The sequence below is a fragment of the Lissotriton helveticus genome, chromosome 7 (assembly GCF_964261635.1).
Source record: "Lissotriton helveticus chromosome 7, aLisHel1.1, whole genome shotgun sequence".
Classification (NCBI taxonomy): Eukaryota; Metazoa; Chordata; class Amphibia; order Caudata; family Salamandridae; genus Lissotriton; species Lissotriton helveticus.
The window spans coordinates 1,942,477,118-1,942,621,296 of record NC_136068.1 but is presented as its reverse complement, the minus strand read 5'-3'; the positions used below and the strand labels follow the sequence as shown (position 1 = coordinate 1,942,621,296).

The following is a 144,179-nucleotide window of genomic DNA, read 5'->3' as shown; positions in this document are numbered from 1 at the left end:
TTACATTGTCGGAAGACCATTTGGCCGTGAAAGCATTAAGAGGTAAAGAGCCAATTCTAAACTGAAAGTGCAGTTTCCTGTCTAGGGGCTTAGCAATCAAATCCCAGTACTGTTCTAGTTTTGGAGTAGTTTTAAATTCCAGAAACTGGGATGTCAGCACAGATTGTTGGTTGGAAATCAGTACAGTATTGTTTATCATGTCCCAATAAATTTTTTTCAATAGGATCTTAGATGGAAAAACATGTGGGTCTACTGCAGTCCACAAGTGCTCAAGGTGCAATTTTTGAAGTAGTTTCCTTACTTCCTTAAGCCAAAATACTTTGTGGAACCTATCAGAATTAACCACATCCAGAAGAGCAGCTGCATAGTGGCTCAGTTCAGGGGTAGTTCTTACACGCCTCCAATAAAGGAGGGGGCGTAGTCTGACCGTATCCTCTATCTTTTTCCTCCCAAGATCAAATTGGAGTGGAGTCGAGGGGGTGCTCTGGGGAACACCAATTATTCGACGGAGGAATTTATTTTCTGCGGCTACTAGTGAATTCAAATTAGAGAAACCCCATAGTTCTGATCCATAAAGGCAGGCGCCCAACACTTTCATGCTGTAAATCTCTATTATTGGCTGGATGGGTCTTGTAAATGAAGATTTGTGTTTTTGGGCTACTGCCCCTGTCAGCTGATTAAACTTTAGCACCACAGAATCCATATGAGATTTCCAGTTCATGTTGGCGTTTAAGGAGATGCCTAGGTAGGTAAAAGCATTCACTTCCTCCAGTGAGGACTCATTATAGTTCATTTTCCCCTTGAATTTCTTTGCGGGATTCAGGTTCATGAATTTAGTTTTTGATGTGTTTATCTCCAAGCCCCGGATCCGGCAGAAGTCACCAAAAGCGTTTATTGTCTTTTGTAATCCGCTAGGGGTCCGCGAGACCAGCAAGGTGTCATCTGTGTCATTGTGGAAGAGGTGTGGCGCTGCGGCCAGGGCGATTGACGCTGGAATCTGGGGACCACGGTTCGATCCCCGGCTCCGGCGGCAGGTCAGCCCAGCACCATGTGACTCTGGGCAATAGCTCGCTTAATCTTCCCGACGGCCCCCCAGCGCCTAGAGACCCTTACGGGTGATTGTGCGCTTTACAAATGTGGACTTTACTTTACTTTTATCTGCAAACAATAGCACTGGAACTCGCTCCCCATCTAACAATGGGGCATCTGTCGGAGATTGCTTCAAAAAGTCAACTATGCCATTAATGTAAAGGGAGAATAAAGTGGGGGCCAGGACACAACCCTGCCTGACTCCTCTATCCACAGGAAAGGGTTCTGTGACATCTCCCTGTGCACCCCATCTAATCCGGGCATAGTTGTTCTCGTGCAACCTTACAAGCAAAGTCAATAGTTCGGGGCTTATTCCGAGATCCCGCAAGACAATCCATAACTTATAACGGGGGACTAAATCAAACGCAGACTTCAGGTCAACAAAAACAGCAAATAATGGACCATTTGGCAAGGTTACATTTTTCCAGTACATAGTTAAAAAATGGAATACCTGGTCGACAGAGCTAGTTAAAGGGCGGAAACCAGCTTGACATGGGGAAAGGATATCCTTATCATCTATCCAGGCTTGTATTTTATTTTGTACCATCCTGCCCATCAGTTTTTGTGCACAGTCGATAAGGCTAATGGGCCTATAGTTGCTTGGTAAAGCCTTGTCCCCTTTTTTATAGACAGGTATTATTTCCGCCCCTTTCCATGTTGCTGGGATCTTTGCTCCTTGTGCAATGGCATTACCAAGCCATACAAAGTATTTACACCAGTTAGCTCTATCCGATAAGAACACATCCGCCGGTATTCCATCAATTCCTGGCGCCCTTCCTCTGGTTACTCCATCCATTGCCTCATTCACATCTTTCAGTGTAAATAATTCGTGGGTATAAAATACCCTTGCTGGAAGGGGTTCAATATGGGATACAGAATTGTCTGCATATTGTGGTTTGAAAAAATCCACCCAAGCCTCCTTAGCTACATGATTTTTCGGGCAATCGGCTACACCCCCAGAACCCCACTTTAAAATGGCCCAGAACTCTTTCTGATGTTTATCGGCACATGCTTTCTTCAGGTCTAACCATATGTTCTCATCCCACAATTTTTTTTGCCTTACTTTGTGTTTTCCTGTATTCATCTCTGGCCTTTAAAACTCCTACTTTGGATCTCAGTGCTAGACTAAGATTTTGTCGCGCTAATCTGCAGGAATGGTCGTACCATCCCCTCTTTGTTGGTGGTCTAGCTCCCTTCTTCTGCTTAGTTTCTTTAAAAAATAGCTTCTGTATATTAGCAAAGAACTTTGGCTGTGACTCTTCAATCGATTGTTTAAGATTTATTTCGTTAATAAAGGTCTGTAGTCTGGATACCTCTTCAACAACTATCCCCTCTAGGGCCTGCATATCCCCTGGTTTGTCTACCAAAGTTGTCCATTTGACATGTCGGAAATTATTAGATGTAACAACGTCTAAAGTCATAAAATCCCTAGCCGGGTTTGTTATGTTTGTACCTTGTTCCAGGTTGAAGAGCAGACACAAAGGGTTGTGGTCGCTCTCCAATCTTGGAATCACCTGCATATCAATCACTTTATGCCAACCCCTGACATCTATGAGAATATAATCTATCCTACTACTTGATCTTAGATTATCAAAGGTGTGCTTACCCTGTGCATCAGAGGATGTGCGGCCATTTACTGCCCTCAATCCTCTGGATAGGCACAAACTTTTGGCCTGTATTGCCACTTCTGTCCACTTTTTTACCAACGGAAGGTCTAATTGGGGGATTCCCCATTTAGTATCTTCCTCGTGTGCCAGGTCATTATCCTCACATCCTAAAGGCTCAAATGTTGTGTTCAGGTCTCCCCCCACCAGGATATTATACTGTGTTGATAGTGTCTCTAGCTCATTATCTAATGCTCCTATCACATCAGAAGCTGTGCCCCCTTGGGTTCCCCTGGCATAGATGTTATATATTGCCAGGTTATAACCATCAGCCCAGGTAAGCACTAGAGAAAGTAAGTCACTATTAATAATATGACTCTGTCTGATGGAACATTGCAAGGATTGGCGTATCCAAATGATAAGACCCCCAGAAGGCCGTCCCTTAATGTTCTTTTTCGCAGGTACAAAAAAATTTAAATAACCCTGTCGAAAAACTGGTGCTACTGACCATGTTTCCTGTAGCATGATAACATCATAATGGTCAATAAACTCGCACCATTCCGGCGTCTCTAATTTATGGTGGATACCCGCTATATTCCATGAAATGAACTTAGTACTACCTTTCAATGCAGTATTCACCTCTTGTAAAAATATACTCTGGTTAGGGGGGAGCAAAGAGGGTGGAGGAGTAGTTTCCTCATTATTGATAATGGTGTGGGTGGCTGCTGGGCTGTTCACTACCAGACTAGGAATGTGATCTCTAAAGTCAGGAGACTTATCCTCGCAACAATCTATTTCTAGTTTCGTTAGAGAGTTATTAATTCTATGATTAACCTCTACAACCTTTAATTTTCCTATGCACCATGAATCTTCCAGTCAATCACATTGGCTTAGGCCCAACAGGGCCGAGAACCTATTATTGGTCAAAATACCCCGATTATTTATAATTTCTGGGATTTTGGCTTTTCTAAGTACAGGGTTCCACTTCGTCTTCAGCATTGTTGGGTTTAAGATGTTACCTTTTTTTATATAGAAGAAATCCAACGTTAATGGCACTATTTCGGTGGATCTTCTCTGTGGGGGGTGTATATTAGCTAGAATATTTGTCAAAACTTCTGGGTCTGAGAGGTGCAGCACCACACAATCCCCCTTAAATTTTTTGCTGCCACCCCCAATCCATGTGACTCTTCTAGCTCTAACTACTTCCTGTGCCAGCTGATCCCTGCCACCCGGTTTGAAAGCCATGTTCTTTGTTAGCCAATGAAGGGATTTATTTATCAAGGATGGAATATTCTCTACTTGCCCTGGTTCCAGTTGAGGTACATTAGCTAAGACTAATATTAATGGGGAGGCTTCCACAATTAATTCAACGGGCCCCCTCTCTTGGTTGTCATCTTCATTAGTACATCTAAGAGTCGGCCCTGCAAAGTCCCCCCCGTTATTTATACCTGGATCTGGGCCTCTCAAGTCCCCCCCCCCTTGCACTAATCTCCTCATGGTGTTTTGGGGAGTATTTGCAAGTAGGTCGGAACCAGGAACCGTTTGGGTATTTTTTGGGTCAACTCTAGGTGACTGTAGGGGGGTTTTTGATGCTTCATCTAGTGTTGTTTGCAAAAGTACCCCCAGTCTAATAACCTCTTCTGTGAGCTGATCTATTTTGCTTAGGAGCGGTTTAGTTATAGATTTAATCTTGTTATCCACGGCATTTAGCAACTTCTTAAATTGATCTTCATCCAAGTACATTTTTCCTCCTGCATTACCCCTTGCGTCATCTCCAATATTTTCTTGGGGGGAGGCATCGGGGCGCTTTTTACTTGATCGAAGGCCACCCCGCTTAGGTATGTTCTTTCCCCCTCCCCTTTGTTATTCTTGGGGCTGGGACCGGTATAGAGGGCTCCTCTTCTAGAGCAATAATGACATTATCTTGCACACTCTCGGGTGCAGGTTCAGAGATTGCTACTAGGAGCTGGGTCAGTGGATTATTATCCGGAATCTGGAACACCTCATTACTAATGTCAAGAGCAGGAGTGGATGAGGTCGTATTATCAATAAGCAAATCTGGCGAATAACTTAGTCCCAGGGATGATCTCCTGTCAGAGTTAATTTTAGCAACTTTTTGAACCATATAATTGTCTATGGTGTTGATAGAAGTTGTAGTAGATTTGGATTTAGACATTTTCCGCACAACTTTGGCAACTTACAGCTATGCAGGACCTTGGAATGTTACGTCAAACTGGCATCACAGGCACATACCATGGGGTGTGGGAGAATTTGACTTACTTGAATGTTTTTGCACAGCGTGCTGGGCCCTGCCCCTGCCTCTTCCTGCCGATGAGGGCCGTAGAGGGCCCGCCCTTTGCCCGGGCTTCGCCCCGGGCGTCCCGCGACGCGGGGGTCTCAGGGATTTTATTGCACCTCCTGGTGCGTTGTCCCCGCGTTCACAGTCACTTGCTGCGTGCCGCCGCGTGGCCTGCCGGGTATTGTAGTCCCCGGAGCGGCGGCGCGGTAGTTGCGGGCTTCGTGACTCTTGGCGGTTTCGGCTGGTCCCTGTGACAACAGTTGTGGACTCTCGGCGGTGGCGGCGGTAAGTGTGGCTCCCCCGCTCTGCCGGGGTCTCAGGGATTTTATTGCGCCTCCTGGCGCGTTGTCCCCGAGTTCACAGTCACTTCCTGCGCGCCGCCGCGTGGCCTGCCGGGTATTGTAGTCCCCGGAGCGGCGGCGCGGTAGTTGCGGGCTTCGTGACTCTTGGCGGTGGCGGCTGGTCCCTGTGACAACAGTTGTGGACTCTCGGCGGTGGCGGCGGTAAGTGTGGCTCCCCCGCTCTGCCGGGGTCTCAGGGATTTTATTGCGCCTCCTGGCGCGTTGTCCCCGCGTTCACAGTCACTTCCTGCGCGCCGCCGCGTGGCCTGCCGGGTATTGTAGTCCCCGGAGCGGCGGCGCGGTAGTTGCGGGCTTCGTGACTCTTGGCGGTGGCGGCTGGTCCCTGTGACAACAGTTGTGGACTCTCGGCGGTGGCGGCTGTAAGTGTGGCTCCCCCGCTCTGCCGGGGTCTCAGGGATTTTATTGCGCCTCCTGGCGCGTTGTCCCCGCGTTCACAGTCACTTCCTGCGCGCCGCCGCGTGGCCTGCCGGGTATTGTAGTCCCCGGAGCGGCGGCGCGGTAGTTGCGGGCTTCGTGACTCTTGGCGGTGGCGGCTGGTCCCTGTGACAACAGTTGTGGACTCTCGGCGGTGGCGGCTGTAAGTGTGGCTCCCCCGCTCTGCCGGGGTCTCAGGGATTTTATTGCGCCTCCTGGCGCGTTGTCCCCGCGTTCACAGTCACTTCCTGCGCGCCGCCGCGTGGCCTGCCGGGTATTGTAGTCCCCGGAGCGGCGGCGCGGTAGTTGCGGGCTTCGTGACTCTTGGCGGTGGCGGCTGGTCCCTGTGACAACAGTTGTGGACTCTCGGCGGTGGCGGCGGTAAGTGTGGCTCCCGGGTCGCACCAGGGACATCCACTCACCGCCAGGTAATGTCGCTTCTTTTCCGTGTCAGGGTTCACTGGAGCCTAATGTATGCTCCCATAGACGTCCACCACACAGGGGGCTTGATCCGTGCCCCCCCCCACAGCTGCTGGACCCCTTAAATTACGCTAATAGTGTTGGTGGCAGGCTGGAGCTCACGTTTCACACGTCTCACGCCATTGCCGGTCAGGCCACGCCCCCCCTTGTGAATTTTTAGTAGGGTGTAGAAGTGTGGGATACGGGGGTTGTTATTCGTGAGCAATTCCGATTCATTTTTGGTAATCCATCCCTGTGTGAAGGCTTCCATAACCAAGGACCTAACTTTAGTGATAAGTTGTGTAGTCGGATCTTCTCTCAGGGGAGTGTAGTATCTCCTGTTATTTAACTGCCGATGGGACTCAGTTCTGTAGTCCGTGGTGGGCATAATGTCGATCGCTTCTCCTTTGTCTGCCTCCTTTATAGTGATAGACTTGTCATTAGCCAGATTTTTGATGGCTTCATTTTCTAATAGTGAAGTGTTGTGGAAAGTACCCTTGATCTTCAACATCCTGCTATCCTTAGGGATTGCCTTTTCAAAGGTTAGAACCTCGGGTGGCATCATGACTACAGAGGAGGTAAAGGTCAAAGGTTTTCGTAGTCCTGTGTCCACAGGTGTGGGGTCAGCTTGGTCTGTGAAAAAGCTCCTCAGGCGGACCTTCCTGAAAAAGTCATGGAGTTCACTGTTAGTTATGAAATCATCGGTGGCTGGTGTGGGTACAAACCTAAGTCTGTTGTGTAGGACCTTTTCTTCTGTAGGATTCAATATCCGGTCAGAGAGATTCACAACTAGTTTTTCTTGTCTGATTGGCTCCTGAGTTCCATCTGAAGTTGGTGCGGTTGGTCCTGCCGTTGCACCTGTTTGCGTGGGTTGTTGCCTCCTCTTCTTTTTCCTCTTCCCCTGAGCCAGCCTTGCCTAAAAAAGGTTATTGATGGAAAGGGGCTAATGGGGGTTGTGGACCCTGTTAATAACCTGGAAATTGTCAAAGAGGGGGTCCTTGTAAGGGTGGTGGCATAATATAGATAAACATCTGATTAGGTGGGCCTCATTGTTAATGTTGGTGTTGGCCATTCCAGCTATCCGTACTGGAATTGCTGCTGTGGGAAGAAGTCCTTCTGCGTGTAGGTATATTGTCATCGATTACCAATATGAAATGTCAACTTATGAAAATAATAATGCACGGCACAATAATGATCGAATATTTACGTGCTAGTGTAGTCCCTAACGGTCTTATTGTGTCCCACATGCCAAGAATCTTTCTGGAGGATAAACAATTTAAGGAATAAGGGTCCCTAGTTGCCTGGAAGTGCACTAGGGACTGGCTAATTCTAATCATAAAACAGAAAAACTCTTGGCTGATGAGTTGATCGTCAGAATTACAATAGCAGAGGGAGCGCTAAAAGCAAGCATCACCATAACCAAACCAAACTTGCGGAAGTAAACAATGAAATAGCAGACAATAATGAATTCCTGATGAAGCAAAGAATCTCTGAACTTCAGAAAGACATCGCCCAATTTAGTAAGGAGAATATGTATCCATACCTGAGAGAGGACTTCCAACAACCACAAGATGACAACTCTTCATATGACAATATACATACACGCTTTAGATTCCAAAGTTTATTGGAGTATATTTGGGTGAATGTGTAAAGCTGAGATTACACGTCATGGTGCCGCGGGACACTGCTCCGCTTTAGATTCCAATGCTTATTTACACCATATTTGGGTGAAGCTGTAAAGCTGAGATTACACGTCATGGTGCCGAGGGACCCTGCTCCGCTTTAAATTCCAATGCTTATTTACAGCATATTTGGGTGAAGCTGTAAAGCTGAGATTAAACGTGATGGTGCTGTGGGTCCGGCTCCACTTTATATTCCAATGCTTATTTACAGCATATTTGGGTGAAGGTGTAAAGCTGAGTATAGAGTTCAAGTATCCGTGTTCATGGCTGAAAGGTGCCCCTGGACCAGGCCCTGGGGCAGTGGGAAGTTACTGGGCAGGAACAAGAAGCGCAGACAAAGTTTACACCTGGAGGTGGCGAAGTGAGCTAAAGAATGATGATGGATTCAACCCAGATCTGTGACTGGGGGGGGGTGTCTGAAAAGCTTCAGCGCTACGTCCATCATCTCCTTGTGTTTGCTTTGTTCGCCCTAAGTTGGCAGGGTATGCTCAGACGTGAGTCCCTTGCTCACTTTGCCACTGGATTCAAGCTAGCCTGGGTGATGAGGGATGTTACCCAGAAACCGGTCCCAGGATGCTTGATTCCGGTCCAGGGAAGACATGGCTTGGCAGTTCGATCTGGACCGTTCCCATGAAGCACAGGGCCAAGACTGATTTGCATATAGCTGGGTCTGAACTGGGGTGGTGAAGTGAGCAAAAGAAAAATGATGGATTAAACCCATATCTGTGACTGGGGGGGGGGGGAGGGAGGGAGTGTCTGAAAAGTTTCAGCGCTCCGTCCATCATCTTGTGTTTGAAAGGATTACAACTCTTAGGCAGTGTGAACAGAACTCACACGTGCAGTCCTGCCAAGTATCACGCATCAGGCGTGACTCTTACGCATTTCTTTTTTTTAATTTATTTATTTATTACCATCGTTGGGTCATTTGACAAAAATAATACATTCACAACCTAAAAATGTAGACCTTCATCATCTTCTTTTACAATAATATTTGAACATAACGGGTAGGGCAGGTTAACAATTCCGAATACTAAATACACGAATCCATAAGATTATTCCTCTAAATACTCTTTCAGTGCTCCCCAAATCGATATGCCTAATTTTCTTTTCCTGACACCCTTTAATGCGTACAAGTTCCATTCTAATTCATATATATTAAACAGTTTCCTTCTCCAGAATTCAAACATCGGTGCTTCAGGTTGTAGCCATTCCGTAGCTATACATAATCGAGCTATAGTCATTGCCACAAATAAAAAGTTCTGAAATTTACGCAAATTCTCATTTTCATTAACACATTGCCCACCCCCTACTAACATAAGTGCAGGGGATATTTTAATCGGATAGTGAATGACCAAAGATATAAACCTTTCTATACTGGAGATGAAAGACGTAAATTTAAAACAATCATAAAAGACATGAACAATATCTGCATCTTCCCCTCCACACCGAAAGCATTTTCCGTCATACATAGGCCCCCATGTTGCCATACGTTTGGGAGTATAATATAATCTAAATATTGTCTTGTATACCTGAGCTTTCAAATTGGCTGACAAACAGATATCCTTAGCCATCAAAATAAAATCAGCAATATTTAGATTGGTTTCCTCCAACTGATTCTGCCAATATACATTATATTTGTTCAAGTCATCAGGCTTACATTCCATCAGCAACCGATATATCATACCTATCCTTTTTTTCGATTGAATTGCCTCTATTAATTTATTCGGGCTGGGTCTATTTAATTTCTTTAAACAAAAATCTCTGATTTGAAGATATTTAAAAAAAGAAGACTGAGGTAGTTGGAATTTACTAACCATACTAGAAAAAGAATTAAATATTACGTCCGCATCATATAGATCTCCGATTTTACCCACCCCTTTCCTGCTCCATTCCTTCGCTACATTGTCCCAGAATATTGATGGAAGTATTTTTTCCGCAGAAAGGGGAGTATAATACAAAATTCTCTCTAACTTCAATATCCTCGCAACCTTTCTCCAAACTTTATATGCGGACTCGACCACCTTAAAACGGGTGTGTTTGTAGTAATTCCCCTCCAGCTCTTTTAACAAACATCCTTTCGCATGTTCCCCTGATAATAGATAGAATATCGACGGGGATTCTGCCGGGTCATCAATTTGTTCTCCCGTCAACAAAATTCTCATTCTTTGTAAAAAACAAACATAATAGTAAAACACAAAATCCGGGATCCCACGCCCACCTCTCTCTATAGGCAGAGTCAACCATTTCATTGCACGTCTAGTTTTTCCGGGTGCCCAAAAAAATGTAGGACATAGAATTTGCAATTGATAAATGTGGTTTAAGGGTATCTCTAAGGGAATACTGCGATATACATATAATATCTTAGCTAGTACATTCATCTTGATGATGTTACCTCTCCCTATTATAGACAGCTGAAGTCTCCCCCATCTGTCTAAGGATTGCTTGATTTGTTGCATTATCATACCCCAATTAGCGTCCACTATCTCTTGTGTGTGGGATTTAATTATAATTCCTAGATATATCACTTCGTGGGTAACCCTGTTATCATTAAATTGAACAGTATCTGAACAAAGCACCTGTGTTTTTGCGGCATTTAACTTATAGCCGGAGCTACTTCCAAAATCTGTAGCCAAGCGTTCAATCTCTGTCAATGCCTGTCCAGGATCCGTGGTAATAATAGCGATATCATCCGCGTATGCGAATATTGAATGGGGTATGCTTGAAACTATAAATGGTTTAATATGTGGTGACTCTAATAATTTTAATAAAAAAGGATTTATAAATAGCGCAAAGAGAAGTGGGGAGCAGGGGCACCCCTGGCGTGTACCTCTAGTAATGGTTATCCTTTCCGAGTTTCTGCCCATAACTACAACTCTCGCATTAGGTGCGCGATACAATACTTTAATAGCTCTCAGAAATTTTTTGCCAAATCCCATTCTATTCATTACTGCCCACAGATATGCCCACTCTACGCGATCGAACGCTTTCTCAGCGCCAAATCTCTTCTCTCGGTTTCTGCTATGTCTATCAAGGTAATCACTTTATTAATATGTGCTATAGTCCCTCTATTTGGGATAAACCCATGCTGACTCAGTGATACTAATGGTGTTATAATCTTAGACATACGATTTGCAAGCATCTTTGAGTATATCTTGCTATCACAATTTAGTAAAGATATGGGTCGATATGAGGCAGGTAGCTCCGGTGGTTTCCCTTTTTTAGAAAATACAACAATTGAGGCGTCATCCCATGACTGTGGAGCTCTCCCTAATTGTGCCATTCTGAAGGTCTCAAGCATAAGGTTTTTTAAAGGTTCAAAAAAACATTTATAGACCTCCCCTGGAATAAAGTCAGGGCCAGCTGCTTTCCCATTCGGGATATTTTTTACTGCGGTTTCCAGTTCTTCCATTGTAAAAGGCTGATCTAGCACCTCTTTCTCAAAATCTGTTAATTTACTAAATATAGCCTCATGCAAAAAGGCGTCAGGAGACAGATTAGATTGACCATTATATAATTCATTATAAAACTGATATAATATTTCCAATATTTTCTCTGGATCTTCAAACATAACCCCATTTTTATCTTGCAGTTTCACAATTTGACGGGCAGATTCCTTCATTTTTAATTTTAGGGCCAGTGCCCTTCCTATAGCCTCTCCATACTCATGGATATATCTTCTATATATTAGATATTTCCTAGCTATCTCCTCAGACCAAACTCCTGTGATATTAGCACGACATTTAGCAATTATCCCCTCATACTCCTGGATTTTAGTCATGTTATCCCTCTTCTCTATTTCTTTTATTAAATATTCTTCCGCCTTACTTAGCTGGCCATACAGATCTCGCATTTTCTCCTGTAGCTGATTTTGGTTATAGAGTCCATAACTCACTGCTTCCCCTCTAAAACAGGCTTTCCAAGTGTCCCATATTATCTCAATATTGGCGGAGTTCTTATTATTCTGTATAAATTCTGCGATCCATTTACCCACGTATTCACTGTAATGTACATCCAAACACAGTTTCCTATCGAACGAAAAACTCCTGCTTTGTTTCGTTTCTCCAATATGGGTAATCTTATCAGTGGGGAATGGTCCGATGTTACCCTAGGATATAAATAAATCTTGATATTGGATTGAATGCTGGTTGAAGTAAAAAAATAGTCCAGACGGACAAATTTCCTATGTGGTGAGGAATAATAAGTGTACCCGGGTAGTGTTGGGAAATATTTGCTCCAAATTTCAACCAGCGCATGGTCCTTAACTAGGTTGTTTAGAGCTTTAAATATCCGAGGTTTTCGCCCCTTATAATTCTCCGGACCAGCATCTAACTCCCCCACTGCCAAATTAATATTTAAATCACCACACACAACCAGGGGAGAGCTCCAGTTAGCTAGCTCAGAGTTTAAATATTCAAATACTTCCCCCTCATCCAAATTAGATCCATAGATAGAACATATCGTTATATAAGTACCTCCTATATTTAATGTCACTATCACCCATCTACCCCATTTGTCCGTTAGGCTGCGCACAAGCGTGCCTAAACGCGGTCTAATCAAGATCATTACTCCTCTTATCAAGCTTGTTTGTTGGGATGCTGCCAAAACTGTATACCCTAACTCAGCAGCTAGGCCCCTTTTCTCCCAAGGAAGATGGGTCTCTTGTAAACACAAAATGTCCGGCTTCAAAAAACGAACTTCAGATGTGATCCTTTTCCTTTTATTTATATTGTTGAGACCCGAAACATTGAAAGAACAAATTTTAATGTTACTAACCATTACAGTAATTTCCTGCCCTCTTTACCTTCTGCATTTGTGTGATTTATTATTGCCTTGGTACACCTCATCCTACCCTCGGCTAATAGTCTCTTACTAAGTTTTTGGCTTTTTGTCAATTCTATGTCATTTGACCTCAACGTGGATTTTTTCCCCTTTGACTCCAGTGCCCCCCTCCACCAACAACCCCCTGACCCCCCAATCCCTTTCCCCCCCTCTCCCCCCCTCCATTACCAGGGCTTTCGGACTCCTGGTCCTGGTGATGGTAATGTGCAGCACTCCCCCCCTGTTGCCCTCCCACAGGCTTCTTTTCATTCATATTTTAGCTATAAAGAAACTGTTGATGTCGTCATATCCAAATCTTCCTATTCTTACTCCCAGTCTAACTCTCAAAGCACAAAAGATAGACTATACGTCTCTTAAATACATAGCCATTCTCTTTTAGAAAAGAAAAAAAAAATTATATCAACCAATCTGTGTGTACATCACTCAGAATGTTTGCCCGTTAACTAAATCATGAACTGATACCTAAAAGTCATTCATGAATAGAATCTAAAGATTCTTTATACCATGCAAATATTCCTTTGCGGCTGTTACATTAGTGAAAAAGCGAGTGTTCTCCTTATATATCACTTTAAGTTTAGCCGGATTCATAATGTAGGCTTGTGCACCCTTTGTTTGAAATTGATTCACCAACTGACGAAGCTGCCAGCGAGTATCCATAGTGTATTTACTATAGTCTGCTGTTGCGAAAAAAGTATACCCTTCACCCATGCCTTTACTGTTCGGTCGAGTGTGCATATATATATCTGCTCTGGCACGGAAGCTGTTGAAGGCCACAAGAAAAGGTCTAGGTTTAGTTACATTCTGCCCAGTTCGAAGTTGGATATTGAAAGGATATTGTGAGCACGCTCAATCTCTCGCTCCCAATCCCATTTTTTCAAATCCGGAAATGCCTTCTGAAACAATTCCACAATAAACTTGCGTAGATCCTGCCCTTTGTTACCTTCAGGGATTTTGCATAATTCTTAGATTATTGCGCCGTGCGCGATTTTCAAAGTCGGCCATTTTCCATAGTAAGTACTCTTTATTAGCACTTAGCGTTTCAGTGGCCATTTTCTGTTTTTGCAGTTGATCCTCAATATTAGATATTCTAGTTTCAACCTCAGTAAACCTTCATGTGAAGAGGCTGAATTTTCTGACACTGAATAAAAATCCACAGATTCTGCCTCATTAGATACAGCTGTATCCTCCCTTACAGCCAAGCCTTTCTCTACCATAACTGAGTCTTCAGGAGGTTCTATAGCATTTCCTTCCAGTGATTCAGAGCTAGGCACTCCATCTGAAATAATACCATCAGTGCTTTCATTCACAGATGCAAAATCGATTGGTGTATTAACATTTTGCGACATCACTGTTAATACCAATTCTGACGATTTATCGTTCTGCATCACTTTTTTTGATGTAGTGAGTTCTCCCGTATTATTCTTCGATTGTGGTATTAACTGTGGGCTGCGCGCTGCTTCTTTTCGTTTTTTCTCCTCTGCTGCCAGAAACGGGGTAGAAATTGTTTGCCTAGATACACCAGGAGTTTCAGAAACTACCCCTGCCCCGGTTTTCTTTACCGCAGCCGCAGCCCCACTTACGCCCTTCTCACCTCCACATGCAGTCACTGTGGTATTACTTTCAGGGTCTCGTTTTTTCCTTGTGCCTTTCGGGGCCATCACGATAGAAACTCTCGCAGCTCCTCTCTCCTTCTGACCTCCAACAAGGCGGTGTTCACCGTGTTCGCAGCGGAGCCAAGCAGCAGCACCTGTGAAAGTTGCCGCCCAACAGGCTCGGCGGAGTCTAGTCAGCGCTGTAACCACCTTCCGTATCAGCATCGGCGTCAGCGTTTTCTTTACCGTCACGATTGCAATATTCTCCGTGAGGTGAAAAATAAAAAGGGCTGCACACGTTATTTTTTCGTTTCTATTCCATTTCTTTCCCGTAGCAGATCCGTTTTCATTGCACCAACGTTTCTTTCACGATCTATCTCAAATCACCTGTGGGTCAGGGAGAGAGATCGGCTCACACGTCCAGCAGGTCCATCCGTGCAGTCGCCATCTTGCCCGCCTCAATCGTTTCCCGACTCTTACGCATTTCAGTGTGGTGTTCCGCAACACCGCACTGAAATGCATTGTCACGCATTTTTCATGGTATTCTGAAACTCGCCTACGGCATGGTGCTGTGCGTGCCGGTGCCTGTGACACCTGTGCCGACAGTGGCTTCCAGCTCGTTACGTGAGGACGTCCTGTATTGTTCACTTGACTTCGGAGTTACTTGGAGGCGGGCTGGTTATGCGTAAATCTGGCCGCCGCGCTGCCTGTGTGGCGTGGGGTGCGCGCGGTCCTCCCTCTGGCTTGCGGCTCGTTACGCGCAGTGTTCACACAGGGAGATGTGTGGCTCAGCTGCAGTACGTTTAAAATCATGACCCCAGTTCGAGGGGCCATGGAGACGGAGTCGGCAGCGGAGACTTCATGGACTCTCAGGTGGCGGGCAGCAAACCTAAATTCCCGTGGCTCACGGCCGGAGCCTGTCGCAAGTTGTAGTAAGTGACTGTACTTGCTTCAGTGCAGCATTGTGCGTGTAAATTTAAATTTCTCCGTACTATTAGTGCTGCATAATTATGTTTGGTCGTGGTCAATTGAAACCGTAACTTTCCTGCATAACAGAACACTATGTGTAAAGTTTAAGTACTTGCCATGATCAACGTCTTGTCGTGGCACATGCAGTCTCACTTTGGTTACAGCCTGCGGCCGCCCGCAAACCTCGCCTGTATTCATGCCAGAGATTCTGATCTACTAACACAGTTAGCTCTCCTCTTTAACACGACCGGGCGGCAGCTACTGACTACAGGCGGAACTGCCTGATCTTGTGCTGCTGAAAAGGAAATTATGCAGCCCTAATAGTACGGAGACTGTCGTCTTTCTGCCCTGTGAACCATCCTTATGTAATGATTGCTAAGGGGAAGGGCAGTTCATGCAAAAGACGAGAGTCAGTCTGGCGCTGAAATAAAGGGCTCTTAACCCAACTAGCTATTGAACAGGAAGCGCTCATCTGTAGGCGACTACTGCAGATTTGTATTTTGCTGAATATTACATTTTAGTGAATAAAAGATGCACTTTTTATTTTCCCCGGCTGAAAGGATTGTTTTAATCGGTTATTTTTTCTTGTTTGAAGCAGCCCTTTGTTGTTTTTTCCTATCTAAAGAGAGCAACGACACATCATAAAACTGTGCTCATTTTAACATGCCTCCCAGCCACATTATTAACAGCTTATCATCCGAAGCAAGTTATCACGCTAAAAGTATGACGTTATTTTATGTGCTGTCTGTATTGATACTGATCTGGTGTTGCTGTTAGATTTCTAGTACTTTGACAGACCGACATCAACTGTGTGCCAGAAACAAAAAATAATTACACAGTTTGCAAATGGTTGTTCTCTTTTAAACAGTGGGGTCACCAGTGCTGGTAGTTGTTACCACCTTCTTCTTTTTTCCCTTTTCTCTTTGATACCTGATTTTGCACATGGTGGCAGAGCCTCATGGGCTACCGTTGCTTTCATTGCAGATAGCTGTGAGTTTCTGTGGTGAGTGGCGCTTAGCTCATGGAAGCTAGCGCTGGGTTGCTATGAGTTGGTCGGCTGGGGTGCTGTCCACATCATTGCAGCCCAGATGATGGGATGGAGTATGGCGGCCCTTTGTGTTTGTGGCTGCACTTCCATGTTGGAGTCCACGGGTTGGGGAGTGCTGTGCGAAAAGCACGGCTCTAATGTTGCTAGAAGCAAAAAGGGTGATTGGCCCACTTGGGCATACATTTATTGTATTTGCTATTGTTTCTTGACCTGCTTTTTATAGGTAGACCAGTTCTTTCTGCCTATTGGAGAGTGTGAGAAGTTGGCCTGATGTGCAGTGCTCACTATTCTAGTGATCACTATATATCAGTCCAAACAACCCTTATTGATGATTGGTTGTAAGTCAACCTTATAGACCAGCTATCCTAGTAGCATGGATACGAGCAGTCTAAGGCTAAGACTCTAGAGGGCGTGTTAAGCCAGCTGTTTTACCATCACATTACCCCTTGAACACCCAGTGAAAGGACACCACACAAGTGTTATGAAAATAAACAATGTATTTATTAGAATCACAACAACCCTGTACTCTAAAAGTGGAATGCGAATTGCTAGCAGGTAAGTAACAGTTCTAATAGGCTTTGGAATCGCTAGGACTGGACTAGGGAATCGTTAGATTACTACTAGGAGGCCCAGGGGACTCGGGTGCAGAGTGTGCACTCTCACGCGGGATGCGGGACAAAGTCTATGGAAGCTAGAATTCACAAAGTTAGTGTTCACGGGCGAACCCGACCTGGTAGGAAGAAAATGACAGTGGATCCTGACCCTTGGATAGTGAGGCTATGCTGGGACACCGGAGTGCCGAAGTTACCTAGCCCAGGGGCTGCAGCTGCATAGGTCTGAAAAGACGTCGGGGATCTCGTTGCCGGACCGGGAGCCTGGAAGGAAGAAGTTGCTGGCAGGCGACCAGTGAAGGAAAGTTCGATGGATCCAAGCCTGGATCAAGGAAGAAAAAAACCTGAAAGCAGAGGGGACCAAGTTCTTGAATCACTAGCCAGTGATTAAGTGGGCACCAGGATGGCACCGGGCGAAGTCACCGCAGTCAGGTGAGTGGGCGCTGCTGGGCTCTGCAGTCTCTCGGACCAGGAGGCGTTGTCGGCGACCAGGATGGAGGTGCGAGCTGTCCCACGGAGGATGAAGTCGTTGGCGTCGAAGTTACCCAGGATTGGGCAACAAGCCTTGGCTAATTCAAGCCCACGCGGTGGACTCAAAATGGCGTCTTGAGTGGACCAGGAGGGTCCGGGGTGCTCCTCTTCTGGAAGGGAGCAAGGGCCAGTCTGGAGCAACCAGACCAGCAGCAGAAATGTCGTCGGGCGTCGTCAGGAAGGCCACAAGCCAGCGGGCTAGTAGCCAAACAACGCGGTGAGCAGTAAAAAGCAGAAGGGCCCCACGCAGATCGTGGAGATGCTGGGGGGCTGATCCCCTGTAGGGAAATGGACCACCTAAGCAGTTTGGGGTTTTCACCCTTCATCTGATTTAGCCACAAGAGGGGCTTATGGTCTGTCTGAATGGTGAAGTGAGTGCCAAACAAGTAGGCCCTCAGCTTCTTCAGGGCCCAGACCACAGCAAAGGCCTCCCTCTCAATGGCTGACCAATTTTTCTCTCTGGGTGTCAACCTTCTACTAATGAAAGCAATAGGCTGATCATTACCATCAAAATTCAGTTGAGACAGAACAGCTCCCACACCCAACTCAGAAGCATCTGTTTGGACAATGAATGGCTTGGAGTAATCTGGACTCTTGAGGATAGGTGCTGTGCACATGGCCTGCTTTAGGTCATTGAATGCTTTCTGACAGCTTGCTGTCCACTGAACTTTCTTTGGCATCTTTTTGCTTGTCAGGTCATTAAGGGGGGTCACTATGGACCCATAATTTCTGACAAACTTCCTATAGTACCCAGTCAGGCCCAAGAAAGCTCGAACCTGAGTCTGGGTGATTGGAGGAGTCCAGTCCTTGATGGCCTGTATCTTACTCTCCAGTGGCTGAACCTGGCCTCCACCTACAAGGTGGCCCAGGTATACAACCTGTGACTGCCCTATCTGGCACTTGGTGGCCTTGATAGTGAGGCCTGCCTTTTGCAGGGCCTCTAACACTTTCCTCAGGTGGACCAGGTGATCCTCCCAGGTGGAGCTAAAGACAGCAATATCGTCAAGATAAGCTGCACAGAAGTCATCCAGCCCAGTGAGGACTTGATTCACCAACCTTTGGAAGGTGGCAGGTGCATTTTTCAGTCCAAAGGGCATTACCACAAATTGATAATGCCCTCCAGGGGTAGAAAATGCTGTCTTAGGTTTGGCTTCCTCAGCTAACCTGATTTGCCAATACCCAGCTGTCAAATCAAATGTGCTTAAGAAGTTGGCAGAAGCCAATCTATCTATAAGCTCATCTGCTCTTGGTATTGGGTGGGCATCAGTCTTAGTGACTGCATTGAGGCCTCTGTAGTCTACGCAAAACCTCATCTCTCTCTTACCACCCTGGGTGTGAGGCTTTGGCACTAGAACTACTGGGCTAGCCCAAGGGCTATCTGAGGGCTCAATGACTCCCAGTTCCAACATTTTCTGCACTTCAGTTTTGATGCAGTCTCTAACATGATCAGGCTGCCTGTAGATTTTACTCTTGACAGGCAGACTGTCTCCAGTATCAACATCATGGGTACACCAATCAGTTTGGCTGGGTGTCAGAGAGAACATATGTCGAAAGGATTGCAGAACTTGCCTGCAATCCTGTTGCTGATGTTCAGTGAGGCTGCCACAAAAGACAACACCATCAACTGACCCATCATCAGGATTCTGAGTGAGCAGGTCTGGGAGAGGGTCACTCTCTTCCTCCTGTCCCTCATCTGTGGCCATGAGCAAGCTCATGTCCTTCCTGTCAACATATGCCTTGAGCCTGTTAACATGGAGCACTCTGAGAGGGCTCCTGGGAGTTCCAAGGTCCACCAAGTAGGTAACCTCTCCCTTTTGCTCAATGATGGTGTGGGGCCCAGACCATTTGTCTTTCAGAGCTGCTGGGGCCACTGGCTCCAGCACCCACACCTTCTGTCCTGGCTGGTACACAGTCAGTACAGCCTTTTGGTCATGCCAAGCTTTTTGAAGTTCCTGGCTGGCCTCAAGGTTTTTAGATGCCTTTTCCATATACTCAGCCATCCTGGAGCGGAGACCAAGTACATAGTCCACTATGTTGGTTGCAGGCTTTTTGAGAGGTCTCTCCCATCCTTCCTTCACCAAACACAGGGGTCCCCTTACAGGATGCCCATACAGAAGCTCAAAAGGGCTGTAGCCAACCCCCTTCTGTGGGACCTCTCTGTAAGCAAACAAGAGGCAGGGGATCAGGACATCCCATCTTCTCCTAAGAGGTTCAGGTAGTCCATGAATCATCCCTTTCAGGGTCCTGTTGAATCTCTCAACAAGCCCATTGCATTGTGGATGATAGGGTGTGGTGAACTTGTAGTTCACACCACACTCTTTCCACATGGCAGTCAGATATCCTGACATGAAGTTTGTACCTCTGTCAGAAACGACCTCCTTAGGGAAACCCACTCTGGAGAACACTCCAACTAGGGCTCTTGCCACTACAGGGGCTGTAGTGGTCCTAAGGGGAATAGCCTCAGGATACCTGGTGGCATGGTCCACCACCACCAGTATAAACTTGTGTCCTGATGCTGTCTGGGGTTCCATTGGACCAACAATGTCAATCCCCACTCTTTCAAAGGGAACCCCCACCACAGGTAGTGGTATGAGGGGGGCCTTTGTTGTGCCACCTGACTTACCACTGGCTTGGCAAGTGACACATGAGCGACAAAACTCCTTGGTATTCTCATTCATATGGGGCCAGTGAAAGTGTGAGACAAGCCTGTCCCAAGTCTTTGTCTGACCTAAATGACCTGCAAGGGGAATCTCATGGGCCAAGGTGAGAAGGAAACCTCTCAGAGACAAGGGGATGACCAGCCTCCTGGTTGCACCAGGCTTGGGGTCTCTTGACTCAGAGTACAGGAGTCCATCTTCCCAGTATACCCTGTGGGCACCTGTGGCATTCCCTGCAGCCTCAGCAGCAGCCTGCTGTCTGAGGGGTTCAAGGGAAGGGCAGCTCAACTGTTCCTTCCCCAGGTCTGCTCTGGAGGGTCCCCCTGAGCCCAGAAACTCAACTTGATCAAGTTCAAGCTCTTTAGGCTCAGTTTCCCTCAGCTCTTCTAGATCAGCCTCCTCAGAGACTTGATCCTCAACCTGGGGCAAGGGGGAAGGCAAAGCCTTACCCTTACTGCTCTTCTTCTTGGGAGGTGTCTGGTCCATAATTTCAGGATCCAGCACCTGTTCAGTGGGGCATCTTCTGGCCTGCGACCTAGTCACAGCAAGCACATGTGCTGGCAAGCCTAACATCTCCATGTGAGTCCTCTGCTCCACTTCTGACCATTGTGATGACTCCAAATCATTGCCCAACAAACAATCAACTGGGAGGTCTGAACTGACTACAACTTTCTTTTGTCCCTTCACTCCACCCCAGGAGAAAGCTACAATTGCCACACTATGACTAGTAGTGACATTGCTGGCATTGGTCACCAGGAAATCAGTACCTGGCATGATCTGTCCAGGGTCCACAAAGTTAGGTGTCACCATGGTGACACTGGCACAAGTGTCCCTATAGGCCTGAGCCATTTTGCCATTAATCAAAGGTGTCTGCCTGTATTTGCCCAAAGTATTGGGACTTATTTCAGGGGACATATCCATATCCCCTGTACAGACAAGGACAGCCTGAGTGAGTGTGCCAACTAAGTTGTCAGACCCCTCAGTACCCAAGGTTAACCCAACTAATGCCTTGGGAGTGACACTACCACTACTGACTGTACTAGGGGGTGCAGTTGCTTTAGGAGCTGTAGTGGTAGGAGTTTGTCCTCCTCCTCTTTTGGTGCACTCACTAAACCAGTGAGATTTACTTTTGCAGTACTGGCACCACCTTTTCGACTGGCCTTCTTGAGTCTTCTTCTTCTGGGAAGCCTGACCCCCACCCTCTTTGGTTTGTTGGGGACCTGGTGAAGACTTCTGGTCATTTTGCTCATTCTTAACATTACCCTTCTGGTCTGCTTTCTTCTGACCACCCTGGTTCTGGTTCTGGTTCTGCTTGATCCTTGTCCTGACCCATTTGTCTGCCTTCTTTCCCAATTCTTGGGGAGAGGTCAGATCTGAATCAACAAGGTGCTGGTGCAGCAACTGGTTCTGACAATTGTTCAAAATTTGTTCTCTCATCATTAGATTATACAATCCTGTGTAATCTGTAACCTTGCTACCCAGCAACCAGCCCTCCAAAGCCTTAGTGGCACAATCCACAAAATCAGACCAGTCCTGAGACTGAGTTTTCTGGGTGTCTCTGAACAGCAACCTGTACTGCTCAGTGGTTAAACCAAACCCATCAACCAGTGTATTCTTCAGGACCTGGTAATTGTTAGCATCCTCCACTCTTGTAGTGAGGAGCTTATCTCTACCTTTACCATCAAAGGAGAGCCACAGTATAGCTGCCCACTGACTCTGGGGAATGTTCTGCACAGTGCAGGCCCTCTCCAGAGCAGCCATCCATTTCTGGATGTCATCCCCTTGCTTAAAGGGGGGCACTATTTTAGTCAGGTGTTTAGTATCTAAACCCTTCTCTCTATCTCTTGGGAGATTGCTGCCACCAGTGGGAGCTAGCCCACTCATCTGCTGCTCTCTTGCCAGGGCAAGCTTCTCTTTGGCCAGGGCAATTTCTTCCCTTTCAATCCTCAGTTCAGCTTGTCTCATCCTAGCCTCATGCTCCCTTCTCTGAGGGGAAGTAAATCTCCTCTGTGGAGGATTCCTTCTCCCCTGAGAAGAGGCATTAGAGTGCAGAGATCTATTGGAGTCCCTAGAAAGAGATCTATCTCTCCTAACTCCAAGGGTAGGCCCACTTCGGGTTAGTACTGGGGGGCCCCCAGATCCTAGCCCAAGTAAGTCTAAGTTGGTCCTAGTTAGCCTTCTGACTACCTCAAGACCCTTGTCTACCTCATCCCCAGAGAGTACCTCCTCATCCTCCTCCTCAACTGCTGAATCAGTGTTGGGGAGGTCTGGATCCCCAGAGGTTCCCTCTAAGGCTGGCATGCTCTCATGTAACTGAGAGAGCTTTCTGGCATCATATGTCTCTAAGAGACCTATCAGAAAGGGAAGGGTGGGGTTAGACCCCTGCTTCAGTTTCCTGGAGACACAGAGTTGCCTCATCTCCTGAAAATTGAGAGCTGCATATCTTGAAGTGACCTGTGGAGGGTCAACACTGACCAGGGGAGCCTCAGTAGAGTCCCCCTGAGTCGACATGCTTTTCTAGTGAGGTGTAAGTGGTGCACTTACCTACACTATATGTTTGCCTACTGATCCCTTGCTAGAGTTGTAGTTTAGGGTGTGCTAGGCCCTAGGAGCTACAACAGCTGGTTCAGTAGAACTCAGAGTATTCTAAGCTAAGTTATATGTACCTTTAGTACTTATGTGATCTTTCACAAGATATTCTTAGGGCATGTGTGGTAAAACAACAGCAAGCTCAAATCCCAACCGCTGCTCACCAATGTGAGAAGTTGGCCTGATGTGCAGTGCTCACTATTCTAGTGATCACTATATATCAGTCCAAACAACCCTTATTGATGATTGGTTGTAAGTCAACCTTATAGACCAGCTATCCTAGTAGCATGGATACGAGCAGTCTAAGGCTAAGACTCTAGAGGGCGTGTTAAGCCAGCTGTTTTACCATCACATTACCCCTTGAACACCCAGTGAAAGGACACCACACAAGTGTTATGAAAATAAACAATGTATTTATTAGAATCACAACAACCCTGTACTCTAAAAGTGGAATGCGAATTGCTAGCAGGTAAGTAACAGTTCTAATAGGCTTTGGAATCGCTAGGACTGGACTAGGGAATCGTTAGATTACTACTAGGAGGCCCAGGGGACTCGGGTGCAGAGTGTGCACTCTCACGCGGGATGCGGGACAAAGTCTATGGAAGCTAGAATTCACAAAGTTAGTGTTCACGGGCGAACCCGACCTGGTAGGAAGAAAATGACAGTGGATCCTGACCCTTGGATAGTGAGGCTATGCTGGGACACCGGAGTGCCGAAGTTACCTAGCCCAGGGGCTGCAGCTGCATAGGTCTGAAAAGACGTCGGGGATCTCGTTGCCGGACCGGGAGCCTGGAAGGAAGAAGTTGCTGGCAGGCGACCAGTGAAGGAAAGTTCGATGGATCCAAGCCTGGATCAAGGAAGAAAAAAACCTGAAAGCAGAGGGGACCAAGTTCTTGAATCACTAGCCAGTGATTAAGTGGGCACCAGGATGGCACCGGGCGAAGTCACCGCAGTCAGGTGAGTGGGCGCTGCTGGGCTCTGCAGTCTCTCGGACCAGGAGGCGTTGTCGGCGACCAGGATGGAGGTGCGAGCTGTCCCACGGAGGATGAAGTCGTTGGCGTCGAAGTTACCCAGGATTGGGCAACAAGCCTTGGCTAATTCAAGCCCACGCGGTGGACTCAAAATGGCGTCTTGAGTGGACCAGGAGGGTCCGGGGTGCTCCTCTTCTGGAAGGGAGCAAGGGCCAGTCTGGAGCAACCAGACCAGCAGCAGAAATGTCGTCGGGCGTCGTCAGGAAGGCCACAAGCCAGCGGGCTAGTAGCCAAACAACGCGGTGAGCAGTAAAAAGCAGAAGGGCCCCACGCAGATCGTGGAGATGCTGGGGGGCTGCTCTTCGGTGCTGGAGCTGCTCAGGGTGGGGGCTTCTCGGACCCCAAAGCACTCACCAGGAAATTACTCGGTGGGCTTGCTGTGCAGAAGTCGTGCAGTCTTGGCGATGGCCGGTCCCTCGAGGTCTCGTCGCACCCACGGTTCTCAGCTGGGCTGTAGAGGTGGGTAGAGGTCAGAGGTGCCAGGGAAGCCGGGTCTCGTCGAGCTGGGCAGTCGGATTCCGGAGGAAGGACGTGCAGCAGACCGCAGTGTTCTTAGATGGTGCCTGCGGATGCAGGGTGACTACTCCTTAGCCACAAGGGAGAATCTTGAGGAAGAAATCGTGAAGTCCTTTCGTGGAAAGTGGTATCTTGATTCCAAAGATGATCTGATTTGGAAGGGGGCCAGTCTCTACCTTTATCTGGGAAAAAGGGGCTGGCACGCGACTAGGTCCTGCCCTATGGGTGGGACCAGGAGGGGGGTGGTTACACCCACTTCCTTGGCGGGCTTTTCCCCAGCACAGGGTCTGGAGTGACCCTGGAACTGGTTCCAGCCAGCCTATGCACAGTGAGCACCGGGGTGCCACGTGCAGTCACCTTCCTCTAAAGCCCTGCCTACCTACAATACACAAAACCCTGTCTGGGACGGTGCTGGCACCGCCCCTGGCAGGAAACCCTTTGTCCTTATCTCCTGCTCTGGGAGGACTCCCAGCAGCAGGAGGGCAGACTTGTGTCTCGGTGGCAGCATCCATTTTGTGGATGCTAAGGCTCTGTCTGACTTTTAACCGGGTTATAGGTTACAGGCATGTCGTGTCCCTCTAGAAGGGTGGAATGCTAACCCCGTCGCCAGAATTGGCGAGGGGTTAGTATTCCAATTCGTATGACACCTTACTCGACATGTTTTGATAAAGCGATACCAGAGTTGGCACATAACCGCGAGGATTATAATGCACTTAAGAGTATATGGTATGCGATATCATGGAAACGGCTAAGGGATAGATCCCGAAAGCCGCAGACAGGCTCAGCTCATGCCAGAGCACCATCTCACACGATTCCAAGCACTCTGCCTTCAGGATTGTTAAGGCCTGCCATAGGAGTGACTGATAGGAGATCTGTGTGTCCATTTTAGGGTTAGATATAGGTATACTATATCTAAAGCAAAGGGTGAGTACACCACCTTGCCCCAGCTGTCGTGCAGCCAGTTGTGTCAGTTTTAGTTAGTCAATCCAGGGGTGGCATAATACATGCTTCAGCCCCTGGGAGACTTCTGGGTGCACCTCAGCCCTGGGTACAGGGACTTGGAGAGGGCCCAGTGCCAATTCAGTACCTGAGTACAATTTGGATAGAGAGAACAGCTAGGCTGTGGGTCTGATTAGCAGGCCCACAGCCAGGGAAAGTCGTAAACCAGTGCAGCAAAAAGCAAAAATCTGGGTGATCATAGGATTGCAGACCCTACTCTCCTACAGAGAGGTTACCCTGAGTCCTGTGTGGTTTGTGCGAGAAATTAGCACAATTACAATGCTTGATGGTGCTCATGAGAAAGTGTCACTCATAGTTGTTAAAATGTCACTCATAAATACACTGAAATTATGAAAATGTCCCACATGGCACGTGAAAAAGCTCACTCTCTGCAGAGTTGCATCTTTAAAGAGAGGGGCTCAGAACAAACCCTGAACAGCCCCCCATGCAAGAGAGAGAGGGGGTGAGTCTGAATAATAATCGAATGTTTTGTCCCCAGTGGTTTGCATGGCAGCTGGGGGGGGCCTGGGGGCCTGTATGCACAGGGCTCACACTGACACCCCAAATAAACCTCGCTTGATCCCCCCACCCCTCCCGCCTCCGAAGGGGGCTTCCAAGCCCCCCCCCGCCAAGAGTCTGATGAATAAAATACTACAAAATACCAAAGACGTGCAGGAACCGCTTCGAACATTCCGTTGAATTTACAGAGATTTCAAATCACAAAAAGTAGAAGTTGGTTAAATGCAGGAATCACTTCAGACAGCAGCCGAGAACACCGGACACTGAGCGGCGGGTAACTGAGGAAGCGTTAGAAGACCGACTTTGCCTGGCTTCCGGCCCTGAGACTTGCCTGGCTTCCGGTCAGCGAGCTGTCTGTTTCCCGGTGTTCTCCCCTCTGCTAGTCTTCCGGTCCCACACTAGGCCTGTCTGTTATCTGGTCCCACAAGTCACCGCCGCCTCATTGCCTGTCTTCCGTCCATTTGTGTGTTGCCTGTCTTCCGGTCCACCTGTCACCTGTCCAAAGTCCTCTCTTCTCCTTTCCACGGTCGTCCGGGTGGAGCGAGGAGTCTGTGCGCCCCCCCCCAGCCCCCCCGACCTGACACAGCAGCCGAGACCCCGCTGACGGTGAGTGCGGACACATTACAACCAAAATATCTTAAAGATCATTAAACTCGGGGAGACCATGTGTATTCCTTCTCCAACCTCACTTGTGTTATTGAAAGTCTCCTGCCACCCTGGGAGGGGCCCCTGAAGTGCTGACCCCCACGATGGGGCCCTCTGGGGAGGATGTGACCCCCCACCCCCAGGATGGGGCCATCTGTGACCCCCCAGGATGGGGCCCTCTGGGGAGGATGTGACCCCCCCCCAGGATGGGGCCCTCTGTGACCCCCCCAGGATGGGGCCCTCTGTGACCCCCCAGGATGGGGCCCTCTGTGACCCCCCCAGGATGTGACCCCCCCCAGGATGGGGCCCTCTGTGACCCCCCAGGATGGGGCCCTCTGGGGAGGATGTGACCCCCCCAGGATGGGGCCCTCTGTGACCCCCCCAGGGTGGGGCCCTCTGTGACCCCCCCAGGATGGGGCCCTCTGTGACCCCCCAGGATGGGGCCCTCTGGGGAGGATGTGACCCCCAGGATGGGGCCCTCTGGGGAGGATGTGACCCCCCCAGGATGGGGCCCTCTGCTGAGGATGTGACCCCCAGGATGGGGCCCTCTGCTGAGGATGTGACCCCCAGGATGGGGCCCTCTGCTGAGGATGTGACTCCCCCAGGATGGGGCCCTCTGGGGAGGATGTGACCCCCCCCCCCAGGATGGGGCCCTCTGCTGAGGATGTGACCCCGCAGGATGGGGCCCTCTGGGGAGGATGTGACCGCCCCAGGATGGGGCCCTCTGGGGAGGATGCGACCCCCCCCAGGATGGGGCCCTCTGTGACCCCCCAGGATGGGGCCCTCTGCTGAGGATGTGAGCCCCAGGATGGGGCCCTCTGTGACCCCCCTGGATGGGGCCCCCTGCTGAAGATGTGACCCCCAGGATGGGGCCCTCTGCTGAAGATGTGACCCCCAGGATGGGGCCCTCTGCTGAGGGTGAGACCCCCAGGCTGGGGCCCTCTGCTGAAAATGTGACCCCCCAGGATGGGGCCCTCTGCTGAGGATGTGACCCCCCCAGGATGGGGCCCTCTGGGGAGGATGTGACCCCCCCCCCAGGATGGGGCCCTCTGCTGAGGATGTGACCCCGCAGGATGGGGCCCTCTGGGGAGGATGTGACCGCCCCAGGATGGGGCCCTCTGGGGAGGATGTGACCCCCCCAGGATGGGGCCCTCTGCTGAGGATGTGAGCCCCAGGATCGGGCCCTCTGTGACCCCCCTGGATGGGGCCCCCTGCTGAAGATGTGACCCCCAGGATGGGGCCCTCTGCTGAGGGTGAGACCCCCAGGATGGGGCCCTCTGCTGAAGATGTGACCCCCAGGATGGGGCCCTCTGCTGAAGATGTGACCCCCAGGATGGGGCCCTCTGCTGAGGGTGAGACCCCCAGGATGGGGCCCTCTGCTGAAGATGTGACCCCCCAGGATGGGGACCTCTGCTGAGGATGTGAGCCCCAGGATGGGGCCCTCTGCTGAGGATGTGACCCCCAGGATGGGGCCCTCTGCTGAGGCTGTGACCCCCTCCCCAGGATGGGGCCCTCAGGGGAGGATGTGACCCGACCCCCCCCCCCCCCCCACACCGGATGGGGCCCTCTGCTGAGGATGTGACCCCCAGGATGGGGCCATCTGTGACCCCCAGGATGGGTCCCTCTGCTGAGGCTGTGACCCCCTCCCCAGGATGGGGCCCTCAGGGGAGGATGTGACCCGACCCCCCCCCCACCGGATGGGGCCCTCTGCTGAGGATGCTACCCCCAGGATGGGGCCATCTGTGACCCCCAGGATGGGGCCATCTGTGACCCCCAGGATGGGTCCCTCTGCTGAGGCTGTGACCCCCTCCCCAGGATGGGGCCCTCTGCTGAGGATGTGACCCCCAGGATGGGGCCCTCTGGGGAGGATGTGACCCCCAGAGTGGGGCCCTCTGTTGAGGATGGGACCCTCTGTTGAGGATGGGGCCCTCTGGTGAGGATGTGACCCCTCAGGATGGGGCCCTCTGGGGAGGATGCGACCCCACGGGATGGGGTCCTTTGCTGAGGATGTGACCCCAAGGATGGGGCCCTCTGGGGAGGATGTGACCCCCCAGGATGGGGCCCTCTGGGGAGGATGTGACCCCCCAGAATGGGGCCCTCTGGGGAGGATGTGACCCCAAGGATGGGGCCCTCTGGGGAGGATGTGACCCCCCAGGATGGGGCCCTCTGCTGAGGATGTGACGCAGGATGTCAGGGGGAGCAGTTATATGTATTTAGTTTTCAGACCCTTTATTTCGATTAAAACATAAAAGCAGTGTTTCCAATGCGCTATGCATCTTTGTCTCCTTTTTAGGCCTCGCCTGCTCTACGCTTGTGAAATCCATTGTTTTTAATATACCTTTAAAAGGGGCTCACTCCTCTCCTGTTTTTTTATTGGTTCATGTGTTTGCCACTTTCTGTTGGTGGTGTTACCATATTTTCCGGCCTTTACCAATGCTTGTTTCTCCACCTGTTCTCTGTAGCCGAAATACTGTTAACGTCAGCTTTGTTGTAACTATTCTTTTCACCAAGTTTTGCTTCGTTTTGCAGCAGATTTATATAGATATAGAACAACTTCTCTTTCCAGAATGTAATTTAGAATAAACCGTAATTACAGACTGTGATGACGTGCCCTCCTTTCTTGCTATTTCACTTCAGAACTATGTACCTGTGTATGTTTATCGAAGCCTGTGGCTGTAGGGCAATGGGCACTTTCTATAGAGTAGAATCAAGTTTATTCTTGTGCTAGGGTCTTTCTGTGTATGTGCATCTTTATATTCTGGTGTTTTTGGCACTAATACTTCATCCCATTGGCGGTCTGTGGGATTTTCTCTGGAAGCCTCTACCACCTTCTTCTTTCTTCATTGAGTAGATAAATAACAATTACTCCTGTTTGGGTTCGGTTTCAATATCCCCACGTTCGCTCTTTAATGCATTTTAAGGGAGTATTATTGTAAAAACTATTCTTGCTGTAGGTCTTCATTAGCTATCACGATAACTGGACAATCCACACAAAGGGGTTCAGGCTGCACAAAGCACCCGCACATTGCGTTGCTGATCCTTGTTTGGACTCCAGGTGCCCATGATCACAGTGCACAATGTACGGGAGTCTCAGGCTGCAACAAGCACGCGCACACAGCGCCGCTGAGACTCTCCTGGAAACTTTTGTGTTCCTGTGTTTCCGCAACATGGAGCCAGCTCACCTCAGGCGCTTGGGGATAAGTTACTTCAGGTCACAGCAAAGTCCATTCAAGCAGGATGGGGGCGTGGCTTAGCTAGCTACAAAATGGCCGCACTTTGAGTGGGCTCTGTCGGCCAAGCCAAAAATCCTTTATCATCCTGCAGACATCTCACCCATCGCCACTCTGAACCGTGCCATGGCCACTCACCTGATCTTGGTGCAAGGTTTGAGCCCACTCCTGCATTCCTGGGATGGCGCTGGCGCATGTTCTGTCGCTACGTGTGCCCTTGGCCGGGCTCCGCGGCGGGTAGGCCGTCCCAGCTTCCTCGAAGCCGACTACTTGTTCCTGATTGTGCACTGGAACTCTTTCCTACGCGGCTCCCCCTCTCCTCGATCATCGGAGCCGGTAGGTGCCGCTGCTGTAGGAGTGCACGGTGGCGGGATTGGGGCGCCCTTGTCGTACCCCCGGCCCGGCCTGTATACTCTCGGACGCCATTCTCCATTCAGAGGCGCCCGCCGATCAGGCCTTCTCCATCGGGCCTGGCAACGTGGGCGGTGCGCTCCCCTTGACCCCTGTTGCATGCTGCCCCCCTCCTGCTGTGGCACCCGGCTCCCCGGAATATCTTTCAGCGGCTGCTGAATCGGCCCCACAGGCATATTGGCCCCACCTCTGCAGAGGCCTGACCCCCACCCCCCAAAGACGGGGTGCTCCCCATGAGGCGATCCGAGCATTGGGCACCCGCTCGCCGACTCTTCATCTGCTGCTTGCCGCCACTACCAGTGGGCGCCACCAACTATCTCCGCCGCCCCCTCCTCCTGGGCCCAAGCCGACCGAAGTGCCTCCCCTGCAGCACCTGGCTGTCATCTCCTCGATTTTGGCCGAAGATCGATCCGTCGTGCTGCACCACATGGCTGCCCCCTGCTGGGTCTTGCTGCCGCTGCTACACAGGGCTAGAGATATCTGCACTGAGCTGACCCTGTATGTCAATTGAACCAGAGCTCGTTCCATCTGGTTGGCCTTCCTCTTGTGAGCCTAGTCGCCCGAGCCCTGAATGGTGCCTCCTGTGTTTACTGTGCCGCTGACCCCTTTGGCCTGCGCCCTCCTGGCAACACTTGCAGCTGGCCTGGCACTGCTTCTACTTCTGCTTCTCCAACGGCCCTGCTCACTGCCCGCATAGTCTGCTGCCACATCATTCTGGCCCGCCTTCCCCAAGCCGGACCTCGCCACCTCTCCCTTGAATAGGTGGGTCAGTAGGCCATCCGCTGTCGCCAACTGGGGCTGGACTTGTTGCCTGCGGACTTCAAGCCTCTCCTACAACAAGCCCATCAGTCCTCCGTTTCCAAACGTCGCCGTAACCGCCTGCTGGGCCTGAGCCTTCGCCTCTCCTCTGCTTGTCCTCTGCCATTTGGGTACCTTAGGTCCTTTCTCCGTACCTGTGGCCTCTCTTCTGCTGCCTGGCTGTTCCTCTCGCCGGCGCCCTCCTGCCGTGGGGAGAACCAACCCCAAGCAGCCCAAGATCACCTTTGATCAGCACCACCAGACGCGCCAGGAGGGTGCCGGCGCTGACGGGGTGACCCTCTGGTTCCATCTGAAATGGCACAGTCTTGTGAGGACGATCTGAAGGCCATCATGCTGGACGTCAAGTCCACTATCACCAGCATATCGGCTCAGCTGGACCAACTTTCGGCCGGCCTGGTCACAGTGAAGGCTCGGGTTGACTCCTACGATGCCAGACTCCTTCATGTTGAGACCAGGGTGTCTGACGCAGAGGACGCCCCACCCAAGACCGCCATAAAATGCTGCAGATGGACCAGATACTAGATGTTATCCGAAACAAGAACGAGGATCTGGAGGCACGCTCTCGTAGGAGTAACCTTCACATCACAGGAGTGCCCGAGTCTACCAACATCTCTCGCATGGAGGACTATGTGGAACAATTGGCTCGTTAGCTTTTTAGCGATGTTCTTTCATCTGTTTTTATTGTGAGCCGGCTTGCCATTCCCTCGGCCCTTGTCCTGTCCCTGGTATGCTGGCCCGCCCCATCATAGACAAAATCTTGAACTTCAAGGACCGTGATGCCATCCTTCGGGCGGCCAGAGAAAAAGGGGAAATTCGCCACCAGGGTAACTCCATCTCGTTCTACCCTGACTACACCATCTCAGTTCAAGCGGCACGTCGTGAGTTCCTAATGGCAAAACAAATCTTCCAGAAGCACAAGATCTTGTACTCACTGCGCACTCAATTGCACGTTAAACAAGGCTCCAAGACTCTCACCTTTCCGGATCCAAGAGAGGTGATGGCGTTTGCTAAAAAACTTGACAGGTCACACCCTGCCAACTCCCAAGCAGCTGCTGATGATAATCTCAGTGACAATGACTGACCTGTTCTCAATGCTTAGATGTTAGTTTTTTTGCACTGTTTGTTACTCAGGCCTGCAACTTTCATTGAGACCTTTGGGTTCATGTTGCCTCCTAGGTCATTCTTGCTCATCTCTTTGCCATTGACGTGATGTTCCCTTACTCCTCGATGTTCAATCTTGGTGTTTGCTGTCACTAACGGCATGGCCACCCTGTATCTCTGGCAGGGGCATATGCTGGGCGTCGCAGTGCCCCCACGGGATAATTCCCATCATGGACACAGATTTTCTCTTACCAGTTGTGGGTCCCTGTGGTGGGTTTGGTTGGTATCTCAGCCTGATTGGGGGTTGCTGTGGGTGTGGGGATGTGGGTCTTCCTGGGGTTTTTGTTTTGGGGGTGGGTTCAGGGGGTTGGGTGTTTGGGGTCTGTGGCCTCCTTATGAGGCCATGTTGTTCTCTTTCACACAGGCTTTTCATTTGGTCCTTTTCGTGACCAGGATTACTTTCCATGCTATCCAGATGCCTACCGAGGGGAATGTTTTGTCTCTATTGTTGGCTTATCTTTTTTTTCTTTTTTTTAAAATTCTTCTTATTGTTCTTCAACAAAGTACAAAACAACCACGAAAGTCGTTCAATCACATGGACATGGAATTCCGATTCAGCATAGCATCTTACATATCAATGAGCAATGTAGGTACATTGTATAACATAAGCATTCTCGTTAGCATATAATCATCTGGCGGACGAGCACAAGGCAAAACAATACAAGGTGTCAGCAGATATATCGCTATGAATACATAGTATAGGTGGCACATTGGTACTGTGCAAGTCTGGAGGGCCCAAAAGGTGTTATCAAGGGGCGATGACAGTTAGCATTATGTAACTATGATGTGTAGGTCTAGGCGTGATATGAGGGAAGGCATAGGGTCAATGTGCTGGGCCAAAGGAAGAGCGGTAGCGTATGTAGCGACAGATGTTGCCTCCTATCCCTGAATGCCAGCAGTATCCACCTCCGGAGTGTTCTCTGGGATATCTTCTTCATCTGTCTGCGCAAGCAAATAGGTAACCAAGGGTCCCCAGATGTCCTTAGGTTGGGACGTTATCGGTAACAGTTCAGTGTAGGTGACGTGCTGTTCCTGACAGTATGTCAAGTCCGCTAACCAGTCCTTGAATTTAGGCGCCCTGCCCCGACCCCAGCGGCACGCCACTCGTCGTTTCGCCAAGAGTAATGCGGTATCTATGAATTTCTTACAGGATTTAGGAACGCTTTTCGTGTGTCCAAGGAGCATGAATAATGGATCTACAGGCAGTTGTACACTAGTCATTGTCGTAAGGGCATCATGAACTTGCTGCTAGTAAAGACGAACAGGAGGGCACTCCCAAGCAAGATGCAGGAAACCTGCATGCTCCGCATGACATCGCTCACACCTGTCATTGTCTGCCAGTCGGAATCTAAGCTTTTTTACTGGGGTATAGTACAATTGCTGCAGGAATTTGTAGTGTATGATTTTGAGTCTACTACTGGCCGATACTCGGGCTGTGAGGGCGCAGCAATATTGCCATTGTTCGTCAGTAAGGGAGGTAGCTAGATCAACTTCCCAATGTGATCGAGCTCCGACTTGCGTCCCCGAAACGTTAGCTCTGAGCTGACGGTATAGACCAGAGACTAGGTGCGCGCCATCTTGGGAACATAGCAGGTAATGAAGTGGAGGCAGGATTGCAGGTTCGCAGGGGAACTCAGGCAGGATGTCCTTCATCCCTTGGCGCAATCGTAGGTAATAAAACATATCTAGCGGAGTACGGGCGTGTACAGCAAAGAATGCCTCTGCAGTCTTGAACTGACCACCTGTGAACAAATCGCCCCAAGAGGTGACATGTATGCGTGCACATAGCAGTCGGAAACCTCGCTCCTGTAAAAGCACCAGTTTCGGGTGATAAGTCAGTGGTAGTTTAGGTGAGTATGGCAGACCACAAGACAGCCTCTTGGTTATGCGGCGCCACGCGTCTAATGTGCAGGAGACAGAGGTATTTGATGTCATTATTAATGATTCCGGACAATGAAGCAGACCATCAAGCGGGAGGGGATGCACTATCCAGTCCTCCACAGCCAGTTGAGGCATGTAGGGGGTAGGAACAAACCAATGATAAGCGTAATGCGCCTGTGCGCATAAATAGTAGGCCTCAAGGTCCGGGACGTCGAAACCGCCCCTGTCGTAGGGCTGTACGAGCGTGGTCCATTTCAACCGTGCGCTCTTACCCCCCCAGAACAATCTGCACAACTCCGACTTCAGGGTTTTAAAGAAGAAGGCACCTGGATAGTAAGGTATAATGAGGAAGAGGTATAGAAAACGGGGCAGCACAACGATTTTAATAAGGGACGCTCTGCCAGCCATGGACAGTGGCAGGGTAATCCAACGGTCCACTGAGGCCGTAAGTTTCGTGACAGCTACCCCATAATTGGAGCGCAGCGTTTCATCTCTGTCGCGAGAGATCTGTATGTCCAGGTACCGGAGCTCAGACCGGCACCATTCAAGGGGGTAGTCGAGTGGAAAGTCAGAGATCGCATCCGTAAGTGGGAAGAATTGCGACTTGGACCAGTTTATGCATACTCCAGACATCCTACCAAACACTACAAATTCTCTAAGGAGGGGATTTAGATTTAAAGCAGGGTTCTTGACGTATAATGTCATATCGTCAGCATATAAGGACACATCTATCTGACGTTGAAAGCATCGTATCGCCCCATCGCGGTGTAGCTGCCTGAGCCTACAGGCAAGGGGTTCGATCGCAATCGCGAATAAAAGGGGGGATAGTGGGCAGCCCTGACGAGTGCCTCTAGAGATTATGAGGGACTGTGAAAGGCGACCATTTATGAGGACTTTTGTTGTTGGATGTGTGTATAGCAGTTCGATCCAGGAGATGAATAACTTTGGGAAGCCCATACGTGCCAGGACGGTGAATAGGTACGGCCATTCGACCGAGTCGAATGCCTTGGTGGCATCCAGGAATACTGCCGCCACTGGCATATCAGGGTGGACCGTGCGGAGCAGGGAGAACAGAGTATGCAGGTTATGGGAGGTGGAGCGGCCCATAACAAACCCAGACTGATCGGGCAAGACTATTCTAGTCATCAGGAGGGATAGTCTGGTAGCTAAAACCTTCGCGAGTATCTTAACATCACAATTTAGAAGGGAAAGCGGGCGATAAGAGTCGCATGAACTGGGGGCTTTACCGGGCTTTAGCAGTGAAGTGATGACTACCTCTCGCATGGAACCGGGGAGGATACCATCGGCCAGCGATTCCTCGAAGACCTCACGTAAGACAGGGGCCATAATGTCAATGTAAGCTTTATTAAACTCGGCAGGAATGCCATCCAGTCCGGGCACTTTGCCGTTCTTGAGTGACATTATCACCTCGCAAATTTCATCTAGTTCGAAAGGGGCAGCTAGGAAGGCCCGATCTCCATCACTGAGCCAGCAGAGGGCGATGTCGTCTAAGAAGTCAGCATAGGGCACATTAGCAGTGATGACAGAAGTGTATAGCGTGTGATAATGTGTGGTAAATGCAGCAAGTATTTCATCCGAGTTCCTGACAGTGTCCCCATGACACTCCGTTAACTCCAGAATTGTGTTGCGGTCATGCGGGGTACGCGTCAGCTCCGCAAGTGCCCTACCCGGCCTCTCGCCCTCGCAGTATTTCCTAGCCTGCCAGTGTTTCCCTCTAAACTTCACCTCCCTGTTAGCCTCTTCCTCATAAGCAGACAATTTGTCTCTAAATTCTGCGTGTATGTCAGGGTTATCGTCTTCCACCATTCTCTGCTCTAAAGCCCTAAGCTCCCTGTCCAAAGTGTGAATGGTGTTTTGTATGTCGCGCAGTACCCCGAAGCTCTTGGAGATGCAATACCCTCGTATCGTGACCTTGAAGGCCTCCCAAACGTGTTCCACTGAGTCGACAGAGCCCTTGTTCCTAGGTAAGAAAGCAGCAATCTCCTCTCCGAGCTCAGAACGAAATGCACTGTCTAGCAGGGCCGTCGGTTGTAACCTCCATTGTGGCCGAGGGTCATCCCACCCGGGTACGCGTGTATGGAGCAAAACGGGGCTGTGGTCCGAATACGTTCTCGGCAAATGTGTCACATCCCAGACCTCCGCCGAGATGTCTCTGGTAGTCAGGAAGTAATCCAGTCGGGCCCACGTGCCGGTCTGCGAAGTGAAGTGTGTGCCTTCCCTCAGGGTAGAGTGGAGAGATCGCCATGTGTCAACCAACCCTCCTTCAGTGATCACTCCCTCCAGTGCCTCCCTAGATCTAGGCTTGTAGTGTGAAACCCCGTCCGCTCTATCTAAGTGTGGTATTAGTGCCAAGTTAAAATCTCCCCCCCATATGACATGTCGGGATCCAACATCCACAATTTTACCCCAAAGTGTAGTGAAGAATTCGGGTACATCAATGTTGGGAGCATAGCAGTTAACAAAGGTGAAAGTGTCTCGGCCCATCCGCCCCCACAACAGAGCATAGCGCCCTTCCTTGTCAGTCAGTTCTCCGCACCGTTGGAACGTCACAGTGCGTCGAATGAGGATAGTTACCCCTCTCGCATAGGTAGAGTAAGAGGAAAAGACAGACTCCAGCCCATTTACCAGCAAAGGGGATATGTGTATGTGGCACTAAGTGAGTCTCCTGTAGCATGGCAACCTGGACACGATGTCTGTTTAAATAAGCAATCACATTTCGACATTTCTTTGCGTTGTTGAGCCCTCTAATATTCCAAGACATACAGTTCAAAAATGCATCAGTACGTAAGTCCGCCATAAGTCTCTAAGCTTCAATCCATCAGCCTCTGCTGTCGTGGGTGGAGCAGCACCCGTCCAATTCAGTCTATTAGGGTGGCTATGACTTTCTATACTCGGCTTGTCCAGACCATGTGCAAAACTTCCCGCCCCCAACTCAACTCAACCCCCCACCCACTACAGCATCCCAATCATGCCAGCAGCCTGCGGTCCCACCCCTCCCCCCCCCCCCCCTCAACTTTATCAACTCAATGTCCATAATGGGGAACACCCGTGAGGGAAACAACATTAAGGGCGCACAGCCACTTCTACCGCCGCTAGCCTCCCGAACTGTACCGCCCTTGGGAGTGGCCAGGGTTGGGATAGTGGCCCTTGGAATACGTTACCACTGGTGAAATCAGCCAGCGCCAAGTTGCTGTGAGACCACCGTCTCCTGTGCATCCGTAAAATAAGTGCAGGGATTAACTGTTCCAGGATACTGCAAGTTCGGTCATGTGTGTCACAGCTGATCAACGTGCATCGCCCACAGCCGCTGTGTCTCTTTCGAGGTTCATCTCTGCATTCCGATCAGCCCTCCGTGCCCCGCGAACCGTCTTCAGGTAGTCTTCAGCCTTTTGCGGGTTCGTGAAAAAGTGATGTTTTCCCTGATGCGTCACCCGTACTTTTGCCGGGTAGAGTAGCGCATGGTCTAGCTGGGCCTCCCTTAGTTTCTTCTTGACGGCTAGGAACTTACGTCGCTCCTCTTGCACCATGGGAGTGAAGTCAGGATAAATGGAAAATGTCAGTCCGTTGTATTGTAATGGTTGTTGAGTTCGGGCCGCTCTCAACGCCACATCGCGATCACGATTATTCAATAATTTCGCGATAATCGGTCTAGGTGGGAGCCCAGGCTTGGGGACTGGGGCCAATGACCTGTGCGCCCTCTCAACGATGAATTGAGGTGAAAACGCATCCTCGCCCACCGATCCTTTGAGGAGTTTCTCCACATATATTTCCATCTTGCCCGTATCTGTGGATTCCGGAATGCCCGTGACGCGGATGTTGTTGCGTCGGCTACGGGCTTCCAAGTCCTCGTTCTTAGCCGCTATTATACGTAGCAGGTTGTCCATACGGGCAAGTTGTGTAGTATGGGATGCGGTGACGTCGTCGTTATCTGCGATGCGGTGCTCAGTTGCTGTTATTCGCTCCTCGTGTTTGTCCACTTTATGCACTAAGGCATCCATCCTGGACGTCATCCCGTCAACCTTTTCAAACACAGTGGCAAAGCCCTGCCTCATCTCCTGGAATAAGTGGTGCAGGTCAAGGTCCTTGGTGGGGGAGGCAGTGAAGGACGGATTTACTTCGCTGGGTCCTGGCTCTGCGGTGGGTGTCTTCGCCCCTCTCTTCGCACTCTCAAAGTTTAGTTTGGGCTGGCGGTTCTCGGGGTGCACCATGTTGCTACCCTGATCTGCCGGCACTCACCACCACGAGGCTCACCACCACAGCCGTGCGCACACTCAAACCAGCCGAGGTGTTATAGCAGAATACGGGGTCTCCCAGGGTAATCACCTCACCTCATCTACTCCGCTTCTAGCGCTCTTGGGCTTTAGGATGAATCTTCGCTGCAGGCAGATTCTGCGCCGCGGGGCAGCGATAGCGTCAGCAGGCTCCCAAATAGTGAAAGCTCACGAAGGGGGTATTTACAAGCTGACAATAGCCCGGTTATCACCTGTCAGTCCTTGACTCGGGCATCGCGCAGGCTGCCATGGCGCTGTTTACCAGGATAGGTTGGGGGCCAATGGGAAGCGCTGTGGCAGATCGTGTAACCGCCGTAGTAGGAGTTAGGCACATATCACCCCCAACAAGGATCAGCGGTAGCCATGACAGTCAGCGCCGACCGCTCGTTGTTTGCCAGCACATTGTCCCCGCCGGTAAGATCAGGCGCCGCAGATCGCGGTCAGTATCAGCGGATCATACCTTCCATCTCGTGCGGAACAGGGGCTCATCAGTCGTCTAGTCTCCACAGCGGCGCTCCCGAGGAGCCGGGCGGTGAAACCAGTGTGCCGCCCGAAAACCGCCTCACCGCGCAGGGTCCGTAGGGCTCAATAACGCACCCCTCAGCTGGCTCTGTGGCTCGCGCCGGGTGTCAGTCTACGGATCTGGGGAGACCAGCCAGGGCAGCATGCGATAATCGGCAAGGTTTACAGCATCGGACGATCAGGAGTGCAGTCGCCAGGCCTGTCCCAGCCCCCCGCATCGGAGATTGCAGGTAAGGCCCAGTGCCTCGTGGTGAGCCTCGGCCTCACGTAGTCAATGGTGGACGCCTCGCGAGCTCCAGGGGCAGAGTCGGCAATTGTTTCGGCGCCGATTTCTTGAGCTCAGGTGACGCTGGCGTCTTGACAGTCAGGTCGAGTGCAGAGGGCGTCCTGCTGCACCGAATAAGGGGTTTTGTGAGGATTTTGCTCACCAATGGGTCAGGATAAATGTAGGATTATAATCCAAGGTGCGGGAGCTGCCCAACTAAGCAGCCATTCCGCGTGTGCGCCCTCTAGCGCCCCTATTGTTGGCTTATCTTAAGGACGTCGTAGTATTTCTGATTATGCCATGTCAATATGTTCCCATGGCTATTGCACTGCCCTCTTTTCTCATTATCCATTGCACCGGTCATTACAATTGCACGCAGCTCCTGCCCTATTTTTCCACCCTTTCTGGACACTCCCTCCCTTGTTGTAACACCATGACTGACAATACACTCTGGACTTGGAATGTCCATGGGCTCAATGACCACCGCAAGGCACGTTTCGTTCATGTCCATCTCGTTCGGCACAAGGTGGACATCTGTTTTTTAACAGGGACCCATCTTCTGCCATCCACTACCTCTAGACTCCTTTCCTGATATTGGGACAATATCCACTCCTCCTTCTACTCCAACTACTCTCGGGGGGTGTCCATACTGCTGCACAAAGGGCTCCCAACGCAGACCCCTCACGTGCTCACTGACCCTGGGGGGCGCTTCATAATACTTCACGGCACCCTGCAGGCCCAGCCTCTGACACTAGCTGGGCTATACAGCCCTAACTGCGACGATCCGAACTTCTTTGCACAAGTCTGGCAGCCCATCTCATCCTTTGGCCCTGCTGCTCTCTTTTGGGGGGGATTTTAATGTGACACTCTCCGCCACTTTAGACCGGTCTGGCTCTCATGTCTCCCACCCACGCACGGCTTCACTTCTCAGCTCCATCCTCCTGGACAACCCCCTGTACAATGTGCGGCGTCATGCCCACCCCACTGCGTGTGAGGGCACATGTGTCACTGGTTCTCGGGGTTGCTGGTCCCGACTAGTCTTATGGATCACTACTCCAGACGCTCTGGTCTGGTTAACCTCGGTTGATCATATGGCGCGCACTCTCTCCGACCATGCTCCTGTTCGCTTATCCCTCTGTGTTTCACATTCTCCCTGCCGAGCCTTCTTCTGGCGCCTTCCCCCGAATGTATTACGCGACTCGGTCTTTTGCGACTAGGTACAAACTGCAATCGTGAACTATTTTGAACTCAACAAGGCTTCAGGGGACTCCCCATCCACGCTTTGGGAGGGGTTTAAAACTGTAATCTGGGGGGCGTGGCTAGCAGCCAACGATGGCGGCCGCAGCTTAGGGAGGCTCCCGTGGGAAGGCGGCATCCGCATTAATCCGTTATCTAAATCCGACCATTATTGGTGTCTGAAGGGGCGGACCGTGTCAGGAGTCCTTGCGGCGCTCACCGGAGCGTTCCAGAGACGGAGAAGACAGGCGATCGACTTGATCCGGCTCGCGGAGCGGAGGGGAGGAGGGGCCTGCTGTCCTCCAGAAAGCTGCGGTGTGGAGTGCGGCTGGAGCCCGAGCGGAAGTTGAGCATCGGCGGATGGGACGAGGCGGAAGTGCCGGACCCGCGGTCGTTCTGCCTGTCGACGGCCGGACCTTAAACATAATCCCCAGGACTCGGTGAGGCATCTTGCGGAGCCCGGCGGAGGTCAACTCGCCCACAGTCCCGGCGTGGCAGGACCAGAGCGACACGGCGGGCGCCCGGGGGACGGAAGCCGCCATATTGAGAGACGGGCCCCCTCAGTACTGCAGGTCCCATCATCCACACAACGGTCGGAGGCACCGCACCGGAAAACGAGGGGAGAGAGGTGGCTCCATCCCAGTGAGCGGCGGCCGGCAGCGAAGCCGACGGTGAGTCCTATGCAGCCCTCCCCCCTCCCCCATCGCTCCGCAGAGCGAAATTGACCGCGGGTGCACCTGGGGAGTCGGGGGCACAGCGGAGAGGAGCGCCGGACAGCAGCAGTTGCTACCGCACGTGGCGGTAGGAAGCGTAGCACCTCATTCGATCTGGCATTGATGACAGTATAGCGGAGGGGACTCACCTTGCCTTCCTGGCAGCCATCTTATCAGGCGCAAACGTCGTAGACCACACGACTACCTGCACTCACGCTGGCCTTCGACTAGCGAGCTACACTGCGTGCACTCCGATTGCCACCTGGGACGGCCACATTTGTCGAGACCCGAACGAGGGACACTGGGACCGAGTGTTAGTCGCGGACCCATTAGAATCGCTGCAGGACTCATCTCTTTACCGGCCCTGACTTAACATATTAGTGGGGGAACGCAACGCCCACGGAGGGGAGACCATGTCCAACAGAGGGCCCAAACTCACGGCAGCGCAAGCAAAATTGAACAGATTCGCATACGAACATCAGACACCTCCCCAGGAACAGCGCAAACCCACAGGGAAGACAATGGACACAGAGAGTGCAAAAAAAGCCACGCTTGAAGATGTAATGGCAGCGCTGGCCCAGGTTCAAGTCACGGTGGGGGCCACGGCCACGGAAGTAACATTGATAAGGGCGGACCTCCAGAAAATCAACGAAAGGGTCAAGCAAGTGGAGGTAGTCACTAAATCCTTAGTAGAAGACGTGTCCGAACTGCAAACAGTCGTAGAAAGACTACAAACGGACAACAAACTACTCAGAGACAAACTGGATGATCAAGAAGGGCGCTCACGACGCAACAACGTCCGAATCTTAGGCGTGCCGGAATCGGAAGACACGGGCGCTCTCGACCTCTACGTGGAGGACCTGATCAACACCAGACTCCAACCGAAGGGTCTCTCCAACTTCTTTTCTGTGGAAAGGGCACATAGGGTCCCGGGAGGGAAACCTAAAACTGGAGCACCGCCAAGACCGATCCTTGCAAGGTTGTTTAACTTCAGAGACCGCGACGCCATCCTGCAAGCGGCGAGAGTGGCACCAGCTATTCAGATCCAGAACTCACGGATTGCCTTCTTCCCAGACTATACGGCCGAGGTGTCCAGAAAAAGAAGGACGTTCCTTGAGGTTAAAAAGACGCTGAGAGAAAAGGAGCTGCCCTACTCGATGCTCTTCCCGGCCCGACTGCGAGTGGTGGCAGACAAGAAAGTGTGGTTTTTTGATTCCCCGGATGCGGCTCGCGACTGGCTTGAGGGTTGGCGCACGGCCGACCACTCGAAGAGACAACAACGATCCAACTACAGCCAAAGAGACGACAATGGAACTGGTTCCCAAACATCGGGCCGGGGGGGAGCGGGTGGCTCCCCGCCCCGCGGCTATACCGGCGCAGGCGGAGATGAATGACTTGCTCTCATGGTCCTGGAATGACATTACTTGCTGAAAAATGATTGATCTGTGCGATAGCTGCGAGCAGACTCTGACGCGGGTGGACCCCGGAAGCACGCGGGGATGCCGCTTGATCGGGGAGACACTCTCCCCCCACACGCAAGTACTCTGGTTAAGGGGAGGATTAAGCACTCTGCTCAGTTGGGGGGGCGGGCAGTTGAAAGTCCGTTAGGCAGGGGTGCAGGGAGGGGGGAACGGAGGAGGGGATGTTTTGTTACAGTTAGGAATTCACGTGTATGGTCAACAAAAAAGCGTTGCTATCACCTAAATTTTCAGATGCTTGGTAGGATGGACGAAGACTGGCCCCCTTGGCCAAACCCCCCCTACGTCTTACTGAAGGTACACGTAACACACGCTCAGGACTCACACTCACTCTATCACGCCACAGAACTCAAACCGCCAAATGGCTGAGAACCAGATCCCTGAGGCAGATGGCATAGCCTCGGAGTCACAGCACTCATCCCTGCGGTTACTGTCTTGGAACGTGCGGGGGCTGGGGGACAAGGTGAAGCGAGGCCTGGTGCTAACCGCACTTAAACGACAGAAGCCCACCATAGCGCTGCTGCAGGAAACACACCTGACGGGGGGGCTACCAAAGCGCTGGATAGGAAAGGATACAAAATGGTGGTGCATTCGAGTTTCACGTCAGGATCGAGGGGGACTGGTATTTTGATACGAAGGGCCTCGCAATTCATCCCTTTACAAACCAGGAAGGACGATCAGGGCTGCTTTGCCGCGCTACAGGGACAATGGGAGGGTAGGCTTCTTAATATAGTATCCGTTTATGTCCCACCGGCATTACACTCGGTGCAGCTTCCAAAGCTGGGTGATTTTCTGCTGACTCTGCCCGAGGGGGACGTTATCCTAGGGGGGGACTTTAACGCCATAGTAGACACACAACTTGATAGGTTCCCGGCACTGTCTCCCACGACAGGGACCCCCCGCCTACAGCGTTTCTTTACGGCTATGGGACTTACAGACGTGTGGAGATTCCTTCACCCTTCTCTAAAACAGTACACGTTTCACTCCGCCGTTCACGGCAGTATGACGAGAATAGACCACTTTTTAGCCCTGGGAGATGCGCTCCGACTTGTGGACGCAGTAGAGATCCACCCCCGAGGTATTTCAGACCACTCACCAATCTCTCTCATACTCTCTTCCCAGGAAAGGTCCCGTAAACGCATTTACCCCATACACGCCACCTACCTAAAGATTCCTCAGGTCCGCAAGGCCCTTACAAGAGCGACAACACATTACTTTAATGAGAATGATGGTTCGGTGCGCTCACCAGGGGTACTTTGGGAAGCCTATAAGGCGGTCTTGAGGGGTCAGGCCATAAGCTCAATCACGAGACATAAACGGGAACAGACACAAGAGTTGGATAACTTGGAACTGACACTGCAAACCTTGAAGGCAACACACGAACAACACCCGTCCCCAGCCTCCTCGCATGCACTTGACATACAGCAACGGCTATACAGTGATCATTTGCGCTTTCAGGTACGGAAACAGATTACTGACACTCAGAATCGGATTTATGAGGTAGGGGACAAGGCGGGGAGAATGCTAGCTTGGCTAGACAAAAGGGAAGGGAACTCCAAGGGAATCCCACGATTAAAGGATGGTCAAGGACAGGTGTACACGAACCCACGACACATAGTGGATCAGCTCGCAAGTCACTTTGAAGGGGTCTACACACCTGCAACCGTGGTCGCCCCTGAGATGGCTAGGGAAGCATTGGCGCCAATTGAGGTCCGAACTCTATCGCCGGAAAAGTCCGATGAATTGGAGGCAGACATTACTGCTGACGAAATCCACATGGCAATAGCGGCCCTAAAACCGGGCAAAGCACTGGGTCCCAACGGCATACCTATAGAATGGTATCAAGCGGCACCGGAAACTCTCAGCGTGCATTTGCTAGGAATGTATAAGGACTGTCTAGAAAAGGGTACACTCCCTACAGACCAGAGGATGGCGACAATTGTGGCCATCCCCAAGCCAGGGAAACCACCTGAGGACTGTTCCTCCTATCGCCCCATCTCACTGCTTAATGCAGAAGCCAAAATCCTCGCCAAACTCCTAGCGACTAGGCTCTTACCGCATCTGGCGTCCCTTGTCCACCCGGACCAGTCCGGATTCATGCCCCACAGGAACACGGCGTTGAACTTGCGTAGGCTGCATGGGGTACTGGCCAGGGCAGATTCCATTCCGTCCCCAGCAGTGGTGTTGGCTCTTGATGCCAGGATGGCATTTGACCTTGTGGAATGGAACTACTTGTTTGAGGTACTGTCACGTTTGGGGTTTGGTCCCCGCTTCATAGCATGGGTTAGACTGCTATACACGGACCCGGTTGCTCAGGTGGTGGCGAACGGGCACATTTCAAGAACATTTTCCTTGGGGAGAGGTACGAGACAAGGATGCCCCCTCTCGCCATTGTTATTTGCGTTATCCTTGGAACCCCTTGCCACTCTGATTAGACCTCGCCCTTACTGAAGGGAATAAGTTGGAAAGAGGGTCAGGAGGACCGATTATCGCTTTATGCCGACGATATGTTGGTATATCTCACGGAACCAAACACTGGGGTGCCGGCCCTATTGCACCTCTGTAATGATCATGGGAGGGTCTCGGGGTACACGATCAACTGGAACAAGTCGGAACTGTATGTCCTGAAGGGGCAGCTCCCCGTGCTAGCGGCAGACTGCCCTTTGAAGGTGGCAGGCTCCTCCTTTAAATACCTAGGTATCCACGTGACTAGAGACCCTACTGAATTTATGGACAAAAACTTGAATCCCCATTTGGACAGATTCAAACAGGATGTCAAATTCTGGGCGGGACTCCCACTAACGCTTTTGGGTAGGGCCGCATTATATAAAATGATGTCACTACCCCGATTTCTGTATGTCCTTGAGAACACGCCCTACCAAGTAGCCCCCAGATTCTTTCAAAGAGTGGCAGCATTGGTCTCCAATCTCCTGTGGGGTAATTTGCCCGCTCGTATTGCACAGCCCAAATTACACAGAGGATGGTACGACGGGGGCATCGCGTTGCCCAACCTGAAACTGTACTATTGGGCAGCGCACCTTAAACCCATTAACCAATGGCTCCACGCCCCACAAACTGAACCAGCCTTTCAGGCCGACAGGGAACAACTGGGTACTGATACAATGCTGGCCCCGTTGTATGACCAACGCCGAATCCGCAAATTGGTGGGCCCCACCAGACTAACAGTGGCTCTCTGGCATGCCGCGACAGCGGCTCTGGGCTGGAAGGGGAAAATAACGAAACTCACCCCGCTATGGGATTCCCGAGCTTTAGGCAATATGAGAAATTGGGATACTATAGGGATTTCCACGGTGGGGGACCTTTGGGAGAGAGGGGAGGTGATACCTTTTACAAGATTGAGAGAACTGTACAACCTGAACGAACGGTAGTTCTATAGGTACATTCAGATACAACATGCACTGCTTGCTGTCCTACCCCCACACACAGACCTACCGGAATCTTCCCCGCTGGAAGACCGCTTGCTTACGGAGTACATGCCCGAACGGGCAACGTCCCTCACATATCGTAAATTACTCAACAACCTGCCAGACCCACTGATATCCCTGAAGGAGAAATGGGAGGGGGACACCTGTGAGATGGACGAACATGAGTGGAATGCAGCCGTAGCATCACCTAAAGAGGTGGGAATCTCGGCCCGGATGCGACTTGTACAGCTGAAGATATTGCACAGGGTCTACTACACAAGAACTATGCTACACCGCATACGCAGATCACAACACCCTTATTGTCTTCGCGGTTGTGGGGAAGAGGGCACATTTTTTCACACCTTATGGGAATGCCCCCAGATCCGGGAATATTGGGCACGGATCTTACGCACTATATCACAGACACTGGAGGTATCATTGTTGCCCGAGCCACGGCGGTGTTTACTTAATGTGTGGGAACCTAACGATCTTTCCAGACACGGCCAAATCTGGGTAACGGTGGGTCTAATGGTAGCCAAGCGAGATATTGCACAGCGATGGGGAGCTGCAGAGGTACCAACTAAGACCCAATGGTGCCTAAATATGGACAGGGTGATGATAACGGAGAGGGCGGTTTACTCCAGTAGGGCCTGCCCGGGGAAGTGGAACAAAATCTGGACTAAGTGGAATGTCTACAGAGGGGATATTTGTGAGCCCTTAGCAGAGGAGGAACAGGAAGACTCTGAAGGGGAGGAGGACGATAGCTAGTACTCCCACGGAACAACATTAAGGGGTTCATACTAGACGCAGGGGAATCACTGGATAACGAGCTACCACAGGAGGACGGCAGGGGGGAGGTGTGAGGACACGGGCAGGTTGAGACCACATACATAGGGTCACTCGCACCAGATGGAACAGCGGGCGTGGGGGGAGACACCAAGGGGCTACATTCTAAGGGGAAGCAGTTAACGATTGACACTAATCAACATATGATCGCATTGTGATTCCGATGTTTTGGTTTGGTTTGATTTGTTGTTGTTTTCAAGGGAAGGAAAAAAACCAAAAACCTGTATATTTTTTGATTCAACATGCATAAAGCTGTACCTTTCAATGTGGCGTTTCCACCTTTATCCTCCACTACAATTTATGAATGCGCAGAAAGTTGCATGCTGCAAACTGCCAAACAAATTGTTATAGCGGCCAGCCCGTGGGGTTGTAGGCATTCCGCTGTGTAACTTGGACGGTACAATAAAGGTTTTTGGGAAAAAAAAAAAAACTGTAATCTGCGGGTAATGTATCTCCAAGCAATCTGGCGTCCTACGCTCCATCCGCGGCACTCTGGACAGACTTGAAAGGGAGATTAAACTGCTAGACGTTTCCCATGCCCAGAACCCGCACATTGATACCCTCACTCAGATACGTGGGAAACTGACTGAATTTACTGACAAGGCGAATAGAGAACTGGCGTTTCTCGGAAGAGAAGCGTGTGCATGCCGCTTCAGTGAGGGCGATCGCCCTGGAAAAATATTTGCTAATCTCCTTCGCCAACCTTGAGCTGCATCATACATAACTGCCCTTCAGGATGGCGGACCTGCCCTCACTACCTCCCCTGAAGAAATCAAAGCGCTCTTCACTGCATTTTACACACAACTATATACGGCCGGATCAGTACAACCGAGCGAAGTTTTTGACCAATATTTAGATACTCTTCAACTTCTCTGCATTGGTAATCAAATCAGGAATTCCTGGATGAGCCCTTCTCTAAAGAGGAGATTCTAGCGGCAATTAACAGCATGCCCGGTGATAAGGTCCCTGGCTCTACGGCCTACCGGCCTCCTTTTATAAGGCCTTCGCCCCGCTTTTGATTCCTCACTTAGCTGCCATGTATAACGAGTCATTTGAAATGGGCGAGTTCCCCCCCCCCCATCGCTGCAGGAGGCATTGTTAACCTTACTTCTCAAGCCGGACAAATTCCCCGAGCAGCGAAATTCCTACAGCACCTATCCCTCATTAATACAGACAACAACATTTTCGCCAAGTTGCTTGCTTCCCGTCTCCTTCCTCTCATGCTGCTCATTGCCCGCTCAGACCAGTCTAGTTTTTATTCCCAGTCGCGCCACCTCCCACAACCTCCGAACATCAAATTAACCTGTCGCTTCCGGCAGTGGCAGCTCTGCTCGATGCCACCAAGGCCTTCGACACCTTGGAATGGCCCTTCTTGGTTTATCTTCTTCCCCACCTGGGCTTCAGCCAGGTCTTTATACGCAAGGTGTTACTTCTATATAATCCTCCAACCGCCCGTATCCGCATCAACGGACAGATCTCCGAGCCCATTCGTATCGGGCGCAGTTCTCGGCAGGGCTGTCCTCTGTCCCCCATGCTTTTGGCTGTCGCTATGGAACCTCTCGCAGCTCGTCTCCGACAACATCATACCCAGAGAGGCATTGGATTCGCAGCTCGTACTCTACTATTTTCCATGTACGCGGACGAAATCACTCTTTACGTCCGTCAAGAGGAGAATCTCAGTCCACTGGTCCGTGAGGTGATACGGTTTGGTGGCTACTCTGGCATTCAGGTCAATTGGATTAAATCTGTACTATTTCCCTTCACGGATGCCACAGCTCCCTTTGATCTTGATTACCCCTTTGTGTTGGCTTCGGAGCCCACTAGGTATTTGGGTATCTGGCTAAGCAGAGACGTGGATGAACTCCGGAGAGTTAACTTTGGCCGCGCAGTGGATTGGTTAGAGTCCAAGATCCCTCTTTGGAACCGACTGCCTCTCTCTTTGGCCGGGCGCAGAGCTATCGCCAAAATGGTTCTTATATCTCTTCATCAACATGTCCATCCCTCTCATCGCTCATTTTTTTCGTAAGGTTTGCTCTTTGCTTATTACTCTGATTTGGTCCGGACGGCAACCCAGGATCGCATATGACATCCTGACTCTTCCTATGTCGCATGGCAGGCTCGGAGCCCCGGACTTCAAGCTCTATGCTCTTAGTGCTCAGGCCTGTTTTCTCCATTTCTGGCTCCACCCACTCCGTTCCAACCCCATGTCGTGGTGGAGGCCGACCTCGCCGCCCCGTGGCCTCTCACAACTGCACTATTCGCCCCGGTGAAACTCCAATGCACTGAAATCGACACAGTCGAAACCTTGCGCTGGGCCTGGGACGGGATTCGCAACATTTCTGGCTCTGATATGCTCTCCGCGAACACAATGCCCATTGCCCACCACCCCTCTTATCCTCTTTTCCTCCACTCCAGTCGTCTGGGATGGTTAAACACGCCACCTGTTTGGGCCTTCCCACAATATCGGACCTGTACCCGGGGGAAACATTTTTCTTGCTTGCCACTGATTCTGGCCCCATGGAAACCCTTTTATACTACCAACTCCGGGCTGTTTGCAGGAAGCTTCACTCCACCTTTCCCCAGCCCCCTCCCTCGATAGTCACTCTTGATCTTCTTTATACCTCCTCTTCTCCCAAGAAATTGGTTTCTAAAGTCTATGCTTACACACTTGCAGCATCTTCCATCTCCACCGACCGGGCGCGCGTTGCATTGGGTGAGGACCTGGGAATCGAGATTTCTCAAGCTGATTCTAGGAGAGTAGGGTCTGCTTCCTATGGTCACCCCCACTTTTTGCTGTGATTTACTGGTTTATTTTACTTTAGTGTGGCTGTGGGCCTGCTAATCAGACCCACAGCCCAGCTGATTGGGTATTGGGTCACCTCTGTGAGCCCTGTATAGTGTACCATAGGTACCCAGGGCATAGGTGCATCGAAGGCCTACCAGGGGCTGCAGCATGTATTATGCCACCCCTGGCTGGCCATCCAAACTGACACCACAGGCTGATCACCCAGCTTGGGTAAGATGGTGTAATCACCCCTTACTTGGATATAGCATTCCTATATCTAACCTTATGTGTAGACACATATGCACCTATAAGTCACTCCAATGGTAGGCCTCGACAATCCTGGAGGCAGAGTGCTTGGTTTTATGTGAGAGGGTGCTCTGGCATGAGCTGAGCCTGTCTGCAGCTTTCGGAACCATCTCCTTATAGCTGTTCTATGATATAGCCAAACCATATACTCTTAAGTGCATTATAATCCTCGTGGTTAATGCTAACTTTTGTTTGGCTTTATCAAAACATGTCGTGTAAGGTGTCATACGCTTTGGAATACTAACCCCCCCCCCGCCAATTCTGGCAGCGGGAGTAGCATTCCACCCTTCTAGAGGGAAAAGACATGTATGTTACTGCTTTACCCGGTTAAAGTTAAACAGAGCCTCAGCATCACAAAATGGATGCTGCTGCCACAGACACAAGTTTGACCACCTGCAGCCAGGGAAACTCCAGCAAGGGAGGTCCTGTTGAGGGAGGTGCTAACACCTCCCAGACAGCCTGTAGTGTATTGGGGCAGGGTGGGTTGAATGGAAAGATGCTTTTCCAGACACTGTCTGGGGCACACAAGGTGCTCCATGCATAGCCCGGTTCAAACCAGTTGCTGGGGCACTCCAGCCCCAGCTCTGGCGCAAAACTGGACAAAGAGAAAGGGGTGTAACCACCCCCTTCTCAGGTCCACCCATAGGAGGGACCTAGCAGGTAATCCAGCCCCTTAGTTTAGTATAAAGATAGGAGCTGTGTCTAGAGACATTAGATTATCCTGGAACGAAATTCTGAAACGAAACTCGACATTCTATACCGACTAGAAGACTGAAGATGGTGGCCAAGGAGTGACCACCCTGTTCAAACAGGCACCACCAGTGACTTGCCGGTTTGCTTTGTCGACGCTCCCGACGGAACCCGAAGAGTCAGCGACTTCTTGGACTCCGACCCACATGCTCAGCAAAGCTGAGATCCGTGGCAGACACGAGAGATGTGGGACCAGACTCCCTGGACTACCTGCACTTTGCTATTAGTGCAACGACCGAGGCACCCTCGCAGTTGTGCATTGGGGTAAGAGAAGCCCCAGACCCGAGCATCATTTGCACCAGAGCTCAGCCCTCCTCACTCCACGAGTGCAGCGTGGGGCCCATCCTGCATTTCAGCTCGACGCGTCTTCCCAGTCGCTAGCTCGTTGGCTAGTGAGCCCCCTGAAGGCGAACTTTTGAAATCTTCTTGCTTTCCTGGTTGCTCCAGGCTTGCTCCAGCTTCCCTCCAAAAGAGAAGCTCCTCAGACCTTGCTGGTCTGACCTGAAGCCCATCTTCACTTCCTGCGTGGGTTGCGGTTACCAAGGCGTGTTGGGTCCAATCTGGACACCGACACCGCAGTCAACTAGATCCTTCGTGGGACAGCTCGAATCCAGCTCCTGGTCGTCGACGACGCCTCCTGGTCCTCGTGGCTGCAGAGACAAGCTTCACCTCTTCACCTGTTTGCATCGCAACATCACCTGGTTCCATCCTGGTTCCTTCCTGGTCACTGGCTAGTGACCCAGACTCTGTCCCCTATGCTTTCAGGTTCTTCAGTTCCTCGATCCAGCCTTGGATCCACCCGGACACTCTTCCTTCGACCGCCTGCAGCACTTCTTTTGCAGGTCTCCATTGAAAGCATCGACGAAACCCGACACGAAAAGACACCTATGCACCCGGCTTCCCTGGGTGAGGTAACTCGATTACTCCGGTGCTCCCGTGGGTATTGACAATCCAAGTGTCCTAGTTTAAAGGGGTTTTGTCGTAGTCCACCTGGAAGTGCCCTTAATCAGTAACTTTGTGACTTCTTCGTTCTCCATTGAAAGTCAATGAGAACCCACGCCTTTGTTTAGACACTGCAGGCGCCGCCCATGGGTCTACTACTTCCTAACCTTTGGTTCTGTAGTGTAGCCCCAGCGATTCCCTAGGCCCTAGGCCTATTCACTATTCTTGAAGTGGTTCTTATACCACTTACTTAGTATATGGTTCGTGAGGCACCTAGGGCAGAATTGTATTTGTGCAACTTTAAAGTATGCTAAATGAGTAACTTGTAATGTATTTCGATCTCTGACCTCATAAAGAGTTCAGAGGGGTTGTGTTAGAAATAAATACATATATATTTGATATATACCTTGTGTGGTGTCCTTTCATTTGGTATTCAAGGGATTATACATGGTAAAACAATTGGCTTCACATGCTCTCTGAAGTTTTAGCCTAAGACTGCTGGTCCATGCTACCACTAGGATAGCTTTCTATAAGGTTGACTTTACAACCACCATCAATAAGGGTCGTTTAGACTGGTGCAAAGTGCCCACTAGAATAGTGGACATCATATACCAGGCTAATTTCTCACTCTGATTGGCTGTATTGTTGCACTCGGGTCAAACGCCTCTCCCCAACTATCGTTTGCGCCTTATACACTTCAAATACATACACAGGCTGTATCCTACTCCCGCTCAACTTCTTAAATTAGGTCTTGTAGCAAGTGTTATGTTATGTTAGTAATTACTTGTATAGCGCATGTACACTGGGAGGTTTCATGGCGCTGCCTCTAGCGAAAGGCGGAATCAAGCAGTTATTACCATTGGGACTGCTTAAATAGCCAGGTTTTTAGCATCTTCCTGAAACCTAGGAGATTATTACATGATTGGATTTCCAATGGAAGGGAGTTCCATAATGTGTTGGCAAAGGTCGCAAACCTGCGACCACCCTCACGTTGAAGCTTGAAAGTCGGGGTGGCCAAGAGGTGGAGGTTGGTGGAACGAAGGTAGCGGGAGGGGGTGTACCTCGGAAGGAGGCTTTTGATGAATTGGGGGCTGCGGCCGCGGAGGGACTTAAATATGAGACATGCCGTCATAAAGGCAACGGGTTGGCAAATTGGAAGCCAATGGAGTTTTCCTAACGGTTCTAGCAGACTGCCAGCGAGGTTGCTGGTGAATTTATCTGGCCGCCTGGTTCTGGACCAGCTGAAGGCATTTGCTAAGGAAGAGTGGAAGGCCCAGGTAAATAGAATTGGCATATTCCAGGTGTGACAGTACCAGGGCTATCACGACCTGGATCATGGCCGAGTGGGTGAGCATGCGGCTGATCTTACGGAGCTGGAAGAAGCGGGAGGACACAACCGCACCTACCTGGGACTTCAGGGAGAGGTCATTATCGATGATCACCCCTAAGCTTTTTACCAATGGTGATGGGATGGGCGAAGGGCCGAATTCTAAGGGCCAATAGTGTGGGCCCCATAGGGTTAGGCTGTTCCCGTTGAGGACTAGCTCGGTTTTACCGGGGTTCAGCTTTAGATGGTTTAGGTCCATCCATTGGCGAATGTGGAGCATTGTCCCCTGAAACTCCCGAATTGATTCGGAGGAATTGTCTATCGTGAAGATCAGCTGGAGATCATCTGCATAGTTGAAAGTGATGGTTTTAAATTCCTTCAGGGACTGAATCAGTGGTATCAAATATAAGTTGAACAGTAGGGGGGATAGTGAGGATCCTTGGGGGACCCCACAAGTTGTGGAGAGTTTAGGAACTGTTAAAGAGGCTTACCGGACCACTTGGGTGCGGTCGGTGAGAAAGGACCTGATCCAACTATAGCCGAGTTGCGGATGCCGGTCTGTTTGACACGGTCCATGATCGATCGTGTCAAATGCAGCCGAGAGGTCCAACAGAACCAGGGCCTGTTGAATTCCTTTATTCTCATTTCCTCGTAAGGCATCCAGCACTGCAGCAATGACCGTCTCGGTGGAGTGGGCAGGGCGAAACCCTGCTTGATGAGAGTCTAGGTAATCGGACTGCTCCACGAAGTTGGACAGATGAGCAGCTACATGAGCTTCAAGGACTTTAGCCAAATAGGGGAGCAATGAGATCGGCCTATAGTTGGAGGGGTTTTGGGGGTCCGCTCCAGGTTTCTTTTGGAGGGGGACTATGACTGCCTTCTTGAAGGCTTTCGGGACCCTACCTTGAGATAAAGATCCATTGAGGAAGGTCAGGATAGGGAGTGAGTGAATCGAAAAAGGGTCCTTGAAAACATGCGGGGGACAGCAGTCCCTCGGAGAACCAGATTTTACCCTGGACAGTAGAATCTGCAGGGATTGCTCATCTATGAGTGGGAATTGGTCAAGGGTATGAGAATTGGGTATTGATACCGGAGGGTCCTCTGTGGGACAGGAGAGGGGGATACTGGCTTTAATAGTATCTGTTCAGGGTTTCGCACAGATCTTGAGTGGCCACGGTTTGGGGAGAATTCTTTCAGCATTGGATAGCTCGTTCACTATGGCGAAGATGTCCTTTGATTTGTTGGTCGATTTTCCGATTTTAGCCGAGAAAAAGGTGGTTTTGGCTGAGATAATAGCTTTTTTATAGTCTTTGAAGGCAATTAAGTATAAGAGTTTTGCTTCCAGGGCATAGGCCTGTCTCCATTTTCTCTCTTTTTGGCGGAGGTCTAGTTTTTGAATCCTAAGCTCAGGAGAAAAACATTTCTGGGCTTCAGAGCGGCGGGCAATTGTGAGTTTTTTAAGTGGTGCATGTTTGTTGCTGGCTGCTAGTAGCCAGGCTGACATATTAGCTTCAGCTATGTCCACATCCAGATTGTCTGCGGTGGTAGAGCTAATCAGACTCTCCCATAAATGCTTGTTTATCAAGGGAGTTCCATTTTCTAATTAGGCCCCCCTCGGGCGCAGGAGACTTACTGCGAGTAGGGGTAGAGACGGTGAAGCTGATTAATTGGTGGTCGGACCAAATGCAAGGTGATATAGTGGGTGTAGAGACCATGAGTTTGGTAGTCCAAACCTGCCAGGATGTCAGGAGTGCAGTCAGACAGATAACAAGGGACAGATGCTTGTGCTGCTCTGACCCCGCGGCTGATTTCTCTCATTTCACTTGGCTGTGCCCCCGGGTCTCGGCATACTGGCCTGAGGTTTGCGCTATTATCTCAGAAATTTCCTCGTCATGCTTCAACCTGACCCCATGCTCTGCCTCTTAGGCTTCGTTAAATTTTGCCCGGATGCCTCTGTTGTTTGACTGCCATGCTGCTGGTCCTCGCACAGCGTAGGATCTCCATGTGCTGGGTTCGCATGCCTGCACCTAAGGCATCCCTCTGGCTCGTGGATGCGTCCCGCTGCCAAACCCTCCTTTCTGAGTTCTGGGACCTTTTACCAGCCAAGTGTCTCCCTCTTGACATATGCGGCCCACTTGTCACCTACCTTTCAAGCCATGATTCCCAGCAACCTGCGACTTCTCCCGTGCTCCCCACCGGCACCCTGCCCGCGGCAGCCGCTGGTGTAAGTTCATGAGCTGCTTCCACTTCGCTCACGCCCCCCTCCATCCACCCTGCTCATCTCCTTTACTCATGGTGCCTCCACTGCCGTATGCTTTCAGCTCTCTAGTGGTTTTATGACAACTCTCCATGACATTGTCTCCAAGCGTCACAAGTTTGCGATTGCCTCTGCTGTGCTGCAATGTATTGCTGTGCATAATCCTTTGCTATTGTGCAATTTTCTCCAATAAAGGTTTTTGAAAAATAAAAAAAAAGTCCTTTCAAGCAGGAGGACACAGCGCACAGCAAAGTCCCTTAAGCCTTCCCTAGGTTAAAACAGCAAACTGCAGGGCAGCCCTAGAACACACAGCAAGGGTCAGTCCTCTCCTTCAGTCTATTCAATTGTTTCTTCCTTGGCAACGGCCCACTTGACCACAAAGTATCTCCAGTCTTGTTCACACTTAATCAAGCCATTCTCCAAAGTTCAGGGGCTTCAACACTCCTAGTTATACCCCTCAATGGCTTTGAAGTCTTTGTGATCAGGGGGCACTGACCCTGTCCAAACCAGTTCTGGGTGCCTCCCTGCCAGTGACACCTTCTTCCTTTGATTAGTGGCGGTCTGGATTCTCAATCACTAAGCAGGAGATGGGACAATTGTTTTATAGCAGCAACCCAGGCCTCTTCACCTCTAGGGTATTCTCCTCCCCCTACACTCCAGATGCAGGTCAGCTTGTTGCTGTCTCACCTCATCCCCTGGGTCAAGACATTCCCCAGATCTTATCGCTTTCAAATCCAGACAGTCAATCCACAGCCAGGCAGAGACACACTCAAATGTTAGAGCACAAAAACTCGACCACTTCTAAAAGAGTGGCCTCTAAACACACAATGCAAAAACCACCTTCATAAAAGGATGTGTTATTATATTGTGAGTTTAGGCATACTAAATTTCACCATTCCATCTTAAGCCTTTGGGAAAATAGGCTGGAAAATATATTATACAGCCTTCCCATTCTATCCTACGGGCAAGATGGCCTTTCCACAGTGAAAAACAAATTGAGATGATTTACTGTCAGGACATAGCACACTCCTTAGTCCATGTCCTACCTTTCACATGCACTGCACCTTGCCCAGGGGGTACCCGGGACCTACCATAGGTTTGCCTTATGTGCATAGAAAGGGAAGGGTAAGGTCTGGCAAGTGAGTACACTTGACAGAACAACATAGCAGTTTAACAAACTGTGCGCAGGCACTGCAATGGCAGGCCTGAGTTTCCTTTTTAAGGCTACTTGTGTGGGTGGCACAATTAGTGCTGCAGGCCCACTAGAAGCATTTGCATTACCAGCCCTGGCACACCTAGTGCACTTTACTAGGGACTTTACTAGTAAGGCAAACCTACCAATCATGGACAACCAATTACCATTACACTCTATAAAGGGAGCACTTGCACTTTGACAATGATCAGCAGTGGCAAAGAGTCCAAACCATTTAAGCTGGCAACAGCATGTCAGAAAAAAAGTCTGGGGGGAAGCAAAAGGTTTAGGGACTTTAGCCAAAAAGGGCCAAGTCCTACAGGAGGTCACTAGATCCCAGAGTCTTCCCTGGCCCGATGTCTCTTACAGCTTCCTTAATTTCCTATTCTATGATGGTTAGATTTTTACCTAGATGTGTAGTGATGTTTGTAAGTGTTTCTGCATCCTGTATCTCCTCTTGTGTGTGAACTGGATTTCCCTTGTTTTTCAGCTCATCTATTGAAGATCCCTTTCTTCAGCTCGGTTGCCATCAATGTGAGTACTGTTGACATATTTTTGTAATTGAAGCATTTGTTTTTTGTAATATATCAGCATATTTGTTGAAGACAGTACTTTTATTGGTTCGGGTTTCTGTCCATTTCCCTGTTCCAGCTCTTCCTGGGTGATGCCCATTACACTCAATTCTCTCTCTAGTTTTGTTCTTGCACTGACAACTTCACTATTGTTTCCAAGCATTACCTCAGACCACAACCTTAAAGGAATCCCAATTCCAGCAAACTGCTGGATGCCTTGTTCTCATTTTATCAAAAGAAGTTTGGGATTTTTGCCCTCAACAATTCTCTAAAAGCGCAATAATCAATAAAGGGTTATTATCAGAGAGCGTTCTAAGATATTTAGCGTCTAGGGTCTCAAGTTTTATAGTGTGGCAGCATAATACTTTATCAAACCTGACATGGAGATCAGGTCCATGTGAATAAAATATATATTTACACTTTCCTGGATCTAATTTCCATAGAGCCGTTGTTTTCCATTGTGCTAAACAGCTAGTCCGAGCCTTCGCTGATCTCTACACCTGTAATGGGTACCAGTGGGTGTGAGTGGTCTAGTTCTGAGCTACACAAATGAAGTCTGCATCCAGGAGCATCATTGTGAGGTGTTTAGGCCAGTATTGTGGACAGTGACGCCAGATAGTCGGCTTGTTCTTTATTTGGGGCATGTGTGGTACACCGTATAATATCGCTACCATACACTCGTCCCTGAGCTATCGCACATTGACCCTCTTTATCTGTGTCTGATTCTAGTGGTTTGAACGGCCTCTCAAGCCTAATCGGTATCAGAGCTCCACTGTAGTAAACAAGCCCACGCCTCCACTTATGTTGTAGTTTGGTTGCTTCTTCTTGAGTAAGGTGTTTCTTGTAGGAATATTATTCCCGTCCCTCTGTGTTTTAAGAAGGCTTGGTTTTTACAGCGTTTGCTATTGGAACCCACCCCTTTAAGCTTCCATGTTACAATCCTGTATTTGTTTGTTTTGTGATGATTATGTAATTTTTAAGTGTTAAAAATCCTTTTACGGGTGCTCACCCCAACTCGTCTGCCTCTTCCTGAACTTCCTTTGGCCCCAAGCCCCATCGGCTTCAACTCCTAGCTACAAATGTCTCATCTTTACAAATATTATGACCCTTGAAAACTTCTCTATAACAACTTCACCCCCGGGGTCTGTGACTGGATTCCCAGGCAGGCACAAATGCCTCTGCAAGTACTTGTATGTAAAGATGGCCCGGATACCTCCGGGTCTAGCCAGCGCTATATAAACTTTTGAAATAAATAAACAAATGACCTTGTTTATCTGGCACACTTCTGCGCTCTCTTCATTTACATACAGAAGCTGTAGTGCATAAGGGATCGCGGTGACAGGACACACCCTTTCACTCTCTCACTCGAACTTGTCCACAATAAGATCAACAAGAAGCACGAAGGAGGTTTATAATATTTATTTAAACTTTTGGGCTCTAAGATGCAGTATTTGCGTCAAAATTAGAAAACCAATTGTTGGACACGGCCTCGTGGCGTGGTCCTACCCCTCCCGCATGGCGGGCCCAGGACGACATCGGCCCTCCATCGACTCGCTGTCGACCCCCCTGACACGAACCTTCACAAGAGCAGCCCCCCTGGCAACCTACAGCTCTCCCCCCCTGGCACACCGGCGGACCCTACTCGCCAACACTGCCGGTCTGGCGACCATGCGAGGCCACCATCTCCGGCCCGACTCCATCTTGGGCCCATCACGTCACGAGCACGTGGCCGCAGCCGCCCTGGCCCCGGCCCCAGTGAAGCCCCGACATCGAGGCACCAAGATCCTCCCAGGTGGTAGAGTGGCCACTTGGCGGATCCCCGAGAAGGGGAGTTTCGATGGCCCTCCAGCCGTCCCTGGACGCCTGGTATCAATCGCCCTCCAGCCTCCCTGGGCGCTGGCTCCACCCCCCTGCTGGGTGTCTGGACACCTTCATCCCGGCCCCTCTGACCCCCAGGCGCGAGGGTCCGGACATCAAAGGACTCCAGTCCTATATCTGGGCCAGCCCTGGATTAGGGCTTCAGTTGTATCTTGGAGTCGAAGCCCTGCTGACCTCGTCGCGGCTGATCCTGATCCGAACTCTTGCACCTGGAACCTTCGAGGCCCTGCTGACGCTGACGCGGCCTGACCAAGCTGAACCACCTTCGAGGCCCTGCTGACGCTGTCGCGGCCTGACCAAGCTGAACCACCTTCGAGGCCCTGCTGACGCTGTCGCGGCCTGACCAAGCTGAACCACCTTCGAGGCCCTGCTGACGCTGTCGCGGCCTGATCAACGCTGAACTATCTCGAGGCCCTGCTGACGCTGTCGCGGCCTGACCCCTTGAACTATCCCCGCACCAGTTGGTGCCAAGACTGTCCCGCTACCCCCTTTTCCCCCGAAACCAAGACTTTACGGATCCCTCGATCCCTGTGTTATGCTGCTACGAGAAACGTGCCTTCATTGCTTATATAAAGATTCTTGAGAATATCCCTTCGTGTGGTGTCCGTCTGTGGTAGTGTGATTACTCCGCTGTTACGATTGTAGGAGAGGAGCCTCGCCAAGGAGGCCTCCCTACGGCGCCCGGCCTATTCTAAACAGAGAGGTGTGTCTCGGGGTGGGCAGTCCGACATCTTCTGTCTCCCCTGGGATAGCCTTTCCAACACCAATGCATATCAAAAATATTGCTAGCATGGTCAATAAACCACACACCATAAAAAGTCCTGTCATGTTATAATACAGATTAACCTAAACCCACGATAATATATCAAAGATCTCTGGGCTTAGTGGCGGACCCCGTACCTTAGCATACATAGATGTTCGTTCTACTTGTCTGACAAAGCAATCTTGCCTCGTTCTCAGAGTGAGTTGTTTAAACGACTGTACCCAGTTATATGACAAGACATGTTTGCTCATAAACAGCAGCTGCATTCTTATGTTATGTCTAGGTGTGAGTGTCTGAACAGAAGGATAATAAAGGGCTTTGTGACCTTGTCCATAGTCAACGACTAAATCCCAAGAAAAGAACAGAGCACGAAACCATATGTAGGTTCTGTGTGAAAATACAATGTGGCACAAAAGCAAACGTGTTTATATAGTAACATGTGCAATGGAAAAGCAACCTATACTGTGCACAAGCAGGCCAACATAGGGAAAACAACAGTGGACCATGCAGGAAACACATAACAGTCAATTACTCCGTCAATTAAAACCAGTACCGGGTCTCAAGCAGCTTTTATACTTATCCAGTTGCACAATTTTTTGTGCCTTTCAAATAGGAAGCACCGTAGTGAGAACGCTGTTTTCCTTTTTCGCCTTGTGTCTCTCCATCGCTGCACAGTAATGAAATTACCCCCTCTCCCCCCCTCCCCCGCCCCATCCCTTCCTTCGCTTTGAGGCAGAGGCACCGCAAGGCTGGCATTAAAAATTCAGGGCAGGCTGTTTTTTTTTTTAACAAACGTAGAACAGTTTTTGTAAAATTAAAAAAACATTGGTCAGTCGATCCTGCCCACTTGGACCTCTGTTTACATCCAGATGTCCTTTCAAGTGAGTCCGTGGAGGAGGCCTGCAGGCTTTTATTCGGGTTGAGAGTCCTGATCCTCTGGACCCCGAGAGCCTCAGAGTAATGGCCCAGGAGAAACAGGAAAGGGCGGAGATCAATTGAATAGTGTCAAAGGCGTGGCCCAGAAAAGGCAGCACTGAGTGGGAGTCACGTCTTTCTGTTTACAAATAAACAGAGAAAGCTTCTTTAGAGAGAGCCTGGGGAAAGGCTGTACAGAGGGGCTCTTCTTTTTAAAGAGCCATCACTATCATTAGTGCAGCAGGCACTGAAAAATTCAGGGACCCGTATTTGATTACTAAACGGGGTCGAGAGCCGGACTGTTCGCCCCACAGGCAGGCCGGAGACGGCACTCACGGGGCACAAAATGGCCGCTGGAGGTGATGGCGCAGCACAGAATAATGCGACTATACAGGACGCGGATGGCGGTACTCGCACTGATTCAGAAAGCTCGGCACAGGAGCAACGACTAAATAAGCGACTGGATGGAATACTAGAAGCGATAAATGCGACCAAGGACTCCCTCCGTAAGGATATAGCGCAGGTCGCCACTGGACTGGGTCTACTAAGAGCGGATCATGCTAAACTCGCAGGCAGAGTGAAAGACAACGAGTCACTGCTCCAGGAACTAAAGCCTGCGGTGGTGACAGCGGAACACAAACTGTTGGATATACTCAGTCGGTTAGAGACACTGGAGAAACGAGCTGAGGATTCAGAAAGCCGTAATAGGCGAAATAACTTGAGAGTGGTGGGACTTCCGGAAAAAGTTGAAGGGGACGATGCAGTGGCTTATATGGAGAACTGGTTCCGAACGACTGTGGCGCCGGAGGGTCTGTCCCCCTTCTTCTCCTTTGAACGGGCGCACGGGGTTCCGGCCCGCCCCCCTATGCTGGGCCGCCCTCCCAGGCCTATGGTGGTCAAACTGCTACATTTCAAGGACCGACCCCTTCTCCTGATACAGAGAGCTCGCTCACAGGGCCCCTTTCAAGTGGACAACAGTTCAGTCACGATCTTCCCCGATTATACGCAGGAAGTTCAGAGGCGCAGGGCCTCCTATCTCTCGGTGAAAAAAGAACTGAGGGACGAGGGCATACAATATTCCTTGCTTTTTCCGGCCAGATTGCGAGTGATTGTGGATGACAAAACCCACTTTTTTCAGACACCTGACGAGGCATGGTCCTGGCTAGAGTTGTATCGGGCTTGTACGGATCGCAGAGGTAAAGGTGATCATGGAAGACAGCAACCGTTCCAGCCGCGAAAGTCGAAACGCATCCGCAACAGGAATAAACTCAAGAGGGCGCTGATGGAAGGCCAGATGGCGGCGGACAGGAAGGGGGCGCTAGCGGCGACGGCATCCATTACGGGCTCACAACCTGAAAGATTATCGGTGGTCTCGGAGTCTGATGATGATGGGAGGAAGTCCGGAGGTGATGCTTCGGAGGTTGAAAGTACTGGCGGACCGGAGGTCACCCCACAGACGGCAGACAAACTATTTAATGTATGATGCTTCAAGGGGGTACAGAGACGGCTATTCCCGTAAGGACATGATACCCTGGTGCTCTGCGCTTGGACAGGTACTGTGTTGCAGTGTCATATGGGATCAAGGCTAAGAGCGGAGTGCTTACCAACCCCCGGTTGGCTCTGAATCACCCTCCCGTTGCCCTTAAGGCCTTCTGTAGTAACGACTACAGAGTAGCGAATTGTGTGTGATGTTAAGAGTTTGGATGGGGGCTAATAACTTGTTGTTGGGTCCTGTTCTGGGGTGTGGGAGTTGGGTTGTTCTTTGGGGTGTTTTGAATGGGGGTTCTTGCTGCAATGATGTGGGTGGCCGATTAATACTGTGGAGGTGGTTGGGTTATGGCGGCAATGGGGACGTTACCTGATTTGAAGTGCCTCACGTGGAATGTCCGTGGACTCCGAACAATGTCAAGAAGACACAAGGTGCACGCCCATCTGGTACGACGAGGCATTCAAATTGCACTATTGCAGAAAACACATTTAACGAAGCAGGAATGCACAGCGCTGCAGAAGAGGTGGCGTGGTCAAATATTTGGTACCACGTACTCGGCCTATGCCAGGGGAGTGTTGATATGGGTGAGAGCGGGGATCCCATTTCAGGCCTTAAACCAGCTGGTAGACCCGGAGGGTCGTTTTGTAGCGGTGGAGGGGAGACTGTATGGACGAGATGTGGTTCTGTGTAGCATTTATGCCCCGAATGCTGACCAGGCCCGATTCTTTGATGGCTTGACGGGATCTCTGGCCCACTTTTTGGCAGGCCCCATTATACTGGGAGGCGACTTTAACTCAATTACTGATGTCTCCTTGGACAGGTCGCATCCGCCATTGGTTGACTCCCCTGTACGTAGGTTAGCGTCATATAGACAGGACTGGCAGGAAAGGTGGGGCCTTCTTGATGTATGGAGGGAGCAACATCCGGACCTTAGGGACTACTCTTTCTTCTCTGCTCTGCATGCTTTACATGTTAGGATAGACTCCATCCTCTGTAGTGGCCCACTGGCTGCCCTGTCATCCCACACAGAATACCTAACCAGGACCATCTCGGACCACAACCCCCTACTGATGACGATTAGATGGCAGAAGGTCAGATCGGCGGTCCCGACGTGGAGGCTACGACCTGACACGCTAGAGGACCCAGTGTTCAGTGATAGAGTCCTTCAGGGTATTGAGAATTACTTTACTGAGAATGAGGGCACAACAGCCACGAGGTCGGTCGAATGGGAAGCGATGAAAGTGGTGGTGAGAGGTGTTTGTATGGGCAGATTCATGAATGAAAGAGTGACGGTCCTGGCTGACCTGGAGAAGGCGGAAAGTGTATTGAGAGATCTGGAACAGCGTAGACCTGAAAGACCTGAATTGCAGGAGAGACTGATTGAGGCGAAAGAGAAGGTTGCAGCAGAGACGGAACGTCTGCGGTGCTATGACTATAAGCTCTATCTTATCAAGGTACATGCAGAGAGAGACAAGGTGGGCACATTGCTTGCTAAATTAGCTAATCAAGAACCTAGAAGTAGCCCGGTTATGGCCATTAAGACGGAAGCGGGAATGATGGTCTACTCTCAGACGGCGGTTATACAGCGCTTCCAATCGTATTATACGGGCCTGTACACGAGTCGGCTGGAGGTACTGAGTTCCGAAATAGGCGACTACCTGGACGCCGTCCATCTCCCGCAGCTGGAGACCGAAACTGCTAAGACCTTGGGTGGCCCGATAATGTTGTCAGAGATTCGACTGGCCATCAAGCAGATGGCTAAAAATAAGGCGCCGGGGGTGGATGGCTTCCCGATTGAATTTTATATGAAGTATATTGATATTCTGGCACCCAAGCTACTGCCGGTATATTCGGAGGCACTATAACTCGGACGTCTACCCCAATCGATGAGGGAAGCCTTAGTGATACCACTGTTCAAACCTGGTAGGGAGGCATCGGATGTAACATCGTATAGGCCGCTGTCTATGCTGACAGTGGACTATAAGATCCTGAGCCGTATCCTGGCAACGAGACTGTTACCGCACATGACTACACTAGTACACGGGGACCAAGCTGGGTTTATACCTACTAGGAACACCTCCATAAACATCCGCCGCCTGATCCGCTTGTTGGACGGCGCATGGGCATCGGACCAAAAGCCGGCAGTCCTATCTGTAGACATCGAAAAGGCCTTCGATAGTCTGGAATGGTCGTACCTCGACAAGGTGCTCGAGAAATTCGGCCTGGGAGACGGTTTTGGACGATGGACGAGGGTTCTCTACTCCTCGGCTACTGCCAGGGTGCGACTGGGCTCTGTAATATCCTCCGATTATCCGGTGCATAGAGGAACGAGACAGGGTTGCTCGCTGTCTCCTCTGTTGTTTGCTTTAGCAGTGGAACCGCTGGCGGCGCAGGCAAGGGCAGGGCTTTGGTACAACGGGATTGAGCACGGAAGGAACGTCCATCATATCTCTCTGTACGCGGATGATCTCTTATTGTACCTGGCGGACACAGAAAGGGCTCTGGAAGGGGCCGTGGAATTGCTGTAAAAATTTGGTCGGATGTCGGGTCTTAACGTAAACTGGAATAAGACATGTGTATACCCATTGAGGGCGGACAAGCCGTATCCCCCTCTAACGGTAGATGTGGTCTGGGAGGGTACGTGCTTCACCTACCTGGGTGTTCGCATCTATCATGATACCACGACTCTACTTGATGGTAATGTGGGGCGTGGTTTGCGGGCCCTGAGGGGCTGTATGTCCTTCTGGGCTTCCCTCCCATTGTCGGTACTTGGCCAGGTGGCTCTGCTGAAAATGGTGGCATTACCAAGGTTACTTTATTATTTCCGCACCCTCCCGACGTGGATCCCATTACGAATCTTCAAAGAATTGAAAATGATGATTGTCAGTTTCTTATGGGGACCTGGACGACGTAGGGTTGCATTGGATACTCTGATGCGACCAAAACTCGAAGGGGGGATGGCAGTTCCTGATTTTGAGTTATATTACCTGGCGGCTCAGTCACAAGTGTTGACGCAAAACGTTGCTAGGGAATTCAGAGGCCCAGACCATCTACGGGGGTTAGGTATCCAGCGACACATCTTATCGTACATTGTTATGCAACAGGCGCTAGACTTAAGTGCTCTGAATATAGAGGAAAGGACTCTTCGCTTATGCTGGAATAGGAGTTTGAAAAGGGCGAAAGCGGTGCGGCCATATGCCCCGGAGATCCCCTTGGGGATGTGGACTGCGCTGCCGCACGGAGGTGATTGGTCGCCATTGTTGGACTGGGAAGAGCTGGGACTACATGTGGTTGGGGACCTATATCACGACGGAACGTTAGTCCCGTTTACGGTGTTGCAAGAGCAATGTGGGCTCCCGGAGGGGGGCTACCTCCTGCATGCCGCAGTGATCACAGCAATACAGAAGCACTGGAAAAGTGGACTGACAGAGCCGACCACGACTATGGCCTGCCAATATGTGGTGATGGCGGCGGGGACTTTCAAGGCGGTGACCTGTCTCCACTCCCGGATGTTACATGAGGGATTAGAACCACTAACCAAGCTAAAGGCAACATGGGAGGAAAGTGTAGGCAAACCTATACCGGACACGATCTGGAGCCATATCCTGGAACGGACGTGGAAGGGTTGCAGGAACGCCCGCTTCCAGCAGGTGCACCTCTTTATACTGCATAGGGCTTACTTGACCCCGGGGAAGATCAAACGGTATTTTCGAGTGCAGGATGCGATGTGCCCGAGATGCCTAGTGCCTGAGGTTGAATTTGACCATCTGCTATGGAGTTGCCGGAAGCTGGGGACGTACTGGCCTGCTGTAGGGGAACTCCTGAATGTGGTTACTGACCGGGAGGTGGAGTTTGACATGGCGGCATGCCTGTTGCTTTGGTTCCCCCACACGGCTAGAACAAAAGTCACTAGCAAATTTATAGATCTGGGACTCGTACTGGCTCAGAGAGAAATAACCTGGCACTGGAAGTCCAAGGAAGGCCCGTCGGTGCGAAGATGGATGAATGAGCTATTGAAATGGTCCAGGTGTGAAGGGGTGATCAGAATGAGACTGGCTGCCAGAACAGGTAACGAAAAAAGTTTAGAGAAAGCAGGGGCCTGGGAGGTTATAGTTCAGGCTTTGAAGGACTACATGACAGAGGATGGAGAGTGAGATATAAGAAGGGAAATCCACGAGGACTAGAGGCACAAACGTGTATGCCAGATTAGTATTGTATGCTGGTGCCAAACCAATAGTAGCCACCCACATCTGCAAGAATTGGGGAGAGGGAGGGGACAGGGAGGGGTGGGAGGGTAACAATAGTACGCTGCTGTAGTGGTGGGGGGGGGCGCCAATGGCACGGTGTGGTAGCTGGGACTGACAATCAGGGACCCTTGAGACTGGTGACATAGAGATCCACTAGGTGATCATTGATAGACCCAGGTTTCACTACAGTGAGAGAGTGATAGTTCAGACCTACCGCGGCAGACACTGGTGCTCTGGTGTCGTCCGTAAGAGATAGATGGCTGACCTTCGCAGTGACATGGGGAAGGGAGTTGGAGGTATAAAAGCGGATACTATATTCTGATGTTGACCAGATGTCTTTTAAAGTTGGCATTCAGGTACTCTGTTTACACTTATTGGTATGCCGCCCTACCCCCGGGTTGTGGGCTAAATGGCTGTGTTCACATTCACAGATACAGTGGTACTTTATGATGTAATGACGGAGATGGTTGACTAATGTTGATATCTGTTTTGTACATCTGCAATAAAAAAACTTTTCAAAAAAAAATAATTAGTGCAGCAGGCACTGTGGCGTTGATGCACAGTTATGGCTATCTCATAACAAAAATTTAGTTGGGGCCCATTTTCCTTGCTAGCATTATGCTCTGGATCACCCTTGCAACATAGTGAAGAGTGCACAGGCAGGTAAGACGTAGGGGCAGCTTGCGTTGGGTTTCGGTCCTAGGAATGAAGGCCCAGTGGAGTGGGTAAAGGAGACGGCCTGCTTTCCAGGGCTGGGGATACCATTGTGGTTGCAGGTGCAGTGGCACCAGTGCCCAGCGGCGTGAGGGCTAAGTGCTCACTTGTTGTGCCATTGTTGCTTTGGGCCTTGGAACAATGGCTCACGGGGGAAAAATAATAAACTGGAATCGAGAATCCTTAGTTTGTGCCTCAGGGAGATGTCCGGGAGAGGGGTGGGACAAGATGGGGTCCATGTTTTTGATAAAGGACAGAGAAGACAGCCCACTTTGCAAGGTGGCGGCCATAGTTAGCGAAGCAGGTGCAGCAGCACCGTGGTCCGAGGGGCGAGGGGCCCCTGCATCACAGTAATGACTGTCTTACTTTAAAAAAGGAACACGGAGGATCATTTTACTTGATGGCATTAGGAATCAGAGCACAATTGCTGTAATATGTGGGAGCTCGTTTAATTTAGTTTTTTTTATAAAGTACAGAGAGCCGATGAGGGCGATTGCTTCCATTCTTGCCCAAATCGGCTTTTGGAAGACCATGCCCCTGAATGTGCCTAGTCGTGTGGCGCTGGCCAAGATGATAGTCCTACCAAGGCTATTGTACTACTTCTCCAATATTCCGACATATGTCCCCAATAAAGTGTTCCGGGACCTGGAGGTCCTGCTTCGCAGCCTTGTCTGGAACGCGGGCCGGCCCCGCGTGGCACTGACTAAACTCTACTTGACCACTGACTCGGGAGGCCTGGCGGTTCCCAACATGGAGCTGTACTACCTAGCGGCGCAGCTATAATGGGTGTCGGGATGGCTTTGCGGTAAAAATGTGGGAGACACTGCCTCGGATGCCACCGCCTGGACCCAGACGCAGGTCTGTACATTGTTCCATCCTCTAACTTGGTCCCCCTGTCCTTCTCAATTTCACCTAGCAGTGGCACACAAGTGCTTCCTTCGATGCCTACGGCTCACCCGGGCAACAAAGCCGTATGCCCTGATACTCCCTCTCCTGGGCGCCCCCGGGGCAACAGGAGCATTGACGGAGGCCCTACTGGCCGGCTGGACACGGGTAGGATTGGAAACGCTGCGTGACCTCTACGCTGACGGCGCGCTACTTTCTTTTGCGGACCTCGCCGCAAGCACGGACCTCCCAGCCAGGCAATTTCTATTGCATGCGTCCCTCATAGATACACTAACCGCCTCCTGGGGCGATGTGACGGAGGAGTTACCGATGCATCAATTCATGCAGTATTTACATGTCATGGGCATCGGCTCCCATATAATACACTGGCTGGCGCAGGCCCTGCTGACCCACACGCAGCCTTCCACCTTGCCGCTCAGGGAGAAGTGGGCAGCCGATAGAGGGAGGGACTGGACTGGCTAGTGACCCAGACTCTGTCCCCTATGCTTTCAGGTTCTTCAGTTCCTCGACCCACCCTTGGATCCACCCGGACACTCTTACTTCGGTTGCCTGCAGCACTTCTTTTGCAGGTCTCCATTGAAAGCATTGACGAAACCCGACATGAAAAGACACCTATGCACCCGGCTTCCCTGGGTGAGGTAACTCGAGTACTCTGGTGCTCCCGTGGGTATTGACAATCCAAGTGTCCTAGTTTAAAGGGGTTTTGTCGTAGTCCACCCGGAAGTTCCCTTAATCAGTAACTTTGTGACCTCTTTGTTCTCCTCTGAAAGTTAATGAGAACCCGCGCCTGTGTTTAGACACTGCAGGCGCCGCCCGTGGGTCTACTGTTTCCTAACCTTTGGTTCTGTAGTGTAGCCTCAGCGATTCCCTAGGCCCTAGGCCTATTCACTATTCTTGAAGTGGTTCTTATACCACTTACTTAGTATATGGTTACGTGAGGCCCCTAGGGCAGAATTGTATTTGTGCAACTTAAAGTATGCTAAATGAGTAACTTGTAATGTATTTTCGATCTCTGACCTCATAAAGAGTTCAGAGGGGTTGTGTTAGAAGTAAATACATATATATTTGATATATACCTTGTGTGGTGTCCTTTCATTTGGTATTCAAGGGATTATATATGGTAAAACAACAGGCTTCACATGCTCTCTGAAGTTTTAGCCCAAGACTGCTGGTCCATGCTACCACTAGGATAGCTTTCTATAAGGTTGACTTTACAACCACCATCAATAAGGGTCGTTTAGACTGGTGCAAGGTGCCCACTAGAATATATATACCAGGCCAATTTCTCACTCTGATTGGCTGTATTGTTGCACTCAGGTCAAACGCCTCTCCCCATCTATCGTTTGCGCCTTATACACTTCAAATACATACACCAGCTGTATCGTACTCCCGCTCAACTTCATAAATTAGGTCTTGTAGCAAGTGTTATGTTATGTTAGTAATTACTTGTAGAGCGCATGTACACTGGGAGGTTTCATAGCGCTGTCTCTAGCGAAAGGCGGAATCAAGCAGGAATTACCATTGGGACTGCTTAAATAGCCAGGTTTTTAGCATCTTCCTGAAACCTAAGAGATTATTACATGATCGGATTTCCAATGGAAGGGAGTTCCATAATGTGTTGGCAAAGGACGCAAACCTGCGACCACCCTGACGTTGAAGCTTGAAAGTCGGGGTGGCCAAGAGGTGGAGGTTGGTGGAACGAAGGTTGCGGGAGGGGGTGTACCTTAAAGGCAACGGGTTGGCAAATTGGAAGCCAATGGAGTTTTCCTAACGGGTCTAGCAGACTGCCAGCGAGGTATGTATATAAATTAATTAATTCTGACTTTTTGCAGTAGATTGAAATATATATTCGTTACTTACCCATTAGGTCCTTGCCCTGTTCCCCGTCCTGATGAAGACCCCGTCACAAGGGAATAATTAGAACCTGTTATTCTTAGGGGTCGAAACGTCGACAGCTCTTGTTCTCTCTTCAGCTCCACCCCATGAACTTGACATTGATTGTAATATGTGGAGTATGATATGTTCGTAATTAATTTCTTGAACTGATGGTCTTCTTTTGTCTATTTTTGACTAAATTTTGATAATACAGTGAAGCGCTTTGGCCGTGTTTTATGTCACCATCCTTCACCTACACCTTCCTTCACAATACCACCTCCCTCTCTCCCATGGGCACGTGTAAATATTTTGTAATTATCCATGAATGCATCATTGCGTTATTCATTTTATACTTACATTGTGATTAAATAACGATGTTTGTGAACTAACTGTTACTCTATTGTATTTCATTTTGTATATATTATGTTTTCTCTTGCTGGGACCCCCTCTCTCAGTACCTGTATTAGAATCAAGCTTAATAATCATGTTGTCAGCAGAAGGGAGATTCAAGGAAGACATGGAGGTTAAGATGTGGTCCTTATGAATGATGGCCGCCACTCCACCTCCCACTTTTCCTGGGATCCGGTTGACATGTAGGATGTAGTAGTTGTCGGGAAGGGCTGCCAGGATGTCAGGAGTGGAGTCAGACAGATAACGAGTGACAGATGCTTGCGCTGCTCTGAGCCCGTGGCTGATTTCTCTCATTTCGCTTGGCTGTGCCCCCGGGTCTCAGCATACTGGCCTGAGGTTTGCGCTATTATCTCAGAAATTACCTCGTCACCGCTTCAACCTGACCCCATGCTCTGCCTCTTAGGCTTCGTTAAATTTTGCCCAGATGCCTCTGTCGTTTGACTGCCATGCTGCTGGTCCTCGCACGGCGTAGGGTCTCCATGTGCTGGGTTCGCATGCCTGCGCCTAAGGCCTCCCTCTGGCTCGTGGATGCGTCCCGACACCAAACCCTCCTATCTGAGTTCTGGGACCTTTTACCAGCCAAGTGTCTCCCTCTTGACATACGCGGCCCACTTGTCACCTACCATTCAAGGCATGATTCCCAGCATCCTGCGACTTCTCCCGCGCTCCCCGCCGGCACCCTGCCCGCGGCAGCCGCCAGTGTAAGTTCATGAGCTGCTTCCACTTCGCTCACGCCCCCCTCCATCCACCCTGCTCCTCTCCTTTACTCATGGTGCCCTTTCTCTGCCGTATGCTTTCAGCTCTCTAGTGGTTTTATGACAACTCTCCATGACATTGTCTCCAAGCATCACAAGTTTGCGATTGCCTCTGCTGCAATGTATTGCTGTGCATAATCCTTTGCTATTGTGGAACTCTGCAACTGTGCTGTGCAATTTTTCCTAATAAAGGTTTTTGGAAAAAAAAAGTCCTTTCAAGCAGGGTGACATAGCGCACAGCAAAGTCCCTTAAGCCTTCCCTAGGTTAAAACAGCAAACTGCATGGCAGCCCTAGAACACACAGCAAGGGTCAGTCCTCCCCTTCAGTCTATTCAATTGTTTCTTCCTTGGCAACGGTCCACTTGACCACAAAGTATCTCCAGTCTTGTTTACACTTAATCAAGCCATTCTCCAAAGTTCAGGGGCTTCAGCACTCATAGTTATACCCCTCAATGGCTTTGAAGTCTTTGTGATCAGGGGGCACTGACCCCTGTCAAAACCAGTTCTGGGTGCCTCCCTGCCAGTGACACCTTCTTCCTTTGATTAGTGGGGGACTGGATTCTCAATCACTAAGCAGGAGGTGGAACAATTGTTTTATAGCAGCAACCCCGGCCTCTTCACCTCTAGGGGCTTCTCCTCCCCCTACCCTCCAGATGCAGGTCAGCTTGTTGCTGTCTCACCTCATCCCCTGGGTCAAGACATTCCCCAGATCTTATCGCTTTCAAATCCAGACAGTCAATCCACAGACAGGCACAGACACACTCAAATGTTAGAGCACAAAAACTCAACCACTTCTAAAAGAGTGGCTTCTAAACACACAATGCAAAAAACACCTTCATAAAAGGATGTGTTATTATATTGTGAGTTTAGGCATACTAAACTTCACCTTTCCATCTTAAGCCTTTGGGAAAATAGGCTGGAAAATATATTATACAGCCTTCCCATTCTATCCTACAGGCAAGATGGCCTTTCCACAGTGAAAAACAAAATTGAGATTATTTACTGTCAGGACATGGCACACTCCTTAGTCCATGTCCTACCTTTCACATGCACTGCACCTTTTGCCTTATGTGCATAGAAAGGGAAGGGTAAGGTCTGGCAAGTGAGTACACTTGACAGAACAACATGGCAGTTTAACAAACTGTGCGCAGGCACTGCAATGGCAGGCCTGAGTTTCCTTTTTAAGGCTACTTGTGTGGGTGGCACAATTAGTGCTGCAGGCCCACTAGTAGCATTTGCATTACCAGCCCTTGCACACCTGGTGCACTTTACTAGGGACTTTACTAGTAAGGCAAACATACCAATCATGGACAACCAATTACCATTACACTTTATAAAAGGAGCACTTGCACTTTGACACTAATCAGCAGTTGAAGGAAGGTGGGTGACCAATATACCCTTGCGGGTTCGGGCAGATAATGCTTAGTGACTGATACCAGCAAGGGAATTTATTTCAAACAGAGAAATGACTGACAGAGGTCAGATTAGAACCAATGAATGGTAAGTTCTTCTGACTTAACCGCAATGCGGTCTGTACTTAATTGATCTCAAATCACTTTTTTGGTTAGATAAACAGTGACCAATCACATGAAAAAATATAGCAACACGGGTAATCTTTTATGAAAAAGATTCTTTTATATATGCAAAAATATTTAAAATGTAAAGGGTACAAAGTAAATCACAGATTCAATCAAAGCTTCAAATGCCAAAGGAGTAAATTAATTGTCCTATTGAACATCCGAATACAGGTCCAATCAAAAACAAATTCATAACCTATGACTGCTAATTTTACCCGTGTTGCTATATTTTTGGTATCAGTCACTAAGCACTGATCAGCAGTGGCAAAGTGTCCAAAGCATTTAAGCTTGAAACAGCATGTCAGAAAAAAAGTCTGGGGGGAACGCAAAAAGTTTAGGGACTTTAGCCAAAAAGGGCCAAGTCCTACAGGAGGTCACTAGATCCCAGAGTCTTCCCTGGCCCGATGTCTCTTACAGCTTCCTTAATTTCCTATTCTATGATGGTTAGATTTTTACCTAGATGTGTAGTGATGTTTGTAAGTGTTTCTGCATCCTGTATCTCCACTTGTGTGTGAACTCGATTTCCCTTGTTTTTCAGCTCATCTATTGAAGATCCCCTTCTACAGCTCGGTTACCATCAATGTGAGTACTGTTGACATATTTTTGTAATTGAAGCAATTGTTTTTTGTAATATATCAGCATATTTGTTGAAGATAGTACTTTCATTGATTCGGGTTTCTGTCCGTTTCCCCGTTCTAGCTCTTCTTGGGTGATGCCCGTTACACTCAATTCCCTCTCTAGTTTTGTTCTCACAACTTCACTATTGTTTCCAAGCATTACCTCAGACCACCACCTTAGAGGAATCCCATCCCAGCAACCTGCTGGATGCCTTGTTCTCATTTTATCAAAAGAAGTTTGGGATTTTTTCCCTCAACAATTCTCTAAAAGCGCAATAATGATTAAAGGTTATTATCAGAGAGCGTTCTAAGATATTTAGCGTCTAGGGTCTCAAGTTTTATAGTGTGGCAGCAAACTACTTTATCAAACCTGACATGGAGATCAGGTCCATGTGAATGAAATATATATTTACACTTTCCTGGATCTAATTTCCATAGAGCCGTTGTTTTCCATTGGGCTAAACAGCTAGTCCGAGCCTTCGCTGATCTCTCTACACCTGTAATGGGTACCAGTGGGTGTGAGTGGTCTAGTTCTGAGCTACACAAATGAAGTCTCCATCCAGGAGCATCCTTGTGAGGTGTTTAGGCCAGTATTGTGGACAGTGACGCCAGATAGTCGGCTTGTTCTTTATTTGGGGCATGTGTGGTACACCGTATAATATCTCTACCATACACTCGTCCCTGAGCTATCGCACATGGACCCTCTTTATCTGTGTCTGATTCTAGTGGTTTGAAAGGCCTCCCAAGCCTAATCGGAATCAGGGATCCACTGTAGTAAACAAGCCCCCCCTCCACTTATGTTGTAATGTAGTGTAGTTCCTATAGTCCCAATAGGCTCTGTGCATTGGAATAATATCTTCAGTAGTGTAGACGTAGGACAGAGGTTAACTAGGTCTCTACTGACTATATTAGACTTACGTTTTTACCAGCTAGCTCAGAGTTCACTAGAAACTTTCTCGAATAGGCGAGGAGGAGTTTAACCTCCCTGGGTAGACAAGAAGGGATTTAGTTTCTGACAACCATAAAACATGACAACTTTGCTCTCCCTGAATAAGAGTGTATCTCTAGAGTCGTGTGAAAACAAAAGACAGCTATTTCACTCAGTCAATAAGTGCGTACTTAGTTTCACCAGATTGCAGAGAAAAGAGAGACGGGCGTTTTCAATAAAAGGTGTTATTTATTGAGCAGTCTCTTTCCTCATACAAGAGAAATGAATTGCTACAATTGCAATACTTATAGTTAAGTAAAGTGCATACAGTAAAAGCAGGATTATAAAATAATACTGTAAAAGCTTTGATATGGTTTCTTAGCCATATGATACTTTAAAATGGATAAAATAGATACATACATATATACATTGACTAATCGTACTCAACTGGTGCTTCTAACTACGCCTACCCCGGTGTACCTGCCCTAAGCCTAATACGTGGGAGGGAGTAAGTAAGTAGCAGTTTAAGTTAAGTTTGTTTTGCCAAGAATCTGACTTAAGAATTCTCTGTAAGGGTTTAGTCAGTTCAGTACCTGGGTATTAGAAGGCATGAGGGCTGGTATCTCTCTCTCAGGACTCGGTATCCCAGTCACCCGCAAGGGTAAGCTGGTAACGCCGGAGGCTGGATTTCTCGGCAAGAGAAAAGACAGCGTCTTTCTCAGCGCGTCAAAAGGGAGGGGCAGCATCGGTGGGCTCTCGCATCAGCTGGGCTCTTCGGAAGTAGATAGCTGCTCTGCTCTAGGATTACCACCGTGTGTTTGCTTAAGGCAACGTTGGTATATTTATACCTGAAAGGTGCCGGGTTTGACGTAAGACGTCAATAAAGATGTCACTAAGAACTGGTCGTTCTTACAGTGCTTTACAGGAGTTCTCAGACGAAATCAAAACAAAGCAGCGGGGATTTCCCAGGTTGCTGGAGGCTTGGATTTGTTTAAGAACTCGGTGTGCTATCTAGGGGGCTGGAGGAATAGTGCTTTCTTAATGTGACAGCATGCGCTATGACTGAATTATGAAAAGGGTTTCTATGCCGTTGTAGGGATATTATTGATTTATAACCGGGTAAGGACAAAGAATAGAATTATCGATTCAGGTACCTAGATAAACACACTCCACCCACTCCACGAATTCATGTCCATAATTACTAAAACTAAGCAATAGTAAACATATCTAACGGTGCATGTGTATACCGACCCACCCCAAAATACATTTTTTGCATCTGAAATGGTATATGCGAAATACACGAAAAATGAGTATAGGTATAGTATTTCAAGCAGAGTAATCATTCATTAAATAGGATGCATATATCAGCGGAATGATTTTGCGAAATTACACATGAAATGGCTCTTAATACAGAAAAAAAAGTGCGAGACCACTTCATCACATATAAATACAGTTATTTGCAAATATGCTAGAGGCTGAGGTAATATATTGTCTCTTAGAGTTCCTAAAAATAGAAGCTCTGTTCTCTAAGAATAGTTCTTCTTTAAGCAGAGGATGAGTGCCAAAAAAAAGTAAATATTTTGGAATCGGGGAAAAAAATAATTTTGTTTTTCAGGGGAAGAAGAAAAAACTGATCCAAATATTTCCAGTAGCTTTTGTTTTTCAAAGCTGAAGGCCAAATTCAGAGTTCAGGGAACGCTGTGTGCTTGTTTGCTTAAAAGTTATTCTTTTTGTTCGGGGGAGAACATCATTTCAGACAGACTTTCAAAAAAGCAGTTTACCGCTTCAGGTGAAAGTTCGACCAAGTTGGAGAATGTCGCTACCATGCAGTCGTGAGCATGATCGCTTTCATCGATGTATTGATCAGCATTGCTTACAGAAGGTCGTACCTGGTTGATGCTGCTCTCATCTTGTACTTCACTACCCTTTAATCGCAGTGGTGAAGTTTCCACGAATGCCGTCATCAGGATAGGTAACCGCTGGGGACAACACGATGCATGAGCCGTTACTGGACTTAGCAAAGTATCTGTATCCAATTGTACTTCTGATAGTAGTGTAAGACAGGTGTCCAACACGCATTCTTCTCCGCACAGCATACATCTTAGCACAGGTAAGATACAATTCTGCCAGATGGGTCTGAATGAAAGAAACCAGGTCATATTCAGATCTCTTAGCCGGGCTAATCCAAGGACTTTAGTTATGCGGTCCCGATAGCGTATAGCTAGGATCGTTTCTTCCATTGTTGCTGGAGTCTTGTCTGTGACATGGCTTGCCATAACGAAGCAGGAGTATAAAAAATAAAATGCCTGCTACGAGTCCCAACAGGAGTGGAAGGCCGCCAAAGATCGAATGGACAAAATTAGGAAAAATGCCCAGGACTGCTTTGAATGGTGTCACAGTCCCGAAAAAATCGTCTTAAATACACTCGCGATACCATTCGTATCTGAAATGTTTAAGATTTGGTTTAACATTTTTGCGAAATGTAAGGGGCAATTTGTTGATAATAATGCATGTATCTCTGTCGTTGTCCTTGCAACTTGGAGATCATACGTTTCTTTCGATGACGTCAAGGGCACAGGCGTCTGTAGAAGATCAGACTTCATTCTGCTTAAAGTATCAATTCGAATAGAAAATATTTTCAAACTGGGCCAAATTCTTCCCTCCCTATCTGGAGTGTCGTTCGGATACAATACTTGCATACAACAAGAGACCATGGACGAAACGCTTATGAGATAAGCTTTTCCTGGCACCAAGCCACAACATCTGTGGTCCACAATTAGAATGTAGCTCCCGTTAGAAAGCCGTCTAAAGAATGGCTCTATTCGAGTTGCAGGTGTGCCAAGCTGGTGACATGAAAGGTTATTTGAAGTCCCCTCACAAGCCCCATGCAAATTTATACCCTGACACAGAAGTATACCACTTAGTGATTTTTCACAATTATTACCACTAAGAAATACATTCTGTCCTTTTTCACTATAACATGTGTGTGTGTAAGGTAATTTCCATGTTGACTTAATGTATCCTTTACCCAACCTTTCATACTGGCCTGCCTGTATATACTTTTGGCAGTATCAAAATTGGAAAGTTGTTATCGGAATAGTTATGATTCCGTGTATTATCCATTCAATGACAGGTCGTTCTGACATTGTCAATGGTAATCTCTCAAGTTTTTCAATGCTCAGAATTGTATATTCTGCACCCTTTTGTGCCAAGCTGATTTGTGTATCAGTAAAGTTAAAGATAGAGAATAATGACGTTGTGTTGATTAAACGCCAAGGCACGTAGCCTGAACGCAGATTTTGTAACGTCCAGCCAAGCTGTACAATAGAACGCAATTGGGACTGACCGTGTTGTAACATTCGTAAGTCCTGCTCTATTATATCGATTGCAGATGATACAATACTGTCCAGTGAATATATTCTGGAAGACAGAGTCATTAACCTGTTGTCCACAACAGAAAGTGATTTTTCCAAATGAATACGGTCAATTTCCCGTATTTTTTCTGCTGTTTCAATTTGAGTTTCTTTCCAAGCTTCGTTGTAAGCTGCATATATAGAGGCCACTATGAAATGTTTTTGACGCTGTTTGCGCGGTCCCATTATGAAATCACGCAAGTCAGCACCTTCTTTAAGTAAAGTCAAGTGTTGCTTAAATTCTGCCAGTGTGGATGTAGCCATTCGAGGCAGAGTTTTCCTACACTGTATGTTGTTACTATCCCTGGATGTTGTCTCTGGGAGTATCTAGGGTCTGGCCTGGTCAATTTGAACCCCTGTATTTTGTTCAGGAATATATCTTGACAGTTATTTGTGTCTGTGGGCTAGATCAACCATTTTTTTCAATCAGGATGTGTTCTGTTTTGGTTTAAAATATGGGATACGTCTATCTCAACATCTGTAGTGCTATTACTGTCAGGTGTTGGTTTTGGAATAGACGGTTTGTTTAAGTCTTTAATTTTGGCTAGGCCAAGACAGGTTGTCTGTTGAATTGTGTCATTCAAGAATATAATTTGTTCTGGGATCATGCAGGCTCTGAATAATGATTCTATACCTTGGACCTGCCAATCTCTGGTACCCCAGATGGTTTTAGTTTCAATATTATTGTTCCAAAAATCAAAACCAAATGTATTCATTTTTTCAAAAAATGTTTCTGAATAGATTAATTTTGTATTTGTCAGCATGGTTTTCATTCCTGTCTTATTTAATAGTTTGAAATAAAACGTTTCTGCTTCACTTATGTTAAATCCTGAGAAGTATGGGAATTTATCATAAAATGTTTTCGAACTGCTTTTAGGTGGAGTTGCACAATGTTCCCATTGATTATAATTAAAAACATTTCTAGGTTGAGCAGATTTATGCAAATAATGGTTAGCATAGTGATTGTAACAGTACATCTGGTCATAATTAGACGAACCCTGTAAATAATCATGTTCTGTAAATTTTGCTGACATAACTAAGTCTGATATCATATCATTAATACTTTCAAAGTCCCAATCATCAGAGAATGTGCTCGGTTTTACAAAGTCACTTAAAGAAATCTTAAATTGATGTGGATACTTCAAGAGTTCGACCGGGCCATAGATTTTGTAATCAGTTTTGTCCCATGCTACCCCACCGGGTATCGGATTGGCTGTGAAATTTACTGAAGAAAGTTCTCTTTTCTCGATGTGTGAAGACTTGTGCGGTGTTAGGACCAAGTTGATATTCTGACTTGCTGTGTCAATTGTAATATATTTTCCCTCAATGAAGTGTCCCAAGCATAGTACCATGATGAGCCAAAGCAGGAGGAAAAATACACCTAGCACCACCCAAAATTCAATCCATGGAGAAATCAGATAGGTTTCTTGGAGTTGATGAAAGAGTTCTTTTGCTTTGTCTTTAAAAGTTTTTGTTGTTGTTGGCTGTTCCTCAGGTTCGCTTGGATCCTCCGAAAAGTCATCGAAATTGATGAAGTAGCCTGATGCAGTTCTGTCAATTGTTGGAATTGCTTCTGGATTTTCTTTGTTGTTTCATTAGCATAGTCTGTGGCTACATCGTTGTAGACTGGTGTTTCTTGATGAATTGTTGCAATTTGGGTTTTAAGAGGCATAAGTTCCATGGCTTTGTTGCATAGTCCTTGTTGATTTACTGTAGGTTTATCAAATGTGATTAGTCTCTCAGTTTGAACCTCTTGATTTGTAGCAAACTTTGGTGTTCTGCTATTTCTTGGGAGTCCACTTGGCCTACTACTTATTATTGGCCACATGATTGTGGTTTAACCAGGTCGATGGATACAACTTGGTTCTCCTTTTTACCAGCAAGGGGCGGTAGTACAACTGATCTTGTTCCGTTGATGGCTAAGACAGGTACTGCTTTTCTGTAAGAAGGCCCAAATTCCTTCTTCACCGCGATCTTCTCTCTGACCAGATCCCCAATCTTTGGAATCCAGACAGGCCTTGCTGGGACAGGTGGTTTCTCTTCAGTGGCTGTTGGCTGTTGTTTCAACTTTATGTTGCTCTTTTTCATTTAAGTCCTGTAAAATTGCCAAAAGATCTTTGATATCAAAGCATTTTCCTTCTACCACTGAAGTTTGACTATCGAGGTCCTGGATATGCATTCTAGTCCCGAACAATAGTTCGTACGGACTGAAACCTTTTAGAGAATTTCTTGGCAGATTATTAAGACTACGTTGGACACTTGTTAAATGTTTGACCCACCCAACCCCGAACCTAATACCTTTGCCGTTATAGATTGCTTTATGTCTCGGTTTTTTCTTTCCACCATCCCGTTTCCCTCAGGAAGGAAGTGATAAGATTACCGCAATGCAATGCCCATGCTGGTCATGCCCTCCTTATAAGCTCGAGAGCTAAAAGCAGCACCCTGGTCAGAATGTAGCATGCCAATTGCGTCTATGCCGCTATAGACTCGCAAATCTTTTTATAACAGTTCAGACGTCAGCCGAGAGCTGGGGTCTACATTTTAAGTGAGACTAGTCCCTATATGTTAATATGACGCATTATTCCTACTGGGTTTGCATATAGATAGCATTGTCCTATCTAAGCGAAGGGCCATGGCAATACACCGGCCGGTTCGCCACTACGATCTCTGTTGCAGTCTGGGCAGTTTATTGCGAATTTGTGATGTTGCAGGCTCATTCCTTGCCACCAGTATATTGATTGTAATTCTTTCAGAGATTCCTTAATCTTAAGGTGACTAAGACCCTCACCCATGTGTGCGTCTGCTATTAACAAGACTCTCCTGTTCGTGTTTGGAATTACCCTATCCCCCACTCCAGGGATTTGAGCAAAAGGAACGGAGTTTGCATCGATTATGTATGTATAATTGAGTGGATAGTTGACGGGTAGTGCTGCACAGTCGCCTTTTGATGACGTTTTAACCGCCAGCATGGTTTCCCCGTCTATGTATTTCTCTGAACGCTTTTTTGTAGCTACGGAAGCCGGTTTAGTTGCTTCCGCTGTGGCTGTCTCAGCCAATGAATTCCCTGAAACGTGAACGCCATCACGTTCATGACTCAGTGAATGTATCACGTGAGTCTTAAGTAGTTCTTTCTGTAAAAGAACTACTTGTTCCCAAAACGATTTTTGCTTGATTGTGGCACCTTTGTCATCTTTGTAACCGTTTTGAACCCATTTCTGCAAGTCGTTATTGTATGATTTGACGCAGTAATGTGAATCGCACACTATTAGTGTCGGGAATTCGCGATCGGCATTATCTAGCGCCATTTTTAACGCTATTACTTCAGTTTATTGTTCTGAATTGTTTTCTACAGAGTGTGATATTGGTACCCGAGGTCTCAATTTACCTCCGCGCCACACGTTTTTAACAATCTCGCATGTGGCGTTATAGGCTTGCTTTCCCCAAACTGAGGGTTGTGCATGTCCGTCTGTATATATTACACAGGCGTACTGTTGTATGGGCAGAATGTCGATTGGCAGAGGATATTCTCTTTCATATTCTAGATCAGGGGTCCCCAAACCAGTCCTGGAGGGCCGGATCCATGCCAGATTTTTAAAATAACTACATGTATCTCAATAGGGATATCCAAAAAATCCGGCATGGATCCGGCCCTCCAGGACCGGTTTGGAGACCCCTGTTCTAGATTTTTTAATCTTTTCATGTTCGGGCCAAAATAGTATTTCACTTTGTCTGTAGCAAGAGAATTTTACCATTGTATCCATTTTGGATTTAATGCCATGGTAGTTAAATTACATGGGCTTGTTAACGCTTCAAAGGCTGATTCTGCTGTTATAACAGTAATCTGTCTGCCTTGGGCTTGGTCTCTTTCTTTCGCTACAGCTGTTTGAACCGCATGTACAATGTTTTCCTTAATACTGAATGTTTTTTTCAGCTTCCGTGTACAAATGTGATTTGTATGCTATTGGTACCGTTTCTCCCTCATTAGAGGTTAGGTATGTGAATCCGCATCTTCCTGGGATGACTCGAATCACAAGGTTGCGTGAGTTATCGCGTGTTTGCAATTTTGTTTTAGCTAACATGTCTGTTTTCAATGATCTAAAAATGTCTGTGTGTTTTTGAGTCCAATTGATTGTTTTAAAATCTGGTTTTATTAGTTCATAGAGAGGTTTAACCCTCTCTGCATAATTCAGAATGTAAGTTCTTCCGAAATTCAGGAAACCTAGAATTGATTGTAAGTTTTTCAGCGTTCTTGGTGCTTGAATTACAGCGCATTTCTCTAAGAAATTGTCTGCCAGGCTTTTGCCTTCACTTGATAATTCATATCCTAAAAACAGGACAGTTAGATGGGCAATTCGTGACTTTTTAAAGTTGAATTTGTAACCCTCTGCTGCGAACCCAAGTATTATGGCGTTCACTCTTTTCAAGTGAGTATCCAAGTCATCATCTGTTAGATAGATGTCATCGACATAAGATAATGCCTCATCATCATACATTTGTAGTAACTCTGTTACTCTTCCTGAGAATAATCCTGGGCTGTTCTTGAACCCCTGTGGGAGTCGACAGAATTTTCCTGCGAGCCCATTATTGAGAAAGCGGTCAAATATCTGCTTTCATGTGCTATGTTTTGACAAAAGAATCCATTAGAGATGTCAAATGTTGTTTTGTATTTTTTGCGCACGATGTTATTCATTAGTGCTGCACTGTGTGAGTTTTGTACTGCAAAAGTTTTGCAACATGAGTTTAGATGTCTGTAGCCCAAAACTAGACGATATGAATCGTCTGGCTTGGAGACAGGAAACAAAGGATTGTTCATTTGTGAGGTGCAAGTTTCAATCACCCCCTGGTATTCAAGTTGATCTAAGATCTCCCTGACCTGTTTTTTAGCTTCTTGCTTAATTGGGTACTGCCTCTGTGCAGTTGGTTGAGATTTTAAATGGATTTTGTGAGGAGGAGAGTCCTCATCCCATCCAACATGGTTTTTATATAATGCAGGAGCTTGGGCTACTGCCCACTTTCTTGCATATAAAGCTTTTTTATGAATTGAAATGTGATTTGAGAAGGCAGGCATAATCATTTCTTCGCCATGAGGGCACTCCCTGACAAACTCCGGTGGCCAGTCTTTTTCAGCTAAAAGGATGTCATAGCCCTTGGAGAGATTATCCCAAAAGAGTCCCCTTATTTTCCTAGTCTTCTCTCCCTCTATACGTAATGTTATTTCGTATATTTTATGAGGTGTGCTAAGTCTGGTATCTGCAGTTTCCATCTGAATGTATTCATTCGTGTCCACTGTCTCCAGATGATTAATCAGGATCTTGCGAGCTATGCTCACTTCTGCTGCGCTGTCTAGCATTGTCTGAGCCCACTCTCCGTTTTTCAGCTGTGTCCTCAGGATCCTCTGCATGTTTGATTACTTTAATACTGGCTACCTTCTTTTTTGGAAATTGTAATTTTTTACTTTGATGAGCAGGTTCCTTGTCTTTGGACTGGACGTGTACTTCCCTGTGTTCTGACGGTCCTCTTCTTTCCGATTTCTGCGAGGAAGTCTGAAAAGATTAAGAGGGACGTGTATCAATATCTTGATATCTATCAGGTTTCTTCAAATTATCCCTATTTCTAAGGTTGTATCTTTTCTCAGAGGGCTCCCTCTGGGGAGACTTGTGTCCTTGGTCCGGAGATCTTTTTCTCCGCCGAGGAGATCTTCCTCTGGACTGGAATCTTTTTTCTTTGGGAGTGGATTGTTTATTTCCATCCCAGCTCTTTTTTGGAGTGTTTAGATTATTTTTAATATATACCTTTACAGGATTTTCAGTTAGTTGGGGTTTTACTGGTTTCCCTCCTAAACTATCTCTTCCTAGTTCTTCCTAGGATTTTTCTATGATTCTGGCAAGTTCAAATGGTTGTTCTGCTATATCTGTTTCTTTCAATTTCTGTCGGATCGCCACAGATGCTGTTTCTCCTTTTATATTGGCTAATAATATAGCCGAGACCTGCTTGAAGTCTTTCAGTAATTTCATACCCAGAGTTAAAGCAGGTTCTGGACCGTATTCATTTTGAATCTGTCTTAGCACATCTGGTATTACCACCATGGACGGAACACCATGTGTTTTTATGTAAATGGAAGCAAAGACTGTGCCCCAGGTGTCACAGTCCTCCACATGTGGTGCGATCCCCATTGGAAGACAGATAGTCAGAATTCCGTGTTTCTCAAAAGTGGTAGTATCCGGAAATACTGCCTCAATTTGAGTGATTTTTGGTGCTAACCAGAATGGAATTTGTTCCCGTTTTATGGGTACTTTACCTAGACATGACTGTATGTTCTGTGGTGTGATTTTATTTGTGTTCCCCTGATGAGGGATCAGCTGTGGAATGTTAAAAGCTGGTTGGACTGTTGAAGTCCGCATTACATATTGGACGAATTGTCTATGTATTTTAATTAGTATTTTTAGCTGGGCTAAAAGTTCTGGGATTGAAATTTTTTCAATGTCTGGATGTGGTGTGTAGCTGGCTAGAACCGGCCACGTTGCTCCTGGTCTACCTAGTGGACCGAGTATGGTGATGTGATTATTATGTTTTAGGGCGCCTTTAAACCAGAGCAGGTGCTCTTGGTATTTTAATGGGATTTCCACCTCCTCGAAAGGAGTGTACTCTTCCGGAGGTTCTCTATTTAGTAATAGTGGAAAACATGTGTGACAGCGTTTGCTGCTGGAAAGTTTATCCATGAATAGAATACCTCTGTCTGCCGATATTCATGTGCCTCAATTACGAATATGACTGTACCACCTCTCGGTGTTAGTCCATTTTCTATAAGTTTAAGAGTTATAGTTTTTCTTATGTTTTCCGGGATGATAATTGCGCCCGTTTCATTTTCATTAAACCCTGTAACATCGAAACCCCGTTGATTTGCATCTACTGCAGTCTCACCGGTTTCGTTGCTGTCGCCGTTAAATTGACATTGTTTTAATGAAAGTTTGCAGAGCAGGTTTCCAAGGAAACAAAGATTAGGTGAACAATATTTTGGAACACTGTATCCTTCAACGTTGAATAAACCAAAAACTATACATAGGAGTCTCCTCCCACTAAGTTTCGGCGGATTTTAACCTTTTACCCACTCCAGACGTCTTTGGAGTATTTACGGGAGAAAGGGTCTGTGTGAAAAAGCACGACTGAGTTACTCTAATGTCTTGCGTTAGATTTATCGCCTTACTAAACGTTGGGCGCCATGTAGTGTAGTTCCTATAGTCCCAATAGGCTCTGCGCATTGGAATAATATCTTCAGTAGTGTAGACGTAGGACAGAGGTTAACTAGGTCTCTACTGCCAGCTAGCTCAGAGTTCACTAGAAACTTTCTCGAATAAGCGAGGAGGGGTTTAACCTCCCTGAGTAGACAAGAAGGGATTTAGTTTCTGACAACCATAAAACATGACAACTTTGCTCTCCCTGAATAAGAGTGTATCTCTAGAGTCGTGTGAAAACAAAAGACAGCTATTTCACTCAGTCAATAAGTGCGTACTTAGTTTCACCAGATTGCAGAGAAAAGAGAGACGGGCGTTTTCAATAAAAGGTGTTATTTATTGAGCAGTCTCTTTCCTCATACAAGAGAAATGAATTGCTACAATTGCAATACTTATAGTTAAGTAAAGTGCATACAGTAAAAGCAGGATTATAAAATAATACTGTAAAAGCATTGATATGGTTTCTTAGCCATATGATACTTTAAAATGGATAAAATAGATACTTACATATATACATTGACTAATCGTACTCAACTGGTGCTTCTAACTACGCCTACCCCGGAGTACCTGACCTAAGCCTAATACGTGGGAGGGAGTAAGTAAGTAGCAGTTTAAGTTAAGTTTGTTTTGCCAAGAATCTGACTCAAGAATTCTCTGCAAGGGTTTAGTCAGTTCAGTACCTGGGTATTAGAAGGCAGGAGGGCTGGTATCTCTCTCTCAGGACTCGGTATCCCAGTCACCCGCAAAGGTAAGCTGGAAACGCCGGAGGCCGGATTTCTCGGCAAGAGAAAAGACAGCGTCTTTCTCAGCGCGTCAAAAGGGAGGGGCAGCGTCCGTGGGCTCTCGCATCAGCTGGGCTCTTCGGAAGTAGATAGCTGCTCTGCTCCAGGATTACCACCGTGTGTTTGCTTAAGGCAACATTGGTATATTTATACCTGGAAGGTGCCGGGTTTGACGTAAGGCTGGACATAAGACGTCAATAAAGATGTCACTAAGAACTGGTCGTTCTTACAGTGCTTTACAGGAGTTCTCGGACGAAATCAAAACAAAGCAGCGGGGATTTCCCAGGTTGCTGGAGGCTTGGATTTGTTTAAGAACTCGGTGTGCTTTCTAGGGGGCTGGAGGAATAGTGCTTGCTTAATTTGACAGCATGCGCTATGACTGAATTATGAAAAGGGTTTCTATGCCGTTGTAGGGATATTATTGATTTATAACTGGACAAGGGCAAAGAATAGGAATATCGATTCAGGTACCTAGATAAACACACTACAGTAGTTTGGTTGCTTCTTCTTGAGTAAGGTGTTTCTTGTAGGAATATTATTCCTGTCCCTCTGTGTTTTAAGAAGGCTTGGATTTTATAGCGTTTGCTATTGGAACCCACCCCCTTAAGCTTCCATGTTACAATCCTGTATTTATTGGTTTTGTGATGATTATGTAATTTTTAAGTGTTAAAAATCTTTCTACGGGTGCTCACCCCTCCTCATCTGCCTCTTCCTAAACTTCCTTTGGCCCCAAGCCCCATCGTCTTCAACTCCTAGCTACAAATGTCTCATCTTTACAAATATTATGACCCTTGAAAACTTCTCTATAACTCCTTCACCCCCGGGGTCTGTGACTGGATTTCCAGGCAGGCACAAATGCCTCTGCAAGTACTTGTATGTAAAGATGGCCCGGATACCTCCGGGTCAAGCCAGCGCTATATAAAACTTTTCAAATAAATAAACAAATGACCTTGTTTATCTGGCACACTTCTGCGCTCTCTTCGTTTACATACAGAAGCTGTAGTGCATAAGGGATCGCGTTGACAGGACACACCCTTTCACTCTCTCACTCGAACTTGTCCACAATAAGATCAACAAGAAGCACGAAGGAGGTTTATAATATTTATTTAAACGATTGTGCTCTAAGATGCAGTATTGCGTCAAAATTAGAAAACCAATGCATATAAAACATATTGCTAGCATGGTCAATAAACCACACACCATAAAAAGTCCTGTCATGTTATAAAGACAGATTAACCTAAACCCACGATAATATATCAAAGATCTCTGGGCTCAGTGGCGGACCCCGTACCTTAGCATACATAGATGATCGTTCTACTTGTCTGACAAAGCAATCTTGCCTCGTTCTCAGAGTGAGTTGTTTAAACGACTGTACTCAGTTATATGACAAGACATGTTTGCTCATAAACAGCAGCTGCATTCTTATGTTATGTCCAGGTGTGAGTGTCTGAACAGAAGGATAATAAAGGGCTTTGTTGTGTGACCTTGTTCATAGTCAAGGACTAAATCCCAAGAAAAGAACAGAGCATGAAAACCTTTGTAGGGTCTGTGTGAAAATACTGTGTGGCACAAAAGCAAACGTGTTTATATAGTAACATGTGCAATGGAAAAGCAACCTGTACCGTGCACAAGCAGGCCAACATAGGGAAACCAACAGTGGACCATACAGGAAACACAGTCAATTACTCCGTCAATTAAAACCAGGTCTGGGTCTCAAGCAGCTTTTCAGTTGCACAATTTTTTGTGCCTTTCAAATAGGAAGCACCGTAGTGAGAACGCTGTTTTCCTCTTTCGCTCTGTGTCTCTCCATCGCTGCACAATAATGAAATTACCCCCTCTCCCCCCCTCCCCCGCCCCATCCCTTCCTTCGCTTTGAGGCAGAGGCACCGCAAGGCTGGCATTAAAAATTCAGGGCAGGCTGTTTTTTCTTTTTTAACAAACATAGAACAGTTTTTGTAAAATTAAAAAAACATTGGTCAGTGGATCCTGCCCACTTGGACCTTTGTTTACATCCAGATATCCTTTCAGGCGAGTCCATGGAGGAGGCCTGCAGGCTTTTATTCGGGTTGAGAGTCCTGATCCTCTGGACCCCGAGAGCCTCAGAGTAATGGCCCAGGAGAAACAGGAAAGGGCGGAGATCAATTGAATAGTGTCAAAGGCGTGGCCCAGAAAAGGCAGCACTGAGTGGGAGTCACGTCTTTCTGTTTACAAATAAACAGAGAAAGCTTCTTTAGAGAGAGCCTGGGGAAGGCTGTATAGAGGGGCTCTTCTTTTTAAAGCGCCATCACTACCATTAGTGCAGCAGGCGCTGTAGCATTGATGCACAGTTATGGCTATCTCATAATAAAAATTTAGTTGGGGCCCATTTTCCTTGCTAGCATTATGCTCTGGATCACCCTTGTAACATAGTGAACAGTGCACAGGCAGGTAAGACGTAGGGGCAGCTTGCGTTGGGTTTCTGTCCTAGGAATGAAGGCCCAGTGGAGTGGGTAAAGGAGACGGCCTGCTTACCAGGGCTGGGGGTACCATTGTGGTTGCAGGTGCAGTGGCACCAGTGCCCAGTGGCGTGAGGGCCAAGTGCTCACTTGTTGTGCCATTGTTGCTTTGGGCCTTGGAACAATGGCTCACGGGGGAAAAATAATAAACTGGAATCGGAGAATCCTTAGTTTGTGCCTCGGAGAGATGTCGGGGAGAGGGGTGGGACAAGATGGGGACCATGTTTTTGATAAAGGGCAGAGAAGACAGCCCACTTTGCAATGTGGCGGCCATAGTTAGCGAAGCAGGTGCAGCAGCACCGTGGTCCGAGGGGCCCCTGCATCACAGTAATGACTGTCTTACTTTAAAAAAGGAACATGAAAGATCATTTTACTTGATGGCATTAGGAATTAGAGCACAATTGCTGCAATATGTGGGAGCTCGTTTAATTTAGTTTTTTTTATAAAGTACAGACAGCCGATGAGGGCGATTGCTTCCATTCGTGCCCAAATCGGCTTTTGGAAGACCCTGCCCCTGAATGTGCCTAGTCGTGTGGCGCTGGCCAAGATGATAGTCCTACCAAGGCTATTGTACTACTTCTCCAATATTCCGACATATGTCCCCAATAAAGTGTTTCGGGACCTGGAGGTCCTGCTTCGCGGCCTTGTCTGGAACGGGGGCCGGCCCCGCGTGGCACTGACTAAACTCTACATGACCACTGACTCGGGAGGCCTGGCGGTTCCCAACATGGAGCTGTACTACCTAGCGGCGCAGCTACAATGGGTGTCGGGATGGCTTTGCGGTAAAAATCTGGGAGACACTGCCTCGGATGCCACCGCCTGGACCCAGTCGCAGGTCTGTACATTGTTCCATCCTCTAACTTGGTCCCCCTGTCCTTCTCAATTTCACCTAGCAGTGGCACGCAAGTGCTTCCTTCGATGCCTACGGCTCACCCGGGCAACAAAGCCGTATGCCCCGATACTCCCTCTCCTGGGCGCCCCCGGGGCAACAGGAGCATTGACGGAGGCCCTACTGGCCGGCTGGACACGGGCAGGAGTGGAAACGCTGGGTGACCTCTATGCTGACGGCGCGCTGCTTTCTTTTGCGGACCTCGCCGCAAGCACGGACCGCCCAGCCGGGCAATTCCTATTGCAATCGTCCCTCATACGTACACTGACCGCCTCCTGAGGCGATGTGACGGAGGAGTTACCGATGCATCAATTCATGCAGTATTTACATGTCATGGGCATCGGCTCCCATATAATACACTGGCTGGCGCAGGCCCTGCTGACCCACACGCAGCCTTCCACCTTGCCGTTCAGGGAGAAGTGGGCAGCCGATAGAGGGAGGGACTGGACTGGCTAGTGACCCAGACTCTGTCCCCTATGCTTTCAGGTTCTTCAGTTCCTCGACCCACCCTTGGATCCACCCGTACACTCTTCCTTCGGCCGCCTGCAGCACTTCTTTTGCAGGTCTCCATTGAAAGCATCGACGAAACCCGACACGAAAAGACACCTATGCACCCGGCTTCCCTGGGTGAGGTAACTCGAGTACTCCGGTGCTCCCGTGGGTATTGACAATCCAAGTGTCCTAGTTTAAAAGGGTTTTGTCGTAGTCCACCCGGAAGTTCCCTTAATCAGTAACTTTGTGACTTCTTCGTTCTCCATTGAAAGTCAATGAGAACCCGCGCCTGTGTTTAGACACTGCAGGCGCCGCCCGTGGGTCTACTACTTCCTAACCTTTTGTTCTGTAGTTTAGCCCCAGCGATTCCCTAGGCCTATTCACTATTCTTGAAGTGGTTCTTATACCACTTACTTAGTATATGGTTACGTGAGGCCCCTAGGGCAGAATTGTATTTGTGCAACTTAAAGTATGCTAAATGAGTAACTTGTAATGTATTTTCGATCTCTGACCTCATAAAGAGTTCAGAGGGGTTGTGTTAGAAGTAAATACATATATATTTGATATATACCTTGTGAGGTGTCCTTTCGTTTGGTATTCAAGGGATTATATATGGTAAAACAACAGGCTTCACATGCTCTCTGAAGTTTTAGCCCAAGACTGCTGGTCCATGCTACCACTAGGATAGCTTTCTATAAGGTTGACTTTACAACCACCATCAATAAGGGTCGTTTAGACTGGTGCAAGGTGCCCACTAGAATAGTGGACATCATATACCAGGCTAATTTCTCACACTGATTGGCTGTATTGTTGCACTCCGGTCAAATGCCTCTCCCCATCTATCGTTTGCGCCTTACACACTTCAAATACATACACAGGCTGTATCGTACTCCCGCTCAACTTCATAAATTAGGTCTTGTAGCAAGTGTTATGTTATGTTAGTAATTACTTGTAGAGCGCATGTACACTGGGAGGTTTCATGGCGCTGTCTCTAGCGAAAGGCGGAATCAAGCAGGAATTACCATTGGGACTGCTTAAATAGCCAGGTTTTTAGCATCTTCCTGAAACCTAGGAGATTATTACATGATCGGATTTCCAATGGAAGGGAGTTCCATAATGTGTTGGCAAGGGTCGCAAACCTGCGACCACCCTGACATTGAAGCTTGAAAGTCGGGGTGGCCAAGAGGTGGAGGTTGGTGGAACGAAGATTGCGGGAGGGGGTGTACCTCGGAAGGAGGCTTTTGATGAATTGGGGGCTGCGGCCGTGGAGGGACTTAAATATGAGACAGGCCGTCTTAAAGGCAACGGGTTGGCAAATTGGAAGCCAATGGAGTTTTCCTAACGGGTCTAGCAGACTGCCAGCAAGGTTGCTGGTGAATTAGTCTGGCCGCCTGGTTCTGGACCAGCTGAAGGCATTTGCTAAGGAAGAGTGGAAGGCCCAGGTAAATAGAATTGGCATATTCCAGGTGTGACAGTACCAGGGCTATCACGACCTGGATCATGGCCGAGTGGGTGAGCATGCGGCTGATCTTACGGTGTAGTGTAGTTCCTATAGTCCCAATAGGCTCTGCGCATTGGAATAATATCTTCAGTAGTGTAGACGTAGGACAGAGGTTAACTAGGTCTCTACTGACTATATTAGACTTGCATTTTTTGCCAGTTAGCTCAGAGTTCACTAGGAACTTTCTCGAATAGGCGAGGAGGAGTTTAACCTCCCTGGATAGACAAGAAGGGATTTAGTTTCTGACAACCATAACACATGACAACTTTGAGTGTATCTCTAGAGTCGTGTGAAAACAAAAGGCAGCTATTTCACTCAGTCAATAAGTGCGTACTTAGTTTCACCTGATTGCAGAGAAAAAGAGAGACGGGCGTTTTCAATAAAAGGTGTTATTTATTGAGCAGTCTCTTTCCTCATACAAGAGAAATGAATTGCTACAATTGCAATACTTATAGTTAAGTAAAGTGCATATAGTAAAAGCAGGATTATGAAATAATACTGTAAAAGCATGGATATGGTTTCTTAGCCATATGATACTTTAAAATGGATAAAATAGATACATACATATATACATTGACTAATCGTACTCAACTGGTGCTTCTAACTACGCCTACCCCGGAGTACCTGACCTAAGCCTAATACGTGGGAGGGAGTAAGTAAGTAGCAGTTTAAGTTAAGTTTGTTTTGCCAAGAATCTGACTCAAGAATTCTCTGTAAGGGTTTAGTCAGTTCAGTACCTGGGTATTAGAAGGCAGGAGGGCTGGTATCTCTCTCTCAGGACTCGGTATCCCAGTCACCCGCAAGGGTGGGCTGGAAACGCCGGAGGCTGGATTTCTCGGCAAGAGAAAAGACAGCGTCTTTCTCAGTGCGTCAAAAGGGAGGGGCAGTGTCCGTGGGCTCTCGCAACAGCTGGGCTCTTCGGAAGTAGATAGCTGCTCTGCTCCAGGATTACCACCGTATGTTTGCTTAAGGCAGCGTTGGTATATTTATACCTGAAAGGTGCCGGGTTTGACGTAAGGCTGGACATAAGACGTCAATAAAGATGTCACTAAGAACTGGTCGTTCTTACAGTGCTTTACAGGAGTTTTTGGGCGAAATCAAAACAAAGCAGCGGGGATTTCCCAGGTTGCTGGAGGCTTGGATTTGTTTAAGAACTCGGTGTGCTTTCTAGGGGGCTGGAGGAATAGGCTTGCTTAATGTGACAGCATGCGCTATGACTGAATTATGAATAGGGTTTCTATGCCGTTGTAGGGATATTATTGATTTATAACAGGACAAGGGCAAAGAATAGGAATATCGATTCAGGTTCCTAGATAAACACACTACACCCACTCCACGAATTCATGTCCATAATTACTAAAACTAAGCAATAGGAAACATATCTAATGGTGCATGTGTATACCGATCCACTCCAAATTAAAATTTTTTGCATTTGAAATGGCATATGTGAAATACACGAAAAATGAGTATAGGTACAGTATTTCAAGCAGAGTAATCATTCATTAAATAGGATGTATATATCAGCGGAATGATTTTGCGAAATTACACATGAAATGGCTCTTAATACAGAAAAAAAGTTCGAGACCACTCCATCACATATAAATACAGTTATCTGTAAATATGCTAGAGGCTGAGGTAATATATTGTCTCTAGAGTTCCTAAAAATAGAAGCTCTGTTCTCTAAGAATAGTTCTACTTTAAGCAGAGGATGAGTGCCAAAAAAAAGTAAATATTTTGGAATCGGGGGGAAAAAATAATTTCGTTTTCAGGGGAAGAAGAAAAATCAGTTCCAAATATTTCCAGTAGCTTTTGTTTTTCAAAGCTGAAGGCCAAATTCAGAGTTCAGGGAACGCTGTGTGCTCGTTTGCTTAAAAGTTATTCTTTTTGTTCGGGGGAGAACATCATTTCGGACAGACTATCAAAAAAGCAGTTTACCGCTTCAGGTGAAAGTTCGACCAGGTTGGAAAATGTCGCTACCTTGCAGTCGTGAGCATGATTGCTTTCAATGATGAAAGGATCAGTACTGCTCACAGAAGGTCGTACCTGGTTGATGCTGCTCTCATCTTGCACTTCACTACCCTTTAATCGCAGTGGTGAAGTTTCCACGAATGCCGTCATCAGGATAGGTAATCGCTGGGGACAACACGATGCATGAGCCTTTACGGGACTTATCTGTATCCAATGGTACTTCTGATTGTAGTGAAAGACAGATGTTGAACATGCATTCTTCTCCGCACAGCATACATCGTAGCACAGGTAAGATACAATTCTGCCAGATGGGTCTGAATGAAAGAAACCAGGTCATATTCAGATCTCTTAGCCGGGCTAATCCAAGGACTTTAGTTATGCGGTCCCGATAGCGTATAGCTAGGATCGTTTCTTCCATTGTTGCTGGAGTCTTGTCTGTGACATGGCTTGCCATAACGAAGCAGGAGTAGCAAAAATAAAATGCCTGCTACGAGTCCCAACAGGAGTGGAAGGCCGCCAAAGATCGAATGGACAAAATTAGGAAAGATGCCCAGGACTGCTTTAAATGGTGTCAACAGTCCCGAAAAAATTGTCTTAAATACACTAGGGATACCATTTGTATCAGAAATGTTTAAGATTTGGTTTAGCATTTCTGTGAAATGTAAGGGGCAATTTGTTGATAATAATGCATGTATCTCTGTCGTTGTCCTTGCAACTTGGAGATCATACGTTTCTTTCGAGGACGTCAAGGGCACAGGCGTCTGTAGAAGAACAGACTTCATTCTGCTTAAAGTATCAATTCGAATAGAAGAGATTTTCAAACTGGGCCAAATTCTTCCCTCCCTGTCTGGAGTGTCGTTCGGATGCAATACTTGCATACAACAAGTGACCATGGACGAAACGCTTACTAGATAAGCTTTTCCTGGCACCAAACCACAACATATGTGGTCCACTATTAGAATGTAGCTCCCGTTCGAAAGCCGTCTAAAGAATGGCTATATTTGAGTTGCAGGTGTGCCAAGCTGGTGACATGAAAGGTTATTTGAAGTCCCCTCACATGCCCCATGTAGGTTTATACCCTGACACAGAAGTATACCACTTAGTCATTTTTCACAATTATTACCACTAAGAAATACACTCTGTCCTTTTTCACTATCACATGTGTGTGTGTGAGGTAATTTCCATGATGACTTAATGTATTCTTTACCCAACCTTTCATACTGGCCTGCCTGTATATACTTTTGGCAGTATCGAAATTGGAAAGTTGTTATCGGAATAGTTATGATTCCGTGTATTATCCATTCAATGACAGGTCGTTCTGACATTGTCAATGGTAATCTCTCAAGTTTTTCAATGCTCAGAATTGTATATTCTGCTCCTTTTTGTGCCAAGCTGATTTGTGTATCAGTAAGGTTAAAGATAGCGAATAATGACGTTGCGTTGATTAAACGCCAAGGCACGTAGCCTGAACGCAGGTTTTGTAACGTCCAGCCAAGCTGTACAATAGAACGCAATTGGGACTGACCGTGTTGTACCATTAGTAAGTCCTGCTCTATTATATCGATCGCAGATGATACAATACTGTCCAGTGAATATATTCTGGAAGACAGAGTCATTAACCCATTGTCCACAACAGAAAGTGATTTCTCCAAATTAATACGGTCAATTTCCCGTATTTTCTCTGCTGTTTCAATTTGAGTTTCTTTCCAAGCTTCGTTGTAAGCTGCATATATAGAGGCCGCTATGAAACGTTTTTGACGCTGTTTGTGTGGTCCCATTATGAAATCACGCAAGTCAGCACCATCTTTAAGTAAAGTCAAGTGTTGCTTAATTTCTGCCTGTTGGACTTGGGCCCTTAGGGCAGGTTCACCCCTAGACTTTTTGCGTGAAATGGTGACCTGGCAATGGTGATTTTTGGGATTCTGCGCACTTTCACTGTGTCCCAGTGGAAAGTGCGTGCGCACTCTGAGTGCATGTACGGAGCTAGGCCTGCCCGCCCATAGGAATGCATGGGGAATGTATGTGTCCCTGGTAGTTCCTGATGCGTGGGGTGTACAGGCTTGAGTCTGGTATGTGTGAACTCGTGAGAGTGAATGCTGCGCAACGGTATGTGCGGCTTGTATGTGTCTAGTGGGGAAGTATCATTTCTAGACATGGCTGTACGTGTGCAGTGAGGGTGCTGGAGTGTGATTGGCTGGAGCTGGCTGGTATGCCAGGCTCCAGGAAGTCTGGATGGGTCTGCCCGGTGGTGAGTGTGAGATTAGCATGAGTGATGTGTGGGAGGAGTGTACCTGTGTCCTGGATGGGCTGGGTTTTCCCCCACACAATGCTGGCTCCGCCCCCCTGTGGTGTGTCTAATGACCCAAGCCCTGCCAGTGAATAGAGAGGGTGGTTGAGGTAAAAAGAGTACTCAAGAACCAGCTGCGACTGGTTCCGCCCCCACTCTGCACCTTCAGACAAAGGAAAATGGTGTATAAAAATGGGGCTGTGTCCCCACAGAAGTTGTTCTCTTCCAGGATCCAGAGGGGGCTGTTGCTGCTGCTGGGCCAGATGACCGCCACTTGGGGTGTCTCCCTGCCTGGAGACCCAGTGTGCTGGCTCTGGGCCCAGCCTTGCCCCTCTGCCTACTTCCCTGAATTTTGCTGGACCTTGCTTCTGCTAAGCGCCTGGGAGCGCTTTACTTGGGGCCCTAGCGCTTGAGAGCGCTTTCTTTTTGTCCTAGCGCTGAGGGAGCGCTTTATTGGCCTCTAGCGCTGTGAGAGCGCTTTATTTGGGATTGTAGCGCTTGGGAGCGCTGTGATTGCCCCCTGGCGCTTGGGAGCGCCTTATCGACCTTGTAAAGCGAGTGCCCACCTCGCTGGTTTTGAATAATCGAGTGGCTGCCCACACCGCCTTTACCCCGGGTGAAAAGCACCGCCGCAGCCCGGAGGAAGCAGCCCCGCCTCTGCCCGAGCCGAGGAGAAGCCAAGGAGCAGCTGCTGGCGTCACCCGGGAGCCGCGCTGTCATTGGCTGTGGCTGCGGGAGGCTCGCCGGGTGACCTGTGCTCTGATTGGCAGACCAGAGGAAGGCGCTGCCTGCGGGGGCCGCCCGAGGCTCCCCGAGCTGGAGAGGAGCCCCGGACCTGCACCGGAAGCCGGTGAGTGCACCAGACAAGGGAGGGGCGCCGGGACACATTGTCGGTGTCCGCCTCCCCCCCCTCGGTAGCGCGACCTCGCGCTTTGTGTTTTGAGCCCAGAGGAGGCTCACGGGGGCCTTCGTCTTTCCTCAAGAGCCCCGAGAGGCTCAGGGCGCTACCTTGGTTTGAAGAGCCTACGAGGCTCCTGGGGGGCAAGTTGTATTCACGAGCCCCAGAGGCTCAGAGGGCATTTGGTGTCTGTGGGGGAGTGGCCCCAGAAGGCCCCACCTTGCCCCCACCTTGTTGTGAGCCCTGAGAGAAGGCTCAAGGTGCCCCCTTTTGTTTTAAAGCCTAGAGAGGCTCTTTGGGGGCCATGTGTGTTTAGAGCCCAGAGGAGGCTCCAGGGGGCATTTCCTTTTGCCCCACCAGTGTGCTTGAGCCCACAAGGCTCCATCGTGTTGCCCCATCTTCACCCAGCTGCCCAGCACTTTGTGGGCAGCTGCCACGTTTAGGACCCTGGACACTGGACACAGGGCGTCCTAGCCCCAGAGAGGCCAGTTGGCCTAGGGACAGTCACAGGTGGTGACTTACGTGAGTTTGGCGCAATTGTACTTTCTGCACCTCTGAATGTGTTTTTATGCGTCATGTGCCTTACACCGCTGAATGTATTGTGATGCATCATGTGTTTCCCTCCTTACACCTCTGAATGAATGTTATGCATTGCATCATGTGTTATGTGCTTACACCCCTACAGGTATTGTAATACTTAGGTGGTTGTTTTCTCCCTAGTACAGGTGGTGCTAGTGAGGTCCTGGTTACCAGTGATTACTGGTTGTGTGCTATTTTGTGCTAAAGTAATTTTACATTCAAAGTGCTATTTCTGAAAGTGTTACTTCTGATTCCTGACAGTGGTCCAGGTGGCCCTGTCTTGTAAATATCCCCTGTAAATTCTGCCCGTGCCTCTGGCACATTGTAAAGTGTGTGTTTTATCTAATGTGTTTTGGTGTAATACAAAGGCTATTTTTATATAACCTTGTGTGGAGTTTCCTTTGTGGTGGGTCCTGGGTGTTGTTGCTGGGGTGCGTGCGCAAATACTTAACTTACATCGCCTCCAAGTTTAGCCTTGCTGCTCGCGCCACGTTACCTAGAGGGTGAGCAGGGGTTATCTTGGCGTGTAACTCCCTTGCCCTGACTTGGGAGTGGTAGTCTCTGACTGACTTTGGCGAAAGCCCTGGCCAGCCAGGGATCCCATTTCCAACACTGCCAGTGTGGATGTCTGTAGCCATTCGAGGCAGAGTTTTCCTACACTGTATGTTGTAATTATCCCTGGATGTTGTCTCTGGGTATATCTAGGGTCTGGCCTGGTCAATTTGAACCCCTGTATTTTGTTCAGGAATCTATCTTGACAGTTATTTGTCTCTGTGGGCCAGATCAACCATTTTTTCCAATCAGGATGTGTTCTGTTTTGGTTTAAAATATGGGATACGTCTATCTCAACATCTGTAGTGCTATTACTGTCAGGTATTGGCTTTGGAATAGACGGTTTGTTTAAGTCTTTAATTTTGGCTAGGCCAAGACAGGTTGTCTGTTGAACTGTATCATTCAAGAATATAATTTGTTCTGGGATCATGCAGGCTCTGAATAATGATTCCATACCTTGAACCTGCCAATCTCTGGTACCCCAGATGGTTTTCGTTTCAATATTATTGTTCCAAAAATCAAAACCAAATGTATTCATTTTTTTCAAAAAATGTTTCTGAATAGATTAATTTTGTGTTTGTCAGCATGGTTTTCATTCTTGTCTTATTTAACAGTTTGAAATAAAACGTTTCTGCATCACTTGTGTTAAACCCTGAAAAGTATGGGAATTTATCATAAAATGTTTTGAACTACCTTTTGGTGGAGTTGCACAATGTTCCCATTGATTAAAATTAAAAACATTTCTAGGTTGAGCAGATTTATGCAAAAAATGGTTAGCATAGTGATTGTAACAGTACATCTGGTCATAATTAGATGAACCCTGTAAATAATCATGTTCTGTAAATTTTGCTGACATAACTAAGTCCGACATCATATCATTAATACTTTCAAAGTCCCAATCATCAGAGAATGTGCTCGGTTTTACAAAGTCACTTAAAGAAATCTTAAATTGATGTGGAAACTTCAAGAGCTCGACCGGGCCATAGATTTCGTAATCAGTTTTGTCCCATGCTACACCACCGGGTATCGGATTGGCTGTGAAATTTACTGAAGAAAGTTCTCTTTTCTCGATGTGTGAAGACTTGTGTGGCTTTAGGACCAAGTTGATATTCTGACTTGCTGTGTCCATTGTAATATATTTTCCCTCAATGAAGTGTCCCAAGCATAGTACCATGATGAGCCAAAGCAGGAGGAAAAATACACCTAGCACCACCCAAAATTCAATCCATTGAGAAATCAGATAGGTTTCTTGGAGTTGATGAAAGAGTTCTTTTGCTTTGTCTTTAAAAGTCTTTGTTGTTGTTGGCTGTTCCTCAGGTTCACTTGGATCCTCAGAAAAGTCATCGAAATTGATGAAGTAGCCTGATGCAGTTCTGTCAATTGTTGGAATTGCTTCTGGATTTTTATTTGCTTTTGGAATTTTCTTTGTTTCATTAGCATAGTCTGTGGCTACATCGTTGTAGACTGGTGTTTCTTGACGAATTGTTGCAATTTGGGTTTTAAGAGGCATAAGTTCCATGGCTTTGTTGCATAGTCCTTGTTGATTCACTGTAGGTTTATCAAATGTGATTAGTCTCTCAGTTTGAACCTCTTGTATTGTAGCAAACTTTGGTGTTCTGCTATTTCTTGGGAGTCCACTTGGCCTACTACTTATTATTGGCCACATGATTGTGGTTTAACCAGGTCGATGGATAAAACTCTGTTATCCTTTTTACCAGCAAGGGGCGGTAGTACAACTGATCTTGTTCCGTTGACAGCTAAGACAGGTACTGCTTTTCTGTAAGAAGGCCCAAATTCCTTCTTCACTGCGATTTTTTCTCTGACCAGATCCCCAATCTTTGGAATCCAGACAGGCCTTGCTGGGACAGGTGGTTTCTCTTCAGTGGCTGTTGGCTGTTGTTTCAACTTTATGTTGCTCAGGTCTTTTCTTGTTTCATGTAAGTCCTGTAAAATAGCCAAACGATCTTTGATATCAAAGCATTTTCCTTCTACCACTGAAGTCTGACTATCGAGGTCCTGGATATGCATTCTAGTCCCGAACAATAGTTTGTACGGACTGAAACCTTTTAGAGAATTTCTTGGCAGATTGTTAAGACTACGTTGGACACTTATTAAATGTTTGACCCACCCAACACCCGAACCTAATACCTTTGCCGTTATAGATTGCTTTATGTCTCGGTTTTTTCTTTCCACAATCCCGTTTCCCTCAGGATGGAAGGGACAAGAATACCGCAATGCAATGCCCATGCTGGTCATGGTCTCCTTATAAGCTCGAGAGCTAAAAGCAGGACCCTGGTCAGAGTGTAGCATGCCAATTGCGTATGTGCCGATAAAGACTCGCAAATCTTTTATAACCGTTCTGGCGTCAGCCGAGCGCTGGGGCCACATCCAAATGAATCTCGTGCATGAATCCACTGCGACCATGATATATTTATAGTTGCCATCCCTTTGTAAGGGACCGCAGTGGTCCAGGTAAACACACGCTAATGGTTTATCTGAGATTAGAAAGGGCGTCTGTGCTGGTCGTTTCACTGTTGATACCTTCATTCTTTGTCATATTTCACATTCTAGAACATAGTTCCTAGTTTGTCTTCTCATGTGTGGCCACCAGTATCTCTGTTTTAATAATGATACTGTGGCCGAAACACCAGCGTGTGCAGAAGCGAGCCCTTTGTGTGCCGCTATACTTAGTCTTAACCTATGTTCCATGTTTGGAATTGCCCTATCCCCCACTCCAGGGATTCGAGCAAATGGAACGTTATTCGCATCAGTTATGTATGAGTACTTTACTGGAAAGCCTTTCGAGAGTGATTTTATCGCATTTTTTACTGTAGCGCTGACAGCTTGCAATATATCGCTGTCTATTTTTGTTTTTGACCGGGTGATAGCAGCTACGGAAGCCGTTTGCACAGCTGCCTTCGCGGCCTCATCAGCCAATGAATTCCCTGCAACGTGAACGCCATCACGTTGATGACTCAGTGTATGTATCACGTGAGTCTTTTGTAATTCTTTCTGTAAAAGAACTACTTGTTTCCAAAGCGTTTTATGCTTGATTGTGCCACCCTTTGCATCTTTGAAACCATTTAGAACCCAGTTCTGCAAGTATTCATTATAAGACTGAACGCAATAATATGAATCGCACACTATGAGTGTGGGGAATTCGCGATCGGTATTTTCAAGCGCCATCTTAAATGCTAGTAGTTCAGCTCGCTGAGCTGTGCAATCGCCTAGAGATTGTGTTTTAGTGACCAGTGGTCTAAATTTTCCTTCGTGCCAACGACCTTTAACAATCGCGCACGCAGCACTGTAAGCTTGTTTACCCCCAACTGCGGGCTGTGCTGATCCGTCTGTATATATTATACAGCCGTAGTGTTCAAGAGGCAAGATTTCGGTCGGCAGAGGACACTCAAATTCATATTGGAGAAATTCTTGTGTCTTTTTAAATTATGATCAAATTCGTAGACCACGTCTGTTGCAGCAAGAGAATTACCCATTGTATCCATCTCGGATGTAATGCTTTAGCATTCGGAATGCTTGCCTTTGTTACCGCTTCTAGAGCTGGTACTGGTGTATCGATGATTATTCGTTTACCTTGTGCTGGGGCTCTTTCTTTTGCTACCGCAGTCTGAACCGCGGTCAGAATTTTTTCATTTGAGCTAAATTTTATTTCAGCTTTTGTGTATAAATGTGATTTGTATGCTATTGGTACCGTTTCTCCCTCATTAAAGGTTAGGTACGTGAATCCGCATCTTTTTGGGATGACTCGAATCACAAGGTTACGTGTGTTATCGCGTGTTTGCAATTTTGTTTTAGCTAACATGTCTGTTTGCAATGATCTCAAAATTTTTGTGTGTTTTTGAGTCCAATTGATTGTTTTAAAATCTGGTTTTATTAGTTCATAGAGAGGTTTAACCCTCTCTGCATAATTTAGAATGTAAGTTCTTCCGAAATTCAGGAAACCTAGAATTGATTGTAAGTTTTTCAGCGTTCTTGGTGCTTGAATTACAGCGCATTTCTCTAAGAAATTGTCTGCCAGGCTTTTGCCTTCACTTGATAATTTATATCCTAAAAACAGGACAGTTAGATGGGCAAATCGTGACTTTTTAAAGTTGAATTTGTAACCCTCTGCTGCGAACCCCAGTATTATGGTGTTCACTCTTTTCAAGTGAGTATCCAAGTCATCATCTGTTAGATAGATGTCATCGACATAAGATAATGCCTCATCATCATATATTTGTAGTAACTCTGTTACTCTTGCTGAGAATAATCCTGGGCTGTTCTTGAACCCCATTGGGAGTCGACAGAATTTTCCTGCGAGCCCATTATTGAGAAAGCGGTCAAATATCTGCTTTCAGGTGCTATGTTTTGACAAAAGAATCCATTAGAGATGTCTAATGTTGTTTTGTAATTTTTGCGCACGATGTTATTCATTAGTGCTGCACTATGTGAGTTTTGTACTGCAAAAGTTTTGCAACATGAGTTTAGATGTCTGTAGTCCAAAACTAGACGATATGAATCGTCTGGCTTGGAGACAGGAAACAAAGGATTGTTCATTTGTGAGGTGCAAGTTTCAATCACCCCCTGGTATTTAAGTTGATCTAAGATCTCCCTGACCTGTCTTTTAGCGTCTTGCTTAATTGGGTACAGCCTCTGTGCAGTTGGTTGATATTTGATCTGGATTTTGTGAGGAGGGGAGTCCTCATCCCATCCAACATGGTTTTTATATAATGCAGGAGCTTGGGCTACTGCCCACATTCTTGCAAGTGTATATTTTTTATGAATTGGAATATGATTTGAGAAGGTAGGCATAATCATTTCTTCGCCATGAGGGCACTCCCTGACAAACTCCGGTGGCCAGTCTTTTTCAGCTAAAAGGATGTCATAGCCTTTTGAAAGGTTATCCCAAAATAGTCCCCTTATGTCATTTCGTATATTTTATGAGGTTTGCTAACTCTGGTATCTGCAGTTTCCACCTGAATGTATTCATTCGTGTCCACTGTCTCCAGATGATTAATCAGGATCTTGCGAGCTATGCTCACTTCTGCTGCGCTGTCTAGCATTGTCTGAGCCCACTCTCCGTTTTTCAGCTGTGTCCTCAGTATCCTCGGCATGTTTGATTACTTTAATACTGGCTACCTTCTTTTTTGGAAATTGTAATTTTTTACTTTGATGAGCAGGTTCCTTGTCTTTGGACTTGACGTGCTCTTCCCTGTGTTCTGACCGTCCTCTTCTTTCAGATTTCTGCGAGGAAGTCTGAAAAGATCGAGAGGGACGTGTATCAATATCTTGATATCTATCAGGTTTTTTCAAATTATCCCTATTTCTAAGGTTATATGTTTTCTCAGAGGGCTCCCTCTGGGGAGACTTGTGTCCTTGGTCCGGAGATCTTTCTCTCCGCCGAGGAGACCTTCCTCTGGACTGGAATCTTTTTTCTTTGGGAGTGGATTGTTTATTTCCACCCCAGCTCTTTTTTGGAGTGTTTAGATTATTTTTAATAAATATCTTTTCAGGATTTTCAGTTAGTTGGGGTTTTACTGGTTTCCCACCCAAACTATCTCTTCCTAGTTCTTCATAGGATTTTTCTATGATTCTGGCAAGTTCAAATGGTTGTTCTGCTATATCTGTCTCTTTCAACTTCTGGAGGAAAGTTATATCCTCAGTTGCCAATTGAACTAAGTCTCTATATGCCTGTGTTAATTCTTTTATTTTAACTAAGAGTTCTTTGCTTGACATTCTATCAATGTCAGGATGTGGTGTGTAGCTGGCTAGAACCGGCCACGTTGCTCCTGGTCTACCTAGTGGACCGAGCCTGGTGATGTGATTTTTATGTTTTAGGGCGCCTTTAAACCAGAGCAGGTGCTCTTGGTATTTTAATGGGATTTCCACCTCCTCGAAAGGAGTGTACTCATCCGGAGGTTCCTCTATTTTATAATAGTGGAAGTCATGTGTGACAGCGTTTGCTGATGGAAAGTTTATCCATGAATAAAATACCTCTGTCTGCCGATATTCATGTGCCTCAATTACGAATACGACTATACCACCTCTCGATGTTAGTCCATTTTCTATATGTTTAAGAGTTATAGTTTTTCTTATGTTGACCGGGATGAGTATTGCATCTGGGTCAGTTTGCAGGAGACTTGTGTCATCCGCTAGGAGTTGAGCTGCTATTCTAGCTGCCTCCCTTTCTTCTTCATTGTCTGACATTTTACTGACAGGAAGGTTTTTGTTGCAGATCAGGTTTCAAGGAAACAAAGATTAGGTGCACAATATTTTGGAACACTGTATCCTTCAACTTTGAATAAACCAAAAACTATACATAGGAATCTCTTCCTACTAAGTTCCGGCGGATTTTAACCTTTGACCCACTCCAGACGTCTTTGGAGTATTTACGGGAGAAAGGGTCTGTGTGAAAAAGCCCGACTGAGTTACTCTAATGTCTTGCGTTAGATTTATCGCCTTACCAAACGTTTGGGCGCCATGTAGTGTAGTTCCTATAGTCCCAATAGGCTCTGCGCATTGGAATAATATCTTCAGTAGTGTAGACGTAGGACAGAGGTTAACTAGGTCTCTACTGCCAGCTAGCTCAGAGTTCACTAGAAACTTTCTCGAATAGGCGAGGAGGAGTTTAACCTCCCTGGATAGACAAGAAGGGATTTAGTTTCTGACAACCATAAAACATGACAACTTTGCTCTCCCTGAATAAGAGTGTATCTCTAGAGTCGTGTGAAAACAAAAGGCAGCTATTTCACTCAGTCAATAAGTGCGTACTAAGTTTCACCAGATTGCAGAGAAAAAGAGAGACGGGCGTTTTCAATAAAAGGTGTTATTTATTGAGCAGTCTCTTTCCTCATACAAGAGAAATGAATTGCTACAATTGCAATACTTATAGTTAAGTAAAGTGCATATAGTAAAAGCAGGATTATGAATTAATACTGTAAAAGCATGGATATGGTTTCTTAGCCATATGATACTTTAAAATGGATAAAATAGATACATACATATATACATTGACTAATCGTACTCAACTGGTGCTTCTAACTACGCCTACCCCGGTGTACCTGACCTAAGCCTAATACGTGGGAGGGAGTAAGTAAGTAGCAGTTTAAGTTAAGTTTGTTTTGCCAAGAATCTGACTCAAGAATTCTCTGTAAGGGTTTAGTCAGTTCAGTACCTGGGTATTAGAAGGCAGGAGGGCTGGTATCTCTCTCTCAGGACTCGGTATCCCAGTCACCCGCAAGGGTGGGCTGGAAACGCCGGAGGCTGGATTTCTCGGCAAGAGAAAAGACAGCGTCTTTCTCAGCGCGTCAAAAGGGAGGGGCAGCGTCCGTGGGCTCTCGCATCAGCTGGGCTCTTCGGAAGTAGATAGCTGCTCTGCTCCAGGATTACCACCGTATGTTTGCTTAAGGCAGCGTTGGTATATTTATACCTGAAAGGTGCCGGGTTTGACGTAAGGCTGGACATAAGACGTCAATAAAGATGTCACTAAGAACTGGTCGTTCTTACAGTGCTTTACAGGAGTTCTTGGGCGAAATCAAAACAAAGCAGCGGGGATTTCCCAGGTTGCTGGAGGCTTGGATTTGTTTAAGAACTCGGTGTGCTTTCTAGGGGGCTGGAGGAATAGGCTTGCTTAATGTGACAGCATGCGCTATGACTGAATTATGAATAGGGTTTCTATGCCGTTGTAGGGATATTATTGATTTATAACTGGACAAGGGCAAAGAATAGGAATATCGATTCAGGTAATGTAATGTAATGTAAGGGGTTATTTATACCGTGCAACTATCGCTCCAAGGAGCATCTTGGCGCTCACTTGTATGGCTGATCAGATAGAATTCTTACACTAGGGATCTGGCAGTAGTGTCAGGTAGAGTAAAGATCCAGGTTTTTAGTTGTTTCCTGAATTCAATTTCTCTATCCAAGGCTCTTATGTGGGGGGGAGTGTGTTCCAGGCTTTTGTGCCTAGCACCGCAAGGGACTTGCCCCCGCGGGTCTTAAGCCTGAATGATTGAGCTGCCAGAAAATTGGCGTTGGTCGAGCGGAGAATTCGAGTTGGATGGTATCTGATGAATTTTTTCCGCAAATACAACGGTCCTAGTTTATGAATTGCCCTGAAGGTGATGAGCAAGATTTTGAATAGAATTCTTTTAATGATAGGTAGCCAATGTAAAATCTTAAGGGCTTCCGTTGCTGATGATCTCCTGGGCCACTTTAATACAAGTTTGGCCGCCGAGTTCTGCACCATTTGGAGCCTATAGGTAACCTCCTAGATAAACACACTACAACGGAGCTGGAAGAAGCGGGAGGACACAACCGCACCTACCTGGGACTTCAGGGAGAGGTCATTATCGATGATCACCCCTAAGCTTTTTACCGATGGTGATGGGATGGGCGAAGGTCCGAATTCTAAGGGCCAATAGTGTGGGCCCCATAGGGTTAGGCTGTTCCCGTTTAGGACTAGCTCGGTTTTACCGGGGTTCAGCTTTAAATGGTTTAGGTCCATCCATTGGCGAATGTGGAGCATTGTCCCCTGAAACTCCCGAATTGATTCGGAGGAATTGTCTATCGTGAAGATCAGCTGGAGATCATCTGCATAGTTGAAAGTGATGGTTTTAAATTCCTTTAGGGACTGAATCAGTGGTATCAAATATAAGTTGAACAGTAGGGGGATAGTGAGGATCCCTGGGGGACCCCACAAGTTGTGTAGAGTTTAGGAGCTGTGAAAGGGGCTTACCGGACTGCTTGGGTGCGGTCGGTGAGAAAGGACCTGATCCAACTATAGGCCGAGTTGCGGATGCCGGCCTGTTTGACACGGTCCAGTAAGATGGCATGATCGACCGTATCGAATGTGGCCGAGAGGTCGAACAGAACCAGGGCCTGTGGAATTTGTTTATCGCATTTCCTCGTAAGGCATCCAGCACTGCAGCAATGACCGTCTCGGTGGAGTGGGCAGGGCGAAACCCTGCTTGATGAGAGTCTAGGTAATCGGACTGCTCCACGAAGTTGGACAGATGAGCAGCTACATGAGCTTCAAGGACTTTAGCTAAATAGCGGAGCAAGGAGATCGGCCTATGTTGGAGGAGTTTTTGGGGGTCCGCTCCGGGTTTCTTTTGGAGGGGGACTACGACTGCCTCCTTGAAGGCTTTCGGGCCCTTACCTTGAGATAAAGATCCATTGAGGAAGGTCAGGATAGGGAGTGAGTGGATCGAAAAAGCGTCCTTGAAAACATGCGGGGGACAGCAGTCCCTCGGAGGACCGGATTTTTCCCTGGACATAGAATCTGCAGGGATTGCTCATCTATGAGTGGGAATTGGTCAAGGGTATGAGAATTGGGTATTGATACCGGAGAGTCCTCCGTGGGACAGGAGAGAGGGATACTGGCTTTAATAGTATTTGTTCAGGGTGTCGCACAGATCTTGAGTGGCCACGGTTTGGGGAGAATTCTTTCAGCATTGGATAGCTCGTTCACTATGGCGAAGATGTCCTTTGATTTGTTGGTCGATTTTGCGATTTTAGCCGAGAAATAGGTGGTTTTGGCTGAGATAATAGCTTTTTTATAGTCTTTGAAGGTAATTCAGTATATGAGTTTTGCTTCCGGGGCATAGGCCCGTCTCCATTTTCTCTCTTTTTGACGGAGGTCTAGTTTTTGAATCCTAAGCTCAGGAGAAAAACATTTCTGGGCTTCAGAGCGGCAGGCAATTGTGAGTTTTTAAGTGGTGCATGTTTGTTGCTGGCTGCTAGTAGCCAGGCTGACATATTAGCTTCAGCTATGTCCACATCCAGATTGTCTGCGGTGGTAGAGCTAATCAGACTGTCCCATAAATGATTGTTTATCAAGGGAGTTCCATTTTCTAATTAGGCCCCCCTCGGGCGCAGGGGACTTACTGCGAGTAGGGGTAGAGACGGTGAACCTGATTAGGTGGTGGTCGGACCAAATGCAAGGTGATATAGTGGGTGTAGAGACCATGAGTTTGGTAGTCCAAACCTGGTCCAAGGTGTGGCCTTTTATGTGTGTAGCTGAAGAAATGTGAGGGGTGAAGTTGAGATTAGAAAAGAGTTCCAACAGTTCGGAGGCATGAGGTCCACCAGAATCGTCGTTGCACCAGTAATTAAGATCACCAAGTAAGAGTATTTTAGCATACTCTGTGACCAGAGTTGCAAGCTGCTCACTCAGTGTGAGGGGAAATAGTAGCATGTGTTGGGGGGGTCTATGTATTAGGACACAGATTAGCGGACCTGTATTAGAATCAAGCTTAATAATCATGTTGTCAGCGGAAGGGAGATTCAAGGAAGACATGGAGGTTAAGATGTGGTCCTTATGAATGATGGCCGCCACTCCACCTCCCACTTTTCCTGGGATCCGGTTGACATGTAGGATGTAGTAGTTGTGGGGAAGGGCTGCCAGGATGTCAGGAGTCGAGTCAGACAGATAACGAGTGACAGATGCTTGCGCTGCTCTAAGCCCGCTGCTGATTTCTCTCATTTTGCTTGGCTGTGCCCCCGGGTCTCGGCATACTGGCCTGAGGTTTGCGCTATTATCTCAGAAATTACCTCGTCACCGCTTCAACCTGACCCCATGCTCTACCTCTTAGGCTTCGTTAAATTTTGCCCGGATGCTTCTGTCGTTTGACAGAGGCTGGTCCTCGCACGGCGTAGGGTCTCCATGTGCTGGGTTCGCATGCTTGCGCCTAAGGCATCCCTGCATCCCGCCGCCAAACCCTCCTTTCTGAGTTCTGGGGCCTTTTACCAGCCAAGTGTCTCCCTCTTGACATATGCGGCCCACTTGTCACCTACCTTTCAAGCCATGATTCCCAGCATCCTGCGACTTCTCCCGCGCTCCCCGCCGGCACCCTGCCCGCGGCAGCCACTGGTGTAAGTTCATGAGCTGCTTCCACTTCGCTCACGCCCCCCTCCATCCACCCTGCTCCTCTCATTTACTCATGGTGCCTCTCTCTGCTGTATGCTTTCAGCTCTCTAGTGGTTTTATGACAACTCTCCATGAGATGTCTCCAAGCGTCACAAGTTTGCGATTGCCTCTGCTGTGCTGCAATGTATTGCTGTGCATAATCCTTTGCTATTGTGGAACTCTGTAACTGTGCTGTGCAATTTTCTTTTGAAAAAAAAAAGTCCTTTCAAGCAGGGGGGCACAGCGCACAGCAAAGTCCCTTAAGCCTTCCCTAGGTTAAAACAGCAAACTGCAGGGCAGCCCTAGAACACACAGCAAGGGTCAGTCCTCTCCTTCAGTCTATTCAATTGTTTCTTCCTTGGCAAAGGTCCACTTGACCACAAAGTATCTCCAGTCTTGTTCACACTTAATCAAGCCATTCTCCAAAGTTCAGGGGCTTCAGCACTCCTAGTTATACCCCTCAATGGCTTTGAAGTCTTTGTGATCAGGGGGCACTGACCCCTGTCCAAACCAGTTCTGGGTGCCTCCCTGCCAGTGACACCTTCTTCCTTTGATTAGTGGGGGTCTGGATTCTCAATCACTGAGCAGGAGATGGGACAATTGTTTTATAGCAGAAACCCAGGCCTCTTCACCTCTAGGGGCTTCTCCTCCCCGTGCACTCCAGATGCAGGACAGCTTGTTGCTGTCTCACCTCATCCCCTGGGTCAAGACATTCCCCAGATCTTATCGCTTTTAAATCTAGACAGTCAATCCACAGCCAGGCAGAGACACACTCAAATGTTAGAGCACAAAACTCAACCCCTTCTAAAAGAGTGGCTTCTAAACACACAATGCAAAAACCACCTTCATAAAAGGATGTGTTATTATATTGTGAGTTTAGGCATACTAAACTTCACCTTTCCATCTTAGGCCTTTGGGAAAATAGGCTGGAAAATATATTATACAGCCTTCCCATTCTATCCTATAGGCAAGATGGCCTTTCCACAGTGAAAAACAAATTGAGATGATTTACTGTCAGGACATGGCACACTCCTTAGTCCATGTCCTACCTTTCACATGCACTGCACCTTGCCCAGGGGGTCCCCTGGTCCTACCATAGGTTTGCCTTATGTGCATAGAAAGGGAAGGGTAAGGTCTGGCAAGTGAGTACACTTGACAGAACAACATGGCAGTTTAACAAACTGTGCGCAGGCACTGCAATGGCAGGCCTGAGTTTCCTTTTTAAGGCTACTTGTGTGGGTGGCACAATTAGTGCTGCAGGCCCACTAGTAGCATTTGCATTACCAGCCCTTGCACACCTAGTGCACTTTACTAGGGACTTTACTAGTAAGGCAAACATACCAATCATGGACAACCAATTACCATTACACTCTATAAAGGGAGCACTTGCACTTTGACACTGATCAGCAGTGGCAAAGAGTCCAAAGCATTTAAGCTTGAAACAGCATGTCAGAAAAAAAGTCTGGGGGGAAAGCAAAAAGTTTAGGGACTTTAGCCAAAAAGGGCCAAGTCCTACAGGAGGTCACTAGATCCCAGAGTCTTCCCTGGCCCGATGTCTCTTACAGCTTCCTTAATTTCCTATTCTATGATGGTTAGATTTTAACCTAGATTTGTAGTGATGTTTGGAAGTGTTTCTGCATCATGTATCTCCTCTTGTGTGTGAACTGGATTTCCCTTGTTTTTCAGCTCATCTATTGAAGATCCCTTTCTTCAGCCCGGTTACCATCAATGTGAGTACTGTTGTCATATTTTTGTAATTGAAGCATTTGTTTTTTGTAATATATCAGCATATTTGTTGAAGACAGTACTTTTATTGGTTCGGGTTTCTGTCCGTTTCCCTGTTCTAGCTCTTCATGGGTGATGCCCAGTACACTCAATTCCCTCTCGAGTTTTGTTCTTGCACTCACAACTTCACTATTGTTTCCAAGCATTACCTCAGACCACCACCTTAAAGGAATCCCATTCCAGCAAACTGCTGGATGCCTTGTTCTCATTTTATCAAAAGAAGTTTGGGATTTTTTCCCTCAACAATTCTCTAAAAGCGCAATAATCATTAAAGGTTATTATCAGAGAGCGTTCTAAGATATTTAGCGTCTAGGGTCTAGTGTCAGGGCCCCTACCCAGGTCCCTGACACTGTGGGACCTGGGTAGGGGCCCTCCCTTGTCAGGGGCCCAGGGGACAGCAGAGTAGGGGGTTTTAGGGGTGCAGGGCCCAGCTCACAGGCCCATGTGGCGGTAGCTCCTCGCAGCAGGTCCCCTCTCTTTCTTGTCCCAACGCTGACTGACTCTCTGGTGGCACATCCCCCTTACTTATACCCTCCTCCCAGGCAGTGGCAGAACCTTCTAGAATGTTGGCAAAACTAGCCTAAACTGGCTCAAGGGGAGGGGTTGAGCACCCTGGGTGCCAGGCTTTCCCTCCAAAAGCTAGGGGTAGCTGGGTAATAATAACTAGACTGCTGACCTAAGGCAGTTCAGTGGCAAACCCCATGGCCATGGCATCCATTTTAAACACAGTACATTTCAGTCAGGTGCATGTTACAATGGGGGTAAATTTACAAGTGCTCACACCATTACTTGACATTAAATTTTTAACAAGGCGTCTCACACCACTCATGGCCTATACAGGTTTACTCCCATGGGGGAGACATTTCAGACAAGGGGGTCAAAAGCGAAAAATTTGGGGGGAAAAGGCCAAGTCCAACAGGCAGCATAATACTTTATCAAACCTGACATGGAGATCAGGTCCATGTGAATAAAATATATATTTACACTTTCCTGGATCTAATTTCCATAGAGCCGTTGTTTTCCATTGTGCTAAACAGCTAGTCCGAGCCTTTGCTGATCTCTCTACACCTGTAATGGGTACCAGTGGGTGTGAGTGGTCTAGTTCTGACTACACAAATGAAGTCTCCATCCAGGAGCATCGTTGTGAGGTGTTTAGGCCAGTATTGTGGACAGTGACGCCAGATAGTCGGCTTGTTCTTTATTTGGGGCATGTGTGGTACACCGTATAATATCTCTAGCATACACTCGTCCCTGAGGTAGCGCACATGTGTCTGATTCTAGTGGTTTGAAAGGCCTCCCAAGCCTAATCGGTATCAGGGCTCCACTGTAGTAAACAAGTCCACCCCTCCACTTATGTTGTAGTTTGGTTGCTTCTTCTTGAGTAAGGTGTTTCTTGTAGGAATATTATTCCCGTCCCTCTGTGTTTTAAGAAGGCTTGGTTTTTACAGCGTTTGCTATTGGAACCCACCCCCTTAAGCTTCCATGTTACAATCCTGTATTTGTTTGTTTTGTGATGATTATGTAATTTTTAAGTGTTAAAAATCCTTTTACAGGTGCTCACCCCAACTCATCTGCCTCTTCCTAAACTTCCTTTGGCCCCAAGCCCCATCGGCTTCAACTCCTAGCTACAAATGTCTCATCTTTACAAATATTATGACCCTTGAAAACTTCTCTATAACAACTTCACCCCCCGGGTGTGTGACTGGATTCCCAGGCAGGCACAAATGCCTCTGCAAGTACTTGTATGTAAAGATGGCCCGGACACCTCCGGGTCTAGCCAGCGCTATATAAAACTTTTTGTTGGACCCGGCCTCGTGGCGTGGTCCTACCCCTCCCGCATGGCGGGCCCCGGACGATATCGGCCCTCCACCCAGCCCGGGTCGGCCCTGGGCACACCTCTGCACGACCTACAAACCACCAGATCCGCCACCCGGCGGCCCACAACCACTGACACGGCACACTCGGGCCGCCCCAGCATTACCGGTCCGGTGCCCACCACGGACCCACATTCCAGGCCCGACGCCATCTTGGGCCCATCACGTCACGGACACGTGGTCCCGGCCCAGCCGCGGCCACAGCCCCAGCGAGCCCGCCATCGAGGCACCAAGAACCTCCGGGTGGTCGAGTGGCCACTCAACCAGAGACAAGGAGAGGGGAGTTTCGATGGCTCTCCAACCGTCCCCGGACGCCTGGTATCGATCGCCCTCCGGCCTCCCTGGGCGCTGGCTCCACCCCCCTGCTGGGTGTCTGGACGCCATCATCCCGGCCCCTCTGACCCGCAGGCGAGAGGGTCCGGACATCAAAGGACTCCAGACCTATATCTGGGCCAGCCCCGGAGTAGGACAGCAGTTGTATCCCGGAGTCGAGAAGCCCTGCTGACGCTGACGGCTGACCCTGAGACGAACTCACCTTGCTGCTCTACCTGGAACCTGCTGGCGCTGCCGCGGTCCATCTTCGCTGTAACCACCTTGGAGCCTGCTGGCGCTGCCGCGGTCCATCTTCGCTGTAACCACCTTGGAGCCTGCTGGCGCTGCCGCGGTCCACACTCGCTGAACCATCTTGGAACCTGCTGGCGCTGCCGCGGTCCACCCTCGCTGAACCCTCTGAGAGCCTGCTGGCGCTGCCGCGGCCCAACCTTCCGGAACCCCCCAGCTCGAGGATTGAGAGCTGTGCGTAGGGTCTCCTTGCCACCGCCCATCTATAAGACTGTCCCGCTACCTTACCCCTGGTCACGAGACTTTCCCGGTCCCAGGATCGGCTGTATATATTGAAACGATACTTATTGCCAGATAAAGCTTGAAAACTCTATCTACGTGTTGTGTGCTTTTGTAGTGGTGTAGGTACTCTGCTGTACGATTCTAGGAGAGGGCCCTCACGTCGGAGGCCCCTCGACATCGCTCGGTCTCTTCTCTGAAGGAAGGGTAGACCTAGGGGTGGTCAGTCAGACACCTTCTGCCGCCCCCGGGTTCGCCTTTCTAACATTGGTGGCAGCGGTGGGATCCGAGCCCAAGCAAAATCGTACAGAGAGGGATCTACCCGCTACAGCGAAAAAACACACGGAGACCATGACGACCCAAGGAACAAATCCACCTGCCGAATTCCAGAAAGAAAAGATGGAAGAATACAGCCACAAAGAACTAAAACAATTCTGTAAAGATATGGGTATCGCTACCACTGGCCTGAACACAAAAGAGGACTTCAAATCGGCCATACAAGCCTTGGTGGAAACCCAAGACAGGCCACCCCAAAAAGAGAATAGCCCGAATGGACAACCGGAAACCAGCGCACCCCCGACGGGGGAAAGAACCGCAACCCTAAACGCGGACCTCATCTATGAAGACGCTCGAGAGCGAGAGCGCAACCGGCTACACGAACTGGAGCTTGCACGACTCCGGTTAGACGGAGAACTCCAGCTAGCGGAGAAAAAGATAGCCCTCGAGCAACTACGGCTGGAGGGGGATCTAGAAGAAAAACGGAGACAACGTGACCTCGAAGAAAAACGACTAGCCTATGAACACGAACGAGGCCTGAAAGAACTCGAAATCAAAGCCAAGCTAAACGAAGATAGCGCAGCCGGGGCCAATACCTCGGCCCCTCCCGTGGACACCAAGGTTCACCTACCGAAAGATGTAGTCAAAGAATACTACAAGAACGACGACATCCAGCAGTGGTTCAAAGCCTACGAGGTGGCCATGACCGCCCATCGGGTGCCCCTGAAGGACTGGGGCGACGGCCTGTGGGAAAAGTTCGTCAACGAAGGGAGGGACGCCCTGCTGGAACTCCCCGACACCAAAATGACTTCCTATGAACACATGAAAACGGCCCTACTCACACGCTACGGACTCACCCCCGAAATGTACCGGCAGAGGTTCCGAGACTGTAAAAAAATCCCCGGTACAACTTGGGTGGAATATGTGAACTTTTTTAGCAGAGCCTTCGAGGGGTGGGTCAAAGGCAGTCAGGTCACTACCTACCAGCAGTTGGTCGACCTTATATTATGGGAGCACCTCTCCAACAACTGCTTCATTGAACTACCACAGCACCTCCTCGACAGCAAGTTGACCAAGCCGCGAAAACTAGCGGTCGAAGCAGATCGGTGGGCGAGCACCCGTGTCCACCGGAACCCCACAGGAGAATACAGACGAGGGTCCCCAGGGAACCACCGGCCGCGAGGCGGCGGGTCTGGCATCAGCCGAGGCCGAGACCTCCCGCCGGGGTCTTCGCCCGCCTCCGCTACCCCAGCCTCCGGCCCGAGGGGGGCCCCTCCAGCCCGACCGGGACCACGCCCCAACGTTACATGCCACAGATGCCAATGGCTGGGTCACTATGCCAATGATCCTCTCTGCCCCATGAACCAACGGCCCGGCACCACCGGCCCCCCCGGTCGACAAATCACTGCAGCCGCTCTGAGCGAAGAAAGAGATGAAGAGGAAGAGGTCCCTATGGAACCAGAAGAATGGGAGTCCGCGGCCATGTGCCTCGCCTCCCTGGGCGACAAAGACATGATCCCCCGGGACCAGATTCCGATCAACACCCAGAAGTACCTCCAGTGGGTCACCATCAACGGACGCCGGGCCGAGGCTCTCCGTGACACGGGGGCCAGCATAACTGCCGTCCGCTGCCATCTGGTGACCCCAGAACCAATCTTGCCACACGTTCTGTGCCCTGTCCGGTCAGCAGAAAATTCCGAGAGCCTGTGCCAGATGGCCCGCATCCCCTTCGAGTGGGGAGGAGTGTCCGGCATGCTGAAAGTCACCGTCCGAGACGATGCCCCAGTAGACTGCCTCCTAGGGAACGACCTGGAAAGTTCCCCCTGGGCACAGATCGAACGAAGAGAGCATCTGGGGATGCTAGGCCTTCCTGAATGGGTTTGCGTAACGACCCGATCCATGTCCACCCGGGACGCCGTCCCCACCGAAGACAATCTGCCCGAAGAACCGGAATGGCCGGCACCTCCGCCACCCGCCACTGCCACAACCGAACCCGAACTGGGGCCACGGGGCCCCAGCCATGAAGAACTTTCCGAGCTCGGGCCCCTTCCCGAACTAGCCCAGTGGCGCCAAGAAGGGGGCCCCACCCGTGAGCAGTTCCGTCAGGAACAAAGGACCTGTCCTTCCCTTGAGGGACTCCGACAACAAGCCGCCACACAAGCCACAGGAGCCCCCTCGGGGTCCCACTGGATCTATTGGGACCAGGACCTCCTGTACAGCGAACAGAAAATCGCCGAGCTGGGGGCCGGCCGAGTGCTAGTTGTCCCCCTCCACTTCAGGGACTTTCTCTTAAATCTGGCTCATGATGTGCCCCTCGCTGGGCACCTGGGGCAGGACAAAACCTACAGCCGCCTGGTGACCCACTTTTATTGGCCGAAGATGCGCAGCGATGTGTACAACCACTGCCGAACCTGTCCGACCTGCCAAGCCAGTGGAAAGAGTGGGGGGAAAATCAAAGCCCCACTCCAACCGTTTCCCGTGGTGACCACTCCCTTCGAGCGAGTAGGGATCGACATCGTGGGGCCCCTGGATCCTCCAACCTCTCAGGGGCACCGCTTCATCCTCGTCCTGGTGGACCATGCCACCCGCTACCCAGAAGCTATCCCTCTCCGGACTATCACAGCCCCCGTAGTGGGGCGAGCGCTCATGGGGATCTTCTCTAGAGTCGGCTTCCCCCGAGAGGTCGTAAGTGATCGGGGCACAAACTTTATATCCAAATATATGCGGTCCCTATGGCAACAGTGCGGGGTCGCATATAAGTTCACCACCCTGTATCACCCTCAAGGGAATGGACTAGTGGAGCGGTTCAATAGGACCCTGAAAGGAATGATCAAAGGCCTGGAAGAACCCCTCCGGCGCAAATGGGACGTTCTGCTGCCGTGCCTCCTGTTCGCCTACCGGGAGGTACCCCAGAAGTCCCTGGGGTTCAGCCCCTTTGAACTATTATATGGACACCCTGTGCGAGGCCCCCTCAGCCTGGTCAAAGAAGGCTGGGAGCTGGCCGCCTCCGATGCTCCGCCTGATGTTTTCCGATACCTCTTGACTCTCCGCAACCAGACTCGGAAGTTCCGGGAACTGGCCGAAACCAACCTAAAAGCCAGTCAAGAGGAGATGAAGCGCTGGTATGATGAAAACGCCTCGTCCATTGAATTCGAGCCGGGCCAGCAGGTCTGGGTCATGTCCCCAGTCGACCCCGGCGCCCTCCAGGACAAATGGACAGGGCCCTTCCGTGTGGTGGAGCGCAAGAGCCCCGTCACCTACCTAGTGGACATGGAGTCCCCCCGGAACCCCATCCGGGTTCTACACGCCAACCGGCTCAAGCCCCACTTTGTCCGCACCGAACTGAGCCTGTTGTTGGCTACCGATGACGGAGCAGAGGACGACTCCGAGCCTCTACCAGACCTCCTGAGCACCTCCGAGAAAGATGGTTCGGTCGAGGGGATCTCCCTCTCTCCCACGCTGACCCCCAAACAGCGCCAGGACTGCCAGAAACTGCTGGGTCAATTTGCGAACTTATTTTCCCTCACCCCCGGGGTCACACAGTGGTGTGTTCACGACGTTGACACCGGGGAGAGTCCGCCCGTGCGGCACCGAGCCTACCGAGTCCCCGACCGAGTCCGGGCCTGCATCCAAGCCGAAGTTTCCAAAATGCTAGCCCTAGGGGTAGTCGAACCCTCAGACAGTCCATGGGCCAGTTCCGTCGTCCTGGTCCCTAAGGCCGCCGCCCCCGGGGTGCCCCCGGAGCTGCGGTTCTGTGTCGACTACCGGGGACTGAATGCCGTCACCAGGACCGACGCCCATCCCATTCCCCGAGCGGATGAACTGATCGATCACCTGGGAGCCGCCAGGTACCTCAGCACCTTCGACCTCACGGCCGGGTACTGGCAAATCGGCCTCACGCCAGGAGCACAAGAACGGTCCGCGTTCTCGACCCCAGATGGCCACTACCAGTTCAAAGTGATGCCCTTCGGCATGAAAAACGCCCCGGCCACCTTCCAGAGACTTGTGAATAGGGTGCTGGCGGGGCTAGAAGAGTTCAGTGCCGCCTATCTGGACGACATTGCAGTGTACAGCCTTCAGTGGGATGAGCACCTGTCCCACCTCTGGAAGGTCCTGATGGCCCTCCAACGGGCCGGACTAACAATAAAAGCCAGCAAGTGCCAGATCGGTCAAGGGTCCGTGACCTATCTGGGACACCAAGTGGGGAGCGGCCAAGTGGCTCCCCTTCAACCCAAGATCGACGCCATCCAGGCCTGGGAGCCCCCCGTCACCCAGACCGCCGTCCGAGCCTTCCTGGGGCTCACTGGATACTATCGGCGGTTCATAAAGGACTATGGGAGCATTGTGGGGCCCCTCACAGAACTAACCTCCAAGAGACTACCCCCGAAGGTGCACTGGACCCCCGAGTGCCAAGTAGCCTTTGAGACACTAAAAACTGCCATGTGCACCGCCCCGGTGCTCCAGGCCCCCGACTACAGCCGAGAGTTCATCGTCCAGACTGACGCCTCGGAACACGGCATTGGAGCCGTCCTCTCCCAAATGAACTCTGACGGAGTCGACCTTCCGGTGGCCTTCATCAGCCGGCGCCTGCTGGCCAGAGAACAACGATGGAGCACCATCGAGAGGGAAGCCTTTGCCGTCGTATGGGCCCTAAAGAAGCTCCGGCCCTACCTCTTCGGCACCCACTTCCGAGTACAGACCGACCACCGGCCCCTGCGGTGGTTGATGCAGATGCGGGGCGAGAACCCGAAGTTACTACGTTGGTCCATCTCCCTCCAAGGGATGAACTTCACCGTGGAGCATCGCCCTGGCAACGACCACGCCAACGCTAACGGCCTCTCCAGATTCTTCCGCCTTGGCGAGGAGAATCCCCAAGAAGATGGGTGACTCTCCCCTGCCTTCAGCTGGAGGGGACGTGTGTTGGACCCGGCCTCGTGGCGTGGTCCTACCCCTCCCGCATGGCGGGCCCTGAACGATATCGGCCCTCCACCCAGCCCGGGTCGGCCCTGGGCACACCTCTGCACGACCTACAAACCACCAGATCCGCCACCCGGCGGCCCACAACCACTGACACGGCACACTCGGGCCGCCCCAGCATTACCGGTCCGGTGCCCACCACGGACCCACATTCCAGGCCCGACGCCATCTTGGGCCCATCACGTCACGGACACGTGGTCCCGGCCCAGCCGCGGCCACAGCCCCAGCGAGCCCGCCATCGAGGCACCAAGAACCTCCGGGTGGTCGAGTGGCCACTCAACCAGAGACAAGGAGAGGGGAGTTTCGATGGCTCTCCAACCGTCCCCGGACGCCTGGTATCAATCGCCCTCCGGCCTCCCTGGGCGCTGGCTCCACCCCCCTGCTGGGTGTCTGGGCACCATCATCCCGGCCCCTCTGACCCCCAGGCGAGAGGGTCCGGACATCAAAGGACTCCAGACCTATATCTGGGCCAGCCCCGGAGTAGGACAGCAGTTGTATCCCGGAGTCGAGAAGCCCTGCTGACGCTGACGGCTGACCCTGAGACGAACTCACCTTGCTGCTCTACCTGGAACCTGCTGGCGCTGCCGCGGTCCATCTTCGCTGTAACCACCTTGGAGCCTGCTGGCGCTGCCGCGGTCCATCTTCGCTGTAACCACCTTGGAGCCTGCTGGCGCTGCCGCGGTCCATCTTCGCTGTAACCATCTTGGAACCTGCTGGCGCTGCCGCGGTCCACACTCGCTGAACCATCTTGGAACCTGCTGGCGCTGCCGCGGTCCACCCTCGCTGAACCCTCTGAGAGCCTGCTGGCGCTGCCACGGCCCAACCTTCCGGAACCCCCCAGCTCGAGGATTGAGAGCTGTGCGTAGGGTCTCCTTGCCACCGACCATCTATAAGACTGTCCCGCTACCTTACCCCTAGTCACGAGACTTTCCCGGTCCCAGGATCGGCTGTATATATTGAAACGATACTTATTACCAGATAAAGCTTGAAAACTCTATCTACGTGTTGTGTGCTTTTGTAGTGGTGTAGGTACTCTGCTGTACGATTCGATTCTAGGAGAGGGCCCTCACGTCGGAGGCCCCTCGACATCGCTCGGTCTCTTCTCTGAAGGAAGGGTAGACCTAGGGGTGGTCAGTCAGACACCTTCTGCTGCCCCCGGGTTCGCCTTTCTAACACTTTTGAAATAAATAAACAAATGACCTTGTTTATCTGGCACACTTCTGCGCTCTCTTCATTTACATACAGAAGCTGTAGTGCATAAGGGATCGCGGTGACAGGTTTACAATAGGTTTATAATATTTATTTAAACTTTTGGGCTCTAAGATGCAGTATTTGCGTCAAAATTAGAAAACCAATTGTTGGACACGGCCTCGTGGCGTGGTCCTACCCCTCCCGCATGGCGGGCCCAGGACGACATCGGCTCTCCGTCGACTCGCTGTCGACCCCTCTGACACGAACCTTCACGAGAGCAGCCCCCCTGGCAACCTACAGCTCTCCCCCCCTGGGACACCGGCGGACCCCACTCGCCAACACTGCCGGTCTGGGACCATGCGAGGCCACCATCTCCGTCCCGACTCCATCTTGGGCCCATCACGTCACGAGCACGTGGCCGCAGCCGCCCTGGCCCCGGCCCCAGCGAAGCCCCGACATCGAGGCACCAAGATCCTCCCAGGTGGTAGAGTGGCCACTTGGCGGATCCCCGAGAAGGGGAGTTTCGATGGGCCTCCAGCCGTCCCCGGACACCTGGTATCAATCGCCCTCCAGCCTCCCTGGGCGCTGGCTCCACCCCCCTGATGGGTGTCTGGACACCTTCATCCCGGCCCCTCTGACCCCCAGGCGCGAGGGTCCGGACATCAAAGGACTCCAGTCCTATATCTGGGCCAGCCCTGGATTAGGGCTTCAGTTGTATCTTGGAGTCGAAGCCCTGCTGACATCGTCGCGGCTGATCCTGATCCGAACTCTTGCACCTGGAACCTTCGAGGCCCTGCTGACGCTGTCGCGGCCTGACCAAGCTGAACCACCTTCGAGGCCCTGCTGACGCTGTCGCGGCCTGACCAAGCTGAACCACCTTCGAGGCCCTGCTGACGCTGTCGCGGCCTGATCAACGCTGAACTATCTCGAGGCCCTGCTGACGCTGTCGCGGCCTGACCCCTTGAACTATCCCCGCACCAGTTGGTGCCAAGACTGTCCCGCTACCCCCTTTTCCCCCGAAACCAAGACTTTACGGATCCCTCGATCCCTGTGTTATGCTGCTACGAGAAACATGCCTTCATTGCTTATATAAAGATTCTTGAGAATATCCCTTTGTGTGGTGTCCGTCTGTGGTAGTGTGATTACTCCGCTGTTACGATTGTAGGAGAGGAGCCTCGCCAAGGAGGCCTCCCTACGGCGCTCGGCCTATTCTAAACAGAGAGGTGTGTCTCGGGGTGGGCAGTCCGACATCTTCTGTCTCCCCTGGGATAGCCTTTCCAACACCAATGCATATCAAAAATATTGCTAGCATGGTCAATAAACCACACACCATAAAAAGTCCTGTCATGTTATAAGACAGATTAACCTAAACCCACGATAATATATCAAAGATCTCTGGGCTCAGTGGCGGACCCCGTACTTTAGCATACATAGATGATCGTTCTACTTGTCTGACAAAGCAATCTTGCCTCGTTCTCAGAGTGAGTTGTTTAAACGACTGTACTCAGTTATATGACAAGACATGTTTGCTCATAAACAGCAGCTGCATTCTTATGTTATGTCTAGGTGTGAGTGTCTGAACAGAAGGATAATAAAGGGCTTTGTTGTGTGACCTTGTCCATAGTCAACGACTAAATCCCAAGAAAAGAACAGAGCACGAAACCATATGTAGGTTCTGTGTGAAAATACAATGTGGAAAAAACAATGGGGAGAGCAAGGTATTTGGTTCACTGAGTGAACTGGGGAATACTCCTATACCCCTGAGTACGTAAATGTAGAAACAAAATGAGGAGTACCACCCAAGTGGAATTGTCAGTTCCTAATGGGGTGCAGGCTGATGCAAAAAGGGAGGGCTCTCCTTTTGTTAAAAAAACCCTCACTCACCACCTAGTGGTGACATGCTTCATCATCGGGGTCCACCCTCATGACCTAGCGTCATCAGGGTGTGCTACAACACCTGATTACAGTGGAGCTGGTTGTGAGTGGGGATGCGTGAAAGAAAAAAGTTAGTGTGTTAAAAATTGTCCTGGTTTAACTTAAGAAAATAGGAGTTTTATTTGTAAGCAACTGGACAATGTTAAAATCAAAAGTGCGAGATAAGTGTGGGTAATTATGAGCCCATGTATCTCTATGTGTTGCCAGGTCTACATGTTTCAACCATGAAGGTGGTTCACCAGGTTTTCTTCAGGACCGATGCCCTGAGGGTGGAAGGTGTGCGTCCCCTGAAAGGCGCACCCTGTCCTACTCTCTGGGACCACAATAAGTGACAAAAATATGTCTGTGGTAAGAGCTTGAACCCGGTTGGGTAAGCAGGAAAAATCAAAATACCTGTAAAGGAAATTAATGACTGTTGTCAAATATTTGGTCTATGTACAAGCCTGTAACGTCGTGCAGTGTCTCACATTCGTGTCTGCATGCTGATGATCCCATTAGGATAAATACCATTCGTAAGTATACTGGTACTGCTTCTCAGTGCGGTGATCTGGGGGTGACTGAGCTGTTTATAAGCGGTATAATGCTCACCGCATCTTGCACACATCGCTAGTTCTACGTGTGTATAATATTTCAATAAATATTAAATGCACGCGCCTATCATACAAAATATGTGGCGTGGAAAATCTCGCATACCGTTTGTGCGGGCGAAATTGTTTTAAACGTGATGCTGCCATACTCATCATGCTTCACTCATTCAGGACTCACATACAAAGAACATTTAAGACATACAAGGGTGCTGACTTACTCGTATTAGGGTATTGGGATACCTCATAAGGCGGGGAGAGGTTATCCTCGTTTGGAGAACGTATTCTGAAACAAAGGTTGGTGGATTGTTTCATGAATAACGTACGATTAGGAAAGAGTTGACAAAAGGCGGGACCGGGCGCTAAGGTCTGTGCGGCCCAACGGTCCCAAAGCAAAGCTTACTTACAGTTCTGTAGCGAGGTCAATGGCCGTGTACCTACTGCGGTCCTCCGCCCTGTAGCAGTGAGACCGGGGATCGAGGCTGCATTGTAAGCGTTCAGCTTCCGCAATGGGCGGGGCTGAGTGCCGGTCACGTGGGGCGGCGCTGGAGGCGTCACTGTCAGAGTGTCTCGGACGGTGGCTGTTGGTGCTCAAATGGTCATGCCATATGGGGGTTCGAATCCCGCTGTGGGAGTCGGCGGGGGGTAGAATAAATTTGTGGGTTGATGCTCTGTGCTAGGTTCAGAATTGTAGAACCCTCGAGCAAAGGACTGTGTTAAGGGAATTAAATACCAATATATGCCATATGATTAGAGGAGTGGTTTGGATATCGCTACAATAAGGGTCTAGAGTGGTGGAATCCTGGGTGTTGGGCTATAATGAAATTAATAGGTATTACAAGAGCCCACTAAGTAGTCCTAGATCAGGGATAGTAGATATGGGCAGATGTGTCAGAAAAGTGATCAATGGGTGATCAAGAGGGTTATATTCTCGTGTCATTTCAGAACAGAGTGCCACGGAATATTATCATTGAGCCCTGTACTATGGGTCGAAAGTCTGTAGACCCAACGTTGTTCTTTTTCATAAAGGAGCCGCTGGGTATTGGGTCCAGATGGGACTTGCTCAATGACGGTCCATCTCATGTCATTGGGTGTGTGGTGAACCTCGAGAAAATGGTCAATTAGTTTTGTCGCCGATTTCTTGCACCGTATTGTGCTGCGGTGCTCACAGATACGTAGTTTTATTTTCCGAGTAGTCATGCCGACGTAGGATTTCCTGCAGGTGCATTTGATCAGGTACACTACATTGGCACTGTTACAGTTCGTGTGTGCACGTTGTTCCCACACCTTTCCTTCCTCTAGGTTCAGTGTCTTTGTGTTCTCCGTCAGATGACAGACACTGCAGTCTCCGCACTTGAAGTGTCCTGTTACAGGGGGTAAGTTCCATGCTGTGGTGATGCTCGGGTTTGGATTGACATGATTCATTTTTGGTCTAGTGGAGACTAGGCTGTTTTTCAAACTAGGTGCCTTTTTATAAGAAAACAGTGGCTTGTCCCAAGTGAATGCACCTGTGTTAACTATCGACCAGTGTTTCTTGATACATTTACTCACTTGGTTAGAAATGGTGTTGTATGTTGTGACACAGGTAAGTGGTGTTTGGTCATTTTCCACAGTTTTTTCTTCGAGGAGTCCCTCTCTTGGTTGATTCCTAGCCCTCTTTTGGCACTTTTCAATAATCTTAGCGGGGTATCCACGTTGTTTGAGTTTACCAGTAAGGTCTCGGGCTTGTGCCTTGTAGTCAGATAAGTTACTGCAGTTTCTCCGGAGTCTTAAATATTGCCCGTAGGGTAGATTTTCTCTGAGAGGGCGCGGGTGGAAACTTTCATATCTGAGTAGATTATTTTTCGCAGTTGGCTTAAAGTGGGTTTTAGATATTAAGTAATTTCCATCTTTAGAAATTTCTAGGTCCAAGAACACAATGTGTTGTTTATCATAGCAGTGGGTGAATTTCAGATGTGGGTCGCGGGAGTTTACCCATCTGATGAACTCATTGAGTCTTTCTTCTGGTCCTTGCCAGATGGCTAGGACGTCGTCGATGTAGCGTCGCCAGAATTTGATGTGATCAATGAAGGGGTTAGTATCGGCTTGGATGAATTTCTCTTCAAAGTCATGCACATATAGTCCGGCCACGCTTGGGGCAAAAACACTGCCCATAGAGGTCCCACCGATTTGGAGAAACAAAGAACCCTCATATTCAAAAAAAGTTCCTTTTTAGTGCTAAGGTAGCACATTGAAGGATGAAGGATACCGGTGTCTGGTGCTCCCAGTTGTTATTTGTTAAGACCTTTTTAAGTACATTGAGCGTCGCATCCTGTGGTATGCTGGTATACAAACTTTCTATGTCAAGACTGAGTAAGATAGTTTCCTCATCAACTTTGATATCCTTGAGGAGAACCAGCAGGTCTTTCGTGTCTTTCAGGTATGTAGGTGTAGATTGTACAATGGTTTTCAAGAAGAAGTCACAGTACCTAGAGAGTGGTTCCAAAAGTGACCCGATCCCTGACACAATAGGCCTACCAGGGGGAGGAATTTTTCCTTTGTGCATTTTGGGCTCAGTATAGAAGTATGGTATTCTTCCTTCCGTTTTGCTGAGATAGTCGGCTTCCTGTTTGGAGATGTTGCCTGTGGCTTCAGCTGTCTCCACTAGTTGGAGGATTTCTGCTTTCAGATCTTCTGTGGGACCTCTGGGTAACGGTTGGTAGTTCCTTGCGTCCTCAAGCAGTCTCCTGCACTCAGTGTTGTAGTCAGTTTTATTCATGATGAGGGGTTTTTTAACAAAAGGAGAGCCCTCCCTTTTTGCATCAGCCTGCGCCCCATTAGGAACTGACAATTCCACTTGGGTGGTACTCCTCATTTTGTTTCTACAAAATACAATGTGGCACACAAGCACACGTGTTTATATAGTAACATGTGCAATGGAAAAGCAACCTATACTGTGCACAAGCAGGCCAACATAGGGAAACCAACAGTGGACCATGCAGGAAACACATAACAGTCAATTACTCCGTCAATTAAAACCAGTACCGGGTCTCAAGCAGCTTTTATACTTATCCAGTTGCACAATTTTTTGTGCCTTTCAAATAGGAAGCACCGTAGTGAGAACGCTGTTTTCCTCCTTCGCTCTGTGTCTCTCCATCGCTGCACAGTAATGAAATTACCCCCTCTCCCCCGCCCCATCCCTTCCTTCGCTTTGAGGCAGAGGCACCGCAAGGCTGGCATTAAAAATTCAGGGCAGGCTGTTTTTTTTTTTTAACAAACGTAGAACAGTTTTTGTAAAATTAAAAAAACATTGGTCAGTCGATCCTGCCCACTTGGACCTCTGTTTACATCCAGATGTCCTTTCAAGTGAGTCCGTGGAGGAGGCCTGCAGGCTTTTATTCGGGTTGAGAGTCCTGATCCTCTGGACCCCGAGAGCCTCAGAGTAATGGCCCAGGAGAAACAGGAAAGGACGGAGATCAAGTGGATAGTGTCAAAGGCGTGGCCCAGAAAAGGCAGCACTGAGTGGGAGTCACGTCTTTCTGTTTACAAATAAACAGAGAAAGCTTCTTTAGAGAGAGCCTGGGGAAGGCTGTATAGAGGGGCTCTTCTTTTTAAAGCGCCATCACTACCATTAGTGCAGCAGGCGCTGTAGCATTGATGCACAGTTATGGCTATCTCATAATAAAAATGTAGTTGGGCCCATTTTCCTTGCTCGCATTAGGCAGACCCTCCAGGATTTCGCGGTTTGCTGCGAAAACGGCACTTTTGTAAAAATGCAGCGATTTTCACAAAAGTGCCCGTGAAATCGGCAATTTTGTGGAAATCGCGCGGCATTTTTACAAAAGCCGCTATATCCTGGCGGGGTCTGTATGACGCAGCTCATCCAGTTTCACGCTGTGTGAGCCTCGGCACAAACATACCTCAGACGTACAAGCAGGGCACGGAGGCAGGGGGCAGCCAGGCCCCCTCGCGTGCTGATGGTGTCTGCCCTTCATTTGGGAGAAGCGCCCCCCTCCTCCTCCGGTTCATTGTTAGAGCTGGTTTATTTCGGGCTTTTCTTTTTTCGTGCTCTAGTGTCAGATATTTGTCGTTCTGCGAGACCTCTGGGTTTCTCTCCGGAGGATGCGAGCGGCAGTTACCATCGGCTTCCTGCACGGAGGACCACAGACCGGAGGGAGAGAGAAAGAGGGGGTGGAGGCACGTGTGAGGAGAAGAAAGGGGTGAAAGAAAGGGAGAGTGGCTGGGGCACATGTGTGAGGAGAGGAAAGGGGTGAAAGCAAGAGAGAGTGGTGGGTTTAGAAGGAAAGGGTAGGGGTGAAAGAAAATGGGAGGATAAAGGTGAAAGGTGGAGCGCAAAGGTAAAGAGGGGGAGCAAGAATGAAAACTGAGGGTATGGGGCAGGTGAGACGAGAAAGAAGGGGTGAAAGAGAGGGGGAGTGAGCAAAGAAGTCATAGAGGTAGGATATAAGGAAAGGGTAGTAGGGGGTGAGAGAAACTGGGTGAATGAAAGTGAAAGGTGGAGAAAAGTAGAGAGGAGTGAGCAGGAGAGAAAGAGGGAGGGTGAATGCGTGAGAAAGAGAGGAAGGGGAAGAAAGACAGTGTCTGGAAGAACGAAAGTATGAGAGTTAGAGAGAGAAGAGAGGGCGAGGAAGGGAGAGAGGGTTACAATAAAGTTGCTTCCACAGCCCACTACAAACTGCGCATGATTCGGAAAATAAGCCCTTACCTCCCAACAACTGCTATCAAAACATTGGTGAGTTCTTTGGTCCTCACATCACTGGACTATTGTAACGGGCTCTTCCTAAATTCCCAAGTTAGAGTCATAAAAAAATGCAGACGATACAAAATGCGGCAGCCCGCCTGATCTTTGGAATTCCAAAGTTTGCACCCATATCAGACGCAATAACAAGACTGCACTGGCTGACGATTCAGAACAGAACCAGATTCACATCACAGTGTATAATCTATAAGGCACTAAATAGACAAGGTCCGCATTTCTTAACAAACCAGCTGTGTCTTTACCAACCAGCTCGTCATCTTCGATCCTCTAACAGCAACCAATTGACAGTGCCTCGTACCAGGACAGTCGCCTGGGGAGATCGTCGTTTTGTGGTAGCAGCTTCCAAACTCTGGAACACCCTGCCTCAGGACATAAGAGCATGTCCTACATTGCTCCAATTCCGCAAAAAACTGAAAACATGGCTGTTTACCAAATAAGTTTCATTCTATGTGGCACCGGTTTAGAGCATTTAAGCTTAGTATCATCTGTAGCATGCAAATTAATCAGCGCCAAGACACCTTCGGGTATATGCTGCGCTTTATAAATGTCAATAAATAAATAAATAAATAAGAGAGAACTAGAGAGGCAGGTTGCTAGAGAGATCCGAAGATGGAAAGAGAGAGGGACGGGGGAGAAGAGACTGGGCTGATGAGAGAGATATCGATAAGGAGAGAAAGATGTGTGTGTGTGTGAGAGAGAGAGAGGATGAGTGAATGAGGCACAGAAAGGAGGGGGCATGAGAAACAGAAAGCTGAATGGGACAGTGGAAAGAGTGAAACAGGAAGGAAGATAGAGGAGCTAAAAGCGGCAAAACACAACTAAGAGAGGGAGAATTGGGAGGCAGAAAGAGTGTAAGGACTGAAGTGTTCTGTTAGGACATGCGGTAGTTCTGCATTGCAACTGAGGCACACATGTCCAAAACTACAAACTTGAAAAAGAAAACATTTCCACATATGTTTCGTTCTTCTGCGCTCAGAGAATGTGTAACCTCCTGATAAAGTACTTCTTTATAAAAATGCGCATCTCCCGGCTCCAACATTAAAATACATGCCTTATTTTCTTAAAAGCGTAACACATGAAATAAGAATACCGTGCTCTGCAGCTCCGAGGTTCAGCCGGCAGTTGTACAAAATCGGATGAATTTAATTCTCCTTATTTAATGCGACCCAATATAATTGCATCCTAGACGCTAGCAATTACAGGCCGGAATTTTCTGCAGGAGGCGCATTGAGAGATATGTTAACTGTACTGTTAAGGGCTTATCATTATTTACCCTTTTGACATTCTGCTAATCTCCGATCTATGCCCTGCTTGACAGCTACTCACTCTCCACGCTATTGAGCCCTTTGTTGTAGGAAAAATGGCCAAATAAAATGCCGCAAAAATTGCCGCTAAATTTCCATATTTGTGCCGCTAAATTTCCATTTTTGTGCCGCTAAATTTGCTAATCCATGCTGCTATATCCTGGGGGGGTCTGATTAGGCTCTATATCACCCTTGCAACATAGTGAACAGTGCACAGGCAGGTAAGACGTAGGGGCAGCTTGCGTTGGGTTTCTGTCCTAGGAATGAAGGCCCAGTGGAGTGGGTAAAGGAGACGGCCTGCTTTCCAGGGCTGGGGATACCATTGTTGTTGCAGGTGCAGTGGCACCAGTGCCCAGTGGCGTGAGGGCCAAGTGCTCACTTGTTGTGCCATTGTTGCTTTGGGCCTTGGAACAATGGCTCACGGGGGAAAAATAATAAACTGGAATCGGAGAATCCTTAGTTTGTGCCTCAGAGAGATGCCGGGGAGAGTGGTGGGACAAGATGGGGACCATGTTTTTGATAAAGGGCAGAGAAGACAGCCCACTTTGCAATGTGGCGGCCATAGTTAGCGAAGCAGGTGCAGCAGCACAGTGGTCCAACGGTTCGAGGGGCCCCTGCATCACAGTAATGACTGTCTTACTTTAAAAAAGGAACATGGAAGATCATTTTACTTGATGGCATTAGGAATCAGAGCACAATTGCTGCAATATGTGGGAGCGGGTTTAATTATTTTTGTTTTTTTAAAGTACAAAGAGCCGGTTTGAAGACTTAAGTGATGGTGAGGGATGGCAGGCAAGGGGTGAGAGGCAGGGAAGACAGCCTGCGACTCAGGCCTGTAGCTACCATTTGTGCAGCAGATGCAGGAAGATGAGGGGCTCACAGCATCCCAATTATCAGGAGCAGTGTTTTTGGTAAATTTCTGTGTTTTTGATGCATTTACTGTCATAGGTCTTACTTTTAGTGTAGATTATGAGTTACAGAAAAAGTATCCCTGCAATGGTCTCATGAGTTATACCCATCACACTCCCTCAATACTTCCCATAACAGTTTGGACGGGGGCCAGACTTAAAAACTTTTTACTTATGAGGACCAGGCACAAAAAAGTGAGGTCTGCCCTGGGGTAAGGTATTTGAGGCTACCCAATTCCGGTGATATTTCCAACCCGGAATGGGTTACCAGTTTCCAAGTTCAGTGTAAGAAATAGGTGTAACCGAGGCGGGTCACTGGTAATGCCAGCGTTTTATAGAATGTATTAGAAAGGGGAACTCCAGCGTATTCCCCCAAACTCAGGCAGGAGGAAACTTTCTTCAAGCTGCCGCAGGTTAATCTCTCTTGGAAAATTGATAGTCTGGATGATACCACGAAGGAAGTAAACACGGGTGCGTGTCTCCAACAAGAATCAAATGGCAGGATCGCCCTCGTTGTGCTGGCGTTCGTAATCCGGACGGATTACGAACGCCAGCACAATCCTGCCATTTGATTCTTGTTGGAGACACGCACCCGTGTTTACTTCCTTCGTGGTATCATCGAGACTATCAATTTTCCAAGACCCAGTGACCCGCCTCGGTTACACCTATTTCTTACACTGAGCTTGGAAACTGGTAACCCATTCCGGGTTGGAATTATCACCGGAATTGGGTAGCCTCAAATACAGTGGATACAGCCATTGAGCCCTGAAGAGTTGTAGAATAACTGTGTAAATCTACAACGAAACACGTGTCGGCTGGCTGTGCTTATTCTTTGAATTTGATGACCTATTAAAAGGAGAAAATACTAACTCCAGAACCTTCGTGGGCCCTATTGCTGTTCTTGTTTGCCTGTATTTACTATACACATTGTGGCTTGATAATTTTGAGTGCGCAGGAATTTGTGTTTTTCTATTGTATTGGTGTGAAATCTTTTCACACATAATTTTTTGGGGGTTCAAGGGTTGTCCCCTCTCCTGCTTGCACCACTATAAATGACGTAACATTTAGAAAACTTTAACGTCAACTTAGCTTGAGCGCCAGAAATTCCTGTACGCGGAAAACCCGTTGCTTTTTGATAATCTGCCCTGGGGTAAGGCTTTGGGAGGGAACTTGGTAGGCCCCTGCTGTCCAACTTCAGTTCCCAGCCATTGTTTGAGGAATGAATGCATGTCATGCATGCTTCTCTAGACCTGTCTGTGAGGTCTTGGATAACCCTGGACGTAGGACTACACTTCCCTTGCGGAGCGTGCGTATTTGGTGCAACTACACGCTAAGCGAATTGCATTTAGCACAGTGCAAAAACGCGTAGCGGGCATTTTTTGCTTGTTCGCGGTCCTCAACATCAAGTTGGCGACCGCAAGCGAGCAAAATAACATCCCGGCAAGACTTTTTCCTAATTCGCGATCAGCAACATCAAGTTGCCGATCGCGAGCGTGGAAAATAAACCTCCCGGCGAGATTCTCAACACGGGGAGGTCAGGTTTCTCATTCTGAGTGGTTGCGTATGCTCGCGACCGCTTGCGTTGAGAAAGCTGCCGCTCGAGTACAAATCTACCCGAGCGGCAGAAAACGACCGTTTGCACTGTGCAAGATGCGGGTTGCCATGATTGCACAGTGCGGACAAGCATCCAGCACTGTGCAATCAGTGCAAACAGCATTTTCCCTACCGCACTATGCAGTTCGCGTAGCAACGCATAGCTTGAGTAGTGTAAAGTGCACTTCGCGTAACTACGCGTAGCGCTACTATGCGAACTACGCCCAGGATTAGTCTTGGATTGTGTCCTCAATGATTGATATGGTTGCAGTTGTGATATGGTCCTTTCAGACTCTTCGACTCTGTCAGACAACTTCTCTGTTTGGATTCTAATGCCCGATGTGTAGATGAGATTGTTTCCAGATTTCTGTCCAGTTTGTCTAACTTTGAAAATTCTTGAGTAAGTTTTGCATCAGCTGGTGTTGGTCTTTGAGCTCTTGTATCATCTTTCCTTCCTGATGAGGACGGATTTGTTTGATCAATCTGTTTCTCCACATCTTTATTCCATCTTTCGTTGGTAACCCTGCTAGTTAGTTGTACAATTAGGTCTGAAGGGAGAAAGATGAGGAGGTGCTTGTTGTTCTAGCTTAGGCACTCTGTGGTTTTGCATTGGCCTAGCACCTACTCTGTGAAACATTATTCTTTTTGGGTTAGATTCCTCCTTGGGAGGTCCCTTGTCACAAGTGCTTAGTTCAATTCTGCCCAGGTATTTATCCAACCTAGATTTGTTGTGTTTGCCACCACAGTTTCAGCAGTGTTTTTTTGTGAGACCTTCTTTTGTCCTCTTCCTTCCACCTCTTGCTTATGTGTAGATTGTGGCTCCCTGTCAAATGTTTGAGCGATCCCTAAGCTCCCCGTCTCATTCATATGGCCTTTGCCATTTTTAGCTGCTTCTAGGTTCATTCAGTGTTGCCCTGCCCCTCTTCTGGCGACACAGACTTCTTGGCAATGAGGCAGCAGCAAAGTAACTACTCTTCTACAAAGGAAAGTAGGGGATCAAGAGTGCTGACTCCTCTCCACCTAGAGTTCAATAGCCGCCTACACTCACTGCTCCGACAGAGATCACTCTGTTTCACTCGGTGGGAGAGTTGCCATTCTGCAGGACCGCCACCTCCACACACCACTCTTCTCTACAGTTCTCACACCATCATGTCCTTGTCTTTATATTTGCTTTTTCAATAGCGTGGAAGTAGAATTCCTTTTGATGTGGCTACATCTTCTTACTTTACAACTGTGCTGGTTTTGTCCAATCCCAGACAATAAATAACGATTTCATTTCAAAAGCCTTGTATATTGCTGGTCTTGTTGTTCAAACAATTGGTCCGCTATTATCATGAGATCAGTAGTTGTGCCGTCTGATTTTAAGCAGCCCGTGGCCTTGTGTGCACCAGAGAGAGCAGGTGTGCCATTGGTTAACTGTTAATTGCTTCACGTTCTTTACCTTCACAGACTTTAAGACCCTTTCTGTTTCTATGAGGGAAGTGACTTGTACTCAGCAAGAGCACCCAGTGTCTTTATAGTGCACAAGATGAGATCAATAATGATATTTGTGTTTTATTGTAAATGCAGAAACTAACGGAGAAACTATTTTAAACCAACAGGTATTAAAGCTTGAGCAGAAACTGATACAGTGGCGCCTGTGTTAAATCACCTGAAAAATCACACTGCTAAGAATGTAATGAAAAGCGTGTGAAGATGCACAAGAAACCACATTAGAAGCAACACACGGTCAAAAACAGGAACTGAGAGATATGAAATTACAGAATGTGAAAATGGTTTGAGTCCTCCATCAAATTCACAGTCACATCAGGAGGACCAGCTCAGACACCAGACAAATCTACTGAATGCCGGACGCTTTGGAGCTTTGTATTTTTTTTCCCATTACCTGATTGAACTCTTACTGGAAAAAAAACACTGCATGGTTGCTAATGTGTAAAATATCTGATCCAAAAGGTAGTTCTAAAAATGAGAGAAGCATTTGATTGCAAAATTATGTCAGTGCACATAATGTAGAAGACCTCACTAGCCACAGTCCACTGAGTTTACTACGAAACCCAGAACTTACTATCCACAGTTGTCAGAACTCACAATCCACAGTCGTCAGAACTCACTATCCACAGTCGTCAGAACTCACTATCCACAGTCGTCAGAACTCACTATCCACAGTCGTCGGAACTCACAATCCACAGTCGTCAGAACTCACTATCCACAGTCGTCAGAACTCACTATCCACAGTCGTCAGAACTCACTATCCACAGTCGTCAGAACTCACAATCCACAGTCGTCAGAACTGCCTATCCACAGTCGTCAGAACTGCCTATCCACAGTCGTCAGAACTCACTATCCACAGTCGTCAGAACTCACAATCCAGAACTCACAATCCACAGTCGTCAGAACTCACAATCCACAGTCGTCAGAACTCACTATCCACAGTCGTCAGAACTCACTATCCACAGTCGTCAGAACTCACAATCCACAGTCATCAGAACTCACAATCCACAGTCGTCAGAACTCACAATCCACAGTCGTCGGAACTCACAATCCACAGTCGTCAGAACTCACTATCCACAGTCGTCAGAACTTACTATCCACAGTCGTCGGAACTCACTTTCCACAGTCGTCGGAACTCACTTTCCACAGTCGTCAGAACTCACTATCCACTGTCGTCAGAACTCACTATCCACTGTCGTCAGAACTCACTATCCACCGTCGTCAGAACTCACTATCCACAGTCAACTTAGATTACTGTACACAGTCGGAACTTACTGTCGATGGGCAACAGAGTTTATTACCTACATCGAACAGAGCCTCAGCATTCTGAGCCTAGTAGCCACAGACAATAGAGATTTTTAAGTTTCCTATGGTGCCAGAACACTGTGGACAGAGCGTACCATCCATAGGTGACAGAGCTTACTATACACAAGAGAATGTCTCTGAGTGAGAAAGTATATAAGTGCTCTGAATGTGACAAAAGGTTCAGATTAAAGCACCAATGTATTGCCCATGAGAGAATACATACAGGTGACAAGCCCTTCCAGTGCTCTGAATGTGACAAAAGATTCAGGTTAAAGCACCAACTTATTGTCCATGAGAGAATACATACAGGTAACAGTCCCTTCCAGTGCTCTGAATGTGGGAAAACGTTCTGTAACAAAGACAACCTTTCCTGCCATGAGAGAACACATACAGGTTACAGGCCATACCAGTGCTCTGAATGTGGGAAAAAGTTCATTAAAAAAGCCGACCTTTCCTGCCATGAGAGAACACATACAGGTTACAAGCCATACCAGTGCTCTGAATGTGGGAAAAGCTTCTGCCAGAAAACACAGCTTACTATCCATGAGAGGACACACACAGGCGAGAAACCATACCAGTGCTCTGCATGCAACAATTGTTTCAGTTCTAAACGCACTCTGACTGAACATGAGAGAATTCATACAGGGGAAAAACCTCATCAGTGCACTGAGTGTGGGAAAAAGTTCCGTCAGCACGGAGCTCTTACAGCTCACACCCACATACACACCCGAATACACACAGGACTGAAGCCGTATCAGTGCACTGAATGTGAGAAAAAATTTCATTCAAAGGGTTATCTTGCTAAACATGAGAGAACCCATACTGGTGAGAAACCCTTTCCTTGCACTGAGTGTGCTGAAAGCTTTTATTGCAGAAGTGACATGAATAAACATTTAAGAAAACACACAGGTGAAAAAACATCTAGCTACAAAAAATATAAAAGAAAAAACATGGCAGAGAAGATACATGTTTGCACTGAATGTGGGCAAGGATTTAGCTGTAAGAGAACTCTCACTCGCCATTTAAGAGTGCATACGGGGGAGAAACCTTATCAGTGCCTTGAATGTAATAAAAGCTTTACTCAGAAAGGAATGCTTACAATCCATGTGAGAACGCACACAGGGGAGAAACCTTATCAGTGCTCAGAATGTGCAAAATGTTTTAACTCTAGTGGTAAACTTAAAATCCATGAGAGACTTCATACAGGTGAAAAACCGTATCAGTGCAGTGAATGTGGGAAAAGTTGCAGTCGACTTGGAAATCTACTCGCGCACAAAAGAAGAGTACACACAGAAAGAGAAAAACTACACCACTGTACATCATGCGGGAAAAGCTTCTTTGACAAAGGCGACCTTAGAAAACATGAAAAAACACATACAGGCGTGAAACCGTATCAGTGCGCTGAATGTGGCAAAAGATTGAGTAGCAAACGTTCTCTAATCCTTCATGAACGAACACATACTGGTGAGAAACCTTATCAGTGTGGTGAATGTGGCAAACGCTTTAGTAGGGTAGGAAATTTTAATCTTCACAAGCGTGGTCATAACGGACAAAAACCTTATGAATGCACTGAATGTGGCAAATCTTTCAGGCTTAAGCAATATCTTACTATTCATGAAAGAACACATACAGGGGAAAAACCGTATCAGTGCACTGAATGTCACAGAAGTTTTAGCCGTGAATTCATTCTTACTCTGCATCAGAGGACACACACTGGTGAAAAACCTTACAGATGCACTGTATGTGAAAAAAGCTTTACCGGTAAATTCCATCTTACTGTACATCAGAGGGGACACACGGGTGAAAAACCATATCCGTGCACTGAATGTGACAAAAGTTTTAGCCGTAAATTTGCTCTTACACTGCATCAGAGGACGCACACTGGTGAAAAGCCATACAGATGCACTGTATGTGAAAAATGCTTCAGTTATAAGGGGGATCTTATGAAACATGAGGGAATACATTCTGTAGATAAACGTTACAAGTGTTCGGAATGTGGGAAAGGGTTTAATGAGAAAAGAGGTCTTACTTTACATGAGAGAAAACATATGGAAAAGAAAACAAAGACATGACAAGGGTGAATTAGTATTGTACACCTTATAATACAGAACAGCATTGTCAAGAATCAAGTTTGCATTGTCGTGTATATATACACAAAACTGTAACACAGGTCTGGCGACGATAACTCATGTGCAAAATATTAGCCATACTGCAAAAAGATGAAAAAATCTGAAAAGGCATCTTATTTACCCCAAGAGAGATGAGATGTAGAACGGAAAACAAAGTCATAGCAAACATGAACCAAATGTTTAGAAACTTTGTATTAGTAAACTAAAGTTTGAAAGGGATTGTGCTGCTGACACATACTTCTAACCACAGATTCCTCTCCTAATAATTCTTAATTTTGTGCATCTCGCCAAGCACTTGACTAGTTCTGGAACCTTCTGCATTACCTCCTACCCGGCAGTCAATGGTACCTATGAATTCCATCACAACTCCATCACATCCCCGATCATATGGACATAGAGTTGCATAAAGGACCCTTTCCCGCCCATTGATGTACGTTTATCTTTTTCCTCACCTAAAGAGAAAAGATCTGGGGCCATATGTATCAACATTCCCTTTTGCGATTTCTAAATAGCGATTTTTAAGGAATCGCTATTTAGAAATCGCAAAATGATATGTACGTAGGAATTTGCTTTTTTTTGCGATTTCTTAAAATTCCTTAATTGCGATTAGCAAATTGCTAATCGCAATTAAGGAATAATTTCCTATTCATTTCTATGGGCCAGGAGGCCCATAGGAATGAAGGGAAAATTTGCGATTCGCAATTTACTAATCGCAAATTTGAGAATATTTTCAAGGTGCAGGGGTGTCCAAAGGACATCCTGTTGCACTCCTGAAATCTGCATGGGTGCACATGTGGCGCACATACATACGCTAAGGGCATGTATGTGCGTCACATGGCACTTTGAAAAATGAAAAATATGCATATTTAAAGGAAATCGCAACTTACTACCAACTAGAAGTTGGTGGTAATTTGCGATTCCTTAAGGCCAATTTGCGATTTTTTTTGTCTTCTTACATTGCATTAAGGATTCGCAAAATTTGCGATTCCTTGAATGCAATCGCAAGATAAGGAATCGCAAATTTTGCGATTCCTTATTTTTCAAGCAGATTTCCTTGATACATACCATTAGTCCAAATTGCATTCGCAAACGCCGAAATTCTGCGAAATTCGGAGTTTGCGAAGTCAATTTGGCTCTGCTCTTGCTGGTTTTATCAGTGAAGTTTTACATTTATTTTAACTTGGATGTTCTACAAAGATGTCATCCCCAAATATGACAGATTACAAGCCGTGTTATTATCATTTTTATATATTTCCTAATTAGCGGTCGCCCTACTTTTATCTTTTATTCGCTATAAAGGGCTTTAAATAAAAATTCTTTAATCGTACACCAATGAAATTCTTAATCTGAGATATTTTGATAATAGTGATTACAAGAGTAAGTGATTCTAGGTGTTTTTTTTAGCCTAAGCTGGTACAGTGCTTTCCCTGTTATCAACTGTCAATAATCATTGCATAAATCCTAATAGAAGTATGTAAAAGACAGAGAGGAGACAGAAGCGCTAGCTGTTGTTTAACTTGATTTTAATACAATTCCTGCTCAAAAGGTTATGAAAGCTCTGAACACGTATTGTGCCCTGAGAGGGCGTTGGACCAGACACGAGACAGTGCTGCTGGGGCACAGCTGAGACCGTGATATCAACGACTTCCCTTTCAAAGGATACTGCTTCTGCACATTTCATCCGAGTGCAGCTTATTGAAGGGCGTGGACTGTAACTCTTTCCGCCATCTTGAACTGAACTCTTTTTGTTCTGCCAAGGTGTATGGTGTCACTTTCAAGGCGATTATCGAATATGACTCAATAGGATTCCTTCTAGTACTAAGTTAAGCCTTGGCAGATGAAGAAGGGGTTGGGAAACTAACTTATCACATTCTAAAATATATGCTGGATTTTAATAATCATGTTGCAATATTTCCTTCTTTTCTGTTTGCTTCTAATCGGTTTTTAACTTTTAATAAAAGTATATAAATGCGTATCCTGGTGTGAATTCCTCTGTGTGTGTAAATCAGAGGTCCTCAAAATGTGGGGCGCACCCTGAAGGAAGGGCGGAGGGGATGAGGGGGGTGTTGGTGGCTGCATTCTCAGGGAAGCCTCAGCAAAGAAGCGTACATAAAGCTCATCTACAAGTGCGACCTTCTTTAACACCTTCGATGCTGATGACGGAACCGCTCCGTCATCAGCTGCGGTGGCGCTGTGCTGATGACGGAGTGGTTCCGTCATGGCCCGCTCGGCACACCTGCGCTGAGCGTTCTATTGAGCGGGGAGGGCCATGACGGAACCGCTCCGTCATCAGCAAAGCTCAACCGAGGCTGGTGACGGAGCGGTTCCGTCACCAGCGTGCAGCTGCTGCGCAGCCGCCCCGCCCCTTAGCGCTGTGGCGGAATAGCCGCCGCAGAGAAGGAGTTATTTCAATTACAGACCTTAAAGTGCATGACAAGTATGGGCGCTGCGGTCTGGAGTGCAATGGGGGAAGAGGTCATTAAGTGTGGTGCCGGGCCAAAGAGGGAGACAAAAAGAACAAAATATTCTGTAAGTATTTTGTTACTTTTTTTCCTCTGCATTTAAGTGCATGTAACGTAACCCACAAACAATGAAATAATAAAAAATGCAGGTTAAACGTCTTATTATTCTTTGCAATTAACATAATCTCCTTGTACCAAAAGAAATTAATCTGACCTTGAGTAATGTGTCTAGGGCTCATATAAAGTGCGCCAGTACAAGGTCAAGTTTGCGTTCTATAAAACTACAAAAAAATTCAATCATAATCTGTAGGAAATGAGCAATCTAAGTTGGTCAATGCACTTACTGCAGATGTCTGCGCGCATCTTTCCCCAGAAAGGCACAGTATTAAATCCTACTTGTTGTAGTGTGGAATAATGACTCTATTTATTGTGCTAAGAGGTCCCAGTCTGTGACAGAAAGCGCTATGAATATGTCCGTCACTATTTGAAATATTATTATTCACACTATAAGCCAGGTTGCCAACATTTTTTAATATTTCTTTGCAGTTTTATATAGTGTGGACTCAAAACAAAGGTATTTGAGTGGTTACTTGCACGCTAGTTAGATTACACATTGTTACAGTCATTTTTTAGGTCAAAGCCGACCAGACCATTCAGCTGCCTGGTTTGCTGAAGACATTTTGGGAATATTCTGAAAGCTTCCCTGGGATGGATCCGCCAGTTGCTTTCCCTTGGCTTTGTGGTTTGTAACCCACATTTGCTTGCTTTCCATTTGCTTGCTTTATTTGTTTTAGGATGTCCAGCTTGCATTCATTTCTCGCTTGGAGCGATTCCTTTTTACTATATCCTTCTACGAATGCTCATTTTCTGTTAACAGACCTTGAAATCTTGTTCTTATCTCTTTTGGTGTGCGTTCAAACACTGAGGTCAAATGTAAGGGTCTGTTTTCAGAGGGAGCTTACTGTTTACTTTCTGTGACCTAAAACTTTATGTGACACTCTTGCTGTGAATGCTTTTTATCTAGGCCACAACATTTAAATGTCTGTAAATGAACCATGCAGATATTTCAGAATATATCAGAATTAGGAAAGCAAAAATGCAGCAATTTTTTTGTAAATCTGAAGTGTGGTAGAAACAAATACTTTAATAGGATCAGAACAAATCAATACACTAGGTGTGGACATTTCCACGCATTGTAGTTTGTGTGCTGTAAACTTTTCTCAGTAAAACTGTAGGCTTGCACAGTTGTAATGGTCATTTCAATGGTATGCAACATTTACCACGCATTTTTTACCACGCAATACCATTACCACGCATTTTTTACAACGCAAAAACTTTTACAACACATACTTTTACAATGGATACTATTACAACTCAAGTACTTTTACAACGCATGTACTTTTACAGAGCATTTCGTAAAATAAAGGGGTATTTTAAGGGTTAAGGGTTAGGTTTGGGTTTTTGGGTAAAGGGGTATTTTTAGGGTTCAGGGCTAGGTTTGGGTTTTTGAGTAAAGGGGTATTTTTAGGGTTCAGGGCTAGGTTTGGGTTTTTGGGTAAATGGGTATTTTCAGGGTTCAGGGCTAGGTTTGGGTTTTTGGGTAAAGGGGTATTTTTAGGGTTCAGGGCTAGGTTTGGGTTTTTGGGTATTAATTAATAACGCATTTCGTAAAGTAAAGGGGTATTTTTAGGGTTCAGGGCTTGGTTTGGGTTTTTGGGTAAAGGGGTATTTTTAGGGTTCAGGGCTAGGTTTGGGTTTTTGGGTAAAGGGGTATTTTTAGGGTTCAGGGCTAGGTTTGGGTTTTTGGGTACAGGGGTATTTTTAGGGTTCAGGGCTAGGTTTGGGTTTTTGGGTAAAGGGGTATTTTTAGGGTTCAGGGCTAGGTTTGGGTTTTTGGGTAAAGGGGTATTTTTAGGGTTCAGGGCTAGGTTTGGGTTTTAAATAAAATTAAATAAAAATTATATTAAATTAAATTATAATAATTTTAATTACTTACATTTATAAAAATATTATATACTTACCAATACTTACGTTGTAATGGTATGCGTTGTAAAGGTATCTGCGTTGTAAAAAAATGCGTGGTAATGGTACTTTGTTGTAATGGATCCTGCGTTGTAAAAAATGCGTGGTAAAGGTATGCGTGCTAAAAGTATGCGTTCTAACGTCATACATCCCATTTCAATTTAAAAAGTGTTGTCTGTAATCACAGTACGCTACCACACCATGCATAATCCACTTGATGCCACCCCCTCTAATCTGCACCACTCCACTCTACTCTGTACCATTCCACACCACTGTATTCTATGCCAATGCACTCTACTCTACACCACTCTATTCTGCAACACTGCACTCTGCAACACTCTACTCTGCTGTATTCTAAGTCAATGCACTCTTTGCCACTCCACTCCGTTGTCTGCCACTGTACTCTGCCAATCCACTCTCTCAGTTCACTCCACTCCATTATACTCGACTGTACAGCACTCTGTGTGACTTCACTCTATGACACTCCACTTTTCATAGTGCCACTCTTCCCCACTCCTCACAATACCGCTCTATTCTACGCCACTTCACACCACTCTATGGCACTGCACTCTGCACCACACCGCTGTAGTGTATGCCACTCCACTCTACACTTCTCAACTCCTCACCACTCTATACAAATACACTCTGTCACTCTACTCTTCACCACTGCACTCCACAACACTCCAAGCCATTGTAATGTACACCACTCCTCTCTACGTCTCTCAACTCTACTCTCCACCGCTCTACTCTATGCTAATGCACTCCACGCCTCTGTGCCCTGCATCACTGCACCCTTCGCCACTGCACTCTAGGATAGTGTACCTTCAGCACTACACTCTACGCCACTGGACTCTACTTTGTACCACTCCACTGTATGTCACTGCACTCCACGCCACTCTGCTCTGCATCACTGCACCCTTCGCCACTGCACTCTAGGATAGTGTACCTTCAGCACTACACTCTACGCCACTGGACTCTACTTTGTTCCACTCCACTGTATGTCACTGCACTCCATGACACTCTAATCTACTGTGCACCACTGCACTCCCCTGCACCACTCCATTCTACTCCACTTCTCTCTACTCTGAACCACTCTTCTGTACGCCACTGCACTCTAATCTGCATCACTCTACGGCACTGCACTCTGCAATAATACTGTACTCTAAACCACTGCACTGTACACCACTCTACTGTACACCACTCTGTGCCAGAGCGCTCTACTCTGCACAGCTGCACTCTCTGCCAATCTACTCTGCACTCTCTGCCAATCTACTCTGCACCACAGCATTCTATACCACTCCTCTGTCCTGTGTGCCACTTTATATTACTCTCCATGCTATGGCACGCCACTCGGATGCTTTACTACTCCATTCTTTGCTGCGTCACTCCACTCTAGGCACTCCACTCTTTGCTATGCCACTCTATGCCCCCACACTGAGTCACTCCACTCTAGGCACTCCACTCTTTGCTATGCCACTCGATGCCCCCACACTGAGTCACTCCACTCTAGGCACTCCACTCTTTGCTATGCCACTCTATGCCCCCACACTGAGTCACTCCACTCTAGGCACTCCACTCTTTGCTATGCCACTCTATGCCCCCACACTGAGTCACTCCACTCTAGGCACTCCACTCTTTGCTATGCCACTCTATGCCCCCACACTGAGTCACTCCACTCTAAGCCACTCCACTCTAGGCACTCCACTCTTTGCTATGCCACTCTATGCCCCCACACTGAGTCACTCCACTCTAGGCACTCCACTCTTTGCTATGCCACTCTGTGCAACCACACTGAGTCACTCCACTCTAGGCACTCCACTCTTTGCTATGCCACTCTATGCCCCCACACTGAGTCACTCCACTCTAGGCACTCCACTCTTTGCTATGCCACTCTATGCCCCCACACTGAGTCACTCCACTCTAAGCCACTCCACTCTAGGCACTCCACTCTTTGCTATGCCACTCTATGCCCCCACACTGAGTCACTCTACTCTAAGCCACTCCACTCTAGGCACTCCACTCTTTGCTGTGCCACTCTACGCCACCACACTGAGTCACTCCACTCTAAGCCACTCCACTCTGCTTCAATCTATGCCCCCACACTGAGTCACTCCACTCTAGGCACTCCACTCTTTGCTATACCACTCTATGCCCCACACTGAGTCACTCCACTCTAGGCACTCCACTCTTTGCTATACCACTCTATGCCCCACACTGAGTCACTCCACTCTAGGCACTCCACTCTTTGCTATACCACTCTATGCCCCCACACTGAGTCACTCCACTCTAAGCCACTCCACTCTGCTTCAATCTATGCCCCCACACTGAGTCACTCCACTCTAAGCCACTCCACTCTGCTTCAATCTATGCCACTCTACCCCACTCTATTCCCCTCCACTCTACGAACCTCCACTCTGCTGCCCTCCGTTATGCCCTACTCCACTTTACTGCCCTCCAGGACACTCTACTCCACTTTACCACACTCTACTCTCTGACATGCCACCCCACTCGACAACACTCTGCTCTATAACACTCTATTCCATGCCACTCTGTGCCCCTCATCTACACTCAACACAACTCAACTCTAATCAGCAACATTTCACTCTACAGCACTATGCCACTTTGCGACACTCTACACCACTCCACTCTATGCCACTCTACTTCTCACCCCGCCACTCTCCTCTATGCCACAAACGTTTAGCCTTGCTGAACAGCAGCCTCTATGGTGTATGACATGGCTAACACACCGAGGCAAAGCCAATAGCTCTTGCATGGACGAGACTTATTGGCTTTAACAATGCATGTTTATTTTTGCACAGAGAGATTCCGTGATTTGCCTGAATCACAGGATGCTGAGCAACAGTAGGGACTCCAATATGGTCTCCAGTGCCAAAAAGGCCGCTCTAGCCGTAATGCCACATCCTGAAGTAGCGTTTGAGATAAAAACAAGTGCTTTCAAAACATATATTTTAGCAATCAGGCAGTGATCCGCTTCCTGGCTTGCACCGGTTAAATCCTAGTCTACGGATCACAGGTATGCTTTACAGTCGAGTCAATCAATCAATCAAGTAGTATTTCTATGGCAAAGCTAATTGCCCTGTAGGTATCCTGTGGTGCTTCCACCTTTAAACTAGGTTCTACAACTGCCTTAGGAGGCAGCTTGGTGGTCTGCAGTGGCCCGTGTGCGAGGAGCGGTCTTGCTGGCACTATCTTTCTCCCCCCACTCTTGTTTGGCCTGCACACCCCGACTGGTGCGCCTAAGTTGTAAGAGAAAAATATGGGGAAGCGTGGGAGTCTTAGGGCCCATTCACTGGGTCATTGGGGGACACAATCCCCAGAACAGAACGCACACAGAGGTGATGACCCCCGCCTGATAAATTGGATAGCTTACTGACAGCCATAGCAGAAACCCGGCAAGACTTGCGCATTAGAGTTGACGCTCTGGCAATCCAGGTGAGCGTGCTAAGTAAGAACTGTAAGAAGCTGTCTAGACAAATCACCCAGACAGGGTGCACTCAACAAGCTGCGTCCTACGGTCACAGACCATGAAAGCCAAGTCCGTTCTTTGGTGACTAGGGTGTGGGAGTTGAAAAATAGAGCAGAAGATTCCAAGAGACGCTCTAGTCACAACAACCTCTGGATTCTTGGATTCCCTGAGGAGGCAGAGGGCTATGGTCTGGACTCCTTCGGACAAGGGCTTGCTCAGGTAATATCCTGGTGACACTCTCTACCCACTACCAGGTGGAGGGAGTGGACAGGGGTACGGCGCAACAGCCACATTCGGATTGCCTTCCAGACCAGTGGTGATCCGCCTTTTGAACTTCAGGGACAAGGAGACTATCCTGAGGGCTGCCCCTACTGCAGATCCTCTGCAATATCATAATGCATGTATTTTCTCCTTCCTGGATTACAAATTGATGGTGCAGCATTGGAGGGATTCCTTCTGTGGTGTCAAGAAGCGCCTGAGACAGGCAGCCCTCACCTGCTCTCTGTTGTACCCACCAAAGCACAAAGTAATAGCCAATCAGACCACCTTTTTTTCACGGAACCTGCCAATGCCTGGGACTGGGTGGAACAACGCCACTACGAATCATCCACTCTTGCCACTCTGACACAGTGACCTGACATGGAGGGGGATGAAAAGCGGGGGTCAGAAAGGCCGGGACATCGTAGTGCCACGTAAAAAAGGTGCGGGACCAGAAGCAGCATATACTGACGATTGTGTCGCATTTAGCATCAGAGAGTCGCTCCCTTCCCTCCGCGCAGCTCACTGAGGCTTCGCAGTCAGACTCTGGCTCCCATCTCTTCGTTGAGAAGTAACTCTTCAATGTTCCTCACGAATGTTACCCCACAAACTGCAGATTTGCTTGCTTAACTCTTTATAATAATGAAACGTGCATGCTTGAGTGTGGGAGGCCTTCCTTTCCCTCCACGACTAACACCTCCCCGTGGGTTGCTCACCTTTTACACGGCCACGGGAACACATGCCAACTTTCTTTCCATAATATTATAATTGGGTTGGGCAGGGTGTAGAGGAGTTGGTTTGCCTAGTGTTCTCTACCTTTTACTCTTCCATATCATATCATCATATTGGCTCACAATACTGGTCGCCCGCCCTACCCCCAGTAAACCATTTTCTCTATGTTTGTAGCTGGGGACATTCATGAGGACTCGCTAATAGAGTTCCCACACTATGGGTCTGTGTGTTTACTGTTTTGGTAATCACAGTTTTGCGTTTACCCTGGGAGGGGAGTTGGAGATAACGTTAATCTTGTTTTTTAGCAGGTCATGCACCATACAATGTATTGCCACT

The 144,179-nt window shown here is 48.2% G+C and overlaps 1 protein-coding gene across 1 annotated transcript; it reads left to right on the top strand.

The window, feature by feature from the left end:
• Positions 1 to 26,194: 26,194 nt before the first annotated feature.
• Positions 26,195 to 136,857, top strand: LOC144770948 (uncharacterized). The gene is made up of 5 exons (XM_078655786.1): positions 26,195 to 26,416; positions 56,784 to 56,827; positions 72,934 to 72,977; positions 109,618 to 109,661; positions 131,559 to 136,857. Exon 5 carries the CDS (start codon positions 132,885 to 132,887, stop codon positions 134,823 to 134,825), a length of 1,941 nt encoding a protein of 646 aa, XP_078511912.1. The 5' UTR covers positions 26,195 to 26,416; positions 56,784 to 56,827; positions 72,934 to 72,977; positions 109,618 to 109,661; positions 131,559 to 132,884; the 3' UTR covers positions 134,826 to 136,857.
• Positions 136,858 to 144,179: the final 7,322 nt, after the last annotated feature.

What these genes read in the sequence shown, in the direction of transcription:
- LOC144770948 (XM_078655786.1), top strand. Translation starts at nt 132,885, where the DNA reads ATGTCTCTGAGTGAGAAAGTATATAAGTGCTCTGAATGTGACAAAAGG.